Source organism: Hemicordylus capensis, chromosome 1 (genome assembly GCF_027244095.1).
Source record: "Hemicordylus capensis ecotype Gifberg chromosome 1, rHemCap1.1.pri, whole genome shotgun sequence".
Lineage (NCBI taxonomy): Eukaryota > Metazoa > Chordata > Lepidosauria > Squamata > Cordylidae > Hemicordylus > Hemicordylus capensis.
This window is the reverse complement of record NC_069657.1, coordinates 100,172,786-100,276,898: the sequence shown is the minus strand read 5'-3', so window position 1 is coordinate 100,276,898 and position 104,113 is coordinate 100,172,786. Positions and strand designations below refer to the sequence as shown.

Genomic DNA, 104,113 nt, shown 5'->3' with positions numbered 1-104,113 from the left:
CTCCCAAGGGTTGCTGCCCACTTGACGAGGTTATCTGAGGGGGCTCTGCTCCGGGTGCCGACAGTGAAGGAGGCTCGGCTGTCGTGCACGCAGGACAGGGCCTTCTGTGTTGCTGTCCCCAGACTCTGGAATTCTCTCTCAATGGCTATTTGCTCCTCTGTCTCCACCACAGTTTTTAGAAAGCGTGTGAAATCTTGGCTTTTTATCCAGGCTTTTATATGATTGTCTCTACTACTGCTGCTTTGTAAGGTTATATTGTGCTTGTAATTTAAATGTTTTTATATTCTCGCTTAATATTTTAATTGTGTAATTTTTATAGTCTTGTTTTAATTTTTCGCCTTGGGATTGTTTTAATGAAAGGTGGTATACAAATTTAACAATAAAATAAAGCTAAAAATACTTTTATTTTGACATAAGTGACTCTTCCTGCTTCTAGTTAGGAAGAACTGTCTGCTATAGATTGTAGAATATAACTTTGGGCATTAAGCTTTGTGGGTAGAAAATCATCTGTAAACAGGAGTTCCATTTCCATTTACCACAAACCTCAACTGTAATATTACAATTCAAAAAGCACCTGGAATGTAAGGAATAAGTCACATGATTTGTTTGTCCTGGTCATCAGTGGCTCTACTGAAATATTTATTATTATTTATTTAACTTATATACCACCCAAAACTTTCGTCTCTGGGTGGTTAACAGTGACATAAAAACAATTAAAACAAATATAAAAGGTTAAAACAGTTGAACAATTTAAAAACAGCATAAAATTAAAACCTACAAATGTAAAAAGCTGAAAAAGCTTGGGTGAAGAGATGGGTCTTGAAATGTTTTTTAAAAGTAGTTAGAGATGGGGAGGATCGTATCTCAGCAGGGAGTGTATTCCACAATCTTGGGGCAGCAATCGAGAAGGCCCGTCTCCGTGTGGCCACCAGACGAGCTGGCGGTAACTGAAGACGGACCTCCTCAAGTGACCTCAGTGGGTGGTGGGGCACATAACGAAGAAGACATTCTCTTAAATACCCAGGGCCTAAGCTGTTTAGAGCTTTATAAGTTATAATTAGCACTTTGTATTTTGCCCAGAAACCTATTGGCAGCCAGTGTAGCTCCATCAACAAGGGAGTAATCTGGTCCCTCCGAGATGACCCGAAGACCAACCTGGCTGCCACATTGTGAACCAACTGAAGTTTCTGGACTACGTACAAAGGCAACCCCACGTAGAGCGCATTACAGTCTGGAGGTTACCAACAAATGTACCACTGTTTTGAGGTCACTGATCTCGAGAAATGGATGCAGCTGACATATCAGCCGAAGCTGATAGAAAGCACCCCTGGCCACCGCCTCAACCTGAGAAACCAGGGAGAGGTGTAGATCCAGAAGTACTCCCAGAATGCGAACCTGTTCATTGTGGGGAAGTGTGACTCAGTCCAGAACAGGTAGGTCAAAATCGTCTCTGGAGTTCGGACCCCGCACAATAAGTACCTCCGTCTTATCTGGATTCAGCTTCAGTTTATTCTCCCTCATCCAGCCCATTACTGCTTCCAGGCAGGCATTTAGGGAAGATATGCCAGCTCCTGAAGAAGTTGACACAGAGAAGTAGATCTGGGTGTCATCAGCATACTGATAACATCCAGCTCCAAATGCCCTGATGATCTCTCCCAGCGGTTTCATTTAGATGTTGAAAAGCACTGGAGAGAGTATGGAGCCTTGAGGGACACCATACTTAAGCTCAGATTTCAAAGAGCAACAGTCTCCAATTGACACCATCTGGAATCTGTCTGAGAGGTAGGAGTGGAACCACTGTAAAACAGTGCCTCCCACCCCAAACACTCTCAAGACATTCCAGAAGGATACTATGGTCGATAGTATCGAAAGCTGCCGAGAGGTCCAAAAGGACCAACAGAATCACACTTCCTCTGTCAATTCCCAACTAGAGATCATCCATCAGGCCGATCAGGGCAGTCTCCACCCCATAACCCACCTGGAAGTCAGTTTGAAATGGGTATAGAGATAATCAGTTTCCTCCAAGACCGCCTGGTATATCCTCCACTTTTTATAGAAACCCCATTTAAAAAATTAAGATGTTTCATAAAATTTATTGGCAAAACTCAAGCTAATTGGGCAGGACAACGTCCTTTGCAATACAGTGAATGAATGTGATGCATTAATGATTTAAGGGCTAACCCATGTTATAGGCTTACTAATGTATTTAATAACATACAGCTGGCCTGCACTGTGCAGCAAAAATCAACCCCCTAAAAAGCCACACCTAGAAATGTGGCTGCCAGACATAAAAAGAAAGGCTGGCTACAAGGCTGAATTCCATATGATCAGTAGAGGTAATAATAATGTATTTAACTTGTTTTCTATTCCACTTTTACTTGTCTGTTTCTCCTACTCTTGCCAGCTTTTCCCTTTATTCTCTACCTGGCACAAAATATGGTTTTATAGTCAGATATGCCATATGTTTTCTGTTTGTTCCTTGTGCAGTGGAAAAATGAGTTGTACTAGTTTAGTATAGTGACGATGTGCAGTTGTAGTGGTTTTTAGAAAATGAATATCAATTATATGTCAGATTAGGGTGGACATTTGAGTTACCCCCTTTTTTTGCCACCAACAGCTACATGACAGGCAGACATTAAAGAGAGGGAGCTCCCCACCCCCTATCACTGTAGAGCTTTGGTGACAGAGACTGCACATGTTGAATATTTTCTTGCCATGCTGCTGCTTATTTAAACAGATCCCTTAGTAAGAGGGAAAATGGATAGTAACACTAGTGGAAGAAAGAGAACCAAGACAGCCTAGATTAAAACTCTGCTTTGTAAACAGAGGGTTTATTTCATTACAGCTTAGATGCCATTCAATGAGTAGTTTGTGCAAAGGTCATATAAACCTTGAGAGCAATGCAATATTGTATTTTTAAAACCATGTTTTAATGGCTTTATTGAATGTAAACCTTGCTCTCTAGTTTGCTAGGAGACATGTGGTGTGGTAAACACTTAGTGGAGAGCAGAAGACAGCAGTGGAACATTTGATACATACCTTCTTTACCTTGACAAACAATGGTAGACACTGTTAGATGTGCAAGACCAGCAAATATGAAGTGAATCTTCAGGTTAGTTTATAGAAGCAACAGAATTATAAGCAAAGCTTTCTCTAAACCTTCAGCTTCAGGGTATGGTAGAGGGCTCCATCTTTGAATTATTGTCCCCACAGGACCTTTTCTCCTTGACAGGCTAGCTTTCTACATGCAGGACCTTTTCTTCCTCAGTATAGGAGCATTTAAACATGCAACTCCCAACTGCAACCTGAAATAGTAAAATCTGGAAACGTTTTACTACGTCATTCTACTAGTTGTATAAACTTTCTCTCAAATTTTGCAACTTGAATGCCTACAATAGTCTGTCATGAAAGATCTTGGGAGAGGCTAAATCTTATCTCACCTGAATTTAGGTAATTTCACATTGATCGTCAAAGCAGCATTATAATTATGCCCCCAATACCAGTAATGTGATTTGAGTTTACTCAGCATTGTTTCCAGGAATGGAGCCACGAAACTATTTATACCAGGGGCGTAGCAAGGTTGGAGGGGACCCAGAGACAAGATTTTAAAATGGGCCCCTCGCTGATATACAAACACACTTCACAATATATAGTGCACTCACACTCACATCCCCATTATGAATACGGTGAAAACTTAGTATACATTGAATTGAGTTTCTTTTACTCTGCTCCTGCCGATCTCGAAGAGACTCAACATAATTCATAGGGGGTGCAACATGGGCGGTTGGGGAGTCATGTGATGTGCCTCTGGGGGGCCCCTCGAGGCAGTGGGACCCGAAGACGACTGCCTCCCCTTGCCTAATGGTAGTTACGCCTTTGATTTATACCTTTTTTCATATCTTTCAAGCAGAAGTGAGCTCAAGCAAGAATTTACAGCACATACTTAAGTTGATTTTAATTTTTTGCCTTAATTTGTAAACATTAAAATTATTTGCTTAGTTATGCAAAGCATAATGTTCGCACTGGAGGCACAGCTCTAATTCTTGCCGCTGCTGTGATAATATGAGCTTGTTTTCTCTTAATATTGTACTGTTTAAACCAAGTTTTAATGGTTTATTTAAAATTGTAGCCACTCTAGGAACAGACACTAATGGTCTGGCTCAGTATAAGGCAACTTTATATACACAGTTTGAAAACGCTACGTGCCAATATTTCCAAAATCGTTCTCCCCATTTTCAAAACTTTTTCTTCCTGTTTATTTCAGTGTATTACATAGAGCTGCTACCTTTTCCCAGCACTATGCCTTTGCTTTAACAGGATGGGGAAAGTCATACCTATTGACATAATCTGACATGCAACTTTTAAAGCACAGAAAGTCCTGCCAGAAGGTGGAGTGGAAGGACAGCCTTACATTCTTAGACTGACTTGTTTGCATCACTTGATGAACACAGCTAGAAACAAATGCAGATAGGCTAGTGTTGTGTTACACCCTTTTCCAGGTGTATTTGATGGGAGCCACATTTTGTGCAGTCTGTGTGTGAGCCCTCGTTTTTGCTAAAACACTTGTTTTGCATTTGGTGCTTGGCCTTCACCTACGGCCTATTAGGAAAAACAATTAGATCATCGGCACGTGACTTTTGTTTTGAATTGGGAAGAGGTAAAGAGAGTGAAATCCTTTAACTGGGACCTGAAACAGTGGCCGTATTCGCATGTAACACAAAAACGGTGGTCCCTTAACCTCTGGTTTCACAAACTGCATGTCCAAATGCAGGCAAGTGCAATTTAATTCAAAAATGGACCCACAGTTTCCCTCCCCAAACAGAGAATTGTACATCCGGTTTAGCAATGCCAGCATTGTCTTAACGCTGGCACTGCAGTTATTTATTTAACATATTTGTATACTGCCCAAAACTTAAGTCTCTCGGCAGTTTACAGTAAAACAATACAAATTACAACAGAAAAAGGTTAGTGTTACAACAATTCAGAAATTTAAAACAATGTTGAAAACTATTGTTAAATTATATATTCTCTCTCCAGCTGCTATTGGCTGTGTGGGCTGTCTTTCATGAAAGGACAGCCCCCGCCCCTTCAGGTGTGCAGAAGGGAAAGATCTGGAGTGGGCACTGAAGCAATTTGGAGATACCTAGGACAGAGAAGTCAACTGTGCACGTTTTTCTTTAGCAGGCCCAAGAGAAACACAGCTTTGTAGTCTTTAGCTTGCTTTTTGCATTCCCTAACATCTTTTGGTTTCTGTCTTTATTATTGCTACTGCTTTTTGAAACTGAAAAACTCTAATGAAGTTTTATACCTTGACATGTCAGTGTTTGAGTTTTTATTTTTGATAACTGGCAAATAAAGATACAGGAGAAATGAATCTCTTCTTCTTTAAACTTTTCTATACAGTCCTTGGCTTAGCCTAGCCTAATATCACAGGCAGGGCTGTCCTTAGGGCATGGCAAGCAGGGCAACCGCCCCAGGCCCCACTCTTTTAACCACCATTAGAATTAACTAGAAGGGGGCCCCCGCACCCTGCCAGGGCTCTCTAAGGACAGCCGTGACCACAAGCATTCATTTTGCTGGAGAAGCCTAAGTTGAGATAAGATAAACATTCTCAGCAGGCACATATCTCCTAATAATATTAGATAGGTGGCACTACTGTTCAAAGCTCCTCTTCATTTGCAGTTCTGAAACCAAAGTTATTCACTGTGACCTAGCATTTAGTACTTCATAATTATAGCAGACAAGCCTTGCAGGAAAGTTTTATTTCTCTGAAGTAGGATGATGATGTGATTTTAAAACATCATATTGTGTGTGGAGGTGGGGTGGATGGGGGTGCTGAACACCATTATTGAGCTCTTGGGGAAAATGGTATAAAGCATTTTAATAAATAGACATTAAAAATGGGGTGGGGGTGCCAAAGTTAAGCACTTCTGAGTTAAAACTTTCAGTGAAAAGGTTAGTACAGTAAGTTCTTAAATCTTGTCAATTGAATCAAGTAGGACTATACCTCCATTGTTCCCAATGTGTAATTCTCTATGTAAAATGTTAAAATAACCTGCATGGAAATGTTATTGATTTCACAATAGTTTTAAGGAATTTGTTTAAAACCAAAACTGTCCCATTATCTTTTATTATATACTAGGTCAAATATTTCAAGAACTTTCTGCTGCCATCATGTGTCAGGAATGTAAAAATGCAATGCAAAACGAAGATTAAAAGGAATTCCCCCACGCACCCCAGAACGAACAATTAACAGCTGTTGAAGGCTGCTGTTATAAAGCTTAGCAGCACCATATTTTAATACTGCAATATGTATTTAGACCAGCACCCAGAGAGTCCCATGCATGCAACCCTTTGCTTCCATGCATGAACAAGGGATCTTCCATTTCCTGAAAGTAATATGCCTGATTTCTACACAAGGGGAAATACTGAGCTATTAGTTCTGTCTGTCTAAGACCAGTCAGGAATCAGGACTGGTGTATTACAGCACTGCTAGCTGGCCTGGGCACAGAGCACCTGTGCCTCTAGTTCTCCCTCATTCTCGGCACCTCAGCCCTCCCCCTCCTCTTCTCTCCTCCAATGTTTTTTCTCTCTGGCTGGCTGCCTGGCCAGCCACTTTTTCCAGCTGCCGCTGCCGCTTTCTCCCCATCCCAGCCCCAGCCGCCATTGCCTCTTCCTGCCGACTGCCGCTTCCTCTCCCCCGCCACCCGTCGCTGACCTGTCCATTGGCCTTATGTTCCCCACTGCCGCTTTCCTCTTCCTCCTCCCCTTGCTTGCGAACTCTCGCAAGAGCTGCCATGCATGGGATTAGCCACGGGTACATCTTAGAATTACACACACTTTCTCCATGTTAATCTGTGAAAATTGTTTCAGTCCCTCCCAGTTTAAAACTATCCCCGCAAGTAGAAAATCTGGTAAGCAAACAAACAAAATAATGTGGCAATAAAATGCCACTGTATACAAACAACCTTCATCTTGTGGCGGAAGTCCATTTAGGAAGACAGAATCATAAAAGCAATCTGTTTTATTTTTACAGAATGATTGGGTTAACATTATACAAGCTGGTTAATAATCCCATGAATTGAAATTACACTCCTCCCCTCCCTCTTGCCTTATCATTCCGTTTGCTTTGACTCCACTAAGCAATGTTCAGTGCATTGAATTTGTTTCCATTCAGCACTGCTGTTTCAAAATCAATACAAAACATTCTAGTTTTAGCTAAAACAAAAGCCAGCCATGGAAAGATATTTGCGGGGAGCGGGCAGGGAGAGAAGCTGACATTTAACTTATATTTGTATTTGATGCCCATTAGATCCTAACTAGCTTCCTCCAAGATGAAGTTCCATACTCAAGAGTAAAGACTGCATAAGCAGCTTTTGTTAGATGGCTTCTGATCAACCGGGAGTCTAGACCCCAATGTGGTAAACTATTTGTACTCGATATTTAATGGTCTCTCTCAATATATATTATATAAAACTTGTTAGCTAACACACACAGTACTCTATACAAAGACACATGTTTAAGGCAGCAATCAGCCTGCTACCCCCTTAAGCTAACCTTCAGTTTCTATTTTGCAGTGAACAAGCAAGTCTTCAGCAACAGTGAAAAGTTCAGTTTTCTGCTATATTTCTCTCTCTCTCACACACACACACACACACACACACACACACACACACACACACACACAATTTCTAACTTGAGAATGCCATACCAATGTATTAAGAAAAAAGTACATAGGCACTGCTTTTCTCATTTAAAATATGTTTCACCAAATCCCAATACATGTGGATGGACTTCTGTGTATAAAAATGCAGTGCAGGAAGTATCTAGGATAGAAAACATAAGTCTAAGGACAGTATTCCAACATACAAAAGAATGTTTAACTTCACAGTATTTATTTTCTAGAAAGTGAAAAGTTGTTAATGGCAATTAATCATCCTAGTCACTGTTTGCTTGTAGGATATAGATCTGGTACAGACATTTTGTCCACCCAGCTATCATACAATTTTAAAGCAGAATGGAAGGCAGTTCCCTATCAAGAAAGCATTTAGATTTCCTTTGTAATGAATGTTCCAGAATCTCCAGTTCAGCTAAATTATAAACCCTAACCTAAGTGAAGCTCAAGCATTTATGTGAACCTAAGTGAACCTAAGCATTTATAGCTCAAGAAGATTCCTCTCCAGCCAACAGCAACATAACTGACAGAAACCACCAGGAATTCAAACAGTGAAAGGGACAGAAATGGGTAAAAATGCCAGCTTAACTCTAGCACAGCTTCCACTCCTTTCAATGGAGCTGAAGCAAGAGATGTTCCCAGTGGATTGTGCCCTATAGCAAAATGGTATTATGAATTAGAATATAGCCAACATTTCCTCAATCTGTAATTTGAAACTTGTTTGGGGAAAAATGTCTGCATGAAATAAACACTTTTATAAGATATCCCTAGAAGTTATAGACAACATTTTAGTGGCACAATGATCTTAACAGATTTGGATTACATCCCACCAGATGGTCAAACATTATTGTTGATGACACACATTTTTGAATCTCCAGAAGTTGCTCCAAAACAGAGAGATTGTTTATTATACAGGGGCTTGAAGGGTACCTATTTAAAAAAATCCTGGAAGTAAGCGGTAAGGTACTACATCAGTATATTGTTTCCAGTCCTTGCCATATTTGCCAGAGCATCGGTGTTCGTCCCTGATGCAGCGGTGGACCAGAAGAATGGTCATGTAGATGATGTAGAAATAAGGCAGAATGTGCTCAAAGCCACAGCACAGGCAGTATGCCATAGAACCCATCAGGTCTCCTGTATAATTAAAATGGCGGGCCACTCCCCAGAATCCTGAAGTCAGCAACTTACTGTAGTGCTTGGTTCCGTCAGCTGACATATAGGAGCATTCAATGTATTTAGGCTTCTTCCCCCAGATTTTACAGTTGCCATCAGTGCGACGGAAAAGATCTTTCTGATAATTGGTCATTCTGAATATATAGTAGCCCACCAGACCCAGCAGAAGAATCCCAACTGCATTACCTATGGCGAGCTGAACAGGGTGATAGACCAAGTACAACCCCTGTGGAGAGAAGGGGGAAAGAAACCCTGTGAATTAGTATTATCTTACTTAAATCAGCACCTTTCCATTTTCTTTAGAAGAACAAAGTCTAAAGTTTGAATCTCTTTCTCTGCTAGAGAGGGGATGAAGGTAGAACTTCAGCTCTTATATAAACCATAAATGATTCATGAGACTGAGTAATTCACTTCATTTCATAAGTAGATTTAGACAATTGAGGGCCAACTTAAATATTCATCTGATTTGATAATTTATAAAAGTTAAAGTATACAGTCCACATAACTGAACAAAGTACAGATAGCCACCTTTACTGTAGACCAATGGGGTCATTGCTGCTTCTAGGAATTACTGAATCTCACATTGTGAAAATATAAGAGTAAACTACCTGCAGAGTATAGAGGTAAGGAAGCCAAACACAGTCTCCCCAGCCCAGATACCATCCGAAATGATCATGGCTGATATCAATAGTTTTCAAATACCAAGCTTCATTCCAGAAAAAGTCAACGACATATAAAGCCTGGAAGGAGGAAAGAAAGAAAAAGGTGGAGGAGGAATACAAAACATTGTGAGAGATCACCATGGCTTGCCATAGGTGGCATGTGAATCAATGTCACTCTTCTTGGTAATAGGGCATTATTCTTGGGAATAATTAAATAATTTCAGCTAGATGATAATACCAACCATCCTTCTTTGGATTGCATCCACTCAGCCTTGTCTTAACAGATTTAAGTGAAAGAAACTGAGGGGATCAATGTTTCAATTTTTCCTATGGAAAACATGGCAATATGCATTCAAACATTTCAGAGAATGAAGGTTTTTATACAGTATAGAAAGTATATCTATATATACTTAAGCTGTATGGAAACCCAAAAGCTTATCATATAGCACCTGAAAGCATGTGCGGGGTAGCTAGTAGGCTCCAACCATATGCTGTTTAGAGTAGTATTACCACTACTCATCCTTCCACTTCTGTGAACTGCCAAGCTGTTGTGTGGTAGCAATGTTCGTTGGAGGCTCCCAACATAATCACAGAATCCATGCAGAATACTTTTAAATAGTTTATTGTATGGTTTCTTCATCTGAAGTTATGCACACTCTCCAGGCATAGGTACAGTGAAACCAACAAGAGTTATACTGGATATTTTTTGAAAACAAAAATTGCTTTTGGCATTCACAAGGTCCTGTATTCACCCTGATGAGCTATAAGTCAAGTTCTCTCATTTATATAGAAGAAAGAAAACTGTTCTCAACAATGCATCATACCGTGGTGTAATTAAGGAATAGGGGGCTATGCAGATGAATCGGATCTATGCAATAGGGACCACGCAACAATTCCCACTCCTTTAGGATAATGTCTCAGACAAGACAGGGAGTGGGATGAGAAAGGAGAGAATTCTCCATCTCTTACCTAAACTTAATGGGTCTTTAGCCAACGTGTGTCAACACACACACACACACACACACACACACACACACACACACACACCATTTAAGAAATCACAGTAAAATCATGACTCACTGGATAGGGATATGACCAAACTGGTTCGGTGCCTCAGGATGCAAGTGCCAAACTGGTTTGGGCAGGTGCACCTGAGCCCATCTGGTAGGGAAGGGATCAAAGTATTTTTAAAAGGAGAAACGCAGGTGCTAATCTGCTGCTCTGCTGCCCCACCGCTGATGTGCAAGACTGTGCATGGCACAGGCTGTGCGGCAGGCAGGCCATGAGTGGCAGCCATATGTGTGCCAATGAGCAGGCTGCTGGAAACAAGCAGCCATGTGCCGTCTTTTGCACACCAGCGTGGTCCTGGATGAGTGGTGGGGTGGTAGCAGAGCAGGTAAGTACCTGCATTCCTCCTTTTAAAGGAACCAATTCCTGTACCGCCCACAGATCCCGAACCGGCTCATGCACGTCCCTATCAATGAATTACACAAGTTATAGGCTGCAGTTAGATCACTGTATTCTGATTTAGTTGCAATGATTCATTTGCTTTCATATTCACACAATTTAAGTTCATCAATTTTTTAATGAGTTTGTACTTACCTGTAGGACATTAAGAAGTATCATAGAGTTAGTTACTTGTCCATATAGTTCTTGTTGCTTAGCTGCATAGGAGAGGTTAATAAGAGTCCATGCTACAATGCCAGGGCGACCATTGAAAAACAGTTTGAAATCAAACCACTTTCCTAAACGAGGATTAAATTCAATTCCCATCATAAAGTTGTAGAAGAAGTTACCAGTGAATTTGCTAAAGTGACATATAAGAACACAAAAACAGGAAATATATAAGTTTCAAAACACAGGGGACTTTTTCGACAAAATGAAATTTGATGTAACTAGATGAAAGCAGACTACTAATGGCATTTATTGGTTTTTGATACTTGAGTAACTAATTTCTACAAATCTTAGTAGCATGCAAAAGCTTGGGCAACAGCTATTGTATTATTCTATTCTATTATTATTATTATTATCAGTTTTATTACTGACAGAGTGAATAAAATGTGCTAAAACTATACATATAATCATAGAAACAATGCCAACATACCAGTCTTCTGCATTAGAGGGGAAACAGTAAGCTTTTATCATTACAAATATGGACACTGAATAACCCAGGATATTTGCACACCACAAGAGTGGAATCCAGTTGTCAAAAATGATGGTGGGTGAGAACCAGTGGAAGTGGTAAGCATTTGCAAACCAGAGCACGTGTGTGATAAGCCAGGCTTGAAGACCATTGATCTCATAGTTGAGTACAATGCCTGAAAATTAGAGTTACATAATTTAGTACAGTGATTATGCCAAGTGAGGAAGAGTTAAGAAAGGGAATGTGGTTTCCTTTTTTTGCATTTATGTATTAACTTTCCAAATCTTGTTTTCAGAATTATTAGCCTCCATAGAGAAGAGAAAAATCTGGGGAGGAGGAATGTCCATGATACCACTGAACCCAGTGTTTTTAGTACTTTCTTTGAATGCAAATGCAGACAAGAATTTTTTAGCTCATTTTCCAGCCCCATTCCAATAGCGTAACATGGGCAACTGTGTCCTCCAATCCATGTGAGAACATAACACTGGTTTAGTATTTCCAAGATCTTGTCAAACCATGGTTAGAATTCTAGCTGCTTCCAGCTCCTTACAGTTGCCACATTTGGCAGTACTGTGTGGTAAAGACATTAACTCTTTCCTTATAGTTGGGAATCATGTTTTGTTCAAACCTCCAAGAAGAATTCCAGAGAGCTCAAATTATATACTAAACTACACAAAATCAAAATAATATAATCTTGGGAAAGGTCCTTCAGATGTGGCCATATATTCTCCAACAAAGCAGAAGAGCAGAAATCAACCTTTGATTGCACAAGTCAGGTTCACTAGAGAACAATACCATCTGGCAAGAACCTAAAAGACCAGTTCTCTAACACATGATGAGGAGTGGTTATGAGCCATGATAGCTAAGATATGCAGCAGGGGTTGTCAACCTATAGCATATGTAGCAGAAGTGGCATGTGAAATGATTTTAAGTGGCACAGTGGGAGCCCCAGTGATCCCACTGATTGTCGACCGACAGACCCAGATATCTGCAGGCTGCTCAGAGGAAGAGGAAGAGATAGAGGTGGTGGCAGACCATCCGTGGCTGGATGGGCAGGGCTGGGGAAGCAACAGGTGTGGCAGGTCCCAGGCATGAGGGGTAGGGACTGAGACAGAGTCAAGGAGGTTTATCGAGAGGATGGGACCCAGTGTGGCGGGGGGTCCGCCCTATGGCAAGACCTGCAAGGATTGTAACCAGCTATTTAGGGAAGGCAAAGATCTATAACATTAAAAATGTTGTTGGCATTATTGGCATGTGAAACCTTAAATTACCGTGAAGACATGGCACAGCGCTTCTGAAAGGTTGCCAACCCCATGCTTAGAGACTGTATACTTCTGCTGCTGGAAACATAATTGGAGGCAGGACTGTTGCCTTGATTCTGTGCTGGTGGCTGGCTGCTGTTGAAAACCAGCTGCTAACCTCAGTCTGATCCAGCAGAGTTGTGTGTTCTTGCATTACATTTTATGACTTTGTCACCTTAGTTTAGTTGTCAATACTGATCTGTATTAGACTAGGCTGCTCTTTGCAAATTCACAAATTAGCCATTTCTTTCCACGTGCTCATAAAAGGGTGATCTATTCTTGATAGAAAGAGAATGCTTTCTAAGTGAGTTCTATATGAGCTCAGCTATCTTTGCACAAGGATAGTTGTTTTTACAACTACAAAGGTAGACTTTGTAGCCTACTTTTTGGCACTTCAGATTTCCATCACAAAGTACACTGGGTTCAAAAATCATTTAACTGGAGGTAAGCCACCAGTTATTTTTTAGAGCCAGAGTTTCTGTAGCAAAATGCAATATGCTTAAGTAGGTCTACACAACCTCAGAGGAGATAAGAGCTTTCTGAAGCACAATTAAGCAGATAAGACAGACCAAGAAAGGTAAAGGGTCATATTTCCACTCACACAGCAAGAATCCCTTTAGTAGGATGCTTTGCACATTGCTTCCCCTTCTCCACAAGGATTAATAGCTCTGTCACAAAAGCTACACATGTAAGGCTGTGCATGGTGGCGCAATCGTCTTTTTGGCTGCTTCCATACAGATGAATCAGCTACTGTGCTAAGGAGCCCATGATAAATTCCTTGTTCTTCAAGTCTTAATTCTTAGCAATAGAAGAAAGGTTTGCAAAGCAAGTACAAATAAGAATCACCTTACCAGCAGGTGTGTCAGCACCTTCTTGCACTCCTCCTCGAAAGCAAGGAATCAACTTATGGCAAACGTCAGGAAGCATGAACAAAACTACCTGTAACAAAATTAGTTTATGAGCTTCCAACATACATACTTATGGTAAAAAATAAACTATGGTCCAAATCAAATGATCATGAAACTACTTCTATGTATGGGAGAAGCATAGCTTGGCTGGGGCTAGCGGTTGGGGGGCGGGGGAGAGACAAATGCACATCACAATAAAAAGCTCTGCGAAAAGCCCATATCCCAGAAATAAAGTTTTTGTTTGTTTAAGTGACAAGAATGAGCACGCTACAGTATCAACATGTAGTCCTCAATTGAAGCTGTTGGGATAAGGCAATGGTCCTTATCCTTATTTTTCAAGCAGAGGCCAGGTTGACACACACACACACACACACACACACACACACACACACACACACACACGACCTACAAGTGAGAGCCATTTCCCACTATACTGACCACCCCACAGTACTGCACTATTCTCAGTGCTAGGGGGGCACTTTAAAAGACATGGAGACTTCCCCCTCTCAAGAAATCTGGGGGGGGGGGAACGACATAGAGAAGGGTTCCATTGCCCAGCAGTCTGTGCATGCCTTCCAAGATGTTTCAGGGGCTCAAGATGGCTGTTTCCCTTTAAGGGGCCCCACTGGGACTGGGCAAAGCATAGCACTGTGTACCCAGATAACAGGTGCTGCAAGGGGACAGTGTATTCAGATTTGGCTAAAACTTTGCATAGGTTCAATAAGCAATTAGTCAAGGAGTCACACTTAGGGTTGATGGGAGCTGCCACTGGCTTCCGGACCTTACACTGAAGAACACTGGGATAGGGAATCTATCTACTGGTCTGCTCAGGACAGAGCAGCTTCCATCAGGAAACAAAAAACACCAAGCACTTACTTGGCAACAGTAACACCTAGCCTTTGGGGGACAGGAGATGGTGGTACACGTGGCATCATCATCAGATTTGTCCTGGTCAAAAGCATTGTGCAAAGGAGATTCAGGTGAATACTGGAAACAGGCTTTCCAGATGCTTTTGCCTCTAGTGATAGAGCCTGCTTCCTTCTTCCAGGGGTTAAGACAAGCCACGTAGGACTTGACTACACAAGTTCCCCCATCAATGTGTGAACCAGCTCTTACATGTCTTCAGGAATTATACGTCCAGGGTCAGCCACGCATTATGACCTCTTTATCTAAGGCAAGGTGAAAGTGCACCAATATGAAGCAGGCTTCACTGAAAACTAGCCAGGGAATACATTCCGCAAAGGGTTGCTACATGAGAAGCAACCCCATTGCTTTGCTCAGGATTTTGCTTTTAGATCAGCCCCTGGGTGTCCAAGACTATACAAAACCTTTCCAATCACCCAGGCATGGATAGGAGTATGTAGAAGAAAGAGTGAAGAGTGAAAGGAATGGAGGAGTACCCAGAGTCGATGGTAAGGATTGTTTGGGAGGTATACAGGAAGTCAGGGGTGTCAGTTTATTATTGACACCCTTGACTTCTTGTTTATAAATAAAGTTTATTGTTATTAGTGGCTTTTGAGGAATGGTCTAGAGAGCAATGGTTGGATAGAAGGCTTGACAGAAGGCTATCAGTAGCACTCATGACTGAGAGAGTATTGGGGTTAGAACAATTTACATTTCAAATTTTTAAGGCATAATTGTATCTCTAAAATGTTTTGTAATTAGAAAGCATGGTTTTAATTAACTGCCTGTGACTGCATTACTACATCATGATGGATTTCAAAAGAGAAACCTCAAACACACCTGGAAAATTACCCAAGAGGTATAAATAGTTGCAGCTTTCCAGGTTAGTGGTGGTGTCTTGTTCCATATATCCAAGAGGTCAGCTTTCCCCATAAACAGCTCAGTGGCCGGCATAGTTAGAGAGCAATTGTACTGACTGCATGCCATTATAAAATAATACACAATGAAGGGGGCAAACAGGAGTAGAAATATGACACTTGCCAAAGAAAACCAGTCGACTTTCCTGAAAAACACAAGACACACAGAGAAAATTGCAGACCTTCAACAAGACAGTGCCTTGGCTTTAAGTATCAACTTCTAGATGTTGGAAGTGGGGAGGACCTGCTAATCTGTGGTTTAGTAGACACACTGGCTCACATACTCACTAGTACCATGTATGCAGAAGAACATTTTTCTTGTGTGTGGGGGCGGAAAGAAAGATTTTTACTGGTCTTCACACTCCCCCTGCCCTCCGCCACAGTGCCCCTGTAAGATGTCCCTCAATCCTCAGACATTTTGGAGGGGCATAGAGGAAGTAGAGCAAAGGGGAGAGAGGAAATCAACAAAAATTGTCTTCTACCTTTGTGTGAGCAAAATGTTATTCTCTGAACATGATATTAGTCAATATGTGATCCACTGACAAAAATCGCTCAGGTTCCATTTTTAAACTCCACCTTAGAAAGCTTGAACAGCTGGCTTCTAGAGGCTGCTGCTTTGATTTATGAACAAGCCTCAATACTCAGAAGCATTCTCTGCCCTGATTATGGAGGAAACTGTCAAAAACCTTCATAACTCACAGAGTTGAGGAGGCCTTTCCCTAAGAATGGTAATCTTATCCTCAAAGCTCTCTTGAGCTGCTGTACAACACCCACATGCCTCTGAATCAAGCAGCACAGGATGATTATTAGTTCAGGATATAACTGAAAAAAGAAAAAGAGCCTTTGTTCTCAGTGCATGGTAAATAATTATATCAAGACTGCTTTGTGCAAAACTGTGTATTTCTGGAGCCCTTGGGAGCATAAATAGCATAAACTCAGAGCATTTGGGAGGTAAGAGTGGGTGAAGAGAGGGGGGTAGATGCTGTCAGCTTCCCTGACCTCTCCTGAAGAACAACAGCCATCTCAACCTGCTTGCACATGCCTGACTTGGCTGAGGAGGTTTGTTTTTGCAGTCCCGGACCTTCTAAAGAACAGCTTGGTTACAGGTTGATTGCTTTCCTGTCCCACCTGTGCCTGCCTACTACCCAAGTGCTTGACTTATTCTACCTGTCCCTGAGGACCAGAGATCTCTCATGAGAGGAGATTTCTGGAGCCCTTGGGAGCATACAAAGGAAGAAGGCATGCTGTAGCTGACGGGCCGCCTGCAAGTGGCTGGGGTTTGGTGCCAGGCCTTCAGTGTGGGACTGGGGTCTGGGCAAAGGTTATACTAAAGCGGGGTTGGAAGTCTGGGTTAAAGTTTGTTAGTCCTCTTTTTATTGTGTTATGCCAGGCTTTTTGTTGTCATGTGTTTGGCTTCTCTTAGGCAGGGTGATGTGGGGTGGGTGGGTTTCCAGCAGCTCTGGGGCAGCTATTACCGTTGTGGTGGGGAACAGAAGAATTGGTGTTGGCAGAGCAGCTGGCAATTACAGGAGAAGGGAAACCCGTAATTTAGTAACTGTTTCTACTTCCAGCTGCCCTGTCAGCTCTCTGGCCTTGGGGAGCAGTTCCAACTACCCAAAGAACCTAGTTTTGCTCCTCTGCAATACCAGGTCGGTTCAGAATAAGACCAAAATAATCTATGACTTGATCATGGATGAGGGAGCCGACCTGGCTTGTATAACTAAGACCTGGATGGGGGAGGCTAGTGGCCCAGTTTCGGCCCAGCTTCTCCCACCAGGCTACTCTGTTGTGCAGCAGGTTAGGGGAAGTGGGCAGGGTGATGGTAGAGTGGCTGTGGTCTATAAGAATACCATCTCCTGGGCCAGGGCCCCTGTGAGACAGTTACTTATATTGAAATGCGTATTTATGAGGCTGGAAACAAGGGATAGATTGGGGATTCTGTTGCTGTATCATACACTCTCTGCCCAACTGAGCTGACATTGGAGTCACTCAGACTCTTAGTGCTGGGGGACTTGACTTGTTTGGTGCAGCTCAGGAGTTATAGTGGCCATGACAACTATGGGCATATCCAAACTCGTTTCAGGACCAATTCATGTTGCTGGCCACACACTCGATTTGGTCTTTTGTTCAGATTGTGTGTGGGAGGGGGGTGTTGCGTGGGTAGGGGATCCTGTGGTTTCCCCATTGTCATGGACGGACCACTACCTGGTTAAGGTTTGTTTCACAGCCACAAACCAGCCAAGCAGGGCTGCATTAAAATGGTCTGCCCAAGACGGCTGCTGGACCCAGCAGGATTCTAAAAAGCCTTGGAGGATTTTAATGTTGGTCCTGCCAGTGATTCTGTTGATGCCCTGGTGGGAACCTGAAATAGGGAACTCAGGGCAGTAGACACAAATGCTCTTTAAGCATCCCTTCTGACCTGCTTTAAAAGTGACCCCTTGGTATTCAGAGCAGTTGCGGAGTCTGAAGCAGCAAGGTAGGCGACTGGAACACAAGTGGAGGAGAACTATTGACAGGACACAGAATAGAGCTGACTTGAAGGCTTATGTGGAGGCAGTGCGTGCAGCAAAAACACAATTCTGGTCCGCATGCATTGTTTCTGCAGGTTCTCGTTCAGCAGAGTTGTCCCGGGTTGTGAGGAGTTTGATTCAGGCTCCTTCCTTTTTGAACCAGTCTCCAGAGACTATGTTCTACTGCAATGCTTTTAATGGGTTATTTGTGGACAAAATCTCTTGTATTTGGGGTTAAGTGGACTCCACTGTTTTTGCAGAGTCTATTAAGGTGGTGTCCAACAATCCCTCTTGCAGTATTAGATTGGATCAGTTTCCATCTGTGATGCCCGAGGATGTAGACAAGCTGCTTGGGGTGGTGCAGCCTACCACTTGTTCTCTGGATACTTGCCCAACTTGGCTGCTTCTATCTAGCAGGGAAATTGTTTGCGATGGCCTAGTTAATATCATTAGCTCATTGCTGAGGGATGGTAGGATGCCTCCTTGTTTGAAGGAGGCAATGATTAGACCACTTCTTAAGAAGCCTTCCCTAGATCCTCATTGGTGATTAGTTATAGGCTAACCACCACTCCAATCTCCCCTGGTTGGGCAAGGTGATTGAAAGAGTGGTGGCTAACCAGCTCCAGGCAGTTTTTGGAGGAAACAGATTATCTAGACCCATTTCAAAATGGCTTTAGAGCAGGCTATGGGGTTGCGTTGGCCTTGATCAGCCTGATGGATGACCTTTACCAGGGAATCAACAGAGAGAGTGTGACTCTGTTGGTTCTTTTGGATCTCTTGACAGTGTTCGATACCATCAACCATGGTATCCTTCTGGATCACCTAGGGGAGTTGGAGATAGGAAGTAGGGGTGTGCAATTCGGGATTTCGGGTGATTCGGCTCGGACCTGAACCGAATCACCCCTGTTCTGTTTTGTGCCCGAATCTGGGTCACCCGAATCACCCTTGATTCAGTTCGGATTCGGATTTAACCCGAATCCAAATCGATTTGGGGGGGGTAAAAAGGGGCCCAGGGGCAAAATTTTGGGGTGGGGTGGTAGTGCCCAATGGGTAGAGTCTACCACCCCAATTTCAGTGGGATTGGGCAAAATCCTGATTTTTGGTGAATTTTTAAAGTTTTAGTAACTTTGGGGCAGTTCGGGGGCATAGCATGGGATCTGGGCAAAAGGAGTGGGGTGGGGTGGTAGTGCCTAATGGGTGCAGGCTACCACCCCAATTTCAGGGGGATTGGGCAAAGGGCTGATTTTTGGTAAATTTCTGAAAATTTCATGTCTTTGGGGCAGATTGGGGCATATTGGGGCGGGGTGGTAGTGCCTAATGGGTGGAGGCTACCACCCCAATTTCAGGGGGTTTGGACAAAGGGCTGATTTTTTGAGAATTTTTGAAGTTTTAGTGACTTTGGGGCAGTTTGGGGGCAGAAAGTGGATCTGCCCCAAAAGAGTGGGGTGGGGTGGTAGTGCCTAATGGGTGGAGGCTACCACCCCAATTTCAGGGGGATTGGGCAGAGGGCTGATTTTTTGAGAATTTTTGAAGTTTGGGTGTCTTTGGGGCAGATTGGGGGCAGAAAGTGGATCTGCCCCAAAGGAGTGGGGTGGGCTGGTAGATAGTGCCTAATGGCTGGAGGCTACCACCCATCCCCAATTTAAGAGTGATTGGGCAGAGGGGTGAATTATGGTGAATTTATTTGTATGAGGTTTGTCTTCATAAGGTGAAGTGTGCTAAACTGATTACTTCCTCATATTATTCATAGTAAAGGAAAGTGTGAAAAAGTGAAAGTGGGGTCATGAGAGTTGTTTAATTGAAAAAAATCTCATTTGCTATGATAGAATGAGGATTTACACCTCGCATCCATTCGAATGCATCCATTCCTTGAAGAGAACGATCTCAAAATAGTGGTGCATCCGCTGGTAACCTTCAGGCTTGACTGTTGCAATGAGCTCTACGTGGGGTTGCCTTTGTACGTAGTTTGGAAACTTCAGTTAGTTCAAAATGTGGCAGCTAGACTGGTCTCCAGGGTAACCCAGAGAGACCATATTATGCCTGTTTTAAAACAGTTGCACTTGCTGCCGATATGTTTCAGGGCAAAATACAAAGTGCTGGTTATTACCTTTAAAGCCCTGAACAGCGTGGGTCTTGGCTACCTTAGAGAGTGCCTTCTTCTGTATGATCCTCATCGCATGTTGAGGTTGGAGAGGTCCGTCTCCAGTTACCACCAGTACGTCTGGTGGCAACTTGGGGCTGGGCCTTCTCTGTAGCTGCTCCTGGTCTATGGCATGCACTCTTGGCAGATATCCATAATGTAGTCTCGTCACTGGCCTTCAAGAGAGCCTTAAAAACTTACTTGTTTGAACTGGCCTTCCAAGGTTTTTAAATTGTTTTTAAATATTTTAATTGGTTTTTAAATGGGTCTGAACACACTGAACACACACAATTCAGCGTGTGTGTGCTTAAAATATCAGTGTGTTTTAAATGGTATTTGTTTTTATGCTTTTTAAACTTCTTGTGCACCACCTAGAGCCTTTGGATGGGGCAGTCTAGAAATGTAGTAAATAATAAAAATAAATAAATAAATTGTGCCTTAGTACCTGGAAATTTGTACCATCTTTCTGTAGTACAAAGGGCTGAACATTCTGCTGCTTCGCTGGTCAGGTCATTACTCCTGCCCAGACTGCATGGCCTCCTGGATCCCGATTCCCAGTGAACCCCTTCCTTTTTCCTTTGGGGAGTTTCCCGACACTATGCATGTTATAGTTGTGTGGCATCTCTTTGGAGGTGTGACTTTGGAAAGTCCTTCCCCATCTCCTTATCCTGATACTCCAGTGAGGAGTGTAACAGGAAATCTAGAAAAGGTGGGTGTCTAGTTACTCCAGCTTTAGTTCAGACAACTAAATTCACCTAAACTATATAAAGAATCCATAGCTGCCACCATTTACTGAGTTAGAGCAGTCAAACTCTCAAGTATTATGGAGTCAATATCTAAGTGGGGTACTGAGTTAGTTTCCAGTTTCTGATTGCCTAACTCCCCTAGAAGGTCAGCATCTGTAGTAGCTTGGATAAGAAGACCAAAGCCTTAACATGTATAGGGTCCTATCCTCCCCACAGCATAGCACACTAATGTCACTCACCAAAAGGTTAGCTTGTTAGTAAAATGCAGAGAACATATCAGTTCTTGCAGCCAACCTCCACCTCCCGCCCCCCACAAAACACCAGGAAAAATGTTTCAATTTCTAATATTTGCCCTAGCTGTTAAAACAGGCTGGTAGGTCATATCTGTATAGAAGAGTTAAAGGGCTGCTATAATAAGTAAGTTCTGTAGCAATTCTCATGCTTCCACTTGTGCACGCTCTCAAAGAGAATTTACACAAGTATCTGGAACATGTGTAGAGGGACCTTTCAGATGAACAGCCTGCATATATGATAAAGGGACTTGCTGAGAGGGCATCAGGATGTCTGTGATAGTGTACCTCTGAGATAGGTACACTCTCAGAGCATCCCCTTCCAATTGTGTGGGCCAATAAAGTATTGTCTGAACTGGCCCTAGTTCAACCTTTTTTCCTACAACACTCCAGCATGTGGAGTGAACAGAACAATATTCCATGTGTAGAAAGGCACTTCAGGATCCAACCCATATCCCTAGAACTCCATGAAAACCTTTGAGAGAGAAGAGCGTTTAATAAATGATTTCAGTCAAATACCCTAATCCTGAATGCATCAGGAAATTGTAATGGCATAATACAATATATAAAGCCCCTGCTAACTTAGCAAAGAGCTACCTTTTAATGTGGTGATTTTCTTTTATTTAGCAGGGGAAGAGTAACTGGCCCTATCCACCCCTAGCACAGTACCTCCAGTGACTGTTTCTGGTGTCTGTCTTGTGTTTCTTTTTAGGTTGGGAGCCCTCTGGGGACAGGGATCCATTTTATTTTATTTATTTATTCTTTCTTTCTTTCTCTGTGTAAACCACCCTGAGCCATTTTTTGAAGGGCAGTAAAGAAATTGAATACATACATACATAAAATAATATGCTCTGTTTCCAGATGTTCTGAATGCGAGTAAGTTAGAGAGGGTGACTTTCAGTAGGCTTCCAAAAGACTGTCAACATGATTTGTTTGCTTCCTTAATACTTGGATAACCTATATACAGTACATTAAAAACAACACTACTAGAGTAATGGTAGAGAAGATTTCTTTCCTAGTGTGCTACCTTTTCCCCACTTGACCAACACTCAGCAGAGTCTTAACGTGATCCAAGTGACACATTTGGCCCATGTCCCTTTAAAAAAGTCTGGAGATCTAGCTGGCTTGGGTCTGACACCTTGTCGTGTTTCAGCCCTGCAAGCAAGCATTTTATACAGTAGCTAAAGTTGCCACATGGCAGGCTTCTCTTACCAGGCTCTACCCCATTGTGCTGGAGAACTTCCAGTTCCATTCATGGCATATTTATTTCTTCCTTCAGAAGATTTTGTTTCCGTGTGAGCCGCCATTGGAGCTACAGGAAAAGAAATCACCACAAGTTTAAGTTTTCTGTTCTGTTATACAAAAAACAAATAGGCAAAATACTGTGCCAATTCCCTCCCTCCACTTCTGCAACTTGCATTCATTTACTCATTTGGCATAATTTATTCTATTTCTGCAAACTATGAGGATAAAAAAACCCTCTATGGTTCACTGACATTTCAACCCCTGGCCTTGGAATAAATTCTGCATAGTCCTTTCTCTGGCTTCTGTAATATTTCTGAGTATTGTCATAGCTATAAAGGTTAGAAACATGCCTCTTACAAAGAAAGAAAACAGATTTTTCAGATGGTTTTGTCCCAAATCAAAGTTTTCTGCATACATGTTTGCTTACAAACTCACTCTTGGCTCACTTACAGACTCACTCACTTGGCCAGCATGGTATAGTGGTTAGAGTGCTGGACTAGGACCGGGGAGACCCGAGTTCAAATCCCCATTCAGCCATGAAACTAGCTGGGTGACTCTAGGCCAGTCACTTCTCTCTCAGCCTAACCTACATCACAGAGTTGTTGTGAAAGAGAAACTCAAGTATGTAGTACACCACTCTGGGCTCCTTGGAGGAAGAGCGGAATATAAATGTAATAATAATAATATTAATAAGATGTAATTATTATTATTAATATGTAAAAATATTATGGGACTTCCGACTACAAACAGACAAACATCTGCCACACAATACACCAGATATAACTGTAGTCGAGAAGAAAGAAAAACAAGTGAAAATAATCGACATAGCAATACCAGGGGATACCAGAATAGAAGAAAAAGAAATAGAAAAAATCACCAAATACAAAGATCTACGAATTGAAATTGAAAGGCTGTGGCAGAAGAAGACCAAAATAATCCCAGTAGTAATTGGCGCCCTGGGTGCAGTTCCAAAAGACCTTGAAGAGCACCTCAACACCATAGGGGCCACAGAAATCACCATCAGCCAATTACAAAAAGCAGCTTTACTGGGAACAGCCTATATTCTGCGACGATATCTATAACAACAGCAACAACACTGACAATAAAATTCTGGCATCCCAGGTCCTTGGGAAGGACTCGATGTCTGGATAAAACAAACCAGTCAATAACACCTGTCTGACTGTGTAAATAAATAAATAAATAAATAAATAATAGGGCAGATGCTCTGTTAGGATTTATTCTGCCTTTGCAACAAGCATTGATGCAATTTTAAAGATACTAGGGAAATATTACTATTTTGGATAAGAGCTTTTTTTAAGCAAGCAGGAACACTCTTCCAGTGGGCACTACCGTCTGAAGTGTATGAATTCCACATTCAAGACACAACACAAAATTCTAGCTGATAAGTTTGTATCTACCTTTCATGAGCTTCAAAAGGGGAGAACTTTCTATGAAGGTGAACTTTCTATGAAGCAGAGATTGTGTCTGAAATCTTTTTAAGCGTAATATTAGGACTGTTGCTTCTTCTTCTTTTTTAATGGGAGCATATTGGAGGACATTCACTATGTGTCCTCAGACTCTTTCATTAGAAATAACAATTTAGTTGGCAATCCCTTCTGCTGGACCAACTTTTGCTAACAAAGGGGCATTCAAGCTCTTGGGGTACTCTTCACCAAACAGAATAGGAAAGAAACCAGGTTTATTTAGATAACAAGGTTGCTTCAACAGACACGTCAAACAATCAAATTGCATCACCTTTCTTATTCCAACAGAGAACAGGGGAGTGACAGGAGAGTTTACTATGAGTATCTGTTTGCCAAGCACAACATGATATAATAATAATTTCATAATATGCTTCAGTGGCATAACTGTAATTGCACTGCTGTACATCTTGAACACACTGCTGCCTAGGCATGTGAATTCAGTCAGAACTGAAATCAAACCACAGGTCTGCGAAGTGGTTCAGCCGATCTGACTGGCTGGGCCAGTCAGTTCAACAAACCAACTCAAACTGGGTTGGCGGTTCAAGTGGCCCGGGTGACTGGTGAGGGTGGTACTGGGTGTGGTGGGGAGCAACTTTTAAATTATATGAAAAGGACCTTACCAGCAGTAGTGCTGGTAGGGTGGCAAGAAGGACCTTACCAGCGTAGAGGAAGTCCTTACTGGCTAGATAAGGATGAACCTTCTCTGTATGCATAGAGGCCAGCTGAGTGTTGCTGCTCCAGGCAGTTTCCAGGACCACCAGTAAGGACCTTATCTTTTAATTAGTTGCCTCTTGTTGCCCTCTGGTGCTGCCCTCACCAGTCCTCAAACCAGTTTGTTTCAAACTGGGTTCAGCTCAATCTTGGACTGGCTCCCTTTCCTGGAGGATGTGGTTCGCAGCAGACCAGTTCAAGCACTGCTAAAAGCGGCAGTGAGAGGCAACTTTGGAATTAAATAAGAAGGCCCTTACTGATGGTCCTGGAAGCTGCCTGGAGCAGCAGCACTCACCTGTTGCCATCAACCCCACTGGTCTAGAGATGTAAAATTTCTGGAAATGTTGAAGTCATTTAAAAAAACCCACCACCATTTTCCCTCTCCCCCCACCACCAGAAAAAAATTGAAGTTTGGCCGGGGGGGGGAGAGACGGAAATATATGCAATGTCCCCCGCTCCCGGGCGCCCTTTATGGGTCTAAAGACACATAGTTTCTTTATGAGCATTTATTATGTATAACCTGCTTTGCTCCTAACATTGACAATATTCAAGATATTGACAATGTTTAGAAGTACTGTATCACGATCAGCAATTTCTTCTTCCGATACTTCATTTTTATCATCTTAATGACACTTACTTGTCTATATTGAGACAAGCCTCCCTATCTTTTCACATGTTTCTTTATTTCTTGATCTGGTATATTTCCAAACATAGATCAGTTTCTTTCACATTCTGTAAAAGATGGAGGAATCAGAAGCAAGGAAGGAATCACTACTTTAGAAAGGCGCCTCTTTGCTCAGTTAGCAGACAGACCCCTGTTCCCACAGCTCATCTGAAGAAGCCTTACATGGGGTGGGCACCGAGTACCTATTGCAAGAGGTTTCAACATCTCAGGCAGAAATCTCTCTTTTGCTGGTACCCATGAGCACTGTATGCAGCAAGGATATTGGGTCAGGATCCACTGCCTGTTCTAGGCCATAATAATGTCCCCAGTCAGTATCAGAGTTCTGCTTCAGTTTCATGTATGATTTATTACATCAGGCAAAAGTAGCCCTTCAAATCTTCCAACTCTCATGAAGGACATCTCAAGCATGAAGTGGGCCCTGGGACAAAAAATAAATAAAAAATGAAGATGGGGCCCACTCTTCTTCCTTCTTCAGACAGGCACGAGGGAGAGGGCAAAGAGCAAGCTGTCACTCAGCTGGCAGGCTGCTTTCCCTCAGGGGTACAAGGACATTTGTGCTTGTCCACCTGTTCAACTACAGCTATGGCCCTGGGGCTCTCTCTTGAGATATGTTAGCATCTGGCCTGGCGACTACCATATAGTGGCTTCCAACTATCTCAAGAGGTTGTACAGTGATGACTTTGCTGGAAGTAACTGAAATCTGCCTATATATGAAACATATGTTGTACTTGTGTTATTGCTCATCATAGAAAAGGTTTTGCACAAGATTGTGCTAGATATAATTAAAGGAAAGATTGTGCCATCGAGTCGGTGTCAACTCCTAGTGATCACATTCCATGTGATTTTCTTGGTAGAATACATGGAGTGGTTTACCAGTGCCTCCACCCACGCAGTATGAGATGATGCCTTTCAGCACCTCCCTATATCGCTGCTGCCCAATATAGGTGCCTACAAATGTATTTACTAGGCACAGTCTGGGACTCTTGCACTCTAGGCAAGCTGCTTCCCCGCTGCACCACCGCAGCTGATCTAGATATACACATGTGGACAAATGTGTTGGTACCCCTCCACGACAAAAGAAGAACTCACAATTGTCTCTGAAATAATTTGAAACTGACAAAAGTAATTGGCACCCATCATTGTTTATTACACATTTAACAAAAATCAGACTTTGCTTTAGAGTTTTGATGCAACAGAATATTTTAAATAACACCACAAATGAAAATGGCATGAACAAAAATGATGGGACCCTTATCCTAATATTTTGTTGCACAACCTTTATAGGCAATCACTGCAAACAAGCAATTCCTGTCGCTCTCAATAAGACTTCTGCACCTGTCAACGGGTAGTTTGGCCTACTCTTCCTGAGCAAACTGCTTCAGCTGTGTCAGGTTTGAAAGGCACCTTCTCCAGACTGCATGTTTCAGTTCTTTCCATAGATGTTCAATAGGATTCAAATCAGGGCTCATAGAAGGCCAATCTTTTGTTCTTAGCCATTCTTGGGTGCTTTTAGCTGTGTGTTTTCGGTCATTATCTTGTTGGAGGATCCATGACCTGCGACTGAGACAGAGCTTTCTGACACTGGGCAGTATGTTTCGCTCCAGAATGTCTTGATATAGTCTTGAGATTTCATTGTTCCCTGCACGGACTCAAGGCACCCCGTGCCAGACGCAGCAAAGCAGCCCCAAAACATAACCAAGCCGCCTCCATTTTTCACAGTATGTATGGTGTTCTTTTCTTTGAAAGCTTCATTTTTTTTCGTCTGTGGACATAGAGCTGATGTGACTTGCCAAAAAGCTCTAGTTTTGTCTCATCTGTCCAAAGGACATTCTCCCAGAAGCATTGTGGCTTGTCAATATGCACTTTAACAAATTCCAGTCTGGCTTTTTTATGTTTTTCTTTCAACAGTGGAGTCCTCCTGGGTCTTCTTCCGTTGAGCCCACTGTCACTCAAAAAAGCGACGGATGGTGCAATCAGACACTGATGGACCTTGACCTTGGAGTTCAGCTTGTATCTCTTTGGAAGTTGTCCTTGGCTTTTTGTCTATCATTCTCACTATCCTTCTGCTCATTCTGGGGTCAATTTTCCTCTTGCAGCTGCATCCAGGGAGGCTGGCTACAGTCCCATGGACCTTGAACTTCTTAATAATATTTGCAACTGTTGTCACAGAATATCAAACTGCTTGGAGATGGTCTTATAGCCTTTGCCTTTAACATGCTTGTCTATAATTTCCTTTCTGATCTCCTCGGACAACTCTCTCTTTTGATTTCTCTGGTCCATGTTCATTGTGAGACACACGATGATACCAAATAGCAGAGTGACTACTTTTCTCCATTTAAATAGGCTGAATGACTGATTGCATGATTGGAGACATGTGTGATACTAATTAAAGAAAACAGCTAATCTGAAAAATCACTCAAATCCAATTATTCATGATCTTTTCTAGGGGTACCATCAAATGTGTCCAGGCCACTTTAGAATATCTTTGTAGAATAAGCAATACTTTATCACTTTTCACACTTGCTTTGCTTTACTCGATGACATATCAAAGGCATATAGGTATACATGGGACAATTGCTTTTCATTTAATCGCTTTTCAGGAGGCACAAAACACTATTTCAATGAGCTGTAAGGGTACCAACAAGTTTGTTCACGTAATTCAATCACATGAAATAAAATTAAAAACCACATCTGTAAGTCATACATATCTATCATGTATAAACTCCAGTGATCATCAGTCAAGTTGGCACTGATATGCTACACAGGCTACTAGTACTGACAAGGGAGACAGCAGCAAATATGGCAACATTCTTATCTGCCCTCCAAAACCAAAACACCCTCAGACACAGCAGAAACCAGTCTTTAGACAAACTATATAATGGAAAAAAGATACTCTCCGGGGGAATGTATACCGTTGGATTTTCTGCCATGCAATATTTTTGTAGATTTGTAAAAGATGATTTTCGGGTATGGAGTGAGGAATGTAAAATTGGCCACCATGTGAAGGATATACTGAATTCAGGAAATCTTTTTGAAAGATAGTGTTTAGACAGCAGGAGAGTATTTGTAGACACTTTTAACTCTTATTTTCCTTGACTGAAGCAAAACATCCATCTAAGAATTAAAGAATTCACTAAAATTACTAATGCCTCCACCTTTATTGTTTAAAAAATATCTCAAAAATGCCTAAGGAAAATATGCTTAACAACAGTATTATAAAAGGCTACACAAAAGATTCATAAAAGGTATGTGAAAAATAGAAAAACTCTTAGCTTTTCAAAGGGATACATTATACCAAGTTCACCCTCGTCTCTCATATGTTTTCTTAGCCTCTGAAATACAGTAAAGTCTTTAAGCAACATAAACCAAGTTCTAACTGCTCCAAAGAATGATTCAGTTACCATGTTTACTTGAATAATTTCTCCGAGGTCATTGGGGTGCATACATTTCCTTCAGAGGTTCCACATACATAACTATCTGCTGCCAAACCTTTCAACAGCAAGGTTATCCAACCACGACTTTCAACTGCTATCAGAAATATCTCCCATGTCAACAGAGAACACAAGTCCCAAGGCTTCAACCTGGCTGCTGACTGAGCAAATACTGTATTTACCTGAATCCAAGACTAGGCTTTTTCCAGGTTCTTTGAAGTCAGAATCCTCTTCCTTTTGGGTAAGAAAAGGTATAACTTGTATTAACCTGTGTGGGTTTTTTGGGGTTTTTTTAAAGGGCCTCATCTTAAATTCAGAGTCTCCTTATATCTGGGTATATGCTACAATTTTCCCACAGCAGAAAGCTGCCTTGGGGAAGGATATGTGGATCTTCCCAATAAGTCTGTATTATCACCGTTATTTGGATTAAGATAAACTCAGTGTATACATCGAGTTCAAAAAGAAGGGCAAATACAGAGCCATTTTTAATTGCATTGCCACATCAAAGTGAGGGCCTGAGATTTTTGACAGAAAATAAAATGTGACTTTTCAAAGAAAAGATGTGAACAAATAGTTTTTTCCTATAGTATTGTTTACAAGAGAGAGGAAGAGAGGGGGGAAAGAGCATTTCTGACGTTTTCATTTCCCGTTCTTTTTCCCAAGTTGCCCTTTCTGGAGAATGGCAACTAAAAACATTCTCAGCTGTATTTGCATAGAGAGTCTTCTTCCCTCTTCTCCTCTTTTGACCAGACAAAAAGATAAACAGGGTTGCACCCCAGGCAAGCCTAGACATTACGAATCTAACTATGGATTGCCCAGCAAGGAATGTGCTTGTGGCTGCTAATTCTGAATATATTAGAAATAGAAAAAGATAGCAAATGTTAGTCAGTTTTGCAGTAAGATACTTAAGCTTTTAAAGAGCAAACCTTGACTGAAAGCAAAGAGATAGGTCCTGTTCAGACATAACACCAACCCAGAGGCAAATATGCCAGAGTTATTGTCTGAATGCATGGAGCTGCAGTTTTGTCACCCAACCACCTTCTGGTTTCACTTCCAAACCTGAATTTTAACCCTCGGTTTTGAGTGAGGTTCGCTGCTGAAACCTGAGGTTAGAAGGCACCACTGTGTCATCTGGACATTCTGCTGCCCCTATAACCTGGGTTTTGTGTGCAAGCTCCTCCCACAACCACAGAGAGGTCAGCTCAGAGCAGCCCAGAAATGCATCAGTTCTAGTGCAGGTGCGTTTCTTACTGGCCGCTGAGCTGATGCTCCACCCTCTGCTGTCTCCATACTCCTCCTGCCACAGCTTGGCAACTGGGATGCAGCATCCCTAGAGTTCATGCATTTAAAGGGACAGAACCACATTGGAGCAAACCCGCTTTCCCCACCGAGCAAAAAAAAAAGAAAAAGAAAAAAAAGGGATGGGAGCACAAGACAAAGACAGCAGGAGGGGTCTCCAACAATTTATCACAGCAGTGCTTTGTGCACAAACACATTAAAGCCTAGTAACACAAATAACGGAACACATTTCTGACCACGCAGATTTCAATATTTTCCTCCCCTTCCCAATGCCCCACCTGTATATTCCATGTCACTTGTTTTGAATGCATATGGTTGATGCCCTCATCCCTCCTGCACACTGCTGGCTTTGCATGCATGAAGTAGATGCCCCCATCCCTCCACCTTTCCCCTCATATGGAGAGACCAGGACAGTGCCCCATGCCCTGCTTCTCTGACTTCTTCTTGGAAAATCACCACCAGTCATGCTGTCTCAGCGTTCCACAATGGCTTCACTACCCATGATTGGCACTGGCACTGCCATGCAGAGCAGACTAGGGATGGAAGCACGGAGGTTTGTGCAAAGTTGTGGACGGAGACATAGATTTGGGTGTTGGTTTGTGGACCTCTGCCATGTCCAGTCACAATTGCAGTAGCAGTTCAAGAACGAGACCACCTTCAACTAGATTTCTAGGCAAGTGGTGCAGAGGGGCTTCCAACATGATGGGGAACAGTGCAAGGAAAGACTGCAGTTCCTGAAATAGAAATTCAAGGAGGTGATCAGCCACAACAAAATGTCAGGAGTGGAGCCAAGGACCATACCACACTATGACTAGCTGGCATCGTCCTCCTGGATCGGAGGAACATAACATAGGAAGCTGCCATATACTGAGTCAGACCATAGGTCCCTCTAGCTCAGTATTGTCTACACAGACTGGCATCGGCTTCTCCAAAGTTGCAGGCAGGAATCTCTCTCAGCCCTATCTTGGAGATGCCAGGGAGGGAACCTGGAGCCTTCTGCTTTTCCCAGAGCAGCTCCATCCCCTAAGGGGAATATCTTACAGTGTTCACACATCAAGTTTCCCATTCATATGCAACCAGGGCAGACCCTGCTTAGCTAAGGGGACAAATCATCCTTGCTACCACAAGACCAGCTCTCCTTTCATCCCAGACCACAGCTTGGAGTGGACACTCCCTCCCACAGAAGAGGCAAAGGGCAAGCCAGATGGCACTGCCCACCAGCATGCCAGGGAGAAGCAGGTTCCTTCCACAGGGAGCTAGGTCAACCACTAGCTCACTTGCCCGTCCAGGTAGTTCTACAGCAGCCACGGCCATGGCGCAGCATGCAACGATGTCAATATTACAGGCTTGGGTCACAGAGGCTGCAAGTTGCTCTGGGGTGGCAAGCCAGTTACTCAGGCCTTCCCTTTCCATAGAGCACACACGTGAAGCTGATGTTGCTTACGCTTCCCAGGAAGACAGATAGCACAGTGCACCTGTGCTTGTGCAGGTTGTAGATGCCCAAGGACAGACACTTCAGTCTGCACTTACTCCAGAGGCTCTGAGAAGAAGGACAAGATGACACAAATTGAGGCCCTTGAACACCTAATGTCCACCCAATACGTGGAAGAGGGCAGCCAACCCCTGCTAACTTGGCAAAGAGGCACCTTTTAATGTGGTGATTCTCTTTATTTAGAGAAAGTAAATAACTAGGGAGAGTAACTGGCCCTATCCACGCCCAGCACAGTACTTCCAGTGACTGTTGCTGGTGTCTGTCTTACGTTTCTTTTTAGATTGTGAGCCCTTTGGGGACAGGGATCAATTTTGTTTATCTTATTTATTTGTTATTTCTCTGTGTGAACCGCCCTGGGCCATTTTTGGAAGGGCGGTATAGAAATAAATAAATAAAATAAAATAAGGTTCCCTGCTAGAGCAGGCGTGTGTGCAGGGTATCCCACTCAGCACAAGCAGTTTCCTGGAGCAAGAACAGGACACACAGCAGTCAGAGGAACTGTTCTCACATTCCTTGACTGACATGCTCTCCAGGTCAGGCAGCAAAATAACTTCTCTGGGTTTTTCCGCCTACACCTTTGCTCACTCAAATGACCACTAAAAACATTTTTGAAGGTTTTTGTGAAAACAGCCATTCCCTAACAGTGATGGCTTGAACAGAAGTGAAATAGTGCATTAAAAACTGAACTCTTAAATTATGGTGCAAAGAACTAGGAGTAATCATTTTTTTCAGAAACTGCACCTCCACATGTGTGTCTTAATCCTCATCTGAGAATTGATTAGCTGGAAATCCACGGCAGGGATCTTAAAAAAAAAATTGGATTACTGTTTCAAAATGGTACAATGCCTCTGGTTTTCAATGCAGAATGTGGGGTGTGTGTGCACACGTGCTGTTTTACCACATGCAGAAAGTGCACCCGCTGCACTATGTAAGGGGCTTTACTTACAACTTAGTAGCTGGTGTGGCTTTTGTTGCATCTGAAGGGTAGACTGCCCAAGTGTTTTAACAGGATACTCCCCCATTGGTGGGGCCAAGTGACCAGGTGCTTCAACCACCCATTTCCTCCCATGGATTGGGGTGGGGTTTGTGCCCCACACAAAGGGGATAAATTTGCCTAGTGCTTCAGATGCCTACTAGTGAGTGTGCACACATGCCCATGCCTGAGGGGGAACATTGGTGGATACATAACAAATGACTGCTTTTGGCACCACAAATTGCAAGTAGGAACCTGTTCTAAATGTATAGCCTGGCCCCCTGTTTAGGAGGTATCTAGGACGGGTGCTGTAGAATGCATTCCTGCAAAGCTAAATTAACCATGAATGAGATAACCCTAATTTGGAGTGGTGCATGAAATATTCCCTTCATTCCGTTCCTTTCCTAAATAACCCTTTACCCCATTGTCAATCTAAAACAGAATGGGTGCTTGTGTGGAAAATAAAGAGTCCCCAACAAGCAGGGGTGGTATCTCCAGGTGCAGTGTGGTGTTCCTAAGGCATGCTCATGTGTACATGCAATAGATTTTTTTAAAAGCATGCTTATTTAATTTTAGATCCCACTCAGGAAGGCATTATTCTGAATGTGCACAAACTGCCTTGATACTGATGCCCCAAGTATATCTCATTCTGCGCACATATTGGGGGGGGGGGAGTAGAGGGAATTCAGGGATGTGCACAAAGTGTTTTGGGGCTGCTGACTTGAGGTGCTGAAATGATTTGAGATGACCAGCTGAATCATTTTGGTGGGGGCCAAGCGGCTCTTTAGGAGGAGGAAGGCAGGTCTTACCTGCCCCTCTGTCGCTCCTCTGCGATCATTTTAAAAACATGGCAGAAGGGTGCGCGCGCACGCACGACGTGCGCACGTGCGCTAGTGACTTCCGGCCACTTCCGGCTGATGGGGGAAACGGGGCAGCAGGGAGGAATGCTGCCGCCCCGAAGGGCTTCAAAACGACAGCGCGCCGGCAGGGGAAATGCAGCGGGAGGGGTGAGTACACCCTCCCCCGCCCTTAAAGTGCTACCCCCCATCGGCACCGAAGATCTTCGTGCACATCCCTAATTGGGAGTTCTTGCAAAGGCAGAGGTGCAAGTGGTGTCAGGAAAGGGTCAAAATGTCTTTGCATGCCTCCTCTTAGCCAATACTTGCTGCTTTACTGAGGAGCCGACACCTTGCCCACTGTCTGGTGATGCAAGCGGAATGGAGCTTGCTGGGATGCAGCCTGGGCAGACTAGTAAGAGGGAGAGGCTCCTCTGCTCAGAAGCCAGAGGTTGCCAAACCGCAGTTGATCAATCATCTGTGGCATATTTCTCAGCTTCAGAGATTAGCCACAGATTCATCTTCCCATGGTTTCACAGTATGTCCAAATGGGGCCATAGAGCAGAGTACAGTTATTACATTGTGAACATCTGTTGGATAACAAGACAGCAAGTACCAACCTGTCTTCTAAGAAGCTGATAAGAGATTGGACCAAGCTTTTTTTTTTTTTTTTTTTTAGTCTCCTGCTATTGTACAAGAGAAGTAGAGGAGGAGAGGAAATTTTTCCACATTTTTCCACAAGTGAGAATGCTCACTCTTGGCCTGTCAAGAGTAGAACAAAAGGAAGGGTGTGTCTGTACCCTCTAAAATATTTCATGAAGATAAAGGTTTAATGTGCACATAAATGCTCACCAGAGCTTTTCTTTGTGTGCGAATTGTGTATCAGCATCCTAAAAAGCTATCTGGGAGACAACCTTCTACATAACATAAGGACATAAGAACAGTCCTGCTGGATCAGGCCCAAGGCCCATCTAGTCCAGCATCCTGTTTCACATAGTGGCCCACCAGATGCTGCTGGAAACCACAAGGCAGGAGTTGAGGCACCTGCCTTTGAGGCTGGAGGTGGCCCACAGCCCTCCGACTAGTAGCCGTTGATAGACCTCTCCTCCATGAAGTTATCCAAACCCTTCTTAAAGCCATCCAGGTTGTTGGCTGTCACCACATCTTGTGGCAGAGAATTCCACAAGTGGATTATGCATTGTGTGAAAAAGTACTTCCGTTTGTTAGTCCTAGTTTTCCGAGCAATCAATTTCATGGGATGACCCCTGGTTCTAGTGTTATGTGAGAGAGAAAAGAATTTCTCTCTATCCGCATTCTCTACACCATGCATGATTTTATAGATCTCTCTATCATGTCTCCCCGCAGTCATCTTTTTTTCTAAACTAAATAGCCCCAGGTGTTGTAGTCTTGCCTCGTAAGAAAGGTGCTCTAGGCCCCTGATCATCTTGGTTGCCCCTTTCTGCACCTTTTCCAGTTCTACAATGTCCTTTTTTAGATGTAGTGACCTAAATTGTACGCAGTACTCCAAGTGTGGTCACACCATAGTTTTGTATAAGGGCATTATAATATTAGCAGTTTTATTTTCAATCCCTAGTATGGAATTGGCCTTTTTCACAGCTGCCACACATTGAGTCGACACCTCCAATGAGCCCACACCACGACCCCAAGATCCCTCTCCTGGTCAGTCACCGACAGCTCAGGTCCCATCTTCATATACTTGAAGTTGAGGTTTTTCGTCCCAATGTGCATCACTTTACACTTGCCAACACTAAACTGCATTTGCCACTTTGTTGCCCACTCCCCCAGTTTGGATAGATCCTTTTGGAGATCCTCACAATCTGTTTTGGATTTCACTACCCAAAAGAGTTTGGTATCATCTGCAAATTTGGCCACCTTGCTGCTTACTCCTGCTTCTAAATCATTTATGAATAAATTAAAAAGCACCAGTCCCAGTACAGATTCCTGGGGGACCCCAATTCTTACTTTCCTCCATTGTGAAAACTCTCCATTGATACCTACCCTCTGTTTCCTGTCTTTCAACCAGTTAGCAATTCACACATGTACTTGTTCCCTTATACCATGACTGCTAAGTTTCCTCAGGAGTCTTTGATGAGGAACTTTGTCAAAAGTTTTCTGGAAGTCCAGGTATACTATGTTAACTGGATCACCATGATCCACACACTTGTTAACACTCTCAAAGAACTCCAAAAGTTTTGTGAGGCAAGATTTACCTTTGCGGAAGCCATGCTGGTTCACTCCCAGCAGGGCCTGTTCTTCTATATGCTTTACAATTTTATCCTTGAGGATGCTTTCCATCAATTTGTCCGGAACGGACGTTAAGCTGTGAGCCCTTTGGGGACTACTTTTGTGTGTGTGTTATTCTGAGGTTTGTGCAATTTCACAAATATCTTTCAAACTGTTACCCACACTTTTGAATGATCAAGGAAGAGTGAGAGCAAAGAAGTTAGGAGGAGATCCATGTAACCTTCAAGTAGGAAACACCAAAAGCTGGAAGTTGAGAGCTGCAACATTAGCCTCTCAGCACTGTCACCACAAAGAAAGGGGTACACACCCTTGGACTGAAACACCTCCCCAGGGGTTTAACTTTTTTATGGGCTTCCCCATCATTTTGGAATGTAGCCTCCACAGATACTTGTAGATGCTTTGTGAATCACTGCACATTCCTACATAATCCTGTGTGGTATGAATCTGGCTCTGTCTGATGCCTTCAAAATTACTTGTTCCAATTTCTTTCTTTCTTTTGTTAAAATTTGTTTTTGGCTGTGAAGGGGCCAATACATTTTTAATATCGCATATAATTCATCTCCAAAATATTGTTCTCATGGGTCTCTAACACTCCCTCTGCACCACATTCATTATTTATAAAAATGCCAGTTCTTGTCCATTGAATTTTGTTCCAGATAGGTTCTGGCTGGGAAGATATTGGTAAAAATATAATATAGAAAAGTTTTCAGGTCTAAAACATTGTTCTCAAAGATCTCCAATATATCCCACTGCTTTGTTTTTGTTTTGCACCCCAGCATTCTCCTGTTCATCCCAGTATTTCATATTCAGAAGCAAACTGATGTTAAGCATGGAGGTTTCATCTGGTTAACAGGGCTGACAGACAAGTATTTTGTGGGCGGAGCTGGAACAGAGAATCCAATCTTTGTATTAACAAAGGTGTGGTGTGAACTTGAAGTGGGTGGAACGGTAACGTTCGCTACATTTTGAGAAAGTTATCACAGGCAGAAAGCAGCAACAAGGTTCCAGGCCGGAGTCTCTCTCAGCCCTACCTGGAGATGCCATGCCAGGCAATAAATCTCGGATCCTCTGCATGCAAAGCAGCTGTTCTCTCCTGAGCTATGGCTCCATCCCTTGCCAAGGGATAAATACCTAGCCACTAGGGGTGTGCAAGCTGGCCATTTGGCCAGTTCAGATCCGGACCAGATTTGGCCTGGTCTAGGCTTGGACGAACTGAGTCCAGTCCAGCCACTGAACCAGGCCAAACCGATTCATGGGCCAGCTCAAGGGGTATACTCCTCCAGCCAGGAGGACTATACAAGCAAAGGACGTTCCCAGTAAATGTTGGGTGGGGTGTGGGCAGGAGAAAGGCTTCCTTTTACCTTTAAAAACGTAGGCGCTGGGAGTGTCAGGGATGGTGGCCATGGAAGCAGAGACATTGGAGGTGGTGGTAAGGGCTTCTCCAACCCCCCTCTGGCCTCCCAAATGACAGTCCAGGCCAGCTGCATCCCGGTTCAGGCTTCTGGGCATGCATGGAGGCCATTTTCATTATCTCTGCGCATGTGCACAGGCCATTTGTGTCACCAGGGGGGGATGCTGGAAGAGCCTCCACCTCCGATATCTCCTGCATTTTAAAGGAAGTCTTTCTCTTGTCTCCACCCCACATTTACTGGGAATGCCCTTTACTTGTAAAGGGGAATCCTTGCCTGATTCTCCTTTACCAGTAACCCTCCCCCGCCCCCCCAGCCAGCCCACGAGCTGGTTCTTCCAACCGGGGATCCGTCTCGTTCAAACCTGGGCTGGCACCCCCCTTCAGGGAAGTCAGTCCAGTTCAGACTCAGACCAAGCTGCCTTGATGTCAAGCCCAGCTCGCAGCGCACCAGCTCGCACATCCCTACCAGCCACACAAACAGTAAACACCGGTTCTTCACTTTGTGTTATCTCACCTTTTTCTTAAGTTCATGAGACAAAAGCAATTTCAAGAGATTAAAATCAAGCACACAATATATTGTGTTCAGTACACAGTTACATGAGAAGAAACAATCCAATAAGTAAGCTCCCCTGTTTATAGAACAGGACAAAGTTGTGGAATACCATCCCCCAAAATAACAATAAATATTTAGCATTTAAAAGATCGTCCCATGCATTCTCTCAGGCAGTTCTGGATATCCCTACCTTGCAGATGTGGAAGCCAATCAAAGAGAATGGTTTGCACAAGACCACTCAGTGAATTCAAAGCTAAGACAAGATTCAAATTGAAGCCTTCCTGCCTCACAACTACAGCAATCTCAGTTAGACTGAGCTCCTGCCAGCTACTTAAGTAAAGTGTGCTGTTAAGTTGATCTCGACTCCTGGCGCCCACAGAGCCCTGTGGTTGTTTTTGGTAGAATACAGGAGGGGTTTACCATTGCCTCTTTCCACACACCATGAGATGATGCCTCTCAGCATCTTCCTGTATCGCTGCCCAATATAGGTGTTTCCCATAGTCTGGGAAACATACCAGCAGGGATTTGAACTGGCAACCTTCTGCTTGTTAGTCGAGCATTTCCCCACTGTGTCACTTAAGGTGGCCAGCTACTTATTCATTACAAAATAATGCATCTTCGACATTTGCTCATGTTGCAAAATACTTCAAGCACCCCAACATAAAAAACAAACTCAGGCATTCTACACTTTATGCAGAATGAGTCAGTAATTTTGGACTGTATCACTTCAGGCTGAACTGGAAGGGCATATTTTTAATGCTTCCCGCCATTCATTTTAAAAATCCACATAGTAAATCAGCACATCTGGTGGTAGTGGTGTGGGACCCTATTCTGACCGATATTCTTCTTTACTTCATGAGCTTATGTAAAGGGTATTCAGAAACATGAAACCACACTGCAGCCTGAGATTCTACCATCTCCTGTAATGAATGCACAGAACATGCAATTAATTAATAACAGCCAGTCATGTCTCCCATCCACATTCCCTGATTGCTGCCTGAAATATAAAATTCCCATGTAGTACATAATAAAAATATAAAGACAACTGCACAGAGAAGCATTTTGGAAGAAGGAGCACTTTTATATCAAGTCAGACTATTTGTCCATCTAGCCTAGCATTGTCTATTCCGACTGGCAGCTCCTGTTTAGAGTCACAGGCAGAACATACTTCATGTGCATAAATTCCCACTCCCAGGTTTGATCCTCAGCACCTCAAGACAAAGGAACTCAGGATACAGGCGTAGGAAAGGCATGTGAGCAGTGTTCCCTCTAACAGGGATTCTCAGATGTTTAAGACTACAACTCCCATAACCCCCAAGCAAAAAATACTACACGTGAGATATGAATACATGTGAAGTATGTTCTGGCCTCCTATTGGGTCCTCCCAATAAAAGAATTGAGAAAGAGAGAAGTACAAGAAGTTCCCACTTGGGGAAAGTTGGGATTTAAATTTAAATTTTGAAATTTAAATTTCAGGTTGTATTCATGGATTTCAATCCATAGATACAGCCTGAAAGCAGGGTCTGGGCGGGGGGGGGGCACCCTGCAACTAAAGGATAGTGCCAAAATAGCAATAGCAATAGCACTTACATTTATATACCGCTCTATAGCCAGAGCTCTCTAAGCGGTTTACAATGATTTAGCATATTGCCCCCAACATTCTGGGTACTCATTTTACCGACCTTGGAAGGATGGAAGGCTGAGTCAACCTTGAGCCCCTGGTCAGGATCAAACTTGTAACCTTCTGGTTACAGGGCAGCAGTTTTACCACTGTGCCACCAGGGGCTCTTAGACAACAGACAGAGGGCAAATAGACAACAGACAGAGGGCTTGTCCTTTTCTAGTACACATTTGGTTCACAGCTGAAGATACCTGGCTGGTGTGATAGTGTACAGTCAACCCACAGGACTGAGTGGAATTAGCCTTCGAAAGATAGATTTGTTGTTGCAATCTATTATATATTGTGAAGAGTTTGTTTGTGCAAAATAATGTCGCACTTCCCGATGACCTACAGATACCAAATTCTGCATACACAATCCTGTCACTGAAATTAGATGAATGCACTATTTTTTACACTGGAATATGCTCAGGGCAGTGGCATGTTTATGTTGTTGTAAACTTCCCAGATATGTATGTTTGGGGCAGTATACAAATAAAGTCAATAAATAAGGTGATGGCAGACTGCCTTGGAACACAAGGTTCTACAACAGAGGTATACCCCTAAGAATGTGAAGTCTCCACTTAACCAAAATGGGTAAGCGCTTTCCTGCAGCATCTAATCAGGTTTCCCTTTTTAAAAACACCTGGAAATTAAGTAATTCAAAACTTTCAGTTTAAGATGAGTGTTAAGATGCTTTACATTTTCATTCGTGCTCTAAAAATAATAGAAGTTCCAAGTTAAGGCGCCCATCTGTTGCTAGAACTGCTCTAATCTGGGGTAACACAGAAAGCTCCCCTCTTTGCAATTGGAACTGTGGGCTCACATTCTCCATTTCTGATACTCAGTTCCCTCTAAGGGTGGGCAGGGGCTAGCGCTACCCCCAACCAGTCAGTCATCGGATTTCCCAGGGTCCTTCTAGCAGGCTGTTCAAACTCTCTGGAGATCTGAATGCAAGATCCAAATGTAAACCGCCCTGGGCCATTTTTGGAAGGGCAGTATATAAATCAAATAAATAAAAAATAAGATGCAAACACTCAGTCTGCAAGCAAATGGAGTTCAAAACCTAGCTACCTTTCTCCAGCCTCCCCTTCTCCAGTGGGAAACCAGCCCTTTTCTCCTCACTCAGCACCTCAGCCAAGCCCTCATGAGGCACATGATTTTTCTAGCATTTGCTGGGAACTCTTTTCTTTAAAATTAAAAATGCCACTAGCAAATCTTGACAACATTCAGAGATCTAGAGAATGGGGAGGGGACTTATGGAGGAGTAGCACTTCGTCTGGGTAGTTATTTTACTAACAAGCAAGCAGCCCCCTGTCTTCCCTCTTGTTAGCTCCCTTATGTTTCTCTTACTCTCTCGCCTCTCTTGAGGGTAAAAGTGTGTGGGGGGGGGTTATAGCTTCCAAATAAACAAAGAATTTAACTGAAATTGCTAATTGGACAACTTCAAACTTCCCCTGTATGAAATGTGTGTCTTTAATGCAGAAATAGGTTTTTACTTTTTAAGAATTCTGATATTGACTTCTCTTTAAAGGCAACCTACCAAGCACAGCTTGGAAACCAGGCCAGTCCAAAATAGTCAAGTAGCTCCACCACTCTTTAGTCCTTATGCCAGTTTTTGTTTGCTTGGTTGGTTATTTTGTGTGTTACTCAAAAAAAGAAAAATGAGCAGTAGTGGTATTGAAAGGCAAGGTCCTCAGCATAAGTTCTTTGGACAGGTTTGTGATTAATATGGCTTAATTTTCAAATCTGTTCAAGGATTCTCTCAAGTAAATGTTGCACAGAATTGCAGCCAATTCTATACAGTTTATTCCAATTAAAGCATTAATGAACTTATTGGGGCTTACTCCCAAGTAACTGCTGAGTACATAGGACTGCAGCCCAAGGACATATCCCAGAAATGTTTATATTGAGAGAAAGGGAGAAATAAGGCTTGCTTTAAAAAAAAAGTGAGAAGAAGAAAAACTAGTGAGCTCTGTTTGTGGCTAAATACAAGTATTCTGGTATTTTCAAGTGGTGTGAAACATGTGTATGCAGGTGCTACCTGCAAATAGGTGCTCGGGTTCGCAACCACCCAGTTTGTTGATCTTCCTAGTCTTTTCTGGATAGTCCTGCACGGGGAGAGGAGGAGAGGGCTGAGATTGCAAGGAGGGGAAAAATGAAGGCAATGCTGAAGGAAGACAGGATGAAGCTAGTGAGGGGAGGAAGGACTTTAGAGGAAGAGAGAGAGCATTACTACTTTCCACACTGACACCCACCATGAACCACTAAGGGCAGGATTCCTTTACTCACAGCCAACCAAGGGGTGAATTTAGCACTAAATACCAGCTGCCAAGTGCTGGTGTGGAGATTTTGGTTGAGACAAAACCTTTACAGATGGAGAAAACCATGGGCTGGTGATTAACCTTTCACTTATTTTAAACTTAGTGTTGGACCTGCCTATGGTGACCCTGGCTCCCTCCCCTCCCCTCTGCCCCCACCCCAGCCCAAAGAGGCAGCACTGGGACTTGGAGAGGTGTGGTAGTTGCTATTCAGATGGAGCACAAAACAGAAGGGCTTGGTTGTGCCAGATCTACATAACTGATTTGGGACTTGACCTTGATTGCATTCCAAGATGTATTCTTAAATTATGCCAGTGTAATTTCCCTGCTTCTTTGTCTTGAAAACATTTTTGCTATCTCAGCAACACAATAAGAATACAGAGAATTCAGGGGGGTAAATTTCACATTAGTTCATGGCTCAGCTTCTTGATCAAACAGAGGCCAACTTCCTTCCTTCCTTTTTGGCACCAACTTAACCATGCCTTGCTTCTATAGGAAGCCAGAGTTTCCAGAGTGGGAGAAGATGGACACGGCTGCACCAGAATTATACTGGACTTAAGCAGTGTTCCGTCTAACAGGGATTCCCAGATGTTGTTGACTACAGCTTCCATAATTCCCAAGCAAAAGCCATTGCAGCTGGGGATTCTGGGAATCCCTGTTAGAAGGAACAGTGAACTTAAGCTAATAGATATCAGCACAAATTCATTATTTCTACTAGTACTACTCAGGTTGCCACCTTTATTTTCCCCACAAGAAAGGGTTCCTGTGTACGACAGGAAGAAATTCAGCTGGCACAAGTTCCTGCCATAAAGCTCCACCTGTTGAAAGCTTGACTATCACACAGCAACCAAAGCAGAGGAACATTAGCAGCAAGAAGTGGAAACTCAACATAATGGTATCTATGTTAGAAAGTTTTTACAGATATAAGTGTGCCCTTTCTTTTCCTTATGTGGTTATACCAGTTCAGAAGGTGAGTGCAGAGTAAAGAAAAAGCTATTCCAGCCATCCAAGCCAATATATTGTTACTTCATTGTATAAACAAGGCCACTATCAAAATGCATTTTGAATCATGTTTGAAAGATATCCTCTAACAGCAAACTGACAGCACTGAAGCACACAATAGAATTTGTACTGTTTTTTAAAAAGCAGAACTGTTTTTTTACAGTGAAATGTACAGAAATAACTATTACTCTCCCACCTAGTTTGGAGCAGAAAACAAATTGGCAAGGACTTTTTTTCCCCCAGCCGTGTGTGTGGAATGAATTTTGTTCTGGGCAGCAGTATCAAGGCAGTGTGTGCACACATGTATAAAGAGTGAGGCCTTCCCAATTCAACCTGAACAGGATCTAAAATGTTTGTGTGCACACAAATAGAGGAAACACTCTATAGAGAGGAAATACTGCCTTTAACTAATATAAAGCTGTTTGGGGGGAAATTGACCAACAGCTATTAAACAGTGCTTGATTTGCTCTTTACCCAACAGTGGTAAGATATAAATGGCAACCCAGAAGCTTAATCTGTCCTCACAGTTTTCCCACTTTGCTGCCAGTACACCTTGATCCCAAAGACTTCAACTTAAAATGCATCTCAAGTACTTTAAGCAGGAACCCAGTCAAAAGCATTTTGACTTCCTCCTCCCTAGTGTGAACAGCAGCTACACTAGGCAGCAGCCTTCCCACTCACGGAAGACATAGGACAGTCAAGACCAACCTGCCTGATTCCCACCCCAGCCCCACACTCTGTGGGGAATAGCACTGAGTTGGCGTGATGCTGGGAAAGGAATATAGTACATAAAAACAAGAGATCCTAATATAACCAAAAACAAACAAACCACTAAATATGTGAATATGAAATTTATTGAAAGTAGATCAATAATTTTTATATAGTGATCGGGAGATATATAGTAATTACAAAACATTTATAACAATACATATGTAACCAAAGCAATCCCCTGCCCCCGGGCACTATAAAGACCCTGAGGTGCTTCACTCACACTGGACTGCAGAGCCAACGGGACCGGCTGTTTCAGCCCTAACTCAGTTCAAACTCTGAACCCTATTTCCAGCCATGCGAATAGTATTTTCTGAAATCAAGCCATCTAGGATTAATAATTAGCAAATAAATAAAGACTAGAATGTCCGGCAAAGAAAGCGGAAATAGCGTTTAGTCTGATTTATGAAGCAAATTATCAGAAGAGGATTTCAAAATGGTCACCTTTTAAAAGCCCCGATTTCTAAGGCCAGTGCTCAAGTGGAAGAAACAAAGAAGTATAGCTAGGGATGTGCTCGTGTTGCATTTTGTAAGCAGGAGTTATGAAACCTGTTGTCCTCCTCCAGCTGCTAGCTGCCAGCACCACATGTGCACCTTGGAACCGAGAGAGAAATCCCCAGCGATTGTAGTTCATTAATCGCAAACAAATCAACGGTCCGCTCGCTTTACTATAAATATATATCTTGATGATTTCCAATAAGATGCCCATCACATCCCACTTAAAATACTGGTATTACTCTCCCTTACCTGCGCTGTTCTTTCTCCACTGCACGCAGCCGGCCGGGAAATTCCTTTGTTAGATTTCAAGCACAGAAAAAGAACACCAACCAAAACCACCCACTCTGCCTCATCTTTGTCACGCCCCCCTAAATCGCATACCGCCATCACTGTCCAATCACCTGCCTGATCTCGTCAGTATCATTCGGTGTTTCACCGCTGGATTGGTGCAGCTGCCTCAAGCCATCAGCTGAGCTGATTCCTGTCACCAAGGCAACCGCCACCCGAGTACGATATTATTCTGGAGAGCCCTACGATGATAAAGAGCGTGGGGGTTTTGTGTTCTCGAAACTTGTACGAGTCAGAGTCAAGTTGAAAGCAGTGGCATTGTTCTTTTTTTTTTTAAAAAAAAAAAGTATGTTAAAAAACAAACTATAATGTGTATAGGAAAACTTCAGGGTTTTTAGCTTACTTTCTTTAAAGAAACTAAGCTTATGAGCATTTTGTGTGTTCTCCCCCCATCAACTTCACACTATGAACCAAACTGAGTAGAGTTGTAGGAACCAGAGGCGTATCTAGGGGAAATAGTGCCTAGGGCAAGCACTGAAATTGCACCTCCCACCCTGTCCAAACATCTGACACCCATCTTTCAGATAACTTTACCATAATATCAGCTCAAAAATACAAGTCAAGCTGAGGAAAATAACAGTTGGGCCTTGTGCCTGATCCAGCAGTTCTATCCTTTATCAGACATAAATGCTGAAGCTGTCATTTGTGAAAAGAAACTGGAGCATTCGGAATGCAACTTGAAAGCCTTTGTAGCCTGAATTATATATAATCTCCTGTAACAGAATCAACTCTCATACACCTGTTAAACCGCCAAGCTGTGATTAAACCACCAAAACGGCTTCCTGGTGCAACTGATTTCTCATGAGAAAACTTTTTGCCTTCCAGAATACAAACCAACATGTTACACATTGTGTAAATTGTAGACCTTCACAACGGCCCTAGTGAATGATCTGGGAGTGCCAGTATTATTGAATTTAAGCAAGTGCACAGGAGAGACTCCTAGGAGCCTCTCACAAGCTGTTCTGAGCTTTCTCATGGAAGAGCAGGTTGTAATATGATGAAATAAATTAATATTCTGTTAAACCCAACTGCTGAAAAACTAATGTGCATGTGAACTACACTGGTCCAGCTAGGGCCCTTACATGCAAGGAAGCAGGCACATATATTTCCAGCTGTATGAGGAACTTCTCATATGTTGCCTCCTTCCCTGCTCCCAATTCTTGCTGCTGAGACAGCACAGATACAGCCTTCTTCAGAAAGCAGGAATCACACCTATCAGCTATTCAGAGAGGTACTGGAGACTGGGTGTGGTCCTTGCTTTCCCTGATCATCATGATTATTGCATTTCAAGGGCTTTGAACATTAGAACAGCCCTGCTGGATCAGGCCCAAGACCCATCTAGTCCAGCATCCTGTTTCACTCAGTGGCCCACCAGATGCCGCTGGAAGCCTACAGGCAGGAGTTGAACACATGCCCTCTCTCCTTCTATTACTCCCCTGCAGCTGGTACTCAGAGGCATCCTTATTTATATATCACCATCCATTTGGATGGAAAATGGGGTGGGGAGGGCTGCTATAGTAAAGAATAAGATTTCCCAGAGCCTTTGGATAGGGCAGTATAGACATGTAATAACTGAATGAATGAATGAATGAATATAAGGTTAATGAGGTTGTACACAGACTTTCTACCACCACCACTAAATACCAACTTTTCTCTGCCATGTCTCTTGTCACAAATGTGCTAGTGAGCTTTGTTTGAAAATTAGGTGTAGCATGGGTTGTTGATTTATTTTTTCTCAGAGGCTCCTCTTGGTCTTGGCATGGGAAGGGGCATTTTGTTCTGAGACCTGAGGTGCATTTAAAATTCTGTGATCTTCCGTCTATGTTGCTTGCTTAAGAGATCTTGTTCAGTGTCTATAAGACGTGGAGAATGGTGGCCCTGGTCCAACTCTGCATATGTACTGCTGCCAAATATTGTGCTCCTTTGGCACAACTCCCTGATCCCAACACCCTACTGTAACTAAGCCCAAGAATGTGTAACTGAAATAATCACATATTCTTCTTGTTTACCTCACCTCTACTTTCTTCCCCTTTCTCTGTGGTCTCCCTATTTGTGTTGATACTTACCAAGATTATAAGTCCCTTGGGGAAGGGTCCTGTCTTCTTGTCCTTGGAAATGCACCATATAAATGGTCATTTCAAGAACTTTAAGACTACAGTTCTAAACACACTTACCAGGGAATAAGTGAGCTCAATATATAACTTACCTATTTGTCCAAAAGAAGCTTTATCTTGGTATGTAATGGTTTGTTTTGAATAAAGATTTAGATCTAGAAATTGCTACTTATCTTATAAGAATCTGTACAGCGACACTTCAAAAATCAACATAACTACCACTGATTTGTGATTTCTATAAACAAATTTGCTTTGTTAAAAGAACTCACATACTATAAATGCACAAAAGAAGGATTCTTAATAGACATGTTCATTGAGAAATGGGTATTGTTTATTTCTTATTGAAATAATAACATAAATGACAATGTTGAACTACATAGCTTATTTCCAGTCTTGTAATCTTTTATTGTCTTTATAATATATGTGTTAAGCATATTCAAGATATTTCTGAATTATTATCAATAATTATTTTTGTCAAATAACTGACTCCTGTCCAGAATCATTTAAGGCAATACTACATTGACCGACCCATCAGACTAAACAATATAGTCATAGTTTGAGAAGCACTTTACAAACCTCTGGAAGCAAACTCCTGTCCCCCACCCAACCTATGTATTACTTAATAGGGTTATGGCTTTATTTTTCTTGGCACCATCTCTGTATCTATAATTGCTGTGCAGCAAACAGCAATTCCACAGTCATACCTCTGCCCTTCTTTTGTACTTCAAGTACAAGGATATTCATACCCAACTCTGGGAACACCTACTTTCCATATGGATGTATATAGAAGAGAAGCAAGATGAGCACTGCAGAGCTTTTGGCAAGGTTTAATGTGAGTCTGGGCTCATCCCTGAAAAATGGGGTGGGGAGGGCAGGTATAGTAAAGAAGAAGAACACCTCCCTGAGCCTTTGGATAGGGCAGTATAGACATGAAATAAATCAATCAATAAATTAGTGAATATTAATGAGGCTGTACACAGACCTACTACCACCACAACCACCACCACTAAATTCCAGCTTTTCTCTGCCATGTCTCTTGTCACGAATGTGGTAATGAGCTTTGTTTGAAAATTAGGTGTAGCATGGATTGTTAATTTATTTTTTGTGAGAGGCCTTGGTCTTGGCATGGGAAGCAGCAAAAGTTATTTTGCCACATCAAGTGATCCATTCAACATGAACAGGCTCTAGATAGATACCGGTAGATAGATACTTTATTTATGGCCAATGGCCAAAACAAAACAACAACACAAAGAATAAATTCCGGCATTCATCATTAACTCAGTCATTAACTTTAGCATCAATCAATGAACTACGAATTCTAATTGTGATGTAACAAAATTTTGCTACAACATGAGAGATGCAAAGTACATTATCTTCAAGTAAAAATTTAACCAGAAAATCATCTGATTGATGTTGAAACCTAGAAAGAAGTGGCAGAATCAAATGACATCTAATGTTACTGTAGAATCTACAGCGTAATAAAATGTGAGCGATTGATTCAAGTTCACCCAAACTACAAGGGCACAAGCGAGCTTCCAGGGGTAGATGTTGAAATCTCCCCATTAAAACAGCTGAAGGAAAGGCATTAAAGTGTGCTCTTGAAAAAGCCCAGTGGAACTTTCTGACAGTTATGATAGACAAATACGAAGCCAGTGGAAAACCCACCCTGGCCTTAAACTGACTGTAAAATGCCGGCAGATAAGCCAACTGGTTCTGAAACTCCATATCATTTAGATGTTGACGAACTAATTTTTTTGCATTCACTAGGTCAGTTTCTAATAAAAATTCAGGATCTAGGCCAATACTGGAAACTTTATCCATAATCATTACCAGCCAAATAGGCCAAGGTGTAGCCGAAAGAAATCCAGGCACAAGTCCCACTGGCCGGAGGTGAAGCTTCAGCCAGTAGAAAATAATCTGCAACCATGCCCTAGTCTCAATCCTCCACAACCCAGCCTCCTGTCATAGCACAACATTAGGGGTGCATCTAGGTGTACCAAAAAGTGCTCTTAGAAAGCCCGACTGTACCCGCTCTAGGGGCATAAAACTATCAAAGGGGCCCAATTGAACTCCATACAAAAGTTGCGCGGCAGTTTTAGCGAGGAACAATTTAATGGTGGCAGGAATATATCCTCCGCCCTGCGCATGGTGAAATCTCAGAATAGCTATTGCACTTTGTTGAGCCAGATCAGAAACCATTCTAGTATGGGCGCGTTGCCTGTTGTTATATTGAAATATCACACCAAGACATTTTATTTGCTTAACTTGTTCGACTCGATGTCCCCCAACAGTCCATCTAAAACGCTTAGCTTTATTGTTAAAGCAAACTATTTTCATTTTGGAATAATTGATGACCAGATGTTCCTCCTGACAATATGTTACCAAAGCCCCCAGAGCTCTTTTAAGGCCTGAACAGGCTCTAGAAAAAGCATCCTTAATAAAGTTAGTGCCTTCCAAAAAGCACTTCACAATTATGGAGATCAGGCAGAACTTGAGTATTGCATATTATAACATAAGAACAGCCCTGCTGGATCAGGCCCAAGGCCCATCTAGTCCAGAATCCTATTTCACACAGTGGTCCCCCCTTACAGGCAGGAGTTGAGGGTATGCCCTCTCTCCTGCTGTTACTCCCCTGCAACTGGTACTCAGAAACATCCTGCCTTTGAGGCTGGAGGTGGCCTATAGCCCTCTGACTAGTAGCCTTTGATAGACCTCTCCATGAAGTTATCCAAACCCCTCTTAAAGCCATCCAGGTTGTTGCCTGTCACCACATCTTGTGGTAGAAAATTCCACAAGTGGATTATGCGTTGTGCGAAAAAGTAAATCCTTTTGCTGGTCCTAAATTTCCTGGCAATCAATTTCATGGGATGACCCCTGATCTAGAGTTATGTGAGAGGGAGAAGAATTTCTCTCTATCCACATTCTCTACACCATGCATGATTTTATAGACCTCTATCATGTCTCCCCTCAGTCATTTTTTTTCTAAACTAAATAGCCCCAGGTGTTGTAGCCTTGCCTCATAAGGAAGGTGCTCTAGGCCTCTGATCATCATGGTTGTCCTCTTCTGCACCTTTTCCAGCACTACAATGTCCTGTTTTAGATGTGGTGTCCAGAATAGTACATAGTACTCCAGGTGTGGCCGCACCATAGTTTTGTATAAGGGCATTAAAATATTAGCAGTTGTAGAGATGCCATGTTACCTGGTCACTTGAGTGGCCCTGTGGAGACTGGAGAAGTGTGTAGCATTCCTTCTCTGAGGCTTTTGTTGCTTTTAGAGGGCAGTGGCAATGAGAAGGGCCAAGGCTGGTTGGATTCCCAGTTGGGTTGAGAGGGCAATGCAGGGGGAGCTGTAGGAAACAGCTCTAGGGAGACAGCTAGTTTGGGTCTGGCAGGAAACAAAGCCAGGAAGGGGGTGAGGCTGGAAGTAGGCTTTAAGACTTGTCAGTTCTGCACTGGGGTATTTAAAGACAAGGCAGCTGATGATGAGGAACTGCTTCTGAGTATGGGATCCAGGTGGCTGAATGCAGCAAGCCAGGAGAAGGATGACTCAGGTAACAAGCTAACCTTCTCTCCTGGCTATTCCTGAGGCTCGCCTTTTTGAGGTTGCTCCAGTCATTCTGGAGTTTAACAAGGGCTAGGAGCTGAGCTCATCTCCTGGGAGTCTGACAGCAATTTTATTTTCAATCCCCTTCTTAATGATCCCTAGCATGGAATTGGCCTTTTTCACAGCTGCCACACATTGAATCAACACTTCCAAGGAGCTGTCTACCATGACCCCAAGATCCCTCTCCTGGTCAGTCACCGACAGCTCAGATCCCATCAGCATATAATTGAAGTTGGAGTCTTTCGTCCCAATGTGCATCACTTTATACTTGCCAACACTGAACCGCATTTGCCATTTTGTTGCCCACTCCCCCAGTTTGGAGAGATCCTTTTAGAGCTCCTCACAATCTGTTTTGAATTTCACTACCCGAAAGAGTTTGGTATCATCTGCAAATCTGGCCACCTCACTGCTTACCTCTACTTCTAGATCATTTATGAATAAATTAAAAAGCACTAGGTGTGAAGTCCAATACTGCTATAGGGGTTTGCTTCCTTTGGAGAGCACTGGTGGATAGTTTGGACAGAGCTGCATATTGTGAGCAAAGTAATCTGATAATCTTGCATCAGGTTCCTAAAGAGCAACTTGTGAAGGCTCCCCTGCTTTCCAGGCTGAATCCCGATTGCCGAAAGGTAGACTATAAATTGTCAATCAATCAATCAAAGTTTATTACGGTCTATGACCAGCACAACGGGGGGGGGGTACAATTAAAATATAGACAACAGTTTAAAAAATAACATAACAGTCTAACCCACCAACAATATTATAACTAAAAGGTTATAAAGAAGCACTAGAATTACTAATTAAAAACTGATGCGATCTTCGAGCTGCTGCACAAAAGCCGCCACTTTTCGAGTGATGGCAGGAATACTGTCCTCAAGCAGGAAAGCCACTTGTTGACTAGGCGAATTTCCTGGAAAACGAGCCAGCAGTGGAGATATTAATTCTAGACGTAAGTCCCTAGAAAAGGGGCAATAAAGCAAAACATGTTCGATTGTTTCAACCTCCCCACCACCACTGGGGATAAATTGTCAAATAAATAAAATCTAATAATAATTTTATATTCTTGGAAAACAGACTTCCAACAAAGATAGAAAAAGACTAGAGTCACACACAGCCTGAAGTGGTAAAAATTTGAAAACCAAAGCCTCTATTGATCTTATCTATGGATCAAAGACTTGTGAAAGTACAAGACTGTTTATAGACCAAACTTCCAGATTATATTTGATGTCATGATTATCATTGAAATAATTGTGATTGCTCATAAGTGACAATGTAGAAACTGCTGCAGTGGTTTTGCAGCATATCCCCTCCCCACCACAAGAAAAAAAAAAATAGAAGCAAAGATGTGTAGGGAGATTTTATTTTTTTAAATTGCCCTGCAACATGCTTCCTGCAATATGAAGAGATAAACACATTGTTCAGTATTATTATCCCCATATTGTAAAGTGCGGACGTGAGACTGTGAGATATGCTCATATTGCTGAGGATGGGCAGGGCAGTGGGGGGCTGAGGCTGAGAGAGAGTGACTTAAGATAACCCTGAAATATAGGGTAACTAGCCAACCCCGCACAGAGCATCTGTGCAGCTGCCGCCTTTCTCCCCCCCCCCGCTTGCGGCCGCCTCCGCCTTTCTCTCCCCCTGCCACCTTTCTCTCCCCCCACCCACTGCCTGCTGCCGCCTTTCTCTCCCCCTGCCACCTTTCTCTCCCCCCACCCGCTGCCTGCTGCCGCCTTTCTCTCCCCCCGCCACCTTTCTCCCACCCGCCCATGGCCGCCTCCGCCTTTATCTCCCCCCCGCCCGCTACCCGCCGCCACCCTTCTCTCCCCCCACCTGCTGCCCGCCACCACCTTTCTTTCCCCTCCCGCCCACTGCCCGCCATCTTTCTCTCCCAACCCCTGCCCACGGCTCGCCACCGCCTTTCTCTCCCCCTGCCCGCTGCCGCTTTTCTTTTCTCCCTTCTCCACCGGCCAGCCACCACTGGCACTTTCTTCTCCCTCTCCTCCTCACTTCAGAACTCTCGCAGCATGTCGTGAGAGTTCCGCCGCCAAATTCTGGGCACGCATGTCCCAAGAGAATTAAATATATAGATGTTACCTCCATATTGCAATGGGAGAGTAGAAGGGTGAGTTTACCTTATTTCAATGGTTATTTTTGTTAGATGGTTTGTATTTCCTGAAGTAAGATACAGTATATATCATGAATGAATATTAATGACCCAGGGTAACCCCTGTAGAGCAATGTAGACCACTGTTAACATTCCCATATTACAAATTGGGGTGAGGGGTTCACAGAGTGGCTCACGACAACCCTGTAATGAATATCCTTATATTGCAGATAGGGAGGGGGTTGTACTTATGTGCCGGGGGGGGGGTCAACTTGTGGCACTCCAGTTATTATTAGACTAAAACTCTCATCAGCCCCAGCCACAACAGCTGGAGAGCTTCAGGTTGACAAACCTTATTTTGCAGTGCAATCTCCACATTTCAGATGCTGATATCGACATGGATTATAACAGAGCTGCTCAGCTTTGGCCCTCCTGCAGGTGTTGGCTGATAATCCCTGGCTATTGGACATTGTGGCTGGGGATTATGGGAGTTGTAGTCCAAAAACAGCTGGGGGGCCAACGTTGAGGAGGTCTGGCTTATAATAACTTTCCGATAAAGGCCTTCATAGCTGTTGGCTGCTCTATCACTGGTGAAATAGATGACAGATCAAGGCTTCTTATGCAGATGTTGTCAAGATACAGGCAGACAGCAGCACAATTACAAAAGATAGGGGTTCCCAACCTTTTAAAACAAGTGTACCCCTCCTATTACAACTTTCAGCTCAAGAACCTCATAGAGATCATGCACGAGTGCATGTACAAAGATCTAAATGCTGCAGTTATGAGATAGGTTACTCCAGTCATGGGATTACACATACAAACTAAGTTGCTCATTAGTTCTTGTTACTCATTAGTTTACTTGCGCCATTAATTTCAGTGGGAGTATTCTGTGCATATTTTCTGAAGCCTGTCAGTCAGGCTGATAAGAGAGGTATACCGAGCTTCAGCACATAGCCAGACAATTGGGAACAAAAGTGTGTCTTCACCTTCTTCCCTTCCCTTCTGCAGCACACCCATTGCTGAAGACGTTTCCATTTCAAGCCAGTGATCCTCAGGTGGGGAACAAATAGTGGGGCTACAGTCTTGAAAGGCAGGAGAGCTCTGAGTACCCTAGGAGACTTTCACCAGGGCTGCTCTACATTTTGTGTTTTACTATTTTGTTTTATATTATACATGTTTTTACACTTTTTAAATAGAGATGTATTATTTTTATATTTAAATTTAATATTTGTAATTTTAATTGTGTATTTTAATAGTGCATTGTTTTTAATTGTATAGTAAACTGCTTTGGGATTATTTTAATGATCCGTATATAAATTCAACAACAAAGTTCCCCCTGTTGGGAACCTTGGGTCTGACATAGGATATTTAGATATAGTCAGATTTCCACCCATATGTCTTCATGTCATCACACAGACATATTGAGAACAGATAGCACTGTACATGCAAAGGAAATCCCGCACAAAATATATTTATGGGTACAGCAAAGCTAAATCTCGTTACCTCCATTGCCCTCTCATCCCTTTCCGGCCCCAAGCCAGCACTCTGTTGAAGACAGATATGTTTATTCTCCGTTACTTCTGTCCAGGAACATTCTGCTCTTACACCTCTAACAAGGTAAGTACCAAAAGGCCAAACAGGAAACCAGGAGCGGATGTTTCTGACTTTTCACTATCGCTACGGATGTAAACAGAGTGGTGTCGCTCTATCTCTTGGCATATCTATGGTGAAAACCTTATACTTTGTATTGGAAATAGGAGAGGTGTGGAATCAGTGTCTCTTAATTATCACTTCCTCCTTTCTGGTGCAACTGAGCATGCTCAAATTCAGTGGAGCATGCTCAATATGGTCAAAGGAAGCTGCTGTTTTTTGCCCACAGCTCCTATAGGAATTTGACAGATGCAGCTTTGAATTAGCAAAATTGCAAAATTTATAAAGCTTGTTCATAATCCTGCCAGACGAAACTTTTCCAGACATTCCCTGCTAGCTAATGCCAAGAAAGGGAAACGTGATTACTAAATGTTTCTGATGTTAAAAACCTATTCTCCTCTAACAGAGCCAGCCTGGTGTAGTGGTTAGAGTGCTGGACTAGGACTGAGGAGACCCGAATTCAAATCCCCATTCAGCCATGATGCTTGCTGGGCTCTTTCAGCCTAACCTACTTCACAGGGTTGTTGTGAGAAGGAACTTAAGTCTGTAGCTCCTTGGAGGAAGAGCGGGATCTAAAATGTAAAAAAACAATAATAGGTAAATCCTGTTTCCAAGAGGATTTGCTGGGTTCCCAGGCAATCACTTGCAAACTTACTTGTGGATTACACAAGTCTGTTCACTAACTGTGAAGTTAGGCTTTGCTGCTGGGACAAAAGAATCCTTTTAAAAAAAAGTCTTGCCACATACAAATAGGATGCTGCTCTTCTGGTGACAACAGGCACTCAATAATAGTTTCCAAAAAATGTGAATGACATTATTTGTAACTAATTTATAAAATAATATAACAATGTAACATAATACTATATTACTTTAATAATTTTATATAGGATTCCAGTACTGAAATTAAGATGTCTGCTTATGTTAATACAACTAGGAACTCAATTAAACATAGGAGCAATTCAAAATTGTGTCATGCCAGATAAATTGTGAGATTTTCTGACAGATTTGTCTAAAAATGTTCAATGGCTACAAATGAAGACTGAGTATGATCTCTTCTTGCCAGCTCTGGAGCCAGTCCAAAATGCCATGTAAGACAAAGGGCAAGTTTCCGAGAGATTTATTTTCATGGTAAGGGTACCGACTACAAATGGAACGACGAGCATGCCCACCTCTTGCCAGCTCTCCAGGCATTTCACAGCACTTCACATTTGTCGTTAGAATAGATACACCATTGCAGTCCATCTTCCCTATTTGTGTTTCAGAATATTCCCGTTGCAAAACAACACATGCAACAACATCTGATGCTTTTCTGCAGAATTTGTATTTCCTTTCTTCGTATTTTAAAGAAGGTGGCGCAGTGGAGAAATGCTTGACTAACGAGCAGAAGGTTGCCGGTTCGAATCCCCCCTTTCACTATATCGGGCAGCAGCGATATAGGAAGATGCTGATAGGCATCATCTCACACTGCATGGGAGGAGGCAATGGCAAACTCCTCCTGTATTCTACCAAAGAAAACCACAGGGCTCTGTGGGCGCCAGGAGTCCAACTCGATTTGACGGCACACTTTACTTTATTAAAGGGAGTTCTGAGTAAAAAACAAAAAGCAGGCAGCTTCCTTTGACCATACTGAGCATGCTCCACCGCATTTGAACATGCTCAGTTGCACGAGGAAGGAGGCAGTAATAAGAGAAATTGATACCACACTGGATCTTTTTTCTGTTGGACTCATAATTGCAGCACCCTTCTGTTGAGCTGAGAAACAAAACAAATAAAAATGACTAGAGTGACAGCCTGAATTTCCTGTTTTCCTAAAACGTTCTCTCCACCCACCTCCCCGCCCCCACGGTTGGAAGTGAGAGCTGCCCATAGACATCTAGGATTTTAGCCAGTTGTGATTGGGCAACAGGTGCCTCCCTCCAAAAGATAGCGGCACCCAGAAGAATTTCTTCTTTTTCTAACTCGGGTCATATTATTTAGAGTGGGGGGTGGGGGTACTATTATTGCTATATTAGTTCTTAAGAATTTAAAAACATAAGGTGTCTCCATGATGCAAATCAACGGAACATAAGGATTCTGTATGCAATTGGACTGGGGCTAACGGGGCAATGTTTCTAGATTAATCTCTGCTGTCACCTGAGGCTTGTTTTGCTAGGGAATTTTTGGCTGGGAATCCATTTTTAACCTGAAATATTAGCAATGGATATTGCGCAAGTTTGGTGTATATACTCTGTGAGCTTCCGTTCCACCGAGCTTCAAGAAGATTAAAATGTTGCTGGCCTCTCATAAATTAGGTTCAGACCTCCCCTTGATCTGCAATATGGGAATAATAGATCGTATCCTCACTGGCATTGCAATTTGTATTGGTGAGGCTATTTTAACATGTTAATTTTAAGAATACTTAAAAAAATTAAAATCACGTTTTCTCACAAAACAAGACCTGAACGAAAAAAGAGAAGTTATTTCTCTCTTTGGTAGGATCTTTTTTTTTTAAGAGGGCACTCTTGTGCACATTCACAGTTACCTTTATATTTTAGATTATTTTGTTGATCTGTATAAGCAGCTATCACTTCCTCCCCAAAACATTAAAAAATGGCTTCTTCGTGAGAATCCGGAAATACCCTATAAAGACCATGTGATGCGTCTCTCTAGTCCTTTTAGATTTCTGTGTTTTCGCCCAGCCAACATAGCAGACGTAGTTTCAAGGGTGCTGCAGCCGTCGTGTTTGTATCGTGTTCATCGTTTATTATTTCTCTCCTAGGCAAGGAAGATTGTGCAAGTGAAGCACTAGGGTGCCATGGGCAGGACCGTGACTGTGGCGACGTGTGCCTTGAATCAGTGGGCGCTAGATTTTGATGGCAATTTAGAAAGGATTTTAAAAAGTAAGCCAAAAGAACGTTGAGTGACTAATAGGAAAGGAAGCTTGAAGAAAGGCGCCTCATGATGCTGCTCTCTGTTGTTTACTGCCCAGGACTGCGGGGGGGAGTTGCGGCACCTCTTAGCAGAACAAGATCAGTTATGAGGGCGCCGCCAAACCTTTCTTCTTGACTAAATACAGGGAGTTTTTCCACGTGGGTGGAACTGTTGCATGCACATAGGCTAGATGTTAAAATGAAAGTGTTTGCCCTGCCAATGCATCACAGGAAACTGATTTATCATTTAATTGTTCTAGGTATTCACATAGCTAAATCCAAGGGAGCAAGGTACCGGCTTGGACCAGAACTTGAAATTTGGTGAGAATCCTTTTAGATATGATGTGTTTCTTTGGGTGCTGACATTTATGTTCCTTAGGAGAATAATCAACAGCAAAATCTCCTGTTAGGAGGATGCTTTTTTTCTAGAGCATAATTTGTTATTTAAAGTATAGAAAAGCCTGAATAAACAGCAATTTTTATTCAAGCTTTTGACCAATGAGCTGTCTCTTGTGCTTTTAAAAATGTTAGCTGTATTTTTAAAAATATTCTTATCTTGTTAACTACAATGGGGTCTTAGGATGAAAGGCAGTATATAAATAGATATTTTTGCAGTAACTTTTGCAGATTTCCAACACTTTAAGGGCAAGGTGAATACCAACAATAAAGAGTACACTAGAAGTATAGATACAATTTAAATATTTGTATACGTATCTTTAGATATTGAAAGAATCGGCATTGGCTCCAGTACCAGCCAGGAGTGGCAGGCAGGTGAGGTGATGCCCGGGCAGTGGGGCAGGATTCCTGCACTCGCTGCCCTATTGTGGTGGTGCTACCTTAGGCCCTCGCCTCGCCTCTGGAAAGCATACTTAAATAAAATATTTGCATTGCATTTCAGAATTGCTCAGCTATGAAGTTAGAAGGCTGCTCTTATGTGGAGCATTATAAAAGGGTGCCAGCTGAGTGTACTGATTATAGCAGAAGAGAGCTGGTCTTGTGGTAGCAAGCATGAATTGCCCCCTTTGCTAAGCAGGGTGTGCATTTGAATGGGATACTACATGTGAACACTGCAAGATGGGGCCACTCTGGGAAGAGCATCTGCATACTTGCATGCAGAAGATTCCAAGTTCCTTCCCTGGCATCCCTTGGTATGGCTGGGAGAGATTCCTGTCAGTAACCTTGGAGAAGCCGCTGCCATTCTGGGTAGACAATACTGAGCTAGATGCATCAGTGGTCTGGCTCAGTATAAGGCAGCCTCTTGTGTTCCTAAGATAACTGAGTTAGCATCTCTGAGCTATGTGGCACCCAGATTATATTTATTATATATTATTTATTTATTACATTATGTACAGCCAATAAAAGATTAAAACATTTCAACAATTAAAATTAAAAACTAAAAACTATTAAAACACAATTAAAACAGTATCTAATTAAAAGCCTGGGTGAACATATGCATCTTGACTGCCCTTTTAAAAGTTGTAAGAGATGGGGAGGCTCTTATTTCAGCAGGAAATGTGTTCCAAAGCCTCGGGGCAGCAAAGGAGAAGGCCCGTCCCTGAGTAGCTACCAGATTCATTCATTCGTTCATTCGATTTCTATACCACCCTTCCAAAAATGGCTCAGGGCGGTTTACACAGAGAAACAACAAATAAATAAGATGGACCCCTGTCCCCAAAGGGCTCACAATCCAAAAGAAACATAAGATAGACACCAGCAACAGTCACTGGAGGTACTGTGCTGGGAGTGGAGAGGGCCAGTTACACTCCCCCTGCTAAATAAAGAGAATCACCACGTTAACCCTTGCTAACTGGGCAGAGAGGCACCTTTTACCGTGGTGATTCTCTTTATTTAGCAGGGGGAGAGTAATTGGCCCTATCCACCCCCAGCACTGTACTACCAGTGACTGTTGCTGGTGTGTGTCTTATATTTCTTTTTAGAATGTGAGCCCTTTGGGGACAGGGAGCCATCTTATTTGTTTTATTTCTCTTTGTAAAACGCCCTGAGCCATTTTTGGAAGGGCGGTATAGAAATCGAATTAATAATAATAATAATAATAATAATAATATTTTAAAAAGGTGCCTCTTTGCCAAGTTAGCAGGGGTCAGATGAGCAGGTGGCAACTGCAGACGAAGGTTATATATGAAGGTTTGCTGAATATGTAAGTTAGTCATTAAGTAAGTTACATCTTCCTCCAAGGAGCTCAGAGCGGTGTACTACATACTTAAGTCTGTGAAGTAGGTTAGTCTGAGAGAGAAGTGACTGGCTCAGAGTCACCCAGCAAGTATCATGGCTGAATAGGGATTTGAACTCGAGTCTCCCCGGTCCTAGTCCAGCACTCTAACCACTACACCACGCTGGCAGTGGTGTTTATTAACCAAAATTTATTTATTGTTGGGTTTTTATACTGCCTTTCATAAAAACAATCTCAAGGAGGTTTACAAAACATTTAAAAACAATACAAAACTATTAAATAGTTAAAGCAATCCAAATATTAAATTGGAATGTAAAAATACAAATCTAATTAAAAGTTTAAGAAACATACACAATAAGTGCATAGGACACAGCAGCAGCAGGAACAACAAGAACACTATATAAAATCTTGGTTAAAAAAGCCAAGATTTCACTTGCTTTCTAAAAACTGCAGTGGAGACTGAGGAGTGGATGCCCACTGGGAGAGCATTCCAAAGCCTGAGGGCAATAACTGAGAAGGCCCTGCCAGTGTGCATGACAGCCAAGCCTCCCTTATCATTGGCATGCAGAGCAGAGCCCCCGCCGATGCCCTTGTCATGTGGGCAGAAACGCTTGGGAGCAGATGGTTCCTCATCTATCCAGGGCCCAAACCATTAAGGCCTTCAAAGGTCAAAACCAGCTGGAAGTCTGGATCCAGCAAGCTGCGCACTTGCTCTTTCAAGGAGAATGCAGTCTCATCCAGAACCAGTCAAGTCCTCTTATCATGATTGGCTTGTACATCAGGAATCTTGGCTTGTACTTGGAAAACTATCGGAAGTAAGAATAGATTCTGAAGATGAAACACTAATAACAATGATTAAACAAGCGATATTACAACGGTTTTATAAAGTACTTCTCTGCATTAAAACCATTAAAACAAACAATAATTTATCCATGCTGTTCTGCACCCACAGCTTAACCTTGACCACAGAGGCAGTCAAAAAGCTGTGGTGTACAGTGGCCCCTCTTAATTTTTTTCATCTCTGTGCAGAATGAGTTTTGTTCTGGGTGGCAATATCAAGGCAGTGTGTGCGCACCTGCATTCAGAATGGGGCCTTCCTGATTCAACCTGAGCGGGATCTAAATTGAACTGAGTGGACATCCAAAAACTTGTGAGTGCATGCACGTGCACACACCTTAGAGGAAACAGTGGTGGTGTGTTGCAGTAGCCTAGGATTGCCGTCTCAAAAAGTATGGATGATGGTTGTAAACGGATTCCTTGTCTAGTGGAGTTGGCTGAAGCTGTTAGGAGCCATAACCACATGCTGAAGATTCAAACATACTCCAGACATTAGAAAAGACTGAAGTGTGTTGCTGTCTCTCCTTGTGGGGCTCTGCAATGTTTTACATCCAATATAACATAGAGCTGGTTCAGATGAACATGCCCCACTACAGACAAGGGTGGGGTGATGCAGACAAGGATGCACCAAGAATGTGCCTGCTGCGGAATTTCCTTTAATCGTGTGTGAGGGGTGATAATTTGAATTGCCCCTCTAAAACCCTGTTTGCAGCCCATGTAGAGGGGTGATTCACATGTGACTAAAGGACATCCAAAGTACACTTTAATGATGTCAGGCTGGGCACCTGCTAGGTGCATCCCCACCTTCATCAGTGGGGGCTGTGTTCATCTGAACCAGTCCATACTGTACTCTCATTCTGTGTTTCTGTACATTTTAGCAAACTGCCAGGCTATGTGTGTTCTGTGATTCTGCAGAACGTATTGGGTGAGGAGTATTTTAAGGACCTATGATGAGGAGTCCAGTGAACAGAGATTATATCCCCCATCTGATATCCTCTGCCTATCATAATGTGGGCATCAAATAGTGGGCATTTAGATTCTGAGCCCTTTGGGACACAGCAATTTAATTAAGTATGCAAACTGCTTTGAATGCTTTTTTTGAAAACTGGTATTGTATGTGTATATATGTATTTGAAAAATAAATACATATTCATCGTAGTAGTATAAAATACATATTCTGAGGATCTTAAGAGTTTCTGTGGGAACTCAGTCCCAGGTTGGAATCCACATGAATGCACATATGTCTGTCTTTGTCATTGACTTATTTCTCCTTTTTGCTTTAGTTACTCCCCTACTTAGTTCTGCTCACACTGATCCAAGAGTAACATTACAGCCAGATGTTCTTGTACTAACTGTAACCATGTCTTACACTGGCATAATTTAAGAAAAAATGGGATTTCATTAGTGTAGGTGATTGCTGATGGCCACTGGGTACAAAATTATTTTTGAATTGTAAATCACATGTACCTGCATACTGTTGCACTTCAGTGAGCATACACTTGTGCCATTTTTTCCACTTGTACATCCACAAGAACCTGACATCTACCCGGGCTTCCCTGTTGCTTATAAACAAGGTGATACAAACAAATGGGCTGGGAAATTTGTTTGTATCAGACATAATGTGAAACCATGGTTTGTTTGCTATAAATCATGGTTTCATGTTATGTCTGAATCCAAGCCTGCCCATAAACCATGGGAGCCAGTAAACCTTGTATGGAGCCAGTAAACCAGGATCTGACACTAGTTTACAAACCACAGTTTGTGCTAACTGGCTTTTATTATGTATGAATTCATAAAATGTTAACAAACCACAGTTAGAGCCATTGCTCTGCCTCAAGAGACTGCTGCATTGTGTCAGTGGGAATGAACTTATGAAGCTGAGTCCTGAGCAGATGCAAGAGAAAAGCAGACAAGCTGCCCTAAATAATAGTTTGCTTGTTGTGAGTCTGAAAGCTCAAGCCATGGTTTTGGTGTATAACTATAGTTAGTACAGATCATGCTTCTGGATGAACCCACCCATGAGCTCACTTTGTATTACTGTGTATATGTGCAGTATGCAAATTTTCTCATACAGAAATGATAGTATTTTATGAAATTCCTCTTGTGTCATGCAAATCATAATTTATTTTCTTGATGTGTAATAGGTGTTGTGTCATCCTTGTGTTATCTTTTCTGTGCAGTGGCTATGGCTGTTCTGATCATTACTATGAATCCGATACCCTCTTGCATTCTTTTCAAGTTTTGGCTAAGCTTTTGGAATCTCCTACTACACAAGACATAATATGTGATGTTGGCATGTAAGTAGCACATATTTCCAATCTTGGAAATGGGCACAATCACACTTGCAGGGCTTAGCTTTTCAGTTTAATGCTGCAATAAGCATGAAGAGCAGGGCTGGGTGGGTGAGCGATGGGCTAGGAGGGGTGGGGCTTGTGACCTGATTGTAGCCCTGTAAGCATGTTCAGTGGTGTTCTACTGCCTGCCTGAAAGGGGCTACAGTGATTCTGTGACTAAAGGAGGAGTTCAAACATGCATATTTAGATTGTGAGCCCTTTGGGAACAGGGATCCATCTTATTTATTTATTATTTCTCTGTGTAAACTGCCCTGAGCCATTTTTGGAAGGGCGGTATAGAAATTGAATGAATGAATATTTGTTTGCTTGATAACTGCAACATTCTGCACATGTGAAAGAGTCACCACAGATCAAATGCTGGAGACTGAGCTTGCATATGTCAAGAATGATATCTTTCAGTGGAGGCAATTCATTCATTCTGCTGCGAATCCTCAAAGTGATGGGACACTTTGTGATTTATATCAGTGTGTCTGTGTGAAAGATACTCAGAACTAGGTTTTGTCCTGCTCATCTTCTTTATATAAATTCATTATCTACTTAACACTTGCTCTTGCTGACTTTTCTTTCTACAGGCCGGTTATGCACAGAAATGTCCGCTACAATTGTAGAGTGATCTTTCTAAACAAGTATGTAACTAATTTCATTCACTGCACTCTGTTTAGGGCACATCTGCCTGGTGTAACATATTTATGCTTGCAACTGAGTGTTCACCTAATTGTCATTGCTTTCATTGGGAGAGCTGAGCACATGCTTAAAAGTCCCCACTGGAAATCAGTGGGTCTGGAAAGTGTAACTCTGTTTGAATCATGCTTAAAGAAACTTTCTCAAGGTTTTCATGTTTTCACTTTGCTGCACTGCTGGTCCTCATGGTAGCTTTATTTTTATTCAAGGAAAATTCTTCTAATAAGACCAAAGATGGCTTTGGCAAATACAGGAAACTACCGGGAGATGCGCTGGTTTACTCCTTGGAACAGATTACGGTAGGCTCTGTTCTTCATACTTCATCTTGCCATAGCCATTCTAGAGAAATAGGGTGGACCTTGATGTTTGCCACTGTTAATCTATTATAAGATACCCTGAAGGATTTGTGAACCATCTGTATAGTTTATATCCTCTTGCCTTTAGTATGCTCATATATAATAATGGCAGAATACGTTAGACTAGGTGCACACAACTTGTGATTCAGTAAACCAAACCTGGCCCTCCAGCCAAGGATGACAGCCTACCAAGGGCTCCATAAATTCCCTGTTGTTGTTTCCCTGCCTGTGATTGCAAAACTAGAGGATTGTCAAACACTTGTTGGGCCACAAAAGTGCATTTAGCTTGGTAGTTTGCAAGTTGTTTTAGGCCTGCTTTTAATATAAAGCCCTTGCTTCTCTTTAATAAACAAATGGAACTCTTTGGCTATATTTCATGAAAGCTGCAAACATCACAGAAAAGGTCCTCTTGCTGAGGATACATGGCAGTATGTTAGCATATAACATAAAACAAAGCATTTTAAAAAATACTTGCATTGTTAGTTGCATGTTTTGTTTTTTTAGGCATGTGGAAGAGTATTTTCTACCAAGGATGATACAACAGATAACCAATCAGGTAAGATGTTTTCTCTCTATGATTTTAATATGTTTTGGCTTTCAGTGGTACTGGACAAATGGCTTAGATGAGATGTAAGTAGTTGCTTAGCTTGTGTTTGGTTTGATTTTACGCTTGCATAACCAGTAATTTTATTTTCTGTGCTCTGACCTTTTGGGATTTAATTTCATTCAAAATCAAAACAGGCAAGTTCATTTCTAACCTAAATATTAGTAATGTTACTTTATTAAATATTGGTAAAGGGTAATCAACCCTTTCTCTTTGTGAGATCAAGTCTGGATCACTGCTTCTACCTCCCCACCACACTTCCCGTTAATACAGCAGCAAAAACACCACCAGAACACCCAGGAGTCAGTGACAACAGTAAAGTTGTATCTAATTTGATCCTTAAACTCCGATTTGGAAACCTTTTGAGAGCATCAAACTGGGATATTGTGATGGAGATTTTGAATTATCTTTATTACACACTTGGTCAATTATCTTCATTTGTGTTGATCTGCATTTCTCCATTACTGGGTTATAAATTGCCACCTTGTTACACCATTGTCCCTTGCTACACACCATCTGTGTTTTATCTCAGGAAAGTGTTCCTTTTGGTGATGCAGTGCTGGCAACCTTAGATACCTGCATAGGGAGTGAAATCTGTGAAGAACTGTGGATTCCAACCAGGTAAGTAAAACTGGGAGAAAACACCCCTGCCGTTGCCAAACCCCCCAAATAATAGTGTTGCAAATAGCAAGGGCTTCTTTATGGGAACAAGAGTTGTGAAAAACATGTCTAGATAGTGAGTAATATGGCCACATATAGAAGAGCTTAGATGCCTCAAGAGTGGAAGTTTCTGTTCAAAGAAGTTCTTAAGTTGATTACGTTTCTTTATATAAACTATATTGTTGGTAAGTTATGATTGCATAGTTGCAGAACTTGAGTGACTTTATGAGATCCAATCCAGTATCTTCACCAATGACTGTAGATGCTTTGGAACCAGATAGATTTTTTCATTTCCTTTATACCCTTGAGACTTCTGGTAGTATAGGTCCAGGACAAAAATAGAAACAATTGATGGAAAATACCATGAATATTAGATGGGGAGAACCAGGCCCAAGTCTTATTCCTTTACTTTTGACTGGACTTAGTTGTGATTAACGCTTGCTTGATTGTGCCCAAGGATGAATAGCCAGAGTTGTAGGCTAAATCATAGGATGGTGAAACTGCAGTACCAGCAGCATGTGCAGGAACTGCTTATGGCTTGACTTGACAGGAGCAGGATGGCTGGGCCTGGCTATGGCACAGAATTCTTGCTTACCTCCCAGTTCTATGCTGTTGTCTGGCTCAAATATGGGAGAGGCAGAACTTCATAGGCATCCTTCCTCTCAACCCTTGATGCATCATAATAGCACACTAGTGTGCTACTATCTTATACTTTGGATTCTACTTGTGGTACTTTCGTCAACAAGGTTGGCAGCTTCTCACATAGGCTTTTCAAGACGAGTTTGTCGTCCTGTTAGTGGTATGCTCTACTAATGCCGTGTTGTTGTAGTTAGCATTGTCCAGATCAGTGCCATCTGTCACTTCACAGCAGGGTCCAAACATTTTTTCCGGCAAGTATTCTGGTAATGGTGAAATTGCATTTTCCAGGTACTTTAACAAGTTGCTGCTGTTAAACTCTTTGCTGATTTTTGTGAATGTTCTGGCATTCTGAGCATCTTGTGGTTTAACCACACTCTATCTATCTCTATCTATCTATCTATATTATATAGCACAGCTGCAAGTTATTTATTTTTGTTTTGGGTTGTTAATTTTCACAGTCCTCATATTGAAATGGGAATTGATGGAGTGGAAATCTTTACAAATTCTTCAGCAAGTCATCATGTATTGAGAAAAGCTCATACCCGAGTGGAACTGGTAAACTCTGCAATGGCAAAGGTAGACCTTTCTGGCACTTTTCTTTGCTTGGAAAATGTTTACTTTCACGCAAAACATGTTAAATACAAGTGCCTTTAACTTTGGGGTGGAGCCATAACTTGGAAGTAGAGCAGCTGTCTGGCATGCAGAAGGTCCCAGGTTCAGTCTCTGATATTTCTTTTGGAAAGGTCAGAGAACAGCTGCTGGGAAATGCCTGTGTTTGAGACCCTGGAAAGTTGCTTGCAGTCAGAGTAGTCCAGGGCTGCATGACGTTGTCCCTGTAGCTGTTGTTGGACTACGACCCCCCTCAGCCCTGATCACTGACTGTGATGGGAGCTGTAGCTATAGTCTGATGTACGCTAAGGCTGCACAACCGGGGTCAGAGTTGTGCAGCACTGGTGTAGAATGTTCTGATGGACCAATGGTCTGACTCAATATAAGGCAGCTTCACACATCTCAACTTCTACTGAAGTCCAAGTAAAGGGTTGCCTCTGAAACCTACTATTTAGAGGGTAGGGATATTTAATCGTGATCAGTCTAGTTTCTTTTGCCAGGAAAGGAAGAGTATTTTGATTTGATCTTCCTCTCAAAAACCTGACCATGGACTGGCATTCTAATTAATCAGGCACTGATGCAACAGGAAGAGAACTGGTGAAGCAACAGTAATTACTTCTCATTTTCCCAGAAGCCCTCTCTATCATTTTCCCGTGCACATTCGCAGCTGCTATTTCCGGTTACTTCCAGATAATGTTGGAGCGGGACGGCAGGGAGGTACACTGCTGCCTCAATGGGCTTTTAGCGAGATGTGCGCTGGCAGGGGAAATGTGACGGGGTGTGTGTGTAAATGCATCCTCCCCCACCCTTAAAGCCAACCCCCCTCTGCCATCAAACCCTTGAGCTGGGCAACGTTCGAACTAGTTCGGAGGCCCGTAAAAGCGCCTCCGAACCTGTTTGTGCATATCCCTAGCAAACAGTCCAAAGGTACCGCATTTACCCAAATACAAGACAACTCTTAATTTAAGAGCAGCCCCTTTAAAAATATTACAGGTTATACCCTTATTTACCCAAAAGGAAGGCTCTGTAATTAAGATGACGGATTTCTATCATCAAAGAACTTGGAAAAAACTTAGTCTTGGATTTGGGCAAATACAGTAACTCTAGTTGTAAAATTAGATACGCTCAGATCTTGTAGGCAGCAGACAGTTCCAAAGCTTTGCAAAGAGCTATTGATGTCTACTTCATGCTATTGTTGCTAACAGTACATATTGAAACAGTACATAAGAACTGCATTTTCAACCCTGTGTGCACTTGTATAAAACTTGCCATGTTGCTTCAGTCATGGCCAGAAGTGGAGCTCCCTATATGTTGCTCACAGCAGCTCTCTAACAAAATGACAACTGTTTTAAAAGGGTGGGGCTATTGTCGCAGTGTGTGTGCCTCTTTTTGATTTTTTTTCCAGAATGGTGGGATATACATCTTGGCTAATCAGAAGGGTTGCGATGGTGATCGTCTCTATTATGATGGTTGTGCCATGATCTCTGTGAATGGAGACACTGTGGCTCAAGGACTTCAGTTTTCTCTGGATGATGTGGTAATGCATAGAGACGGATTCTGAGTGTATTAGATTATGTATAGTTCTTGGCATGTAACGGGAACTGAGTTATTGTATTGTCATCAATGCAGTGGTAAAACTGTGCTGGGAATTACTACTACTTCAATGTGTTTTTTAAAAAAATCCCGCCCCCCAAAGAAGCCAAGGGAACAAGCGATATGAAATCCTGGTTTGTAGGTAGTGCTCCAACCACAATTTGACATAATTGAGAAACTTGCTCAACAAATCAGGGAGGCTATTCCCATGAGCACTGGAAAGCGGGCTAAGGGAGCTTAGCCCACTTTCCAGTGCTTGTGGAAACCACCGGGCTTGCGGGTGAGCCTGGTGCCTCCAAGGCAGCTATCGCCCCTAAAACACCCTCCCCTTAAATGAGGTTAACGGAGCAGGCGCTCCGTTAACCTAATTTTGTTGCTTGTGTGTCACTGCGGCGTGCGGCGACACATGAGTAGATCCCCAGCTGGGAAGCTGCAAGCAGCCTCCCAGGCTCGGGGGTCTTTCTAGGATGCTTCGCACACTTGCGCGGGGCTTCCTGGGACTTCCGGGGGACGTGCAGCCCCTGATCTCCACAGCCCCTGCTGGCTTCGTGATGGAGCCGGCAGTTGTGTGGTGGCCGATCCGGCCGCCCAGGGCTCCGCCGCCAACCCCGCTCTCCCCGCAGACCTTATTGAGGTGCTTCACAGCAATCGTGTGAAGTGTCTCAGGAAGTATTAAATTTAGCTGGATATATGATGGTGGGAGGGAGAGCTTACCACACCTTTCCAAACCCAACATGATCATGATCATCATCTGACCCAGGCCAGTATCTTGCAGTGAGCTGATACTTGTGTCATTTTTCAGGAAGTTTTGGTTGCCACACTGGACTTGGAAGATGTCAGAAGTTATAGGTCAGAAATATCATCTCGGAACCTTGCAGTAAGAATTCCATATATGTTGTTGAGTTAAGAAGGTAGTGGGTTGGATTGGGTAAGACACTGAGAAATGAAAGCTAAAATGGAAGTATCAGGAGAGATGCTGCATTCCAGGGCGCATGATCACTTGGAATGTTTCTACAGATAGATGTTACCTCTGGAGTTTTTGTAACTGTTTCTTCTTCATATTGCCTAGGCAAGCAACGCAACTCCCTGCTGCAGGATAAAAGTAAATTTTGCCCTGTCGTATTTCGATGATATGTGTATGCCTACAAGTGAGCCAATCCAGTGGCGATATCATAGTCCAGAGGAAGAGATCAGGTAGGCAAAAAGTGGGAAGTGGGCAGCTCGATCCTTTAGTGATTGGGGCAGAAGTCTTTGCTCGTGCCACAGCCATTACTTCAGCACCTTGTGTGAAGTGAGCAGAAGTGCCTCTAATAGGGAGAGTGATCCTGGCTTCATCAATTAATTGTTGCAAGGATACATCAGTATTAGAAACCATGGACCTGTTTCACACTCTTTTAGAAAACAGTTGCAAAGGGACCCCCTCCCACCCCAAAATCTGTTGCTTGATATCTTTTGTGCTTGTTGCACTTCTGCACTGAAACAGCAATGTGATATTTTTAGCCCGGGGGGGATGGGGACAGTGGCCTTTTCCTATTGTCCACATAAGTCATTGTATGTGCACTGCAGTGTAAATGGGGAGTATTAGAATAAGAACATAAGAACAGCCCTGCTGGATCAGGCCCAAGGCTTATCTAGTCCAGCATCCTGTTCCACACAGTGGCTCACCAGATACCTTTGGGAAGCCCACAGGCAAGAGGTGAGGGCATGCCCATGCTGTTGCTCCCTGCAACGAGTATTTAGCGGCATCTTGCCTTTGAGGCTGGAGATGACCTAAAGCCACCAGACCAATAGCCATTGATAGACTGGTCCTCCATAAAATGTAGATGATGGCAATATGTGATCCCAGGAGGAGATTTTTTTTTTTAAACATAATTTGCTGAGAGATCCATACATTCCATATGTACCTTGAACTTTCTGATGTATTGATTACTTTCAGCCTTGGCCCTGCATGTTGGCTTTGGGACTACTTAAGGCGTAGTAAACAGGTAAGTGTTTCCTTGCCCTTATTCACCTAAGTATTTTTCTTTTTTCAGCATCCTAGTTTTAGTACCAAGTGATGATTGAATCCATATGGGTTTTGAGACACGAACTTAAGACTTGCAGTTACTCACACCTGCTTCCTGGGGCTGCAGCTCTGTGGAAGAGTCTGTTCGTGGCACACATACGTTCAGTATCCAGGTAGGTCTGGGAAAGTCCCCTTTCTCTGACCTTGGAGAGCCATTGCCAGTCCCTGTAGAGAATACTGAGCTAAATGGGCCAATAGTCTGACTTAGTATAAGGCAATGTTCTATGTTGCTTTTGCTATTGGTAACTAAAACAAAATTATGAAAGTCACTTCCTTTTAAAGAAGTTTCGACTTCATTTGTTCTGGTCCCCATGCATAGCATTCTGTGGAAGGAAATGTAGAATGTATTTGGAAGGGAAGTGGGGAGAAATCCCAAAGGTGCACAGAGGATGGCTTGTTGGCATTCTGAGTCTCTTGCCTCTCCCTCAGAGGAAGCTGTAAAAGCAAAATCCTTCTACATCCAAGTAGTTATATCCATTTTATTAATAATGGGTTGTATAAACAATACTTATTGTAAATAAGTATAATAATAAATCAGGGTACAAAAGAAAAGGGAGGTAGAGGAAGCTAAGCATATTCAGGTATTGACACTCTCACATTTTTACATAATGAATTTGGAATAGTCCTTGCACGAGACAGTTCAGGAGGAGAGACAAATAGTGATTGGAGGGAACCTTACTCTCTTGCCTCCAGTGCTGTGGGGTTATTGTAGTATATATTTTCTAAAACTACTTTTAGTCTACTTTCTGAAGGGAAGAAGACTTATGAGATTCCCATGTCTTGTGCCCCCCGCCCTAACATTTGCATTTACAATGGAATACACACCAAATTCACAACACTTGGGAGGTGGTCCTAGGTAAGAGTCACCATGTTAAAAGAAGCAGAAACTCGGTTAGCTCTGCTTAGAATTACTTGTTGAGATATGTGAGAGCATGCACACATTTTTATTTTACGGAGAGGCCTTGAAATAATCCAAATTATTTCAAGGCCTCTCCTTAAAATAATTTTGATAATGTGTTCAGTTGCTTGTGGCCAGAAGTAAATGAGGTAACTTGCGTAACTGTTTGAGCTGATGAAAAGGTGTAAAGATTTATGTATTTTAAAAGCCGGATACATGGTCCCCAACAACAGTTTTTGTGTTTTCTTTTCTTTTTCTTATTGCAACTTGTTAAGGGAGGATTTCTTTTGCCACTTAGCGGTGGTGTAGACAGTTCCTCTGTAGCCTGCATTGTGTACTCCATGTGTCTCCAGGTTTGCTGTGCAGTGCAGAATGGAAGTAAGTGTACCTGAATAGTTAAGATTGCCAAACATTTTTTGTAGATGCTGCTTTAAAAGCAGTTGTTTTCACACTTTTAGAGAATTCCTTCCACATTGATGTAATTGCTGAGGAATCCCTGAGCGCCTTCCACAGAAACTGCATGTTGCAGAGAATTCTGAGGCAGATTCTAGGCTGCAGTCTGGGTTACATGGAACCTGTTGGACTTCACCATCACTCTTTGTGAAATATTGTGTGTGTCCACTGTTCTCCTGCAGGGGAAGATCAGTTGTGGTGGGCAAGCTATCTTTCAGGGAAGCTTTTCCTCTATTACTTATTTCTTATTGGAAAATAATCCTAATCTTTCTAGGAAACTGCAGTTCCCTAGAACACAGATTTAAAACCTCCATTAAGTCTCTACACCTAGTTCTCCATTAAGTCTAGTTTTCCATTAAGTCTCTACATGTAGCATGCATGCTTAATTAGAGGTGGGATAGGCATTAAAATGCAGAGCTAAGTTTCAAGCCCTGAAATGAGTGAAGCACTGCTTAATTTGGACTAGCTCATATATAGTGTGTGAAAATGACAGAAGCATGTTGTTTGTAATTTTCAGCCTTTAAGTCACACAGAGTTCTTTCTTAGTATTGGATGTTTTAATTTGTAACATTTGTTCTACCTACAAACATTATTGTAACATAAGTGATAATTGCATATCAATAGATAAAGGATGATGTTTCAGAGGATTCCTGCAGTTGGCTACATTCTTGGCATTGTCTAACCTGAAATGCTAATAAGAATTTTTAATTTAAAGATGTATGTTCTCTTTCCATTGTGTTGCTGGTGAAAATCCCACGAAATTGACCATGTTAAAGTAATTAAGGCATGGCCTGTGTGAGTCATTGAATCAATTTTGTGAAAGCAAAATTGATTCAATATAGCAGGGGAAACTAAAAATACTCCAGGATTGTTGTAAGAGTCAGGTGGTGGTGGTGGTAGGAAAGTGGAGTTCCACACATGAGGATATAAAAATCTCCAGGCACTGTGAAATGGTGCAGCCAGTGCTTATTCTCGTTTTTTTCTTTTAAAGTTAGACATTTAAAATATGTTGATTTTTTTTCTCACCGTCCTCCCTTTCCACTGTTTTCAGATCAGAATGTGCTGTATGATGTGCGTAAGATAGTAAATGATGAGACTTACACGCCAAAGGATGCTCGAGAATTTTGTAGACGTATCTTAACCACCTGCTACATGGCTAGTGAGAACTCTTCCGAGGATACGTACAATGGAGCCAGATCTTTGGCTGAAGAATTAGGCTGGTACAGAAACAATGAAAATCTGATTAAAATACATAGCATGATTATTTTTTTAAAGGAGATATTAGTGCCTGATTTAGATGAGCATAATGAGTAGAGGTGCTGGCTGAGAATGTTTATCCAGATGTGCATATTTAAAATGTGGATTGTACTTTCCAGAGCTCCGAAAGAGAGGAAATGTATCTTTAATGGCACCATCCAGTCCTGGCCGTTTTTTCCATGCATTTTCCTCTCACTAAGCACTTCATCCTTCTCCTTGAAAGGCTAGCTGAAATATTCCTTTATGTGAGTGTTGCGGAAAAGCAGTTTGAATGGTAGCACTCCACTTGAAAGTGGCCATAGCTAAAATCTTCTTTTCTTTTCCCAGTTATCATATAAACCTAAACATAGATGGAGCAGTGAAGGCCATTTGGGGGATTTTCAATGCAGTGACGGGACGACTACCCCAGTATCAAGTGCATGGAGGAAGCAGCAGGGAAAATCTGGCCTTGCAAAATGTGCAGGTACTGTACTATACAAATTGGGTGTGACCTCCCCACTTATTCTAGGAAGGAAAAAAATTAAATACTCCCCTTTGGCAAGTACTGAGTTTTGATGGTACTGATTTTACCTAAGGTTCCTTAGGGATCTTGGGGAGAATGAATATGGTGGGGGAGGATCTCTGTCTTTGATTTCTTCCCCTCATGACCCATATCAAATCATTTTATCTGGTTGCAATTTTAGCATGCACGCTCTCTCTCCTTCAAGTACTTCTCCATTGTCTTTCTTACGATACAGAGAGTTTTACTGAAGAGATCTGTCTGTTGACTTTGCAGCCTCTGACATCAGGGTTCCCTCTAAGGCGTGTGCGTGTATGCGCGCTCACACGTTTTTTGATGTCTGCTTACTTGATTTTAGATTCCTTTCAGGTTGAATCAGGAAGGCCCCATTCTGAATACATGTCTGCACACACTGCCTTGATACTGCCGGCCAGAACAAAATTCATCCCGCACACAGATGAAAAAAATTAGAGAGAACCCTGTCTGACGTACAAGTTCTGCTTGCTTGTTAATGGCATATTTGTTCTTTATACCTGTTTTTTGCACTTGTCAATGATTCTGCCATAACCTGCCACTTTAGAATTCCTGCTTTTATTTAAATCTCATTTTAAAAATTGCCTTCTAGGCCAGATTACGAATGGTGCTTGCCTACCTGTTTGCACAGCTGACCCTGTGGACTCGTGGAATGCCTGGTGGACTATTAGTGCTTGGAACATCTAATGTTGATGAAAGGTGTGTATGTGTGCAAAAAGCTTTAGGCATTGGGAATGAGATTTTTTCTGGTGTATATCTGAACTATATCAATGGAGACCTTGAGAGCTGAGGGGGAGAAAGCAAGAATGAGAGGGAGAAAGCAAGAAAGTGGGGTGGAGGACTTTATTTTCCAGCTGTACTGCTGCCTGAGGAACATCTATTGGCAAGAGGATCCTCCTGTTGCTGCCTTTTGCTTGGGTCTGCCAATTGCTCTCCAACTTTAATTATTCTACCTCTTTACAGCTGAACTAAGTTTGCCAGAGAGGGTGTGGCGAGTGGCAGGCACCAGTGGGCCTTTGGTGGTCAGGCCTTGGGTGGTGGGACTGACGCTTGGAGTTAGATTACTGCTCAGATGTTGTAAGGGACCACTTTGGTTGGCTAGGGTCAGTGGCTCAAATGTGTCCTGGCTTGTCTGGAGATGGGGACATGGGGTGAGTTTGTTGATAGGGGGAGGCTGTTCAAGAGGTGGTGAGGAATATAAAAAGATTTGGTGTTGGTAGATCAGCAGGCCATTACAGGAGAAGGAGAAATGTAACAACGGTTTCCCCTTCCTGCTGACCTGCCAGCTATTTGACCTTGGGGAGTAGTGCCAGTTATCCATGGACCTCAACTTACTCCTTTGCAATGTCAGATCAGTTCAAAGCAAACTTGAAATTATCCATGATTTAATTGTGGAGGAGTGAGCCGACCTGGTATGTTGAGATCTGGTTCGGGGAGGATAGGGGTCTGGCCTGGGCCCAGTTTCTCCTGGCTGGGTACTCTGTTATTGAGCAGATGAGGGGACATGGATGGGGAGCTGATGTGGCTGTGTTCTATAGGAATAATATCTCCTTTACCAGCATCCCAGTCAGGAAAATTGCCCATGTTGAGTGTGTGTACTTAAATCTAGGGACCAGGGATAGATTGGGACTTCTGTTGGTTTTCTGCTGCCCAACAGACTCCCTAACTGAGCTGCCTTATCTGGTCGTGGGACTTTTGGTGTAATCTCCCAGATTTATGATGGTGGGTGACTTCACTTTTCACTTTGGGACCAGTTCGCCAGGTGCAGTTCAGGAGTTCATAGAGGCCATGATAACTATGGGCCTATCCCAAGTGGTCTTGGGATCTACTCATACTGCCAGTCACATGTTCCTGTGATTTCCCCCCTTGTCATGGACAGACCACCATCTGATTAAGGTTCAGCTTGCCACCACAACTCCGCCTCTGCAGGGGTGATGAATCCCTTAGCATGGTCTGCCAAGATGATTATTGGATACAATTCCAAGAAGCCTTTTGAAGGGTTCTTTGAACTCTTGAGGCCTTTGAAGCATTCTGCCGATGCCCTAGTTAAGACTTGGAATAGGGAACTCACTAAGGGAGTAGATACAATTGCACCCAAGCGTCCTCTCTGACCTGCTACAAAACTAGCTCCATAGTATATGAAAGAACTGCGGGAGCTGAAGCAGCAAGGTACAAGACTAGAGCATAAGTGGAGAAAGACTTGACTTGTATCTGACAGATTACAACACAGAAGATTTGAAGATTTGTGCTCTGGCAATATGAACAGCAAAGAACAGTTCTATCCTTGCATCTGGAGGAGTTGTCTAATGTTGTTAAGGAACTAACTCAGGTGCCGCTTCCTCTGAATTCTAACATGGAGGCTTCTATTATGCTTTTAATGATTTTTTTGTGGTCAATATCTCTCATTTGTGTACACAAATGTTCTGTTTTTATTAAAACAAATTCTAGTTTTATCAGTGATTTTGGCCATCTTGAATAAATTCTAACCCCTGCTAACTTGGCAGAGAGGCACGTTTTTAGCATGGTGATTCTCTTTATTTAGCAGAGGGAGAGTAACTGGCCCTATCCACCCCCAGCGCAGTACCTCCAGCGACTGTTGCTGGTGTCTATCTTATGTTTCTTTTTAGATTGTGAGCACTTTGGGGACAGGGATCCATTTTATTTATTTATTTATTTCTCTGTGTAAGCCAGCCTGAGCCATTTTTGGAAGGGCGGTATAGAAATAATAAATAAATAATGGATTTTCCTCAAGAAATGTAAAGACTGGGCATCCCATGTAACAAGAATGTAATACATGTAGCCCTCCCTGTTTCAGGTGAGATAACTGTACTAGTTAACAGTGACAACATCTTCCAAATCCTAAATGGATTAGATAAATAAGCTTTTCTGAAATTAGAACATTGTTGTTATAGACTTAATTTGAGCACTAAAAAGCATAATCCTCAGTTCTTTATAGGGATGTGCATGAACTGTGGTTTGAACTGCAGTTCAAGCACATTTTGGGAGTGGGGCCCAGGAGCTTTAAGAAAGAGGAGAGCAGGTCCTTACCTGCTCACTGCTGCCCCATGCAGCTTCCTGCTGGGGTGGTGTGTGTCCCAAGAATCCCCATGTGGTGTGAGCATGCACATTGATTGAGGGTGTGTAGTGGATTGTGGGTAGTGGAAAATGCCTTTCCTAACTCAGGCCAGGCTATGGGATAATCTCCCTGACCAGCCCAAACCAATTCTACAACAGAGGGAGACTTTAGTGCTGAGTCATCTCCTTCCTCTGCTTGAGAAGCAGACTGACCAGCTTAAAAATCTTTAACTTGTCAAACCCAGAAAGTTACAAAAAAGAAAATATTCTGGTAGGGTAAATCTCGCTGCCACCTCTATAGAAAGTATTTCCTAGACTGGTTCTGTCTGAAGCTTCTGGCTTTTTAGAAACACTTCCAAAAAAAAAAATAAAAAAAATTAGTTGGTTACAATAATACTTCAAAAGCACCTTGATGATGCTGGAGTGGCACACTTTAAAATTTAGTTACTTAGTTGCAAATCACAGATATTTAGGAAATGCAAAGCACATACACAAATCAAAATAAATTTCCTGACCCAAAGTCTGACTACACAAACTGTTCCCTAAGCTGGGTTCCCAAAGCCACAAAGTCCTGGCTTTCCCTTTCCTTGACTCACCAAACTCGTGATGAGAATCAAGCCTCTTGCAGACCTCTCACCCTGAGAGATTATCCTGCAGCCTCCAGCCATGAGGCATCCGACCTCATGCTAGTCCACACTCTCTGCCACAAATTCCTTTCTTGTTCCCAGAATTCCCAGCAGCAACTCTCTAGGTCCCACCCACCTGGTGTACTGATTGGTTGCCCTGGAGTTCACCAGCCTGTCAGTCAAGATTAACTATTAACTCTTCAGAGGGAGGGGAGACTGGTCACTTCAGGGTGCCATGTGCATGCTGACACCGCTTGGGGATTTTCAGGACATGGGCCACCCCAGCAGGAAGCTGCATGGGGTGGCAGAGAGCAGGTAAGGACTTGCTTTCCTCTTTCTGAAAGCTCCTGGGCTTCACCCGCGAAATGTGTTCGAACTGTGGTTTGTGCACATCCATAATTCTTTAACGACTGGCTATTATCCTGGGAGCCCCTATAGTTTTTGCACATTGATTTCTTTTTATGCTTCCTGCAGTGTTCCCAAATCATATTTTAAAATTATCTGAGTTGCAAAAGCAGCTCAGGACTTTTTGTTTTTTTCTTCTCTTACAGGAGGAGAAGAAAAAAGAATAGGGTCTAAAGTCCACATGAGTGAGTAGAACCAGTCCTTTGGTGCTCAGGTCAGGGGATTCCCAACTTCAGTCCCAAGACGTTGTTGGGCTTCAACTCATCCCCAACCAGAATGGCTGATGGAAGTTCTAATCCAATAGCACTGGGGGACTCAAGGTTGGGAACCCCTCCTCTAGGTTGTAGACTTTATTGGAAGTATTAACTGTGAAATAGTTTTTATAATGAATTAACGACTCATAGCAATCTGGATCATTCTGTTTCCTTGTTATTTTGTACTGGATTGAATACTAAGTAAAAGTAATTGGTACATGCTTCTGTAAACCACCTTGAAACCTTTTTTGAATAAAACGTGGTCAATAAATGTAGATAATTATAATAAATTATATTTGTTATAAATTATAATAAAATATCTGTTCTCTCTTGCTCAGCCTTCGGGGATATTTTACAAAATATGACTGCTCTAGTGCTGATATCAACCCTATTGGTGGAATTAGCAAGACTGACTTGGGAAGTTTTATACAATATTGTATTGAAAATTTTCACCTAACATCACTCAGAAGGTAAGGAGTGCAGTGGTGAAGCTTGGATCTTCCATGCTATAAATGGGGCTAGAATCTGCTATAAACTGGGCTACTTCTACTCTTAACCACTGTTAAGCAACAGTGGGCTCAGATGAGCTATGGTTTAGCAAATCATGATTGCAGTGTCAGAGCTCCATGCTGAAACTCGGGAGGTATGGGGAGGATGGAGAAGAGAGTTTCGGCTCAGGAGTGTTTAAGACCATGTAAATGACCAAACCGTTTGTTCAGTCATTGAACTGACTCTAACATTATGGAATTCTGATCCTCATAAGGATTTCTGATTGTATTGTAATCAAGTTTTAAATGCTAACAAGAAACTGTATTGTGCACAGTTCCCATGACTACAGGAAGCTGTTTGACTTTTTTGGAATCAAGTTTTTTTAATAGCAGTTTGACATCAACAAAAATACTCAAAGCAATTCACATAGCAAAAGGAATGGGAGGATTGGTTCCAATAAGGTGCCACACATAAGAGAGGTACCAGTCGTAGCCACTGGAGGGACCTTGTATTGGGATGAATAGGGAGAGCTGCTCTTCTCCATTACCTGAATACAGCATGTCACTGTTTTGAAAGGTGCCTCTTGGCCACTTAGCAGGGATTGGACAGCCATCATTGGTCTAATACTGTTTAGAGAAGATTAGACAGCACTCAACATGTACTCAGAGGCACATGTTACCAAATTCTCCTGAAACATTGCTGTAATGCAAATCCCCAGCTTTTGCTGTTGCCACCAGCCTATGCAGATAGTGCCCTGGAACATGGAAGACCCAGCCGTATTGTGTTTCCATGGTTATGGTTTTGTAGGTCAGTACAATATCATCAGGTCTCATGGCCCAGGATGTTCACCTCATGGACCATCAAATTGCCTTACTTTTTTGGAGCTCAGTTGGAGCGGCCACACCCTTAACTATCCCTGTAAACCAAAGATTACCCCGCCTCCCTTAACTGAATTAAGGCTATTCACATAGGCAGCATAGCCTAGGCTGGGCTACCTGTATGCACCGCTGGAATTGAGCCCAGTCCCAGAACTGCCTTGGCCCCATGCCCAGGGATTTAACCTGGGTTTAAGGGTGCTAGCATGCCCTTAACCCCAGGTTTGGCATCGTGTGTGCGTGTGGGCTGCAGGCAGCCCACATGCACAAAGAACCGGGTGGCAAGAGGTCCTGGCGCAGTGCATTGAGGGATGCTGGAGGACTTCCTTCTCCAGTTTCCTGCTGTGCTGCTCACTGCTGCACTGATTGTGTGTCGGGCGAGCAGCAGAGCATTGCTATATTTGGCTTTTGAGAAGGTGGAACGTACTTGGGTCTTTATGGAAGTAAGCTCTTCCCTAGCAGGTAGGGGTATGTCCAAAAATCGGCTTGACTGGTCAGACTTCTTTGTCCTACACAGAATTATATCTGCTCCGCCAACGGCAGAATTGGAACCCCTGAAGGAAGGACAAGTAGCTCAAAGAGATGAGGTAAGGGGCAGCATGAAGACTTCTTAAACTGTTGTTTTGGTGTTCAATGACTGTGTTGTAGCTTGTTAAGTTCCTGTTATTCTTAGTATTTGGCTTGCTGCTGCTTTGTTTTTTAAATTTGTTTTAGTTTTGTGACTTGCACAGCTGGTTTTAAATGGTAGTTAATCACCTTAATTTGTTTTACAAAGAAATGGTAGGGTATAACTTTTAAAAATCAGTATTTCTATAACTGATCCAGAAAACTTACCCAGTTCTGTAAGCTACACTGTATGTAATGAGAGTCTCCTATACAGACATAACGTAGTGGTCTTCTGCATATTCCTGGTTGGTTTACAGTGCTGGAGAAGCCTTGGGAGACTTCAGGACTCAGTAAATTCCAGCAAGATTGCTAGCAGAGCCACCAACCATCTCTAATGAGCAGAGCATCCCCCCCACCGCCAATAAATTCTTGAAATGTGTACTAAAGGAATTTTAAAATCAGTATTAATTGCAAGCAAAAATGTGTTACAAATTAATTGGATCATCCCACTTTATACTGAATGTATTTATTTCCTCTGTTACTACCACGCTTTTAGGGGGAGTTTGTATCTTGATGGTAGAACACCTGTTTTGCAATAGCAGTAGCAATAGCACTTACATTTATATACCGCTCTATAGCCGGAGCTCTCTAAGTGGTTTACAATGATTTAGCATATTGCCCCCAACATTCTGGGTACTCATTTTACCGACCTTGGAAGGATGGAAGGCTGAGTCAACCTTGAGCCCCTGGTTAGGATCGAACTTGTAACCTTATGGTTACAGGGCGGCAGTTTTACCACTGCGCCACCAGGGGCTCTAGTCAGAAGGTTCCAGGTTAAACCACTAGCATCTCCAGTAGAAGATCTGAGGTCCCGTCTTCTGATCTGCCACCTCACTCTGTGTCATTCAGCAGCTTTGCAGCATCCAGGAAGCTTGCTGGATTTTGTATTCTCTTATGTAGTTTATAGTAAACGGTATATATTTATATATACCTCATTCTGTGCAGGTGTAGATTGTACCATGTTAGACTGCAGGTAGGGTATCACATTTAAAAAATAATAATAAAAGAAATGATCTGCCAAGTAGAAAATTAACACAACTGGAAGTGTGCTAGACTAGAACATGCTTCTATTGTGCTAGTTGTTGTTTTTTACTTGCAGTGAACTTTTTTTAAAATATGGAGAAGCATTCAGAAACACCATCCTCCTTCAGCAGTCTTCAGTAGCACAGTCTGTTCTGCTCTGCTACCTTGTACTGTGTGTGTAGACTGGATGCTAAATAGCAGTTTTGGAGAAGACCTCTATCTGAACTGACCTCTAGAGAATTGGTACAGAGCAGACAGTATTAGGCTAGATGTGCCATGTTCTTGATTTGGTGTAAGACAGTTCCTTAAGAATTCATACTCTTTGTCCTAATTTGTGTGCACCTTTTTTCTTTCTCTTTTTGTGGGCTGTGTGATTTCAGACAGACATGGGGATGACATATGCTGAACTCTCCCTCTATGGCAAGCTTCGGAAGATAGCTAAAGCTGGACCGTACAGCATGTTTTGTAAGCTGATACATATATGGAAAGAGATATGTGCGCCAAGAGAGGTAACAAATCTAGTCTCCCTTTGCTCAAACAGACAGGTAGAGGAGAAGTTTGAGTTTGGGCACTGGGATGAAATTGTGGGGTCCATAGTACTTTTTGTGGGGCATGGCAAAGGCAGTAGGGAGAGGCTGAAGTAAGGGAAATAGCAGGAACATGAGGAGAATAATGGGAGGGGAAAGCTAGAATCACTTCTCCCTAAAACACCTGTGGAATATTGATTGATTGATTAAGTGCCATCAAGTCGGTGTCAATTGTTAGCGACCACATAGATAGGTTCTCTCCAGGATGTTCTGTCTTCAACTTGGCCTTTAAGGTCTCTCAGTGGTGGATTCATTGCTGTCGTAATCGAGTCATTCCACCTTGCTTCTGGTTGTCCTCTTCTTCTCTTGCCTTCAACTTTTCCAAGCATTATGGACTTCTCAAGGGAGCTGGATCTTCGCATAATGTGTCAAAAGTATGATAGTTTGAGCCTGGTCATTTGTGCCTTGAGTGAAAATTCTAGATTGACTTGTTCTTTGATCCATTTGTTTGTTTTCCTAGCTGCCCATGGTATCCTCAAAAGGATCCTCATGGTATACTCAAAATACCATGGAATATTACAGGCCTTTAACTGGTGAAATAAATAATAATGGGTACAACCCAGCAGATGTAAACACATGTAAATCTGAAATATGAGCTTGGCCCTGGTTTGTATGTCAGTTCAGATATCATGCCAAACCATGGTTAAGGAAGCTTGGCTATTGCTTGGCTGCATGTGTCGATAAACCAAAGTGTGGGAGAACCAGCAAGCTAATACTGAAAGCCGTGTTGTGAAGGGGGTTTACTGACTCTGGTTTGGTATGATGTCTGGAGGCCTCTGTACCATAAATGTGGGAATGCTGCAAAAACAGGTAGCTCTAAGCCAGGGTTTTACCTGTACCTTTGGAAGATCAAACCATCATTGGTATGATGTCTTAATTGTGTGATGGTTGCAGATTCCCAGTAGTGACTTCTGTGGAAGCCTGTTGCTCCTTTTTCTGGGTACTGTGGCTCTATCAAGGGTCACACCTCCTGGGTTCACACTCGACTCTTCATGCCAGTGTTTCCCCAGGGACAGTTGGGGTATATCACACTCTACCCATGCCCCATCCTGTCATGCTGAACCTACAACCCTGATAACTGGTTTAAACAGAACTTTTTTTTTTTTTAAGTGGTTTGCAGCATTACCTGTGTACAAGACTGACAGACTAAATCACCCATGAGTAATCTCATTGAAATTATAGTCATGTACTATAATTAGTACATGTAGTATAGTCATTTGTCCCATAAATTTCAGTGGGACTACTTATGACTAATTTAGCTTGGTTCTCAGCCAGCAAGGTTTGAAACAGCAAGGCTGCTTAGTGAATGTTCTGAGAGTTCTTGTGATCTGGGTAGCAGTGTTTGGCCTATGGTGGATGAAGTCACACTCCCACTAATGGATCAGGTTCTCAGACTGGGAGTACTCACTGAAGCTCTTCTGATGATCTGTGAGAAGAGCTTCTGTTGGGTCTGTGGGGAGAGCAGGCTTAGCCCACTCTCCCCGCAGACGATCAAAGAACAGAGCTGGGGCGGCCGAATCGGCCGCCCACATGACTGCCGGCTGCATCACGGAGCCAGCGGAGGATGCAGGGATTGGGGGCTGCGCGGCCCCTGGAAGTCCCAGGATGCCTTGCACAAGTACGCGGGGCATCCTGGAGAGACCCCCGAGCCCGGGAGGCTGGCTGCAGCTTCCTAGTCGGTGGTCTACTTGTGTGTCGCCGCGCACCCCGGCAACACACGAGCAAAGAAATGAGGTTAACGGAACACTTGCTGCATTAACCTCATTTAAGGGGAGGCTGTTCTAGGCGGGCTAACCACCTTGGGAGCACCGGGCTCACCCACAAACCTGGTGGTTCCCACGATCGACGGAAAGTGGGCTAAGCTCCTTTAGCCCGCTTTCCGTTGATCGTGGGAATAGCTTCATAGAGTTCTTTAGATACCATGACAAGATTTGCCTGTTTTGCTGTGTTTGACTCTTGTTTGAAAAATAATAACCAAACTAATGGGCACCCAGCAGCTAACAAATAATAAAACCTTTGCCTTTTAAAGGATTTGTTAGCTGGTGGTTATTTATCTGCTGGTTTATTTATCAAATTTGTAGACTGCCCCATACTTCTGTCTCTGGGAGGTCCCTTAGTTGTAACACTCAATTTTAATTATGTTCATTGGGGGCGGGTGGGGGCGGTGGATGGGTTGTGAGCCACCTTTTATTTATGTCCTTAAGGTGCCTGGCAAGAAAAGCAGTATAAAAATATACAGGTTTGCAGCTCTTGAATGTCTAAACCATCCTTAGTGGTTTAGTGGTTCCTTAGTGGCAAACTGATCCTGTGTCTTGCGGTCTGATACTTTACATGCATTCTGATAGGTATATTTTTGGTGATATATACCAGTAACTGCATTTATTCAGATATGTATCAGTGCAACTCTCTCTCTCTCTCTCCCTCCCTCTCCCTCTCTCTCCCTTTTTAAAAAAGAGCTGTTTTCTCTTCTAAAATTTTGATTAAAGTTTTGAAAACATGAGTTTTGATTCTGAAATACTGTGTTTTGCACACCAGGTGGCATCAAAGGTTAAGCATTTCTTCAGAATGTATTCTATCAATAGACACAAAATGACTACCCTCACCCCCTCGTACCATGCTGCAGACTACAGTCCTGATGACAACCGGTTTGATTTGAGGCCTTTTCTTTATAATGCTGCCTGGTCCTGGCAGTTCAAGTGCATAGACGAACAGGTAATGCATGAACCTATTCTTCAGTGCTTAATGACAAGGCAGTTGTGGTGATATAGTACTATACCTAGCGAATGTATAGAAGTTAGTGGGTCTCTTGTGGGCTGATAATAATATAGAAAGCAGTGATCTGTTCTGTAATAAGTTGTTCTAGTGAAAACCAATCTGCCTACTTTCCTTTCACTATCGCTACAACTGGACTAAATTTGGTTCAAATTGAGGTCTTCAAGTTAGATCTCTTGTGCCTCAAATGTTCATGTGTCCACCATATTGAATCGAGGAGGATGACATCATTATGAACTACACCGTTGAGGTGTCCCTGTATGTCACTCACTACAACTATACCTAATTGTACAGTACCTCAAATTGGTTAGACGTTCTACAAGTTAGCCCACTTGCACCTCAGACATTCACATGTCTGCCCTCTTGAATTGGGGTAGATTACATCATCACAAACTACACCATTGGGGCATCCCTATATGTCCCTACAACTGTAGCAAATTTGGTTCAAATAGGTTAGGTGGTTCACAGGTTAGCCCACTTGAGCCTCAAATGTTTATGCGTCCACCATCTTGAATTGGGGCGGATGTCATCATCACAAACTACACCACTGAGGTGTCACTATGTGTCCCTACAACTGTACATATCTTGTGGAATTCTCTGTCACAAGATGTGGTGACAGCCAACAACCTGGATGGCTTTGAGAAGGGTTTGGATAACTTCATGGAGGAGAGGTCTATCAATGGCTACTAGTTGGAGGGCTGTGGGCCACCTCTAGCCTCAAAGTCAGGATGCCTCTGAGTACCAGTTGCAGGGGAGTAACAGCAGGAGAGAGGGCATGCCCTCAACTCCTGCCTGTGGTTTCCAGCAGCATCTGGTAGGCCACTGTGCGAAACAGGATGCTGGACTAGATGGGCCTTGGGCCTGATCCAGCAGGGCTGTTCTTACGTACCCTATTTGGTTCATATTGCTCCAAGTGTTGCGAGGTTGTACACACACATGGACACATGAAATGCCAGGTGATCACCTAAGCCTATAAAAAGTAGGCTAAAAATAGATGCCTGAATTCAAAAGTAACATTTAAGGAGACCTAGTAATTTTGAAGGAACCCATTTTAATGTCTGATAAGCTATTTGTTTGCTGCATTTGTAATATTTGCTTTGAGTGTGTACTGACTTTCGTAGCTGTGCAGGGACAGAATCTGGGTGGTTATGTCTGCTTAAAACACTCTAGTCTCCATTACACATTTAAGTTGCTTTAAAGCGTCTACCTCTGAGAGTGAAGGTTTTTGGTCTTTGTACCTGTATCTATGGAAGTCAAAACATGAGATGGCCACCTTCTAAGGGGCCATAAACCCACATCCTAGTTCAGTTTTGTGTGTTAACTGACAGGGCAAGAAAGTGATTATCTGTATCCTTGCTAACTCGGCAAAGAGGTACCTTTTTAACGTGGTGATTCTCTATTTAGCAGGGGAAGAGCAATTGGCCCTATCCACCCCCAGCACAGTATCTCCAGTGACTGTTGCTGGTGTCTGTCTTGTGTTTCTTTTTAGATTGTGAGCCCTACAGGGATGGGGAGCCATCTTTATTTAGTTAGTTTGTTTTGTTATTTCTCTATGTAAACCACTTCGGAAACTTTTTTGGAAGAGCAGTTTATAAATATTTGTTATTGTTCTTCACCTTCTAATTAGTTCAGTATGGGCAGCTATATAAGATGTATACGTATCAATTTGGGTGTGCACTGATGGGAAAACTCTTTATGTGTTTGTGTACTTTAAAGCATACGCTGGGGAATTCATGACTGTGCTTTGGCAATATCTGCTTTTATACCTGGACAAATTAGTTAGTTTAGGTTAGGTTAGTTATTTGATTTTTAGACCGCCCTTACAGAATAGCTCAGGGCGGTTAAGCTATGTGAGTTTGTGTGATGTGAGTTTACCCTAGCCAAGGCATCTGTAATATTATTTTCTGTTTCTTTGGCTATGTGGAGTGACTTTCTTGTCCTAAGGAAGGTTCATTAGGTCATAGCTGAATTTCTCCTTTGCATTTCCATTTAGCCTTGAGGTAGGTGGCGTTTCGTCAGGAATGACTCTTACACCTGGAGATGGTCCTATTCTAAGACTGGGCCCTGGAAAGTATGGAAACGCTCAAGCAGCCATAATAATTATGACTTGCTTGTGGTCTTCAGTCACAGCTTTAACGTTTATTTTAATATATTTTTCTTTTGCTGAAAAGGAGCTGGACAGAGGAATGTTAACACCTCCACATTTTCCCCTGCCAAAGCTTTTACACCTTGGTTGCCTTTAATAATATGTTTAGGCATGCAATAAAATGCTAATTCCCACCTCCCTGAAATGCCAGACATGCTGTAATAGTATCTGACTTCCTGGAAACTCAAGATAAAAGATGCCATGTGGTCCCTACCTTTTATTAAAAAATCAAATCAAATCTTTGTATTGTGTTTCCATTGGTCCTCCTCCCCCATCCCCAGCTTAGACCTGACCCAGTCTCAGTGAAGTAGAAAGCAAAACACTCTTACTCATTTGGATAGTATTGCAGGGTACGTAAAAAGAAATAAATTCTGTGCCTGTAATAATTTATGGGCAAGATTAATCAGAGCTTAAGTATCTAATTACACAGCATATTGGTACAGTCATTAGTCTTTGCCAGATGCCTATGCAATATTGCCAGTACTTGCAGCCTTGTATGAAGGCTGTGCTGCATCAGTTGTTACGTTGGCAGCCCAGTGATGGGAGTGGCAGGAGAGATGGCAGTTCTAGAGTCTGCCTGTTTAGTAGGCTCCTTTGAAACCAACCCCACAGCATCACCCTGTATTCCCCATCATCATAAATAATAATAATAATGATAATGTCACATAGCCACTCCATAACAACTGTTCTCTCGATGGCTCACAAAGTAACACAATAAAACAGTAAAATAAAACATTTAGCTAAAACACATTAAAATGTGTTTTATTTTGCGTGATCCCCACTTCTTCTGTGTGATCCCCAGCGCACATTAAGGTCATCTGAGGAGGTTCGTCTCCAGTTACCACCAGCTCGTCTGGTGGTGACTTGGAGGTGAGCCTTCTCTATAGTTGCTCTGGGGCTGTGGAATGCTCTCCCTGCGGAAATCCTCAATTTGAATTCTCTGTTAGCCTTCAGGAGAGCCCTTTAAACGTATTTGTTTGGCCTGGCATTCTGGGGTTTCTAAATCTGTTTTAATATTCTAACCTGATTTTGGGGCTTTTAATCACTGTAATTGTTTAACTGTTGTTTTAAAATGTTTTGTAATTGTTTAATTGTTATATTATTTTTAATTTGTTTTAGCTCTTTATTGTTTTAGTGGTTTGTTTTAATTTGTAAACTGCCCTGAGCCATTTTGGAAGGGCGGTATATAAATGCAATCAATCAATCAATCAATAAAATAAGCAAAAGCAAGAGGTACAATAAAATACAACTAAAACCAAAACAACTTGCAATCCTAGTCCGCAGTTTGTGCTGTTGAAGCAGTGTCCTGTGCCCCCAGCATTCACTTCCTAACTTATAACTTTCCCTCCTACTGCCATGCACTTGTTGCATACTCTTTGAAAATTGACATGTCAAAGCTAGTTAGGACATGGTAATTGTTTTTATTAAGGGCCTTAAATGAACTTAATTGGTTCTTAATTAATTAATGAACTTAATACATTGGTCTGGAAATTAATGACACTTAGTGCTGAATAACATGTCTCATGGATTTCAGTGGTGTCCCAACTAACACATATGTCCATACTCTTCCCTTCGTTTTGGTTTATCCCAGTTTAGGGTCCAGGTAAGTAATCACTGGCCACCACCAGTCTTCCATGAAGTGCTCTTCTCTGAATGACTTTTAAGACTACTTGAAGTGCGGCTAGCATAGACCTGGAGCAGTGGCCCAGTTGTTACTGGGGCATTGTTAGGACTCCAGTCAGCCTTCCTGCAATTTTGGACTTGTGGAACTGGTGTGAGTAGCTGCAACCATGACAGCCAGCCTTGCCTGTACTCACTTTTGTTGGGAAAGGAGCCCCCACTCACCAGATGCACCGACATGCACAACAGACTTTGTTTAGGCTATGCTAATGCTGGAATGTTATGCTGTCTGCTTATCGGAGCCATGCAGTGAAGGCTCATGGCCTCTTTGCACCTGAGACAAAGTGCCAAATTCTTTATAGGTAATAACCAGCACTTTGTATTTTGTCCAGAAACTTATTGGCAGCCAGTGTAGTTCTTTTTAAATGGGTTTAATATGATCTCTTCAGGCAACCGCGGAGACCAACCTGGCTGCTGCATTCTGTACCAACTGCAGTTTCTGAACTGTATACAAAGGGAGCCCAACATAGAGCACATTGCAGTAGTCAAGCCTGGATGTTACCAGCATATGCACCACTGTTTTAAGGTCGTTTATCTCCAGAAATGGACATAGCTGGCGAATCAGCTGAAGCTGATAGAAAGCACTCCTGACCACTCCTTCAACCTGAGAATTCAGGGAAAGGTTTGGTTCCAGAAGTACTCCCAGACTATGTACCTGCTCTTTCTGGGGAGTGCAACCCTGTCCAGAACAGGCAGATCTAAACCACTTCCTAAGTCTTGACGTCCCACAGCTGCAGTTTCCTCCATCTTGCTTGGATTCAGCCTCAGTTTGTTCTCCCTCATTCAGCCCATTACCATCTCCAGGCAGGCATTTAAGGAAGTTAGGCCATTTCCTGATGAAGTTGACATGGAGAAATAGATTTGGGTGTGTGTAGCGGATTGAAGCCTTTGTCTCAGAGCAAAGTCACATGGGGGAAGGAACAATTCTGAATCATTCCTGCTGGGTTTTCTGGCAAAGGCTACTCGTAAAACTTTCCTGTATTTCTGGTAGGTTCAGAAACTGCTGCCACCCCCCACCCCCTCTATTACAGAGCTTGAACCTCCATGAGCTTGGGGTGGAATTTCCAGGGAAAGCTCTCTTTATTTTGCTATTGGAAAAGTACACACATATCCTCCATGTGCAAGCCCACATGTGGTGAGAAAACTGGTAGTTGCTGAATGTCTTGAGGACGTTCTCCTGAGTTAAAAACCCCACTCAGAGAGGCTTATAAAAGAAAATAACAAAATGAAAAACAAGTTTATTCAAATGCTACAGACTGCTTCCATTTGAGGCTCTCTTAGCTTTTAGTTACAGGTAAAAATACTCAGTAGGTTATAAGAATAATTCAAAAAGCACCCCGAATGATGTTGGGGTGGCACGCTTTAAAAACCATGGTTTTTAAGGAACGGGTTTTAAGGAAGATTGCAAGGAACAGGTATGTAGGAAAATACAAAAGCACCTTTTAAAGCTTATAGAGTCTTTTGCAATGCCCTGGCTGGATGGGCAAAGGCTAGTGTTTCTTAGTCTAGTTACATTACAGGTAAACAATCATAGAACAGTATCAGGGATATACAAAGCACACACCAAAGAAACAAAGTCTAACGCAAAATCTGACTAAACAAACTTTCCCTAGACTAAACTTCCCGAAGCCAAAGCCCTGGCTTCCTTTGTCTTGAACTCACCAAATACTGGATGAGAATTCAAGCCCCTGCAGTTCTGTCTTCCAAGAGCTGCAGTCATCCTCCTTGCAGCCATTCCCCGTGGCCACGTGTGCTGTTCTGCCCCACCTCCAGCCTAGCTTCTTCTAACAAAGAAACTCTCCATTCTCCCAACAGCTCTCTAGGTCTCACCCACCTGGTGGGCTGATTGGCTGAGCCCTGGAGTTCACTAGCCTATCAGTCAGGACAGGGTTCCCTTCTGGTTAACACTTTAGGAGAGGGGTGGCTGATCACTACAGGGTGTCATCAGCATATGATAAAACCCTGCACCAAATCCCCTTAAGATCTCTCCCAGCTGTTTCATGTAGATGTTAAAAAGCATTGGAGAGAGTATGGAGCCTTGCTCTTGTTTTGAAGAGCAACAGTCTCCAAGCGACACTATCTGGAACCTACCTGAGAGGTAGGAGCTGAACCACTGCAAAGCCGTGCCCCCCGCTCTCAACCCTTCAGGCGCTCCAGAAGGATACCATCGTCGATGGTATTGAAAGTTGCTGAGAGATCCAAAAGGATCAACAGAGTCACACTCCCCCTGTCAATTCCTAATTGGAGATCATCCAGCAGGCCAACCAAGGCCATCTCAACCCCATAGCTCGAAAGCCAGTTTGAAATGGGTCCAGATAATGCACTTTCTCTAAGACAGCCTGGACCTGGGACGCCACCACCCTCTCGATCTCCTTCTCAACCATGGGAGATTGGAGACAGGCCTATAATTGTCCAGTTTTGAGGGATCCAATGCAGGCCTCTTCAAGACTGGTTTAATAATTGTCTCCTTGAGATAAGGAGGCAATTATTAAGATCAAATCAAAATAAATCCTCCGTTCATCTGTGCTATAAAGGCAAAATCTCTCATGGTTTGCTGTGATGATCTGAGCTGATAGCAGTGGCTGTTGCTGAAAAGTAGAGGTCCCTTGTAACCAGATGCTCTGTTCTGGGAAGAGGATGGCTTGTATTTGTGAAAATATTCTAAACGTCATAAACTGTACAGTGTTTAAAGATACTGAAAGGGTGACTTTCAAGGACAGTTCACAAATCTTGACCATTGTAACAGAGGAGGAAGATAAGATTATTGTTAGGGAGAAGCAGGAAACACCAGCTTGGAGTTGCTGAATAAGAATTTATCAGCAAAGTATTTTGTGTTTGCTGCAAGAGACTAACACAGCTGACCCTCCAGAATGCATCAGTAAATTTGAGATTTACCATCCATTACTGCTGTCATGGATAGTTGCTAAGCATTACATAGAATTGTTCCAGATGATCTCTCTCTCTCGTGTTTTAATGGCTGCTTGACCCTGCTGTTAATAAAGCTGTTAAGCCTTGTGGCACTTTTAAAGGCTTCGTTTGAGATAGCATGACTTAGATTTCTCCACCAATAAAATATCTCCACCAATAAAAGGAAAACAAAGGGATGCATCAGGAAAATGTGATACAAGCTGCACATTCTTTTGCTTGGAAAAATGAACACCACACCACACCTAGTGGGCATGCCACATGTTTTCTGAGATGTCACTTGTAGTACATGATGACTGGTAGGTTACTTGTAGCATGATTTGAGGTATGAAATCAAGTGAGGCCATTCCATTGGTCTTTTGAAAGATTGCCATTTACATGTGCTCATACTTGGGCAACAAAAACATTTTTCTTTATGGATGTATGAGCTGCCCAAAAGAAGTAAGGGGAAAAGTGTTGGGGTATGTGACATTTTCATTTGTGGGAAATAACTCCTGCTTTCCAGCAAGTTGCTCAAGCAATTTTTAGCCTACTTTACAGAAGGCTTATGATATAACCCAGCTTCCTGTGTGTGTGTGTGTGTGTGTGTGTGTGTGTGTGTGTGTGTGTCCGTTCGTGTGTTTGTCTGTCTGTTTGCCCCCCCCCCCATTAACTTTGTGACGCCTGGACCAATATGAACCAAAACGGGTACAGTTGTAGGGACACATAGGGACACCTCAATGGCATAGTTTGTGATGTCATCCACCCCGATCCAAGATGGTGCACGCGTAAACTTTGAGCAAGTAACTAACTTGTGAACCACTTAACCAATTTGAATCAAATTTGCTAGAGCTGTAGGGACACATATGAACACCTCAATGGCGTAGATTGTGACAATGCCATCCAATCCAATTCGAGATGGTGGACACATACAATTTTGAGGCGCAAGAGCACTAACTTGTGGACAGTCTAACTGATTTGAACCAAATTTGCTACAGCTGTAGGGACACACAGGGATGCCCCAATGGTGTAGTTTGTGATGATGTCATCCACCCTAATCCAAGATGGTAGATGTGTGAACTTTTGAGGCACAAATGCACTAACTTGAGGACTGTTTAACTGATTTGAACCAAATTTGATACAGCTGTAGTGAATGACACACAGGGATACCTCAATTGTGTAGTTTGTAATGATGTCATGCACCCCAATCCAAGTTTGCGGATGCATGAACATCTGAGATGCAAGAGATCTAACTTGTGGATCTTGATCTGAACCAAATTTAGTCCAGTTGTAAAGACAGTGAAAGGAAAGTAGGCTGATTAGTTCTTACTAGAACAACTTGTTCAGTATGAATTTACTAGCTGATTGGTCCTATTGACCAGCTCTTGGTGTTCAGTACTGTGAACACCAAGTGAATGGCATCAAAAACATTAGAATCAAGGAAATTGTAAGTTAATTTTTGTAAGCAAGTTAGTTGTTTGCTAAAGTAAGAGGTGCCATAGTTGAGATAATGTGGAAGATGTGCTCCCAATCTTGGGAAGATTAGACCTTGATTTGGCATATTCAGTGGTGTGGGATTCTGCATATGCTCAGAAGCTCTTGTGATGTGTTCCAGGACTCATTCATTGCGTATCATTTGTAATTTAGAAGTATCACTTTTTTATGATCCTATTATTTGGTGGGTCAGTTGAGCTATAGAGAGCCCTTTGCTTGATCCCCTTGCCTGCACTACCTCATGCTCCAATTTCCTTCCTCATTTCAGATTCAACATAACTATTGTTAGTCTGGTTCAGATGTATTGGCAGACTATGCTTTGTCACTAAGTTGAAAGAAGAGAAGGAAAGGTGTACATCAGGGAGTAGAAGCTGGGAGCATATAAGCATGGGGCTTGTTCATGTACACACTCATTGTTTGGTGTTATATCTGAATCATTTATTATGGTATATTACTAGTGTATGGTAAGGAATCTCCTTTTTGTTCTTGCACTATGACTCAGCCCTTCAGGTTCACTATGAGAGTTATTTCCTAATTTTCATTGGGCCTTGACTATGTGGTACATGCAGACATGTGTTGTGTCCAACACATGTGTTGGGCATGTCCCCCACACCAAGACAAAACCGCTTTGGGAGGGGCAGTTTTGCAGCAGAGAAGTAATGGGTGGGAAGGGTAAAGAGCCTCTACCCATTTGTTCTCTGTTCAAAATTGTCCATTCTTGGAACCAATTCTGCTTAGAAAGTGTGTGTGTGTGTGTGTGTGTTTGTGCATGCATATATGGGGGGCGGGGTTGGTACAAATGTTTGTTCATAATATGTAGTTGGGCCCTCAGTCTGGGCTACAATCTGACTCTTTATCTTGGTCAAAGAATAACTTCTTGTTTTACACTTTTTTCTTGCAGGTGTCTAAACTAGAATCTAAGAAAGTAAACGCTAGTCTTGAAGACATGGCTTAACTCCTTTCTGTACTTCAGCTGTGGATGGGCATTGTTTACCATAGGCATCCAACATCCCAAATATTACGCTGTTCATACCAGCAGGGTCTAATGATTATCCAAAGGCTTTTATTGTTCAAATAATTTTTAATGGTGGTTTTTTAAAAAAAAAAAATCACTATAAAAACAAATGCAATTAAAATGTTAGGAGAAGAAGTAGTATGTTGACCTAAAAGTTCACAGTTAACAGGATCAGGAAGCTGATTTAAAAATAAAATAAAAAATATTGTACTTCATTATCATGACCTATCAAGTACTACTCCTGTGAGTATATTATAGAAACTGTGTTTTGTCCAAATTCTCAAGCTAGTCTGACTCTTCACTACAGTCTGTAACTTCTTGAAAATGAAGATCCAACAAAGTAATGGTTCATTTGCACTTGGGGTATTTTATAGGTGAGTCAGGCAAACAATATCAACTGTTTCAGAACTTTGGTTACTTAATGGGTCATGGGGTCTGATTTGGCCATCTAAATCACATGGATTTATTCCAGTGCTCTGGTGGGTGGTGGGACCTTTAGAACATGAGTAGTAGCTGTGTCTGAAGCTTTGGCTGAAACATAAAATTTTCATTAATACTTGGATTCTGTTGGAATATATGGAAATAATTAATATGACCAACACCAGTCATAGCAACCTGACCTTTATTTTGGGAAAATATTTGCTACTCTAATGAACAGTCTGCATATTATTTTTCTCTTTTTAACTTGTTGAACTGAAATCATAAAACTTTATAGTCACTGGCATGTGAATGTGAAAAATGATTTTTTTTTTCGTTTTACTGTGCAATAAATTCACATTTTAATGAATCTAATTGGCACTGCTTTTATTTTTCATATTTTTTGTTATTTACATAGGTTTAACTGCTCTGGTCTGGTGATTTGGACAGCAAATTGAAGCCCTGATTAAGCATGGTAGTGGCGTGTGGGATTAACTTTTAAAACATGTCTATAATTCTGTTGACGTCAGCATAGCCTAAATAGGGACTTCTGGTTTCTGTTCTTGGCTCTGGCACTCACATGCTGTGTGATATCTAATAACTTAGTTAAAATTTTAAGCTCTAAGTGCTCATGCTCACATCTTGGTTTTTTTTGTTAAGTTTGGTAATTGCCATCTGCCTCCATATTTATGTTGGTTGACCACAACATTTTTTTTTGCTTGCTTCTGATAGATTATTTTTTGTCAGTTCTTGGAGTTAGATATATAAGGTGCTGCCTTTATAGTTAGGCATATGATTCTCTTCTAGTGCCTCACTCTGAAACACATTTTCTGGCCTCTAGTGCAGCACTGGATCCCAAAGATGTGCCCCCCACCGCCATTCTCTCCCTCACCTGTTCATTCCCATTGCCTAGCTTATTCAGGAGAGTTGATAGCTCAGGGGCACAAGGGAGAAACCCTCTTAGTAGCTTTCACTGAGCCTTTTCTCACGAGCAGTGAGAAACGGCAATAGGGTTTGTGGCGAGGAAGCCCTGAAGAGCTTATCTCCCCGCAGACAATCCATTTTCTTCCCTTGGGCGAGTGGATCGCCTGCTGCTGCTGGTAGCTCTGTCACCCCACCCGCCGGAGCTCCAATAATGTGTGTTGCATTATGGGGATTCCCTTCCCCTCACTGGGAGCACCACAGTCTGTCAGCTGACAGATGACCCCCAAAAACCGAGGTTAGTAGAGCACTTGCTCTCCTAACCTCATTTTGGAGGGAAGCTCCACAAGCGGGTTTGCTGCTGTGGTGCTGCCAAGATTGGGCCCAATCCTGGAGGTACATACTCAAGTGCAAAACTGGGCTGGGCGTCCTTAGCCCGTTTTTGCACATGCATGTGAATAGCCTCCATATTGATATCAGAAGAAAGGTGTTATGAAGGCCTTGTATAATCTGGTCCTCATATATACACAGTCAGTAGACTCAAATGGTAAAGCTTTTCCTGAAATGTAGCACTCTTAAGCTGCAGGTGTGGCATTGCATAACTGAATGTTCTATTGGGGAAAAAATCTTCTGCACATAAAAAACAAGCTAGTCAAGAAGAAACCTAGGTTAAACCTTTCTCTTTGACATGCTTGTTTCTATACATGCATGGAAGTGTGTTTCCTTTCTTTGTGGGAGAGAACATAAGAACAGTCCTGCTAGATCAGGCCCAAGGCCCATCTAGTCCAGTCTCCTGTTTCACACAGTGGCCCACCAGATGCTGCTGAAAGCCACAGGCAGGAGTTGAGGGCATGCCCTCCCTCCTGCTGTTACTCCCCTGCAACTGGTACTCAGAGGCATCCTACCTTTGAGGCTAGAGGTGGCCGATAGCCCTCCAACTAGTAGCCTATGATAGACCTCCATGAAGTTATCCAAACCCCTCTTAAAGCCATCCAGCTTGTTGGCTGTTACCACATCTCATGGTAGAGAATTCCACAAGTTGATTATGTGTTGTGTGAAAAAGTATCTCTGTTTGCTGTTACTAAATTTGCTGGCAATCAATTTCATGGGATGACCCCTGGTTCTAGTGTTATGTGAGAGGGAGAAGAATTTCTCTATCCACATTCTCCACACCATGCATGATTTTATAGACCTCTATCATGTCTCCCCATGGTCATCTTTTTTCTAAACTAAATACCCCCATGTGTTGTAGCCTTGCCTCGTAAGAAAGGTGCTCTAGGCCGCTGATCATCTTGGTTACCCTCTTCTGCACCTTTTCCAGTTCAACAATGTCCTTTGTTAAATGTGACTAGAATTGTATGCAGTACTCCAGGTGTGGCCGCACCATAGTTTTGTATAAGGGCATTATAATATTAGCAGTTTTATTTTCAGTCCCCTTCCTAATGATCCTTAGAATGAAATTGGCCTTTTTCACAGTTGCCGCACATTGAGCAGACACTTTCAACGAGCTGTCCACCACGACCCCAAGATCCCTCTTCTGGTCAGTCATCGACATCTCAGATTCCGTCAATGTATACTTGAATTTGGTGTTCTTCGTCCCAGTGTGCATCACTTTACACTTGCCAACACTGAACTGCATTTGCCATTTTGTTGTCCACTCACCCAGTTGGGAGAGATCCTTTTGGAGCTCCTGACAATCCGTTTTGGATTTCATTACCTGAAAGAGATTGGTATCATCTGCAAATTTGGCCACCTCATTGCTTACCCCTACTTCTAGATCATTTATGAACACATTAAAAAGCACCGGTCCCAGTACAGATCCCTGGGAGACCTCACTTCTTACTTTCCTCCATTGTGTATACTCTCCATTTATAACTATCCTCTGTTTCCTGTCCTTCAACCAGTTAGCAATCCACACATGTTCTTGTCCCCTTATCCCATGACTGCTAAGTTTCCTCAGGAGGAACTTTGTCGAAAGCCTTTGGAAGTCCAGGTACACTATGTTAACTGGGTCACCTTGATCCACACACTTGTTGACACTCTCAAAGAACTCCAAAAGATTTGTGAGGTAAGATTTACCTTTGCAGAAGCCATGCTGGTTCTCTCCCAGCAGGGCCTGTTCTATGTTCTTTACAATTTTATCCTTGAGGATGCTTTCCAACAATTTGCCTGGAACGGATGTTAAGCTAACTGGCCTGTAATTTCCCGCGTCGCCGCTGGATCTCTTTTTGAACATCAGTATTACATTGGCTACTTTTGCTGTGTACAGAGCCTGATTGCAGGGATAAGTTATATATTTTAGCAAGGAGGTTGGTAATTTCACATTTGAGTTCTTTGAGGACTCTTGGATGGATCCAGCCCTGGCTTTTTTTGCTAGTTTTCACTTTTTCCAGACAGTTTAGAACATCTTTTCTTCTATCTGACTCAGTTCTTTAGCCTCCGACCCCCAAAAGCCTAGTTCAGGAACAGGTATATGCTCAGTATCCTCTGCCGTGAAGGCAGACACAAAGAACTCATTTAGCTTCTCTGCAACCTCCATATCCTCCTTAATAATCCCTCTCACTCCCTCATTGTCTAATGGTCCAACTGCCTCCCTGGCAGGTTTCCTGCTTCTGATGTATTTAAAGAAGTTTTTGTTATTCCCCTTGATGCTTTTAGCTCAATGTTCCACAAACTCTCTTTTCACCTCCCTTATTGTCACCTTGCATTTCTTTTGCCAGAGTTTGTGTTGTTTTCTGTTCTCTTCATTTGGACCGGCCTTCCAATTTCAGATGGAAGTCTTCTTCCCTTTTATGTCTTCCTTGACTTTACCTGTTAGCGATGCTGGCATCCTCCTGGATATGATCTGTCACATATCTTTTCAACAGCCCCAAATGGAGTACAATCTAACTGCTTGATCCTGCTGTTTGTATGAATTGGTCCATAAGAATATACTGGGCTGCAATGCTATGCACACCTACTTAGGAGTAAGCCCTGTTGAACAGAACATAACTTATGAGTAAGCATGCATAGGGCCGTACTGTTAGTTAATGATTTATTACAGTCGTGAGACCAGATTTAACGCAGAACAGCAATGTTTTATAAAACATTTGCAATATGGTGGCGGCTTTATTTTTTTAAGCACTCGTATTGTGTTATGGTTCTGATTGTATAGGTGGCTGACCCTTAGTGGTATCAGCTGCTTCAGAATGCTGGCACAATGATGCTCATGGACGCTTGCCACTTCATGAGTATTATACCCATGCTGCAGCAGCTTCGCTGGTTAGGTTGCCAGTTTGCAATTCAGAGTGCTGGTCTGGATTCAGATTGCTGATCTTGTCCTTTAAAGCCCTACACTGTTCAGGACCAGAGTATCTGTTGGACTGAATCCCCTCATATGAACCTGCCAGGGCCTTTTGCTGTTTGTTTTGGGCATTGCACATGGCCCCACCTTTGACTGAGATTTGGCTGGTGGGGACTAGAGAAAGCTGTAGTAGAGAAGTGGGAGAGCAACTGACCCTATCCAACCCCAGCACTGCATCCGTCCAGTGGCTATTGCTGGTGTCTATCTTATGTTTCTTTTTAGATTGTGAGCCCTTTAGAGACAGGAAGCCTTATTTATTTATTATTTCTCTATGTAAACTGCTTTGGGAACTTTTGTTGAAAAGTGGTATATAAATATTCATAGTTGTACATTAGGAGCCAAAATGCTCCTATTTAAAACTGGACTGCATCTTTTCAAGATGGCCTATGCTTGGCCCGTACAGACCTTCTATGCCTTGCAAAAATGCATGGTTTGAGAAGCTATGCCTTCTCCTGTCATGGTCCACAGCATTTGTATACTAGTATATGAGAACCCAGGTGCTCATTTTAAGATTGTCAGCTCTTATTGAAGTGATTCCTGGAGTTCTCTCTCTCTCAATAGTTTTAACAATACCAAGCCATTAAAATCTCCAAGATTGAGACCAATCCTGGGGATTTGGCAACCGTAACCCGCTACCATTTGAACCATACCATACATGGAAGAAGTCCAGACAAGTGTGTTCTCGCTGCTCCCCTTCCTCTTCATGTGTGCTGCCAAGCTGTATTGTTTGAACCAGCCCTGTGCCTCTCTTGCTCTTTGCACTGCAGGAGAAAAGGTTCAAGAAAACTCTGCCTGTCTCTCAGTTTGGGAGAAAGCAGCTGAGATACATATCATAGTTACCCAAATAGAAGATGACTCTGAATTTGAGATGACCCCCTTAAAATATAGGTTATAACTGTATTTACCTGAAAGGAACAGGGCTCTGAATTTAAGATGACCTCTGATTTCTGTCATCAAAGAACTTAGTGGGGGAAACTAGTCTTGGATTCAGATAAATAAAGCAAAAATGGGTGTGTGTGGAGGAGAGACTTTTGTTTTGAGGATTAGGAACTATATAGTACTAGAGGGCAGGTGTGAAGTACCGGAGTTTTCTATCCTTATTTTTGCTGTTCATTTTAAAAGCGTGCATTTCCCCCTTAATTATTATTTTAAAATATATATCACTTTTCTACAAACAGTTCTCAAAACAGTTTACAAAGGGTGGGGGGAAGGTTCCCTGTCCTAAAAGGACTCATAATCTATATATAATTTAAAAACAAACAAACCCAAAACAACCCTGCCCCCATCAACACATAAAGAAGATAGCAAGAGCCCTTGCAGAGCTACACTATGTTGGGGTAAACAGGAACAATTGCTTTACTCCTGCCAAATATAAGACAGTCACCAATGAAAAGCTGCCTCTTTGCCCAGTTTTCAAGGGCTACCATGCCCTTGTTTTGGCATGGTAGTTCTATTGCTAATTTCTGTGAGTTGCTGAAGTTAGGTTTCATGGCTGAGAACCTCCTAATAATGAGGGGTTCAGTACTGGTGCAGGTGGGATAATCAGGCCTACTCAACTTTGGCCTCCTATCTTTTTTTGGACTGTAACTCTTATAATCCCCAGCCACAGTGGTTAATTTTATTCATTCATTCATTCATTTAATTGCATTTTTATACCGCCCCTCCCAATTTGGCCCAGGGAGGTTTACAAACAAAACAAAAACAGTCAAAATCAGTCAACAACAACAACAACAACAATCCTAAAATACCATAAAACAATCAGTTAAAAAACAATTTAAAAATCCTAAAAACCCAGTACATTAAAAACCCCTTACAATAATTAAAAAACCCTGGAAGGCCAAGCCAAACAGATAAGTCTTAAGGGCTCTCCTGAAGGTCAAGAAAGAGTTCAAATTACAGATTTCTGCAGGGAGCATATTCCACAGCCCAGGAGCAGCTACAGAGAAGGCCCGCCTCTGAGTTGCCACCAGATGTACCGGTGGTAACTGGAGACAGACCTTCTCAGATGACCTTAACATGTGGTGGGGATCATACAGAAGAAGGCACTCTCTGGGGTAACCTGGACCTAAGCCATTTAGGGCTTTAAAGGTAATAACCAGCACTTTGTATTTTGTCCAGAAACATATCGGCAGCTAGTGTAACTGTTTCAAAACAGGCATAATATGGTCTCTCCGAGTTGCCCCGGAGACCAACCTGGCTGCCGCATTTTGAACTAACTGAAGTTTCCAAACTATGTACAAAGCAGGAAAAAAGCGGAATGCATGCCGAATCAACAGGAAAAACAAAAAAGGAACCGTGCAAAATGTAGAGACAGAGGGGCCATGAAAAAGTTGCCAATAATTGCAATAACACAAACTGTGCTACAGCTAAAGATCTAAGGATCTATGTGGAGGAGATAAACAAAACACATATATCTGTTTTGTCTATAACTGAAGATGCTATATTAATAGTTTAGAATAAATAGATAACAATAACAATTATATTGCAGATAGTATCTGCACATACATGTCTTCAAGCCCTTGGGGCTTGATAGTTAGTAAGCTTTTTTCCCCTCAACAAGGTATAGGAGGAAAGGCTGCCTCCATAAAGATTTGGTTGTTAAGTTATTGCTGTTTGAACTCAGGAAGGAGGAAAAGTGGTATTATTGGTTTGTGCATAAGGGGGAGGATGTTATTCATATTATTACGGTTATGTATTCAAGTTGTCGGTCAGGAGATTTGTTAGCGCTTGTTTTATTTTTACAGAATATTTCAGTTCTCTGAGGAAGGACTATCCGAAATGGGCTCAAGAATCCCAGGCTAGCCTATAAGGACTTTTTTCATCTTGGCAAGACTTTACTCCTATACACAGAAGAAGTTTCTGTCCAATTCACTGAGATGCTATACTCTTTACATATGTGTGTGCAGATACTACCTGCAAGATCATTGTCATTGTTACTCATTTAAGGATTTTTTACCATTGCAAAAATTTTATTCATTCATTTTTGATATAGACTCATTCTCAATACAGATAAGAACAACATTTTTTCATATATTCATGCTGTTTTTTCTAATACATATATGTTTGGGTTTGAATTGGTATTTACCTTTAACAATGACTTTTGTCCAATTTATTGGGATGTAATATCTTTGTTACATGTATGTCCAGATACTATCTGCAAGATAATTGTTATTGTTATCTATTCATTCTAAACTATTAATATAGCATCTTCAGTTACAGACAAAACGGATATTTGTGTTTTGTTTATCTCCCCCACATAGATCCTTAGATCTTTAGATGTAGCACAGTTTGTGTTATTGCAATTAGTGGAAACTATGTACAAAGGCAGTCCCACATAGAGTGCATTGCAGTAGTTGAGCCTGGAGGTTACCAGCTGATGCACCACTGTTTTGAGGTCATCCTTTTCAAGGAATAGACGCAGCTGTTGAATCAGCTGAAGCTGATAGAAAGCACTCCTGGCCATGGCCTCCATCTGGACCCAGGCCTCACCCTGGTATCTCAGGAGTACCCCCAAGCTGCGTACCTGCTCCTTCCGGGGGAGTGTAACCCCATCTAGCACAGGGAGATCTAACACATCCCTCAGATTCTGAGCCCCCACAATGAGCACCTCTGTCTTGCTTGGATTCAGCAATTTGTTATCCATCATCCAGCCCATTACTGCCTGTAGGCAGACATTTAGGGAATGAACAGCATTTCCTGATGCAGATGAAAAAGAGAAGTAGATTTGTCTACTTCATCAGCATTCTGATAACACCCAGCACCAAAACTCCTGATGACCTCACCCAGTGGTTTCATGTAGATATTAAAAAGCATTGGTGACAGAATGGAGCCCTGGGGGACTCCATATAACATCTCCCATTTTGAGGAGCAACTGTCACCAAGCTCCACCATCTGGAATCTACCCGAGAGATAGGAGCAGAACCACTGCAAAGCAGTGCCCCCTATCCCCAACTCCCCCAGGCGATCCAGAAGGATACCATGGTCGATGGTATCGAACGCCGCCGAGAGATCTAGAAGAACCAGCAGAATCACACTCCCTCTGTTGATTCCCCAGTAAAGGTAATCCATCAGGCCGACCAAGGCTGTCTCAACCCCATAGCCCGTTCTAAAGCCAGTTTGAAATGGGTCTCGATAATAGCTATGGATTATGCGAGTTGTAGGCCAATGTCTGCAGGAGGGCCAAAAGTGAGCAGCCCTGGATTAGGAGAGGTGCGGGGAAAATGTTTGCTTGTGCTTCTCTGCGTTGGGTACAGGCAGAGAATTGTCACATCAGTTAAGTTGTTTCTACATCAGTGGGCTTCTGTATGAAATGCAGAGGGGCCAGCTATCCCTTTTTGTCTTGCTACTAGTGGGAGGAAGAGAGAGAGAATGTGCACATCCGCAGCCCATTGTTGCAAAAATCATTTGGGTGAAGCTGTCCTATATTGAGCAGTAAGGTGCTTTTCTGCAAACAAAATGTGGTGGATCTTTTTCGACACACTTGACTCTTACTTTACTTCTAGTGGCTTTCAAATACAAAAAGGATAAGTAAGCATGATTTTACTCATTTCCTTGCAATGGTCAGCAATCTAGAGCCAACCTATGAACTAGAAATGTTGCATGTTCTCATCATCCTGATTGCTGGTTAATATGTTACAGTACTTTAATTGTGTGGATGGCAGAAGTCCAAGAATACCATGCTTCGGATTCCCTTCTATTAAAGCAACGTTTGAAGTAGGACTTGCAGATCTTACCTGTGGCAAGACTCACAATCTTCAGGTCCCTGGAGCAGTAAAACTTCAAACACTGCTCCTGAAACAGTCGCCTATGGAGGTCATTTTGTGCTTTATGACAACTATCTCCATACAGATTACTACACTGATGGGAGAATGTTCTCTAATGAGTCTTTCAGTCTATTTTTAAAATCCCAACCGTTCCCTCTTTAGTTCTCTTGCAGAACCTACTGGTTCCTGGCTTTCCAAACACACAGTCATGCACTAGAAGCTTATGTCAGTTAGTTTCCTCACTCACTTCAAGATAAAGAGAGAACAGCAAGTTCCCCCATAATCTCTCTTAACAGTTAAATTAGTTTCTACTGCTTTTGTACTAGATAGCAGTTTACTCTTCTTATCTTTCAAGATGATACCTGCTAAGTTCCCAGTTCTTCTCAGATGAGGCAATAGCAAACTATTTGCCAAAGAATCTTCAGCCAACAAATGTCCCGAAGATGAGCCAATCAGCATAAATTTGTTAGTCTTTAAGATGCCATAATATTTTGTTTCTTCAACAGACTACCCCAGTACACAATAACTTTTAAATGGTATTGACTTTTCACAACCCTCATGACATTTGCTCTGAGTGACAGCTATCCAAGTAGGATTAGAAATTCCACTGCTTCTTCCTTGGCTGAAAATAAGCATCATTTTATCCAACCCAACATAATCAAATTTTGGTCATCTTCAATCAATATTGGCTTGAACATCTTAAGGACTTCTCTGCAACTGTGTCCCATGTTTTTTTCTTTTCCCTTTTAGGAATTGTGGACATCAAAACTATTCAATACACACAACTTTACCCATTTTTTTTAATTGATTGATTTTTTAATTTAATGTGATTTATATACTGCCCTTCCTAAAATGGTTCAGGGTGGTTTACATTCAAATCAAAACACATAAAACAAAACACGATTTTTTAAAAAAAGTTGGACTAGATTACAATTAAAACTAGATAACCAGGCTAAAGAGATGGGTCTTTAAGGCTTTCCTGAAGTCCTTTAAGGAAGATAATCATCTCATATCCATGGGGAGCACATTCCACAATTTAGGGGTGATAACTGAGAACACCTGATCCCAGTTTGCCACCAGATGAACTGGTGGCACCTGAAGATGGCCTTCTGATTATCTTAATGAGCAGTGGGGATCTTGTACAGAAAGGTACTCTCTCAGGTAACCCAGACCTAAGCTATTCAAGACTTTAAAGGTAATAACCAGCACTTTGTACTTTGCCTGGAAACACATTGGCAGCTAGTGCAATTATTTAAGAACAGGCATAATGTGGTCTCTCCAGGATAACCCAGACACCAATTTGGCTGCAGTATTTTGAACTAACAGAAGTTTCCAAACTATGTACAAAGGCAGCCCTACATAGTGTTGAGAATTCTCTCTGGTAAGAGAAACCCTTTTTCATTATAGCAGAGTGCACAGAGGAACAACACAGCGGAATTTAGTTAGGCATGCGTATATGCTGAGAGTAAAGTAACTTGGAGCCAGTAAATAGTTTCAAATCAATATAAGTAGTATTTATTAGAGAACTCCATTCTAGATAGGAAAGTGAGGAGACAGAATCTCTTATCTATCTATCTATCTAGCTGGATGCAGATGGATTCTGCATCTCTGCACACATGGTGCAGGAGAGAGGAGCTTGCATGTTGCAAGGTAGAAGTGGCAGGAAGGAAGTCGCTGAGATTAGCAATCTACATATCAAAGGGATAGTGTCAGAGTAGTAGAGAAGAGATGATCAATGTCTTAACCTTCTAGCCCTCTGACTCACTAGTCTGTCCTCCTATGTCATTGAGACAAGAGACAGTGCATAGTCCTTCACTTCCTTCACACTGCAGTAATCCAACTTGGAGGTTACCAGCTACTGCACCACTGTTTTCAGGCCATTTTCTACAAGGAAGAGGCAGAGTTGTCATATCAGTCACAGCTGGTAAAAAGCGCTCCAGGCCACGGCCTCAACGTGAGGCACCAGGGTGAGACTGGGTCCAAGAGCACTCCAAAGCTATGAATTTCTGGGGGAGTGTAAGCTCATCCAGAACAGGATATTCTATCCCATCTTTCATGTTATGATTCCTAACAATGAGCACCTCAATCTTTCTTGGATTCATCTTCAGTTTATTCTCCCTTATCCAGCCCATTACTGCCTGTAGACAGGCATTTAAGGGGCTAACACCATTTCCTGATATTGATAAGGAGAAATAGATTTG

At 42.5% G+C, this 104,113-nt stretch overlaps 2 protein-coding genes and 1 long non-coding RNA gene across 5 annotated transcripts; 1 reads left to right on the top strand and 2 right to left on the bottom strand.

Moving 5' to 3' along the window:
• Positions 1-7,009: 7,009 nt before the first annotated feature.
• DHCR7 (7-dehydrocholesterol reductase) lies at positions 7,010-44,438 on the bottom strand. Of its 2 annotated transcripts, none has more exons than XM_053253816.1 (8): positions 44,405-44,438; positions 22,581-22,680; positions 15,606-15,828; positions 13,806-13,893; positions 11,615-11,828; positions 11,113-11,317; positions 9,457-9,588; positions 7,010-9,074 (listed from the first exon to the last, which is right to left on the bottom strand). In XM_053253816.1, exons 1-8 carry the CDS (start codon positions 44,421-44,423, stop codon positions 8,610-8,612), a joined length of 1,446 nt encoding a protein of 481 aa, XP_053109791.1. In that variant the 5' UTR covers positions 44,424-44,438; the 3' UTR covers positions 7,010-8,609. The 2 variants fall into 2 exon arrangements, with proteins under 2 accessions (XP_053109791.1, XP_053109799.1); XM_053253824.1 differs by lacking the exon at positions 44,405-44,438 and adding an exon at positions 44,249-44,398.
• NADSYN1 (NAD synthetase 1) lies at positions 42,611-93,260 on the top strand. Of its 2 annotated transcripts, none has more exons than XM_053253801.1 (22): positions 42,611-42,626; positions 56,578-56,698; positions 56,989-57,049; positions 61,937-62,053; positions 62,683-62,736; positions 63,001-63,090; positions 63,652-63,703; positions 64,284-64,372; positions 65,509-65,626; positions 67,065-67,196; positions 68,055-68,129; positions 68,322-68,446; positions 69,189-69,237; positions 70,491-70,593; positions 71,720-71,888; positions 72,253-72,388; positions 73,050-73,156; positions 77,156-77,287; positions 78,699-78,768; positions 80,251-80,379; positions 82,993-83,169; positions 92,355-93,260. In XM_053253801.1, exons 2-22 carry the CDS (start codon positions 56,614-56,616, stop codon positions 92,406-92,408), a joined length of 2,124 nt encoding a protein of 707 aa, XP_053109776.1. In that variant the 5' UTR covers positions 42,611-42,626; positions 56,578-56,613; the 3' UTR covers positions 92,409-93,260. The 2 variants fall into 2 exon arrangements, with proteins under 2 accessions (XP_053109776.1, XP_053109765.1); XM_053253790.1 differs by lacking the exon at positions 42,611-42,626 and adding an exon at positions 55,878-55,894.
• LOC128326634 (uncharacterized) lies at positions 50,707-53,956 on the bottom strand. Its single transcript, XR_008308166.1, has 2 exons — positions 53,673-53,956; positions 50,707-51,022 (listed from the first exon to the last, which is right to left on the bottom strand). It is a non-coding gene; the product is annotated as an uncharacterized LOC128326634 (long non-coding RNA).
• Positions 93,261-104,113: the final 10,853 nt, after the last annotated feature.

Coding starts and splice junctions, on each gene's coding strand:
- NADSYN1 (XM_053253801.1), top strand. CDS start 56,614: ATGGGCAGGACCGTGACTGTGGCGACGTGTGCCTTGAATCAGTGGGCG. Junction 62,054..62,682: donor ATAATATGTGATGTTGGCAT/GTAAGTAGCACA, acceptor TTCTTTCTACAG/GCCGGTTATGCACAGAAATG. Junction 67,197..68,054: donor AGTTTTCTCTGGATGATGTG/GTAATGCATAGA, acceptor GTCATTTTTCAG/GAAGTTTTGGTTGCCACACT.
- DHCR7 (XM_053253816.1), bottom strand. Junction 15,829..22,580: donor GCACAATGGGGTAGAGCCTG/GTAAGAGAAGCC, acceptor TGTGTTTTTCAG/GAAAGTCGACTGGTTTTCTT. Junction 11,318..11,614: donor CCCTCTAATGCAGAAGACTG/GTATGTTGGCAT, acceptor ATGTCACTTTAG/CAAATTCACTGGTAACTTCT.